Genomic DNA, 144,179 nt, shown 5'->3' with positions numbered 1-144,179 from the left:
AGGAAGTGAAGGCTTATTGTTGTCTGGCAGGAAATTGGAATTACAGCCATGTTCAGATCAGCCATTATGGTATTGAATGGCAGAACATGATCGATGGGCTGAATGGCCTACTCCCGCTTTTATTTCTAAAGACCTTGTCATCATAGGTGCATCTCTTGCACTTGAATAGAAAGAAGCCGCAGGCAAGGAGACTAGATCTTGAGTGTGATGGAAGAATGAACAAAGATATTTTGTTCGCGATTTTAGTTGGTCATGGTGGAAATGGAGGAGGATGATGTATTGAAGGTGGAGGCATTGGACTGGAAATTGAGAATAAATGAATTAATATCCTGGTTCTGTAAGGTAGGTAAGGAGGTGAGGACAGTCACTCGGGTGATGGAACAGATACCGCTGAGGCCTCTGCTAAACTAATGTGAGGAATGCACGGTTAACGTGAAATGAAGAGACTGCAAAAGCACTGGTATGGAAGATGGCAGCGTTGGGACAAACAGAAGGCGATGAGGATACTGAAAGTATGGAAGTTATTATTTACACAAAGCAGAGTTGGAGGATATATCTGTGGGAACTGGTGGATCACAGTAAATGTTGATGCAGAGCCTGTCCATTTAAATGGAGAGAGGGAATCGTGAAAGAGAAGTGAAGGGTCACAGATGGACCGTTTTCAGGCGAGGGAGGGACAGATATTTCAATGCAATTGTGATTAAATTTTCGAGCTCAATGTGAAAGAAGGTTTTGACACAAATCCAATCATCAAAGTATTGGATAAAGAGGTGGAAAAGGGAACCACACTAGCTAAGAGCTTGTGAGGGATAGAAAGATATTTAAAATCCTGACATTGTGCCCAATTCCAGGCACCGAACTTGCGGAACAATGTGTCGGCTTTAGAGTGGGTGCAGAAAATGATCAAGAGAAAATTTCCAAGTGTGACAGTTGTTTTATGCCGACAGATTAGAGAATCAAATTGAGAGAAAGGTTGATCGAGTGGTTACAAACCACGGACGGATTAAACAGAATGGGCACAGAGAAACTGCTCTCATTGGCAGACGTAGCGAAAACCAAAGGACACATACATAGAATCAATGGCGACATAAGGGAAAACGTATGTTTCCACAGCATGTGTTGAGGATTTGAAATGAACTGCCTAAGAGTGTGGTGAATACCGATTGAATCAGAAGCGAACTGAATAATCAACTTAAGAGAAAAGCAATGCATGTCAGTGAGGAGGAGATGTGGAAGTCAGATTAGCTGAGGTGCCCGTGCAGAGAACAGACACGGAGAAGACAGACCAAATGGCCAAATGCAGTGTTGCAACCATTCTATGTTCCTTTTTTCTTTGAATTTATGAATTGTTGAACAGAATTGTACAGCTAATGAGGGCACCCAAAGTGTAGACGAACATCCCTGAGAGGCTACTCTGACGTTAGGAATTAAATTTTTTAATAGTCATGCAAAGTGAAGGTCTTCACTGAAACAACATGAAATCTACAGATGGGACTCATGATTTTTCGAGGACTGCCTTGAGTTCTCTTTCACACAGCTTCCAGTTATGATTAGTTGCTTGTTGTGATCAGATTTGCCCAGTCTTGGGGGGGTGGGGATGGGGATGGCGATGGGTCCAATTCAATTTCAGTGAAAAATATATTCCATCAACAGGGAATTAACACAACTGTCCTAATCTGTTTGTTCAAAGATTAAGAAAAACTGTTTGAACAATTTTGCAACATCAGTATCCCCATGGAGATCCGGGAGGGTATAATGTTAATGCACTGGGAATGTGTCACCTCAGAATGTATTTCAGAGATATAACCTGCAGCACGAACAGACCGATCAATCCTAGCAGAAAATGCACCGACCAATTCAATGGGTGGGTAAAATATTCTGTCTGATCCTGGCTATTATTGGCGTTCCTGGTAAGTATCTCTAAGCAATGAAGTTTTGCAAATCTGTGTATGAGCTGGTTTCTTCCATTACCATGGGAATAATAATACTACATGAGATCGAATGGTTACAGTTAGACAGACACATATTCAATAATATAATTGCATTAATTTCCTGAATTATCTGTGCAGTTTGAATCTGTTGTCTCAACTGTTCCTAGCTCAAGGCACACTGCATTGTAAAGTTATTGAATTATGTGGAATGTTGTGTTCTGTAGAATCACAGCTCAAAGCAGGAGAATATCAGAGGGTAAGGATTACTGCAATTATCTGTTAATGTAGAATTATACAGTGTGTGTGCATAACTGGTGTGGAGCCCCTGACCTCAGTAATCATGTCTAACTGGGAGTCTCTGTCACTCGAGAATTACACTGCTTTGGGCTGACTAACTGGTGTGGACAAAGTAACACTACGTACCATGTATTTCCTGGAGTATCTGTCATTGTAGTCAATGCTGGCCCCATCTTACTCTTACTCGAAGTAGAGTTGTTGACAGCACTATTAGATGCTGATTAATTTCCTTCCCGAGCACGGTCCTGAGAAGCGTTTGGTCATGAGTGCACTGCAATAATAAATAATCCTCTTCAATGTTATGAATAATACTGATGACTATGACGTGTTAATAGACAAGTTACCGATTTTACAACACAGAAACATGTGGCACAACTAGATCACGACTGTCTTCCCTCTCTACACGATGCTCTCTTCATTCCCGCTCATCTAATTCCATCTGTATATCCTTCCAATCCTGTCTCCCTCATTTTCTCACCTCGCTTCTTCTTATTTTTTTTTCCATTGAAACTTCCACGTTCTCAGCACTCTAAGTAAATAGGTCTCTCTTGAATTCCATCGTGCATTTATTGATGATCATCTTATTTTGAGGAAATACTGAAATGGTCAACAGCAAAGGTGGACATATCAGGTCCACGTTTTCCTTCTCTAATCCCTATATAATTTCAAATGCCTCTATTAGTTGGACACACATACTTCGCTTATCAAAAGAATCGAGCCACAACATATCCCGATAATTATAATCTCTCAGTTATTGTATTTTTCGTAAAGAATGTGTGCACCTGTTGGTTACCCTGGATACTTTTATCATGTGCAGCCCAGGAGAGTGCATTATTATTTATGTGTTCAATCACCGCCTTTCTAATATGTTAATGATATTCCTGTAGAAATGAAAGCCTGTGCGTTGATCATATTTGCACTGTCTCATGCAAATCCCTGTTCAATTGCAATCATTTATACATCAGAAGGAATGGCCAAAGACGTATGAGTGCCTCCTATCCGAAGGACTGATTCGAATCAGGCTGAAATTACTTCAATGCCAGGGAGTGATTCGAGCCCGGGATGGGTTCCGACAGTGGGAGTGGTTGAAGATTGGGTAACGTTCACCAATCTACCCGTTTTTTGGCTCCTCGTCACTATAATGAACTGGATGACCAGCGTCCGGTGAGCAGTTGTTCGTCCCTTCCTGGATTTGTTAAATCTGGAAGTGCTGGTGTTGGAGGCAGGTTGGTGTCATGGACCTGATCTGACCTGATCCCAACCCACACGGTTTTTTGTGCTAAAATCCTTCCTGCTTGGGTTGAGAAGTGAGGAATGTTTTTCAGTTTTTTCAGTAATTCGCAACCGCTTCTCCTTTCTTTCCATTACAGTTAATTTAGTGTCAATTGTAATCCTGTCCAAGGGAAATTGTGGACTCTCCACCTGCACCACTCGCTACCTGGTGGCCATGTCAACGGCGGATCTACTGGTCATTATCACTGAGATCATGCTCCGGAGAATCAATAACCTTTATTTCCCATTAAATTTCTTGGACCTCACCTCTGTGTGTCGCCACTCTCTCTGTCCTGATCCGTGCAGCCATCGACTGTTCCGTCTGGTTCACCATCACTTTCACATTTGATCGATTTGTCGCCATTTGTTGCCAGAAGCTGAAATCAAAATATTGTGCCAGGAAAACTGCGACTGTGGTTCTAACAACTACCGGCATTCTCCTCTGTCGAAAAAATATTCCCATCTACTTTAGATTTAAACCTAGAGGGGTCATCGACGATGTACAATGGGGCTGCTCTAACAAGCCAAGCTATTTTACTGACCCTCTATGGATTGGATTTGCAATGTTTGAAAAAGTTTTAACACCATTATTGCCATTCATTTTAATTCTGTTGCTGAACGCTCTGACGTTCAGACACATTTTAGTGACCAATCGTGTTCGTCAGAGACTGAGACGTCAGAGCAAGAAAGATAATCACAGTGACTCTGAAATGGAGAGAAGAAGGAAGTCTATGATTTTACTCTTCACCATATCTGGCAGTTTCATATTTCTGTGGCTGGTGTATATTTTATTTATATTTGATGCTGGTTATTTCTCAGATGATGATTATTACTATACCTTTGAAGATGTCGCATATATGCTGCGGAATTTAAGTTGCTGTACAAACATATTTATATATGTGGCCACTGAGTCCGAGTTCAGAGAGCAGTTAAAGAGCGCGGTGAAATATGCAGTTACATCAATTATTAAATTAATTCATAAACAAAGCAACTGAGACCAGCTGAAAGATCAAGTGGTTAATGGACAAGAGGTGACCGCTGGAGATCAAGAAGAAAATGGCCTGTAGGAGTAAAGACAAAAACTGGAGCTGTTAGTGGCGGGAAGAGGGGGTCCAGAGCAAGAGGATCGGTAGTAAATTAGCAGAAGTCAAAAAAAGATAATGAGCATAGAGCAAAGAGAAAGAGATGACCTTCGTAAAGGGTTCAGGAGGAGAGTGATTGCAATCCATTAAGGAACTGATGTGAAAGAAGCTTAAACTGGATATGACACCGATCATTAAACAAGAACCATGCAGTTTAATAAGATTGCTAACTGACTTGATCAATTAAATACATCTGCAGTAGAAAACATTTATATTTAAAAACAACGTTGTTTTTTCCTGATATTCCATTCGACACAACGCTGGCACCCTGGGAAGGTTGAGGTGAATTGTTTACGGCAGTTGGCATTGTTGATAAGAAGATGAAAGATTGATGTACAATTGCTTTGTATCTACAAGGATGTGTTGTTTGTTCAAACAATGAAATGTTAACTCTTGGAGCCGAGGAAATAAGAGAAATAAGAGTATGTATTTAGCATACTTCAGTCTAATTACAGAGGTGCGGTGTCAGCAGATGAACCTCATGTTAAACTAATGGAAGAGTTAATTCAAAGGATATCATAATAATGATTCGGAAGCCCAAAAGATGGAAACTCAGAGTCATTGCTGGTACAGTTTACAATGGTGTCTGTGGATTAATTATTCTGAAACACAGTTCCACGTAATGTCAATTCAGAGACTGGAGAACAAAGGGATCGCCTGTGCTGGCAACATTCAATGAATCCTGGCCTTGAAGGATAAGAAACTTCCATGTTGTCTTCAGTGCTTTCTTGTTAAGTATTTATAACATCTTGCTTAATAAATTATACTGGATTCATAAGTAGCCGTTATTTGTAACTTGTTAGGTCAGGCACAACAGAGGACCCCATTGTGATAAATTGAAAATTCAGAACCGAGAATTTTTAAATAAAAGTGTTTAAGCCTCAAAACCCCAAAACATACAATGGTGTAACTTGGGGCCAGACGTTGAAAAAGGCTAAACCGAAATGATTGGCTGTGAAGTTGAGTGGAATCTTGCTCTGATTAGTCTGACCAACTTTTTTCATTCAAGGAAGAGAATCCATAAGGGGAACAACCAGACATAGATCCGCAAGACCGGAGAATAAGATGTCATTTGAATTACGAGGTAAAAGATTGGCCAAAAACATGGAACGAATATCAGTAGAAAAGATGAATAAATTAGTATTTTAACCTTCCAAGAACCATGGAATCATAGAAACATAAAATGTTTAAGGCACAGAAAGAGGCCACTTTGACGCATCGTTTCTGTGCCAGCCGAAAAAAGGATCCACCTATTCCAATCCCACCTTCCAACATTTAGTTCTTAGCCCTGCAGATTATGGCATCTGAGGTGCATATCAAGACTCCTTTTCAATGAGTCGAGAGTCTCTGCCTCAACTACTCTTTCAGGCAGTGAGGTCCAGATCACTACCACCCTCTGGGTGAAAAATGTTTTTCGTCATCTGCCCTCTATTTTTCCAGCAGTCAGTTTAAAACTGTGCCCCCTCGTCACTGAGCTCTCTGATATGGCGAATAGATTCTTCACCTCCACTCGATCCAGGCTTCTCAAGATGTTGTACATTTCAATCAGATCTCCCCTCACCCTTCTCTGTTCAAAGGAGAATAACCCCAGCCGATCCAATATTTCCTCCTATCCTCCTACTTGCATTTTTCCAGTCCTGGCAACATCCTCGTAAATCTCCTCTGTACCCTCTCTAGTGCAATTACATCCTTTCTGCAATGAGGTGACCAGAACTGCACACAGTACTCAAGTTGAGGCCTAACCAATGAGTTACACAGTTCCAGCATAACCTCCCTGCTCTTATATTCTATACCACAGCTAATAAAGAAAAAGATTCCATATGCCTTCTGAACCACCTTCTCGATCTGTGCTGCTACTTTCAGGGATCTATGGACGTTGACGCCAAGGCCCCTCACTCCCTCTACACTTCTCAGTGATTTATCATTTAAAGTGTACTCCTTTGTCTTGTTTGACCTCCCAAAATGCATCACCTCGTATTTCTCCGGCTGGAATTCCATTTGTAACTTTTGTGCCCATCTGACAAGACCATCAATATCTTCCTGCAGTCTACAGCTATCCTCCTTGCTATCCACAAAACAGCCAATCTTCGTCTGGTCTGCAAACTTCTTGATCATGAGGTCTACATTTACATCCAAATCGTTAAGATATACCACAAAAAGCAGTGGACCAGTACTGAGCGCCCCGGGATACCACTGGAAATAGCCCTCCTGTCATTAAGACACCAATCAACAATTACCCTTTGTTTCCTGCCACAAAGCCAATGTTGAATCCACCTCGGATTTTATGATATTTACTGTTCCTGAATTACCACGTGTATCTGGACAGAAGGAACTTATCTGGCTCCAAGCCAAATGGACCTTGTGTTCTTTGTTTCTCTAAATAATTGGACCAAATGGTCACAGAGATCAATCAACACCAGCAGCTTAAGACTTCTGCAACATTTATGACAGCATGGTAATGTTTTGATCTGAAGGTTTGGTCTTATTTTTATAAAAAGTCAGGAATTGGCATTAATTCATTCATACATTTGTTTCCATTTGTTATCTTTCTGGAGAAAGTCTTTGTAATTATTTGCAGATAGCTCACATAACAACTGTGGACAGTAGTGCCTCTGATAAATTCATCTGAAACAACGAAACATGGAAATGATTGTTTAAGACATTTAAATCAATAATAAATAAATTAATGTGAGTTGCTATTCCAAGCACTCAAAAGAAAATGTACCTGAGTTTAAAGGGATATAAACATACGTAATTTTAAAAAAAAGTTAATGGGAATACTGTCCAGGTTCTTGCTGAATATTAAGGAAAACCTCCTTTTAAGATAATTAAATGAAAGATGTTATCAATTGATGACAGCATTATTTGAATTTGGGAAACTTAGATGAAAAAATAATCAGTATGATTCGGTACATTTCCTATCAACAGTAAAGGGGTATCTGAGGTAAATAATAAGCCAGCGTGCATAATCTATTGTTTTAATTGTATGTACTGACATGATAATAGTTTAGGAATTAACAGCACACCTGTGAAAGAATAATGACTGTCATCGAGTGAGGTGATCCGCAGGTGGGGTGACAGTCTTCAATCTGAGGGGTGTCAATGAAGTTTTAACAGATAATAACATTCTTCATCGTGAGTAGTCACTTCGGGTTATGATATTTTAGAAGGTAATAACATGCAAAATTTGTGCAGATCACAGCACTCATGAGCGAGAGAACAGAAAGAGTGGTCAACAACAATAATCAGATGAAGGAGGAGGCAGATTTTGTCCTGTGGGGAATTGGAGGTTCTTGGAATGGTGTTTTAAAATGACTAACGTTACTTAATCCTCATAATAATTAATCAGTGGACTCATTAAGAAAGGAATTAGTCAATTTCATACTTTGTGAATGAAAGCATGATTAGTAACTGGTTTGTAACTTTTCCTTGGATTCACAATGAAACATCCATCTACAATATAAATGTGTTAATGTGGGGTAAAATCAGTTGAGCTGCATTAATCTTTAAATAGTCAACTATTTTGTTGCAACTTGCAATAAGTCATTTGAGTTATAAGATAATCCAGTTTCTGTTTTAACCTAACTTACATCACGCAAATAAGAAAGAAAATATTTGAGTATGACCACTGGGATTTAGAAGTGCAACAACAGCTGAGACAAAGACAAAGGAATGATTATTGGAGGAATCAAATGAATAGACAAACAAAACATGGTAAAGCCTGGAATAAAATGGAATGTTGATTCTTGAAAGAAAAAATAAGCATTTCAAATATTGTATTGGATAATAAAGTTTCTTCAATGCTCAACAGTTGGTGCATAACAGTTGTTAGAGAATAACTCCAAGTATCTGGTTTGGAAAGTAAAGGTAAAGGGAAAGGTCTACAGTTTTTTTTTAATATAGTAGGTCGTTTCTTTTCGGGACCCAAGGTCCTTTGTGTCAATAATCTAATTGTTGGGTAATTTAAGGGTATAAATTAAGGGTAAGTTATGGCAGGGCAGCTCGGAAACCTGGAATGCTCCTCTTGAGAGATCTGGGAAGTCAGGGACACTTCCAGTGTAAAGGGCGAACACGTGTGCAGGAGGTGTCTCCAGCTGCAGCGACTCGAAATCCGCGTTTCGGATCTTGAGCTGCGGTTGGGGACACTGTGGAACATCTGCGAGGTTGATATCATCGTAGATATCACGTAAAGCGAGGTGGTCACACTGCAGGTAAAGACTGCTCATGTAGAAAGGGAATTGGGTGACCCCCACATGCAGAGTAGAAGAACTAGGCAGATAGTGCAGGTGTCCCCTTGGTCCATTTCCAATTCTAACAGATGTTCCACTTTGGATACTGTTGGGGGAAGAGAGCTTCGCAGGGGAACGCGGCAAAAGCCAGGTCAGTGGCACCACCGGTGGCTCAGCTGCACAGCAGGGTAGGAAAAAGAGTGGGGGAACTATTGTGATAGGGGATTCTATCGTAAGGGGTACAGACACGCGTTTATTTGTCCGCATAATTGAGTCCAGGATGGTATGTTGCTTGCCTGGCGCTCGGGCCAAGGATCTCACGGAACGGCTGCAAGACATTCTGAAGGGGGAGGGTGAACAGTCAGAGGTTGTGGTACACATTGGTACCAGCGACATAAGTAGAAAGAGGGATAAGGTGATGCAACAAGTATTTAGGGTGCTAAGTAGCAAATTAAAAAGCAGGACCGCAAACGTTCTGAATTACTCCCAGTGCCACGTGCTAGTGAGTATAGGAATAAGAGGATCGAGCATATGAATGCATGGCAAGAGGGAGGGCGTTAGTTTCCTAGACCACTGGGTCTGTTTCTGGCAAAGGTGGGACCTGTACAAGTTAGACGGGTTGCACCTGAACTGCAATGGGAACAACAGCCTTGCTGGGAGGTTTGCTGGTGCTGTCTGGGGGTGGAGGGTGGTTAAACTAATTTGGCAGGTGGATGGGATATAGAGTGGATGCACAGTAAGGGTGATGTACAGTCGAATATAGAAGAGAAACTTAGTGAGACGGGAAGGCTCAGCAAATATAGACCAGGACCCTTGACTGGTTCCGTTCGACATGAATCAATGAGTCGTTCCAAGGCTGGCGGGAGGGTTCAGGGAGACCAGAGATAACCCCGACCTTATCAGCTCTTTTCAAACAGAAAACCAACATTGCATTGGCAGTGATATTAATAAAACCCTGAGGAAGACAGAAGGAGGCCATTCGGCCCCTCGAGCATGTCCCACCCATTCACTCAGATCATAGCTGATTTGCTTCTTATCCACATCAACTGTCTCGGCACCGTAAATGTTGATACCCTTTCCTTACAAATCTCTACCAATAATCAGGAATTAATGCTGTTAACACTGGGGAATTCCTTTTCTCAACTTCTCTGCCTCTCTACCTCTCATACCTGCTTAAAGACATTCCTTAAAACTAATCTTTTTGACCAAGCTTTTGGTCATCAGCCTTAATCTCTCCTTATGTGTGTTTGATGTCAGGTTTTTTGTTTTATAATGCACCCTGTGTAGTATCTTTGGGACATTTAATACTCGCCTTCTCCCTCACACCATCTCTATCTCTCTCACTCTCTCTCTCTCTCCTCGCCTCGAAGAAAATTATATCCTTCCTGAACACCAACATTTGACAGTTTCTCACCATTTGAAAAATGTTCTGCGTTTCTATTTTTCCTGCCGAAGTGAAGAACCTCACATTTTTCCACATGATATTCCAGCTGCCAATTTCTTGCCCACTCACTTAACCTGTCAATCTCTTTGAAGTCTCTTTGTGCCCTCCTCACAGCTAACTGTCCCACCTAAACTGGCATCATCAGCCCATATAAACCCAACATAGGCAGAATTTGAGAGAGGCGCTTTTGTTCTGACAAGTATTATGATACAACTGGTTGATATTTTGTGCAGGGTATTTCGGTATATTCATCGGAGTTGTTAAGATGAAAGATCCTTAATAAGAGATTATAGGAACATAGGAAGATAGCATCAGGAATAGGCCATTCAGCCCCTCTAGCCTGTCTCACCATTCAATTAGATCATGGCTGATCCGCAGCCTAACTCCATATACCTGCCTTTGGCCCACATCCCTTATTATCAAAAGTCTATCTCAGATTTAAAGCTAACAACTGTTCTTGCTTCAACCGCTGTTTGTGGGAGAGAGTTCCAAACCTTTTCCACTCTTTGCGTGAAGAAGTGTTTCCGAACATCTCCCCTGAATGGTCTGGCCCTAATTTGTAGACTATGTACCCTAGGTTTAGAATCTTCGAACAGTGGAATTAATTTATCTTTATCTAGCCTGTCTTTTACTGGAACATCTTGAAGACTTCGATCAGATCACCCCTGAACCTTCTAAATTCTAGCGACAACAGGTCTAATTTGTGCAATCTCGCCTCGTAACTTAACCCCTGTAGTCCAGGTGTCATTCTTGTAAACCTACGTTGCACTTCATCCAAGGCCAATATAGCCTTCCTAAGGTGTGGTGCGCAGAACTGCTCACAGTACTCCAAGTGGGGTCTAACCAGGGATTTGTACAGCTGCAGCATAACCTCTGTGTCTTTATACTTCATTCCTCTAGATATAAATGCTAGCACTCCATTAGCCTGTTTGATCATTTTCTGCACTTGCTTGCGGTATTTTAAAGATCTATGCACCTGAACCCCCAAGTCTCTTTGGACATCCACTGTGCTTAACCTCTTCCCATTTAGGAAGTACCCTGCTCTATACTTAATTGGTCCAAAATGGACAACCTCACACTTGCCCACATTGAAATCCATCTGCCACAGTTTGGTCCATTCACCTAGTCTGTCTATATCTCCGTGTAACTTTATGCTATCATCTAGACGGTCTACAATGCCGCCTAACTTTGCATCTTCAGCAAATTTGGATATATGACTTACTATGACATCATCCAAGTCGTTAATGAATAGTGTGAATAATTAAAGCCCCAACACAGTTTCCTGTGGTACGCCACTAGTTACATCCTGCCAATAAGAGTACTTACCCAATATCCCGTCTCTCTGTCACCTCCCACTCAACCAACTTCCTAAGCATGTCAATAATTTGTCCTCAACTCCCTGGGATTCTACCTTAGTTAACAGTCTCTTATGTGGGGCTTTATCAAATGCCTTCTGGAATTTGATATAAATAACATCCATCGACATTCACCTGTCCAGTATCTTATTGACCTCTTCAACAAAATTCAATGAGATTTGTCCGGCGTGACCTCCCATCATGAATCCATGCTGGCTGTCCCTGATTAACTGAAATTTTCGAGGTGTTTAGTCACTGTGTCCTTGTTTATAGACTCCAACAACTTGCTCACCACAGATGCCAGGCTAACTCGTCTGTAATTTCCTTGGTTCCCCCTTTCACCCTTCTTTAAAAATGGAGTGACATGTGCAACTTTCCAGTCCAGAAGGACCACTCCTGAATCTAGGGAACTCTGAAAGACTATAGTTAGGGCATCCACAATGTGGTCTCCTCCTTCCTTTAACACGCTCGGATGGAAACCGTCAGGTCCAGGGGATTTCTCACAATTTAATTGCATTAATTTCTTTGTTACTGATGTTTTACTTAACGTTAATTGTATTAAGTCCCTGCCCCTATCGGCTATTAATTTTTCGGGACTTCCGGTAAGTTATCCTCCTTTTCAACTGTTAATACTGAGGCAAAGTAATTGTTCAACATGTCTGCCATTTCCACATTATCAATGACAATATCTCAATTTTCAGCTTTTAGTGGGCCTACATTGCTCTTGACCACCCGCTTTCCCTTTATATAATTATAACATTTCTTCTTATTGATTTTGATGTTCCTTGCAAGTTTCTTTTCATAATCCCTTTTAGTAGCTCTTATAAGCTGCTTTGTGACCATTTGCTGGTCTTTGTAGCGATGCCATTCGGCCGGATCTGTGCTGTGTTTTGCATTTTTGTAAGCCCTTGCTTTTACTTTGATGCTGTCCCTAATCTCTTTGGTAGTCCATGGCTGTTTTTTTTCTGTGAAGTGGAGCTTTTTCCTCTCAGGGGTATATACTCGCTCTGTATTGTGTTAAATGTTTCTTTAAATATTCTCCATTGTTCTTCAGTCGTTTGACCCATTAACAGATCTCCCCAGTTTACCGTGGACAGTCTCTGCCTCATCCCGGTAAAGTCAGCCTTACCCAAGTCTAAAATTCTCGTAGCTGATTCGTGCTTTTCACTTTCAAACGTTCCCTTGAACTCGATCACGTTGTGATCACTGTTTGATAAATGTTCACGCATAGTTAGGCTACGAATTAAATTTAGCACAGTACTCATAACTAAATCTAATATTACCTGTCCCCTCGTTACATCTAGGACATATTGCTGTCGGAAACTATCCCGGACACATTCCAGAAAATCACGACCTTTCTGACAGGTGCTAGTCTGCCTCTCCCAATCTATGTGTAATTTAAAATCCACCATTAATACTACTCTGCCTTTGTTCCACACTTGTCTAATTTGTACATTTGTACAATCTAACACCTCAGAACTGCTACCAGGGGGTCTATACACAAAAGCTATTCTAGTTTTCTATACTTTTCTGTTCTTCAGTTCCACTCATAAGGTGTCCACTGGATGAGAGAGTGTCCTTCGGTGTTCTCTCCCACCCTCACATCCAGCATTGGAAACACAAACACAGAGAGACAAAGCCACACACAGACACAATGACAGTCAAATAAACACAGGCAGAATGACATGTCCAGATAAACACACACACACATAGAAATCAACAGCCAGACACATCCATTCCCACTGACCGAGAGAGAGAGAGAGAGAAACCCCCACAGAGGCACATATATTCACATTGACCAACTTAGGCAGCTAAACACTACCCCTTCCCTCTGTGTAAAGAATGTTTTTAGAAACATTAAAATCTCTCTTTTCTCCTTTTATATTTCACTCTCGGGGTTTCAATTTATTGTCAATATGATTTCACATGGATCAAGATAATTTTTGCTCTCCTTTTCTTGTATTTGGGGTCAGGGGATCATGGGTCAATCCCCTCACCCAGCACTGTGACACCGAGGTGTGGGGGGAGGGGGGAGGGGAGGGGGGAAAGGGAGAGGGTCAGTCCCAACCTCTGGCAGGGACCCCGTACCACCAGAACTGCTCCTTAGGTTTAAACCTTCGAGTGAGTCTGGAGGAGTTTGATCAAGGATGGGAACAACGTGATATTGAATCCTCCAATATTTATTCATTCAGCGATAATAATAAACTCTCTCTCTCTCTCCCTCTCGCTCTCTCGTTCTCTCTCTCCCTCACTCTCTCGAGAAGGACAATAGAATCATCGAGTACTTTAACACATTCGGAGGCGATACGATCAGTAATCTTAAAGGAGAAACTATTATCAATTAGTTTATTTATTTATTTATTCAAAATTAGCATTGCGACCCTGTATATTTAAGGATTTAATATTAGTAATGCCCTTCAGAAGATCGGAGGAGGCCGTTAGGCCCCTCAAACTTCTTCCACCAGTTTGGGACATTTAATTCTCACCCTCTCCATCAACCTGTCTTTCTCTCTGCCCCTCAGCCATTCTCTCTATCTCTCCCTCAACCCATCTCTCTCTCCCTCCCTCCCACTCTATCACTTGTCCTCCCTCTCTCCATGCCACTCGCTCTCTCATCTCCCCCTCCCTATCTTTCTCACTCTCTCTCTGTCACTCTTTCTCTCTCTCTCTCTGTCTTTATTTCAGTTCTTTCAGATATATGGATAGATTGGAGAGCTTGGGTTATTCTTCATTGGTCTTTCCTATGTAATCTGTCTAGGCCCCTTATAATGTTATGCACCTCCATTAAATCTCCCCTCAGCCTCCTCTGTTACAAAAAAAATAACTCTAGCCTGTCCAATCTTTCCTCATACCTAAAATTCTCCATTCCTGACAACATCCTCTATAAATCTCCTCTCTATCCTCTCTCCTGCAATCACATCCGTCCTTTAATGTGCTGACCAGAACTGTACACAGTACTCCAGCTGTTGTCTAACTAGCGTTTTATACAGTTCCAGCATAACCTCCTGCTCTTAGATTCCATACGTCGGCCAATGAAGGAAAATACTATCGAAAGCCCTGCGAGGAAAACAATCCCTATTGTTAAAAAAAAAACTGCTAACTATTGTGACAGTGCAACACTAGTATGATTTATTAAACACTAACACAGCAGAGTTTGTTACTCAGTCGTGTAAAGTGCATTACACTATTACTGACCTTTAATCCAGTCCCGCAATCCCACTTCATCTCGGGGGATTGTTATAAGACAATCCTTTCAAACATAAATATTACCCACATCAAACCAGAGCAATTAGAAATTGTACACAGCTGTTGACAGCTAGTAACAAGACTGAAGGTATTCGAACGACCAAAAATGATTCCATCTCCAACCGAGACAAATGTATATCTTTATTTCTATTAATATCCATCCATCCATCCATTCATCCATCCATCTGAGTGGAGTCAGATGGAGGCCAGGCCTCTCCTGTAACAAAAACAAGAAATGCTGGAATCAGTCAGCAGGTCTGGCAGCATCTGTGGAAAGAGAAGCAGAGTTAACGTTTCGGGTCAGTGACCCTTCTTCGGAACTAGGGTTCTTGTTTTCTTGTTTTTGTTTCAGATTTCCAGCATCTGCAGTATTTTGCTTTTACTCTCCTGTAACAACATTGCTTGACTATTTCACTTCTTATGACAGACTGAACGCTTTCACCTATCTGGTCTCCATTTTATTCGAATTCTTTGTCTGATATTAATGAGTCGTTTATTTCTGTAGGATCTGCGATGACCTCTCCCATGACAGAGAATTCTGTGACAAGAACATCAGGTGAAACCTTTCTCTCCTGAACTCCCTGTTTCCTGTTTGTTTCTTGCTGTCTTGTTGCCAATTCCGTCTGGAGCCAGCAGAGTGAAAAGGTTGAGGGGATTTGCGGGGAACGAGGTTTTTTTTAATCTCAAACTGTACCGGAGCAAGTGGAACTCTCTTCCACAAACGGAAATTGATGCTGAGCCACTTGTTCATTTTTAAATCTGAGTTTGATAGTTTATTGATAACCAAAGGTAATAAGTGATAAGGGGCCAAGATGGATATATGATCTGAGATCACAGATCAGCCATGAGCTTGTTTCATGACAGAACAGGGATGAAGGGCAACATGGCCTCCTTCTCTTCCTATGTTATATGACAAAATGACTGCTATCATTCTGTGTGTCTCACTCACCCTATCGGTCTGTGTTTACTCTCTATCTGCCTGTCTGACACTCCTCTCTGAGAACGTAGAAAACCAGACATCAGTCAGCCATTTTAGGTATGTTCTGTGTTCTGTGTTCAAAATCATGAGGGGTCCAGACAGGTTAAAAGGTTGGGACAGTTCTGGCAGTGCAGGGTCTTTTTATCTGAGGCAAAATTCTGTGGATGCTGGAAATCTGGAAAGCATCTCTCTGTCACTCTCCCTCTCCCTCCCTTTCCCCCTCTCTCTCTCTTTCTCCCTCCTTCTCTCTGTTTCTGTCACTCTCTCACTCCTTGCCTCTCTCTGCCCTCTTACTCTCTCTGTCTCCCTTGCTCTGTCTCTGCCTCTGTCTCTGTCTCTGTCTCTGTCTCTCTCTCTCTCTCTCTGTCTCGCACTCTTCTCCCTCTTTGCCTTTCTTTCACTCACCTTCCAATAGGTCTCCCTTTCTCTCCCTCCCTATATGTCTCTCCCTCCCTCTTTCACTTGCTCTTACTCTCTCTGTCTGTCTGTCTCTCCCTCAATCTCTCTCCATACGGGTCCCTCACTTCGTCTCCCGCTTTGTTCCTCTATGTCTCTCTCTCACCCTCCCTCTCTCGTCTCTCTATGCCTCCCCCTCTCTGTCCCTCCCTGTCTCTCTCTATCTCTATGCCTCACTCACTTAGTCTCATCTCTCCCTCTCCCTCCATCTCTCTCTCTCTGTCTCTCTGTCTCTGTCCCTCTATGCCTCCCTCACTTCGTCTCTCTCTTCCTCCCTCTCTGTTTATCTCTCCCTCCCTCTCTCTGTCTCTATGCCTCCTTCTCTTCATCTCTCCCTCCCTCCCTCGTTCTCTCGCTCCCTCCCTCCCTCTCTGTTTCCCTGTCTCTCTGCATCACTCTCTCCTGCTCTCTCTGTCTCCCTCTCTCCATATCTCTCTCTCTTTCCCTCCCTCTCTCTGTTTCTGTCACTCACTCCACGCCTGTCTGACTCCCTTGCTCTGTCTCTACCTCCCTCTCTTCTCCCTCTCCCTCTCCCTCTGTCTATCTATCTTTGTCTCCCTCTTTCTGTCACTCTATCACTCCATACTTCTGTCTGTCTCCCTCTCTCCTCTCTCTGTCTACCTTGCTCTGTCTGTCTCTCTCTCTCTGTCTCCCTCTCTTCTCCCTCTCACCTCTCTCTATCTATCTCTTTTTCTCTCCCACCCTCTATCTGTCTCTCTCTCTCTCTTTGCCTCCCGCTCTCTATCTCTCCCTCCCTCTCTCTCTCTCCTTCTCTCCCTTACTATCTGTTTCTCTATGCCTCTCTCTATGTCTGTCTCTCTCCCTCCCTCTCTGTCTCTCTATGCATCCCTCTCTCTAGCTCTCCCTCCCTCGCTCTCTCTCTCTTACTCTCCCTCCCTCTCTCTGTCTCTCTCCCACCCTCTCTCTGTCTCTCTCTCTGCCTCCCTCACTTCTGCATCTAACATTGACCAAGAGACAGAACACAGTGGTGAACGGTTGTCTCAGACAGGAGGGAGGTATAGACTGATGCCCTCCAGAGGTTTGGATGGGACCACTGCTCTTGTTGATATATATGAATGACCTGAATTGGGTTTACAGGGCAGACCATCGAAGGAGAGTGAGCTGTGAGGTAAATGCAAAGAAGCTCCAGTGTGATTTGGTCAGGTTGAGTGACTGGGAAAATGCATGGCAGATGCAGTATAATATGGAAAGTGTGAGGTTATCCGCTTTGGTGGCAAAAACAGAAAGGCAGATTATTGTCTGAACGGCGACAGATTGGGAAAGGGGGAGGTGCAGCGAAACCTGGGTGTCCTTGTGCACCAGTCGTGAAAGTAAGCATGCAAGTGCAGCAGGCACTTAAGAAGGCAAATGGTATGTTGGCCTTCATAGTGACGGATTCGAGTACAGGAGCAAAGATATCCTGTTGCAATTATACAAGTCCTTCGTGAGGCCACATCTGGAGTATTGTGTGCAGTTTTGGTCTCCTTATCTGAGGAAGGATGTTCTTGCTATGGAGGGAGTGCAAAGAAGGTTTACTAGACTGATTTATGGGACTGGCGTATGAAGAGTGATTGGGTCGTTAACTCCAGAGAAAAGAGACCCAATGTACATGAGCACACGACCAGGGGTTATGGGCTAATGATAAGGGGTAAGCCATTTAGGACTGAGATGCGGTTAGGTTTCTTCACCCAGAGAGTGTTGAACCTGTAGAATTCTCTAGCAAGGAAAGCAGTTGAGGCCAAATCATTAAATATATTCAATAAAGTGTTAGATATGTTTCTTAGGGCTAATAGGATCAAGGGATACGGGGAAAAAGTGGGAAAAGGTAACTGACTTTGGTTGATAAGCCATGATGATATTGAATAGCAGAGCAGGCTCGAAGGGTCAAATGGTCTACTCCTGCTCCTATTTTTGCATGTTTCTATGACACAAATTTTTGGAAATGTAGTAAAGAGAGAAGAGAATAGTAGCAGAGTTTAAGAAGCTATTGGCAGGCTGGTTAACTGGACAGACACATGTCAGGTTAACTACAATGCTGAGAAAAGTGAAGTGTTGGATTTTCGAAGGAAGACGTTGAGAGAGGCAATATAAACTAAATGGTACAATGTTAAAACGGGTGCAGGAACAGAGAGACCTGACGTTCTACCCACAGCCCTTTACACATACAGGAGCAGATGGCTTCTCTTTCTCTCTCTCTCTCTCTGTCTTTCCATTTCATTCACTCTCTTCCTCTTTCAATACGTATCCTGACTTTTCTCTGAATACTTCCTTGTTGAGTAGGAACCTGAAATAGTTCAGTCTGAAAAATTAAAAGAGCAGCTGACATTTCTTTCTTTCAATTCGGATATTCCTGCACTGTGGAACGGTGCAGAGGCAGGATATCGAGGTGTTTGAATGAAGTTGAAAATTTTGGTTGATTGAATATGCTGTGAATTCGATTGTGGATTGTGTCCCTCCCAGATACACACAACTGAAGGTCTTTACAGTAGATGTCCTCAGAGACTGAAGTGGTTTGCCAATGTCTGATTAAAGATAGACACGTGGAAGAAAAAGATTGGGGACAATATACAAAAGCTGAGACCGTCAGGCAACAATTGGAAGGTGAATGTCTTTTATGAACCTGAATTTCTCTGAAAATAAAAAATAGATTTGGAATAATAAATCCTCCAAGATGAAATCATTCCCTCCCACTGTTCTGACACTGATTTATCTTCAAGTAGCTTTTTCCAGTCCACTTTTACTAAATAGCCTTCCACCGGCCCAGCTTCATTCCCGAAAACTAAGAGTAGAACTGACTCATCTCTAGTTGGCCTTGCTACATACTGGCCGAAAAAAGTTTCCCTGAATGCATTGTAGAAATCTGCATCCTCGTTGCTTTTTACACTAGGCTGAGTTATCAATGCACTAGTTATGACTGCACTAGACCCTATCTTACACATGGCCTTGACTCTGCTATAAAAATTGGTTTCAATTGTATGAGGTGTATGTGGGCCCGCCCTCCATTTTACGCATCTGGCGAGAACGCCCTCCATTTTAGACACAAGATTATAAGAAATAGGAGTAGGAGTAGGCCATTCAACCCCTTGGGCCTGCTCTGCCATTCAGTAAGATCATGACTTATCTGATAGCGGCCTTAACGCCACTTTCCTGCCTGCCCGCCACCACCCACCCACCCCCCCACCATAATTTCTGACTCCCTTGTTGCTTATAACTGCTTATAACTATCTAACTGAGCCTTGAATATATTCAATGACCCAACCTCCATTGCTCTCTGGGGAGGAGTATTCCAGAGTCAAACCAACCGCTGAGAGAAAAAAAATCCTCCTCATTTTTGTCATAAATAGGAGACCCTCTATTTTAAAACTGTGCCCCCTCGTTCTAGACTCCCCCACAAGGGGAACATCCTCCCAGCAACTGCCCTGAAAAGTCCCCTCAGAATCTTGTATGTTTCAATAAGATCACCTCTCATTCTTCTAAACTCCAATGTGTACAGGCCCAACCTGTTCAACCATTCCTCACTGGACAACCCCTTCATCCCAGCAATCAGTCCAGTGAACCTTCTCTGAACTGATTCCAATGCATCCAAGCCTGACCAATTCTTCACTTTCAAAACTGCCAAACACCTTAATATTTCCCTCTCACTCTGTTTATCCCATCCAATATTTCACACTCTCCTCTTTAACTACAATTTTACATCATTAGTTTAACATCACTCCCCCTGTTTTATGAAAATAGACATACATTTTTCATTAAGAACCATGCACCCAACACCCACCTCCACCGATAGGAAGAAGGAGGAGAGAGAATCTAAACTAAAGGATACAGTTATAATGTAGGGAAGTGTGAAGTTGTTCACTTTGTTGTAAAATAGAAAATCAGATTTTCATTTTGTGATGTGTGAAACTGGTAAGTGTTGATGCTCAGACAGGCATGAGGACACTTGTAGAGGGAACACACACAGTTAACATGCAAGTGCAGTGCAGCAGGCAAATGTCTTGTTGGCCTTAATTATAAGGGGATTGGAGTAAGAAATTTTGAAAACTTGCTGAAATTTTACAAGGCATTGGTGAGACCGCACCTGGAATACTGTGTACTGTTTTGGTCTCCACATTGAACAAACGATGTACTTGCACTGGAGGCGTTCAGCGACGATTTACTAAATTGGTTCCTGGGACGAGGGGGCTTTCCTATAATGAGAGGTCGAGTATATTGGGTCTATATTCTGTGGAGTTTAGAAGAATGAGAGGGGATCTCATGGACAGATATAAGATGCTGAAAGGGCTCGAGAGGGAAGAATCAGAGAGATTGGTCGTGGAATCCAGAATGCAGGGGTAGTCTCAGGATAAGGGGCCAATCATTGAGGACTGAGATGTGGAGAAATTACTTCAGCCAAAGTTTTGTGAATTTTTGGAATGCTCTGCCCCACAGGGTTGTGGATTCTCCGATGTTGAAAACATTTAAGGCTGTCCTGGATAGAATTTTGATCACGCAGGGAATCAAGGAGTATGGGACTGGGCAGGAAAGTGGAATTGAAACCCATGATCAGCCATGATCGTATTGAATGGCGGAGCAGCCACGATGGTCCATATCGTCTGCGTCTGCTACTATTCATTGTTCTTTTGTGCACTTGTGATGTCATAACATGACACTTGGAAAATAATGGCACCATTGGGCATCGTCAACATGGATGTATGAAAGATAAATCAATGCTTAACAAACCAGTTGGTCTTTTTAGGATGTAACTCACAGAATATATAAGGGGGAAACCAGTAGATGTGTTATATTTAGATTTCCAGAAAACGTTTGATATGGTCTCACACAAGAGAATTGTAAATAAAATTACAACAGAAGCGATTGGGGCTATACATCGGTATAGATTGAGAACGTTTAATGGACAGGAAACAGAGAGTAGGATAGGCAGAATTTGACTACTGGGGTACGGTAACGATCGGTGCTTGGGTCCCAGACATTCACAATCTATATTAATGAATAGGATGTGGTGATTAAATGTAACATTTCTAAGTTTGCAGCTGACACAAAACTAGGCGGAAGTGCGAGCTGCGAGGAGGAGGAAAAGATGCTTCAAGGGATTTTACAGAGACTTAATGAGTGGTTAAAAGTTTAGCAGATGGAATACAATGTAGAGAAATGTGAGGTTGTACACTTTGGTAGGAAAAAAAACAGGAATACGGTGTATTTCGTAAATGGTGAGTGGCTGGGAAGTGTTGTACTTCAAAGGTACTTGGGTGTCATTGTTCATGAATCACTGAAATTCAGCATACAGGTACAGCAAGCATTTAAGGAAAGACATTATATGTTGTCCTTTAGTACAGCAGGATTTGGGTAGAGAACAAAACATGTCTTACTGCAGTTATATGGAGCCTTGGTCAGGCCACACCTTTTATTTGTGTCCAGTTTTTTTTCCTTACCGATGGAAAGATATACATGCCAAAGAGGGAGCACAACGCAGACTCACCAAACTAATTCATGGGTTGGAGGGATTGCCCTTTGAGGAAAGATTAAATAGACTCGACCGATATCCTCTGCAGTTTCGACGAATGACTGGTGAGGAATTTCAAACATACTGAATTCCTACAGGGATTTACAGGGAAGATGTATGCAGGATGGCTCCATTGGCCGGGGGGTCGGTGGGGGTGGGGGTGTCTAAATCCAGGGGGAATAGTTTCAGAATAAGAGGTAGAACATTTAGAACTGAGATGAGGACGAATTTCCTCACTTAGATGGTCGTAAATCTTTGGTATTCTCTGCCCCAGAGGTCTGTGGAGGTTCAAGTCGTTGAGAATGCTCAAGACAGAGATCGATAGATTTGTGCATATTGAAAACATCAAGGAATACGGGGATAGCACAGGAAAATATTCTTGAAGTAGTAGATCAGCTCGAAAGGCCTGTTCCTGCTCTTTGTGTTCAAGATTCCAACCAAATGGCAGCAAGCTATGTACATGTTTAAGACATGGGCGGCACAGTGGCGCAGTGGTTAGCACCGCAGCCTCACAGCTCCAGCGACCCGGGTTCAATTCTGGGTACTGCCTGTGTGGAGTTTGCAAGTTCTCCCTGTGTCTGCGTGGGTTTTCTCCGGGTGCTCCGGTTTCCTCCCACAAGCCAAAAGACTTGCAGGTTGGTAGGTAAATTGGCCATTATAAATTGTCCCTAGTATAGGTAGGTGGTAGGGAAATATAGGTGGGGATGTGGTAGGAATATGGGATTAGTGTAGGATTAGTATAAATGGGTGGTTGATGGTCGGCACAGACTCGGTGGGCCGAAGGGCCTGTTTCAGTGCTGTATCTCTAAACTAAACTAAACAATGGTATCTCACTGGGCAGTGCATGGATTGAACGGAGAATTTTGGCGTTATTCACAGTCTGCTCTAAGCATCCTATCTAACAAGCAGCCAAGACTCTTGGTCCCACGGATACCAATATTATTGCGAACACAAGCTTGCAGCAGAATATCAGGAAACAAGGTATTATTTAAATATAGCTGTTTTGGTCTACAGATATCGTTGATCAACCAAACAAGTTAATAAAATAAAATCTACTAAAAAGTTCAAGGTTATTGATTAAAGTTAAAGCGGCATTGTCAGTTAAAACTGCTGAGTTCAACCTTTCTCTGTATTTCTTTAAAGCTGATAGAGAGTACTTGGATTGTACCTGGCGTAAGTAAAACATATACAATTGCTTGAAACCAGACTGTTCGGCACCTTTAAGGCAATACAAGTTAGCAAGACCTGTTCCGTTCATGCAGCTGCTTTAACCGTTAATTCTCTCACTGTCAGATATTCAAACAGAACTCTTTAAAAGTTGGTTCAGATAAAATCCTAAAATGTTCCTTCAAATTAACACAGAACCATAAAAATGCATCGTATTGTCAAACTATCAGGGCAGGCTATAGGGTGGCACAGTGGCGCAATAGTTAGCACCGCAGCCTCACAGCTCCAGGGACCCGGGTTCGATACCGGGTACTGCCCGTGTGGAGTTTGCAAATTCTCCCTGGGTCTGCCTGGATTTTTTCTGGGTGCTCCAGTTTCCTGCCAAAAGACTTGCAGGTTGATAGGTAAATTGGCCATTATAAATTGTCACTGGTATAGGTAGGTGGTCGGGATAGGTGGGGATGTTTGTTGGGAATATGGGATTAGTGTAGGATTAGTATAAAATGTGGTGCTTGATGTTCGGCACAGACTCGGTGGGCCGAAGGGCCTGTTCCAGTGCTGTATCTCTAATCTAATCTATCACAGTTCCCACCACAAGCAAAAAATGTACTAACATTGATTTCTGGCATAATCTATCTTTTATCTGACTCTATTCGCATAAGATTATGATAATGGACCAGCATCGTTGTTAGCACAAGAAAGAAAATCGGTTGGAAGTGTTCGATCATTTGTTTAAAAACTGAAGTATTGATATCCCATGGCACAGGATCAGGCAAATATTTATCTTTCTCGCCCCAAACTGGGACAGTACCAGAACAAAACTCTGCTCCAAATCAGTTTGCTTGACCACGACTTTAGGTGTGGAAATTAGTCGCTTAAGACCTTTGATTCCAATGGACGTCAGACCTTTTTGTGACTAATACACCCCCTGCACTTTCTATACTCCTCCAGTGGCTCCGCTGCTTTCAGCGCTCTGAATCTGCAATAAGCCTACTTTATTTCCTTATCCATTCCTCTATATCCCTTCACATCCAGGATTCCCTGGAACTTTGCTCCTCCCCTTCACCTTAAGGGAAACATGTTGGCTCTGAACTCTCACTATTTCCTCTTTGAATGACTCCCACTGGTCTGATGTAGACTTTACGACAAGTAGCTGCTCCCAGTCCACTTTGGCCAGATGCTGTTTTATGATATTGAAATCGGCCTTCCCGCAGTTCAGTACGTTTATTTCCAGTCCATCTTTGTCCTTTTCCATAACTACTCTGCAAGAGTTAAGGTCACTATTCCCAAAATGTCCCCGACCTGACATTTCTACCACTTGTCTGGCTTCATTCCAGAGGATTAGGTCCAGTACTGTCCCTTCTCTTGGAGGACTTTCTCCGTGCTGGCTCAACAAGCCCTCATGTATGCATTTTAAGCATTCCACCCACTTTGATCCTATTTCACTAAGACTATTACAGTTGATATTGGGGATTTGAAATCCCCTACTATTATGACCCTATTATTTGACGCCTCTCTCAGATTTGCCTGCATATCTGCTCCTCTATCTCTCCCTGTCTATTTGGAGATCTGCAGTACACTCCCAGCCAAGGGATTCCCCCATTTTTATTTTTCAGTTCTACCCATGTGACCTCATTTGAGGAAGCTGCAAACATATCATCCCTCCTTACTGCAGTAATTGACGCCTTGATCAACAGTGCAATGCCAACTCCTCTTTTATCCCCTCCCGTATCACGCCTGAAGATTCTATACCCTGGAATATTGAGCTGCCCGTCCTAGCCCTCCCTCAACCGTGTCTCTGTGACAGCAATAATACCATATTCCCACGTGTCAATCAACGCCCTCAATTCATCAGCCTGACTGGTGTAGAAGGGAGGGTTTCAGATATCTGGACCATTGGGCTCTCTTCAGGGACAGATGGGACCTGTACAAGAAGGACAGGTTGCACCTAAAGTGGAAGGGCACTAGTATCCTGGCTGCAACGTTTGCTAGCTTCACTCGGGAGGGTTTAAACTAGTTCGGTAGGGGGGTGGGAACCAGAGCAGTCGGACAGCTTGTGCAGTAAATGAGGAGGACATAGTAAATAAGGCCAGTATGACTGCACAGCAGTACTGGTTGTCTGAAGTGCATTTGTTTCAATGCGAGATGCATAACAGGTAAGGCAGATGAACTTGGAGCTTGGATTAGTACTTGGAAATATGATGTTGTTGCTATTACAGGGACTTGGTTGAGGGAAGAGCGGGATTGGCAGCTAAATGTTCCAGGCTTTAGAAGCTTCAGGCGGGATAGAAGGGGATGTGAAAGGGGTGGGGGAGTTGCATTACTGGTTAAGGAGAATATCGCAGTTGTACTGCAGGAGGACACCTCAGAGGGGTCCTGCAGCGAGGCAATATGGGTGGAGCTCAGGAATAGGAAGGGTGCAGTCACGATGTTGGGGGTTTACTACAGGCCTCCCAACAGCCAGCGGGATGTAGAGGGGCAGATATGTAGACACATTTTGGAATGATGTAAACGAAACAGGGTTGTAGTGGTGGGTGATTTTAACTTCCCAATATTGACTGGGACTCACTTAGAGCTAGGGGCTTGGATGGGGCAGAATTTTTGAGGAGCACCCAGGACGTCTTCTTGAAACATTATGCAGATAGTAAACTAGGGATGGGGCCATTCTGGACCTGGTATTGGGGAATGAGCCCGGCCAGGTGGTCGACGTTTCAGTGGAGGAGCATTTCGGGAGCAGTGACCATAATTCCATAAGTTTTAAGGTACTTGTGGATAAGGATAAGAGTAGTCCTCGGGTGAAAGTGCTAAATTGGGGGAGGCTAATTATAACAATATTAGGCAGTAACTGAAGAATTTAGATTGGGGGCGGCGATTTGAGGGTAAATCAACATCTGACATGTGGGAGTCTTTCAAACGTCAGCTGATTAGAATCCTGAGCCAGCATGTTCCTGTGAGGACGAAAGACAAGTTTGGCAAGTTTCGGGAAGCTTCGATAACACGGGATATTGTGAGACTAGTCAAAAAGAAAAATGAAGCATTTGTAAGGGCTGGAAGGCTTGGAACAGATGAAGCACTTGAGGAACATAAAGACAGTAGGAAGGAACTTAAGCAAGGAGTTAGGAGGGCTAAAAGGGGTCATGAAAAGTCATTGGCAAACAGGATTAAGGAAAATCACAAGGCTTTTTATACAGATATAAAGAGCAAGAGGGTAATGAGGGAAAGGGTTGGCCCACTCAAGGACAGAGATGGGAATCTGTGCGTGGAGCCAGAGGAAATGGACGAGGTGCTAAATGAGTACTTTGCATCAGTATTCACCAAGGAGAAGGACTTGGTGGATGATGAGCCTAGGGAAGGGAGTGCAGATAGTCTCAGTCATCTCATTATCAAAAAGGAGGAGGTGTTGGGTGTCTTGCAAAGCATAAAGGTAGATAAGTCCCCAGGGGCTGATAGGATCTACCCTAGAATACTGAGGGAGGCAAGAGAAGAAATTGCTGGGGTCTTGACAGAAATCTTTGCATCCTCATTGGCTAAAGGCGAGGTCCCAGAGGACTGGGGGAGCAGCCAATGTTGTTCCTTTGTTTATGATGTGTGGCAAGGATAATCAAGGAAATAATAGGCCCGTGAGCCTTACGTCAGTGGCAGGAAAACTATTAGAGAGGATTCTTCGGGACAGGATTTAGTCCCATTTGGAAACGAACAAACTTATTAGCGAGCCACAGCATGGTTTTGTGAAGGGGAGTTCGTGTCATACTAATTTGATTGAGTTTTTTGAGGATGTGACGAAGATGATTGATGAGGGAAGGGCGGTGGATGTTGTCTATATGGACTTTAGTAAAGCCTTTGAGAAGTTCCCGCATGGCAGACGGGTGCAAAAGGTGAAGTCACACGGGATAAGAGGTGAGCTGGCAAGATGGATACAGAACTGGCTCGGTCATAGAAGACAGAGGGTGACAGTGGATGGGTGTTTTTTTCTGAATGGAGGGTTGTGACGAGTGGTGTTCCGCAGGGATCAGTGCTGGGACCTTTGCTGTTTGTAGTATATATAAATGATTTGGAGGAAAATGTAGCAGGTCGGATTAGTTATTTTGCGGATGACGCAAAGGTTGGTGGAGATGCGGATAATGATGAGGATTGTACCGCTACGAAGTCTATAAAAAGGAATGAAACCGGATGGACCGCTCGGCATCGACGTAGGCACCGGAAACGACAACGGCAAATCCAGCCCTGTCGACCCTGCAAAGACCTCTTTACTAACATCTGGGGGCTTGTGCCAAAGTTGGGAGAGCTGTCCCACAGACTAGTCAAGCAACAGCCTGACACAGTCATACTCACGGAATCATACCTAACAGACAATGTCCCAGACACTGCCATTACCATCCCCAGGTACGTCCTGTCCCACCGGCAAGACAGACCCATCAGAGGTGGTGGCACAGTGGCATACAGTAGGGAGGGAGTTGCCCTGGGAGTCCTCAACATCAACTCCGGACCACATGAAGTCTCATGGCATCAGGTTAAATATGGGCAAGGTACCCTCCTACTGATTACCCCCTACCGCCCTACCTCAGCTGATGACTCAGTACTCCTTCATGTTGAACACCACTTGGAGGAAGCACTGAGGGTGGCAAGGGCGCAAAATGTACTCTGGGTGGGGGACTTCAATATCCATCACCATGAGTGGCTCGGTAGCACCACTACTGACCGAGCTGGCCGAGTCCTAAAGGACATGGCTGCGAGACTGGGTCTGCGGCAGGTGGTGGGGGAACCAACACGAGGGAAGAACATACTCCACCTCGTGCTCACCAATCTGCCTGCCGCGGATGCATCTGTCCATGACAGTATTGGTAGGAGTGATCACCGCACAGTCCTTGTGGAGACGAAGTCCCGCCTTCACATTGAGGATACCGTCCATCGTGTTGTGTGGCACTATCACCATGCTGAATGGGATAGATTTCGAACGGATCTAGCAATGCAAAGCTGGGCATCCATGAGGCGCTGTGGGCCATCAGTAGCAGCAGAATTGTACTCAATCACAATCTGTAACTTCATGGCCCTGTATATCCCCCACTCTACCATAACCATCATGCCAGGAGACCAACCCTGGTTCAATGAAGAGTGCAGGAGGGCATGCTAGGATCAGCACCAGGCATACCTCAAAATGAGGTGTCAACCTGGTGAAGCTACAACACAGGACTACTTGCATGCCAAACTGCATAAGCAGCATGTGATAGACAGATTTAAGCGTTCCCATAACCAACGGATCAGATCTAAGCTTTGCAGTCCTGCCACATCCAGCCGTGAATGGGGAGAAGGAGCTAAAGGAGGAGAAGGAGATGGGGGAGAGAGAGATATAGGGGGAGAGGGAGATTGAGGGGGCGAGAGAGATAGAGGGGGTGAAGGAGGTAGAGGTGAGAGTGAGCTAGAGGGGAGAGAGAGAGAGGAGGAGAGGGAGATTGAGGGGGGGACAGTGATAGAGGGGGAGAGGGAGATAGAGGGGGAGAGAGAGATAAAGGGTGGAGAGGGAGTTAGAGGGTGGAGAGAGATAGAGGGGGAGTGGGAGACAGACGGGGAGAGAGAGATAGTGGGTGGAGAGGGAGATAGAGGGGGAGAGAAAGATGGGGAAGAGGCTGGTGAACCTGTGGAATTCTCTCCCTCAGACGCAGTGGAGGGGAAGTCATTAAATATATTCAAGGAGGAGAGAGATATATTTCTCAATGTCGATGGGATCAAGGGCTTTGGTGAGAAAGTGGGAACAAGGTACTGAATTAGACCATGCGTCATGATCCTTATTGAATGGCAGAGCTGGCCCGAGGGGCCGAATGGCCTACTCCCGCTCCTAATTTCTATGTTTCTTTGACCGAGGCGGACTGAGAGAGGGGGAGAGACAGAGAAAGAGGGACAAAGAGAGAGAGAAGGTGAGATAGAGATGGAGAGAGGTGACCCTGGGATTCTCTCTCTCACACACACCAACATGAAGACACAGACACAGACACACACATAAAGGGACACACAGAGACATAGACAAACACACAGTGACACAGACACACAGGTAGACACACAGAGATAGAGAGACACACACATAGATACACAGATAGACACACACAGAGACAACAGAGACACACACGAGCACACACAGACACACACACACACAGACACACATACAGGGGCACACACAGGGACACACACTGACACTCACACACAGGGACACACACACACACAGACACACACACAGAAACACACACACACACACACAGGGACAAGCACAGACAGACACACACAGACACAGGGACACACAGACAAACACACACACGGACACACACAGACAGATTTTACAATCCACACTGATGTCATTAAAAATGGAGAGAGAGAGAGAGAGAGAGAGAGAGAGAGAGAGAGAGAGTGAGAGAGAGAGAGAGAGAGAGAGAGAGAGAGAGAGAGAGAGAGAGAGAGAGAGAGAGAGAGATAGATGGAGGGAACTGTATGAACCCTTTTAGCCTCTTGTTTATTAACTGTGATATGTTTCTATGTGGGCGCTGCTGAGAGAGAGTTTGTGTACCCGAGGGCAGTTCCGGGGCTCTTGCTATGCTATTTTGTTTTACAAAGACTTTTAATCAATTTTCTCTCTCTCGCTCTTGCCTTAGGGATTTTCCTTCTGAAAACTGCATCGTCAAGGTGAAAAGAGTGAAAGTCTGGGACGATGAATCCTTGGACAGGTGCTTCCTCCAGAGAGGACGGACTGAGGCCTTGTCCACAGGCTGCACCCAAAGGGCCCACGTGAGCTGCGTCTGTTTATTAGCCCGAGGTTAAATTTCTCTCTGGGGCCGTGGGTTAACTAGTTCCTGTCGTATTTGGGCGCTGCAGTTTCAAACACGTTGAAAGCCTGGAGTTAAAAGTGCAGCCCCAAGAGGGAGTCCCATTTGCCACTTGCTCCTTCCAGCCCTGTCTGTGAGGTTTGCTGCTGTTTTGGGCAATGCGATGAAGCTAACAGTTAGATAAGATGCACGGTGCCCAATTTAATTCATTTCACTGTAGTTCTGAGGTTAGCTTTCTCTCTGTCTCCACATTCTTTCCATCTCCCCCATGCATTCTCTTCTCTGTCCCGATTTCACACTCACCTTCGCCATTCAAGCCTTCAATAAATAAAAAAACCACACACAGCAATGTGATTTGTCGTTACTTGAAATGGTGAGACAGAATCAACAGCTTATTCCCAGTTTCAAGACTGAGTTTCGCCCTTTCTGAGGACTGAAATCTAGCTATTATCACATTGCTGCTTGTCCATCTTGCTGTACATTAAGTACCCTCCAGCATTTCCTACATGACAACAGTGAAGACACATTACAATTCATCTTCCTGACGGTCTGAGTGTGGATTTCTCTGTGATTTTACAAGAATTTTGCAACAGTTACAAGAGCTGAATGTGAATCTGTATAAAGACTTGTTAGAAGTTTAAAGATGGAGTTCAGCATTTTCTGAGGACTGTGATGGGATATCTGGCTAATATCACATTGTGGGATCCTGCTGTACATACATTTCCTGCAAGCATTCCTGCAGTACAACATTGAAGCAGAAACAGATGGAGAGAAAAAGAGGGAGAGTGAGAAACAGCTGGAAGTGGCAGGTTAAACGCAGAGAAAGAGAGAGAGACAGGCGGAATGTGGTGAGGGAGGGAAGGCAGAGAAAGATGGAGAAATACAGAGAGTGAGAGAGAGAGAAATAAATCAACACTCAAAACCTTGGTAAACTGAATGTTGAACTGTCGCCATTGCTAGGATCTTGCTGTGCACAGCTTGCTTGCAGAATTCCCAGCATTGTAACAGTGACTGCATTTTAGAAGTGAATTCATCGTGTGTAAAGCTCTCCTGAAGGCCTGGAATTAAAGTTCGGAGCTTGAAGTCGATATTATTCCCGAATAATGCTGGTGTTTTGGGCAGTGCCGTGAATTTCTCTGTCTCTCTCCATCTGTCTCTCTGAATGAGAGTAACAGGAGGGAGAGAGAGACAGGAGAGTGAGGGAAACATGGAGTGAATCAGAGGGGGAGAGGAGTGATAGCCGACTGTTATCACACTGCTGTTTGTGGGATCTTGCTGTGCACCAATGGCCTATCGCATTTTCAACACTGCCGACAACTTTAAAAATTAATTCATTGATTGTCAAATACTTCTGTGAATTAGCAATTAAGTGGCTGAAATGTGAAGGTTTGTAAAGGCTTGTTCTCATTCTCGAATATTGCTGGTGTGTTAGGCTGTGGGCTGAATTTGACAGAGAAAAGAAGCACCTGGGGGTCATTTGAATTCAGATTTTCAGGGATGAGAATGTGGATTTGTCTCTCTATCCTTATCCGGCAGAGGGTTTGGGGGTCACCAGTGTTTGTATGTTTTTACAATGAGGCAGAAACAGATGTAGGGCGGCGCAGTGGCGCAGTGGTTAGCACCGCCGCCTCACAGCTCCAGCGAACCGGGTTCAATTCTGGGCGCTGCCTGTGTGGAGTTTGCAAGTTCTCCTTGTGTCTGCATGGGTTTCCTCCGGGTGCTCCGGTTTTCTCCCACAAGCCAAAAGACTTGCAGGTTGGTAGGCAAATTGGCCATTATAAATTGCCCCTAGTATAGGTAGGTGGCAGGGAAATACAGGGACAGGTGGGGATGTGGTAGGAATATGGGATTAATGTAGGATTAGTATAAATGGGTGGTTGATGGTCGGCACAGACTCGGTGGGCCGAAGGGCCTGTTTCAGTGCTGCATCTCTAAACTAAACAAACACAGATAAATAGAGGGAGGGGGAGAGATAGATAGAGAGAGAGAAAGAGAGCAGGAAATGACAGGGTAAACACATCCACACTTCCCATTCTCTGCCTCTGTGTCGAGGGATGTGTTTGTATGATGGGGAGTCACTGCGAGATTGTTTTATGTCAGTGAGTGAGAAAAAGAGCCCTGGGTTCTTGCTGCATTTCATTTCTGTTCAAAATTGCTTTGCTTTGTTTGAATCAATTTTATTTCTCTTAATCCGAAGGAGAATCTTTTCGGAAGCTGCAGCTGTGATGGTGCAGAGGGAGAATCTTTTGGACACGGAGAATTCTCAGACAAGAGTTTTAACCAGAGAGGAAAATAATAATAAATATATATGTGTCATTGTCACATTCATTTCTAGATACAGAAAAGAAGACTGTGTTTTTTCGGAGCTGATGGAAAAACAAGTGCTGGAAATGCTCAGTATTTCCAGCACAGTTTTTATTTCAGATTTTCAGCATCCGCAATATTTTGATTTTGCGTTTTCGGAGGTCTGTGGATTTTTCACCACAAGGGAGGGGGCTGGAGGGTGCTCCAAAGGAAATAGTTTGGGAAGCGATGCTCCAGAACTGTCAATGCAATCCCCCAGATTTCCCTCTCTCCATCTCTTGCTGCAAATTTTTCCCTGCACTTTCCTCCTTGTTCCTAGCTCTGTCTCTTCACATTTTTAAATCACTATCACTATGTCTCTCAACATCCTTTCTAATTCTGCTTTTCTCTGTAGTCTCGCAGGTTTTCATTGTCACCCTCTCTCTGTGACTCTCTGCATCTTTATCTCTTCCAAATCGCTGAATCGTTCGATCTCTGCTTCTCCTTTCCTGCAAGAGTATCTCTGCATCCCCCCCGCTCCCGCCCCCCTCCCTCCCACTGTCCCGGGACACCCCTCTCCATTCTGTAAACACATCTTACTTTGTTTCTCTGCCCCTCCACGCTTTCTGTCTCTGCATCTCTCTCTTTGTCTGGGATCTTTTCAATATCTGCATCTCTCTGTGTATGTCTCCATTGCTCTCTCTCTCTCTCTCTGCCCTTCTCGGTATTTCTGCCCTGTTTTCTCAGTTTCTATCTCACTGGTTTCGGACTCCCTGCATGTCATTCTCCGTCTCTTTTCCATTTATTTCTCTCTCTCTCGGTTCTGTCCTAATCCCGGAATCTGCTTTCGCTGTCTCGGTCCCTCTATCTGGCGGTGGATTTGAATTCGCTGCCTTGGCGTTGTACAGGGTGATTATGAACCGGGATCCTGCTTTCCATCTCTGCCCAGTTTTGCTCCCATTGAGGTAAAAACAGGGGAGAGATGCTGAACGGGTAGCTGATTCACAACCACCCTCCTCCCCTCAACCCTGGTTTTCACCTTTGGCACCAGGTCCAGGTCCGAGTCCAGTCCAGTGTTTATTTGGCTCTCCGTGTAGCTGCTCCCCGACTGTCTCTGCCTGTCTCCTTGTGGAACAATGGGGGAAGGGATAGATCAGCCATGATCTAACATGGGTAGGACAGGCTGCGAGGGCTGAATGGTCTCCTCTTTTCCCTGTGCAAGTCATTGTGTATGTGTTTGTGTGTGTCTCCCTCTGTTTGATTTCCTGAAGCCGGTGGGGAGAAAAGGTGAAACACCTTTCTGCAGAGAGGGATGTGTCTGAGGCTGGGATCGTCCTGTGCGTTAAAGGCTCAGAATGCCAGTTAGCCTCTGGAGGTCGTTGCACTATGCCCGGCCATATGTTTGGCCGGACAGGAGGTACAGGTGCCGGGGGTCTGGGAGCCAGTTGATGGAATTCCAGTGGCTTATCTAGACCAGGAATTAAAGCGAATGAAAGATTTTTGGGAGACGGAGCCAAACCCAGGAAAGTTATGGAGGTTGGAATTCCGGAGTGGGTGGGGGTTGGCTGTTGACTGGGACGGCAGTTACACAGGGGGCGGGCGGGGGTGGCTGTTCACGGGGGAGATGATACAGGGTGGGTATTAGTGGAGGGGGAGCTTTTACAGGACAGGGAGTGTGTTTAGAAAGGGGGGAGTGTTCACAATGGGGGAAGGGGAGATTTAAATTGGGGACGGTTAACGGGGGGTATTTGGAAGGAAGTCTGTTCCTGGGGGTATTTAGATGGGGCTCTGTTCCTGGGAGGGTTATTTAGATGGGAGTTTGTTCCTGGGCAATTATTTGGATGGGAGTCGGTTCCTGCGGGGAGGGTATTTAGATTAGAGTCTGTTCATGGGGGCATTTAGATGGGAGTCTGTTTCTGGGAGGGTAATTCAGATGGGAGTCTGTTCCGGGGAAAGGGGGGTGGTATTTAGATAGGAGTCTCTTCCTGGGGGGTGGGGGGGGGGGGGTGGGGGTGTTTCGATGTGTTATCTTCCAACGGGGTGGGGGGCATTTAGATGGGTGGTCTTGTAACAGAGGGAAGGGGATAATTAGATGGGGGTCTGTTCATAGTGAAACTATTAGATAAGGGTCAGTTAACAGGACATATCAGATAGGCGTCTGCAGTCGAAGATTATTTAGATTGGGGGTGGGTCTGTACAAGGGGAGATATTTTCCAGGGGGGAAATATCGCAGGGGAAAAAATTTGTGTGGTGGATAAATATTGTTTAAATTGGATAAAAATTGGATAAAAATCCGCCTCTACATATAAAATGGAGGGAGATACCCCTCTATGTATAAAATGGAGGGAGATATCCCTCTAAGCATAAAATGGAGGGAAATCCCCTCGAAGCATAAAATGGAGGGAGATACTTCTGTACATATAAAATGGAGGGAGATACCTCTCTAAGTATAAAATGGATGGAGCTCCCTCTCTACGTATTAAATGGAGGGAGATACCCCTCTACGTATAAAATGAAGACCCCTCTACTTATAACGTGGAGGGAGAGACCCTTCTGCGTATGAAATGGAGGGAGATTCCTGTCTATTTATCAAATGGAGGGAGCTCGCTCTCTATACATAAAATGTTGGGATTTCCACCTGTACAGATAACATGGAGGGGGCCCACTTCAAAACACTTTTTAACCATTTTTATTCCAGAGACAGAGCCGAGTATAATACAAACAGAGGCATGGTCAAATACTGTATTAACTGGTGCATTGGGGTGAGGGGCAGATAGAGAGTGAAACGGGATGAAGAAGAGAGATACAAGATTAGGTGGTACAGCCAGCTGTGAGAAGGACACAAATAGACTACAAAGGGAGATGAACAGAGACAGAGAGAGATGGTTAGGGATAGACAGCGAGAAAGGGAGACAGAGTGAGAGAGAGAGAGAGGGGGGAGAGAGACAGAAGGTGAGGTAGAGGCAGAGAGAGAGAGGCAGTCAGGGAAAGGCAGAAAGCGAGAGAGAAATGGTGTGAGAGAAACACAAGCAGAGTCATGGAAAGAGAGAGAGAGAATAACAGAGAGAGAGAGAAAGAGTTAGAGAGAGAGGCAGTGAGAGAGACAGAGAGCACAAGAGAGGGAGAAACAGAGAGAGAGGGAGAAGCAGTGTCACAGAGAGACGGAGAAGCAGAGAGGGAGACAGAGGGAGACTGACAGAGAGAGATGGATAGGGACAGACAGCGACCAGGGATGCAAAAATAGAGTCATGGACAAAGGCAGAGAAAGAGAGAGAAAGAGAGAGAGAGAGAGAATCAGACAGAGAGACAGAGAGAAACAAAGAGACCGATAACGTGAGAGAGGGAGAGACAGAGAGCGGAATGGAGCGAGACAGAGACAGAGAGGGAGAGATGATATCAGGGAGGCACAAATAGGCTCATGGTCAGAGGCAGAGAAAGAGAGAGAAATAGACAGAGAGAGAGAGACAGGGAGAGAGAGGGGCAGTGGCAGAAAAAGAGAGAGAAACGGAGAGAGAGGGAGAAGCAGTGAGAGGGAGGCAAAGAAAAAGAGGGAGAGAGTACGAGAGAGGGATAGACAGACAAACAGGGAGAAATGGTGTAAGGGAGGCACAAGTAAAGTCATGGACGGAGACTGAGAGAAATAGATAGGGACAGACAGCGACAAAGGGGGGGGTGGAGAGAGAGAGAGAGAGAGAGAGAGAGAGAGAGAGAGAGAGAGAGAGAGAGAGAGAGAGAGAGAGAGGAGGGAGGGAGGGAGGGAGAGAGGGAGGGAGAGAGGGAGAGAGAGAGGGAGAGAGAGAGAGAGAGAGAGAGAGAGAGAGAGAGAGAGAGAGAGAGAGTGAGAGTCCGAGATGGCGTGAGAGAGGGAGAGACAGAGAGAGAGGGAGAGACAGAGAGAGACACACACACACGCAGAGCACGGGAGAAAGAGGGAGAGGCAGAGAGAGGGAGACAGACAGAGAGAAATAGACATGGACAGACAGCGACAAAGGAAGAGGGAGAGAGGGAGAGAAGGGGAGAGAAAGAGATAGCGAGACAGAGTCAGAGATGGCTTGAAAGAGGGCGAGACAGAGAGAGAGACAGAATCAGAGAGAGCGGGAGAGATGGTGTAAGGGAGGGACAAATGGAGTCATGGAAGGTTGCATTTGTTGACAACGCAACCACTAGTTGGCGCTGTACTGGAACATGCACAATTGCAGCATGTTCCAGTTAAACATCATGGTCATCCACGTTCAGGCAGCTGCCAAGACTAAAGATGGAGCCGGTCTAATAATCACAAAGGCAGGTGGGGGGGGGGGGGGGGGGGGGGTTGGGGGGCGGGGGAGGGTGGTGGAGTGGAGCGGGGCGGGCGCCAGAATGCGATTTAGTTCCAGTGCTTAAAACTCTTCACCTCGTTTTATGATTTCACTAATTTAACAATGAGACTGAGAGGGTATTTCACCACCTTCTTCAGCTCTTGTCTGAATTTAGTCTGGGTCACAGTGTAAATGCATGTGTTGGTGCAGGAACTGAGAAGCTGCAGCATCTTTGATGTGTGATCTGTTATATAGAGAGGGTCAGTGTAGGAGAAATAATGCAGAATATCTGCAATTCGCCTATAAATGTTAAACACAACCCGGGTCACCCAGAACAGTATAAAACTGCCGGATATACTGAAGAGTAAAATAATTGATTTCCTGCGATTCTCCATCTCTGGGTCCTTGTGATTCCCTCCATTGCTGTGGCGCCGGAATCCCCTGCGGACTTTACTGGAGAATAAAATCCGTCTGACAGTCAGAACATTGAGCAGCAAAATCAGAAAGACCGGTGCACAAGGAGTTAAAATGCGGTCAAACAATTCAAATGCCCCCCATATGGGGGAAGTCAAGAAGCTCAGTTTATTAACACAACCCATGGGAACATTATCAATAATGTAACGTTGTTTCATTGTAAAGTACCAGGGGAGAGACTCTAAACAGCCCAGCAATCTCACTGTTCCTACAACCACAGCCGCCGTTTTCTCGCGGCAATATTTTGCTTTCAGCTTCTCACAACAAATGGCCACAAATCGATCAAAGGTGAAAGTGACTGTGAGCCAGACAGAAACATTTGTGGCTGCAAAACGCAGAACGGTAAGGAAAGAACACACGGCAGTAATTCTCAGCAATGAAAATGGAAAATAAATAGAAACAATCCAAATCAATATGGATCAGAGATAACGACCAGGAGATCAGACACTGCCATTCCCACCAGGTAGACAGTGATACATTTGGAGAGACCGCACTTTCCTTGGGACAGGATCACAATCGCCACCAAGTTAACTGGAAGAGAGAGAAAGGGAAGCAGAGAAATTACTGATCAGACCTGGATGCAAAGCAGCAGTTTGACAGGATCTGGGCTGAAATTTCCAGCCTTGTTGCTGCATCGAGCAGTGAAAACTGATTGATTGACCTGGGCAGTGCTTTGCCACAGTGAAATGTTTGAAAACACAATTATTAATAATGAACTGGGAAATTGATGCAGAAAGTGAATAAAGTCAGCACCGGATCTACTGGAAGTACTGAGTGAGGATGCAGTGCCAGTGGGGAAATGAGAAGGGGTTTTACAGAGACTGTTGATCTGGAAGGTTTGGGGAGAGCGGGATGTGCAGCTGATTTGCTGCTCTGGGTTCAGAGAACCGACAGGGACTGTTAACAAATGGGAAAAGGCTGAAAACTGCAGCGCTGAGTTTGAGTATCAGCCATGATCTCGAATGGCAGAGCAGATTCGAAGGGCTGAATGGCCTCCTCCAGCTTCTTTGTTCCTGTCGTCCTATCACGTTGGACGAGGCAGCTGGAGGTGGAGCTGGTGAGCGAGATTCGGAGGCAGAGAAGGAAAAGCACATGTGGGAGATGGAAGGGAGACTGGAGCAGATGGTTTGAGAATGTGGATAAACTGAAGCAATGGATGAGGAGACAGAGCATTCAACACAGAGAGGAGAGGCTGAGATTCACAGAGAGAGACTGCAGCAGAGTGTTAGAGGAAATCTAATCTATAGATCCCAGTAATACAACTCAATTAATAGATTCAAACAATAATCCCTGTGGTTATTGGTGTAGAAGAACAGTTCATTGTTTATACAATATAGTCAATATATTTAGTCTGTACAGGCTATTAAATATAAATGTAAATATATTTCTGATATGAAACTCGCTCCTTATTAAATTCAGCAGTCACAGAGATTTTAAATTGAGGTATATGAATAATGATGAACCATCAGTGAGAAACTGATTCTCTTCTGTTCTGCTTATTCAGTCACTGAGTAAGGAATAAGAACTTTCTACAAAACAAAATGAGGACCTGACAGAAATCAATATGGAGGACAAATCCAACAGTAAAATGAACACAATCTGACAACAGACAACTTCAACTCGCAGTTTCTCTCACTAACTGTTCTGGACATTCCAGCACTTTATGATAGTGAATTATTCACACTGCTGCTTCTTTCTCATTCCATCTGCTTATCTGTTCCCCTCGGTTTCGTTCTCCCTGCTCGTTTTATCCTTCCTTATCTCCCTGGATTACTCACACCCTGCAAACAGTTACTTAATGCTACTTTTCACATATGATGCACTCCGAACATTCAGCACCTTTGTACTGTTCACCAGGGTTTTTTTTAGGTATTAGAGATACAGCACTGAAACAGGCTCTTCGGCCCACCGAGTTTGTGCCGAACATCAACCACCCATTTATACAAATCCTACACTAATCCCATATTCCTACCAAACATCCCCACCTGTCCCTATATTTCCCTACCACCTACCAAGACTAGTGACAATTTATAATGGCCAATTTACCTATCAACCTGCAAGTCTTTTGGCTTCTGGGAGAAAACCCACGCAGACACAGGGAGAACTTGCAAACTCCACACAGGCAGTACCCGGAATCGAACGCGGGTCCCTGGAGCTGTGAGGCTGCGGTGCTAACCACTGCGCCACTGTGCCGCCCTATTCTATTCCCTGAGTCAGTTTGTTTACTTGGTGAAACCTCTGGTAATAATGTAATGTATCTGCAGAACACCCAAGTCTCCACCTGTTCACCTCCACTCTTCACTTCACCTACAATGCATGGAATAAACAGGATCGAAAGCTTCTTCCAGACAAACCTCACAATCATTGAAATGCCTTCTCCTGGAATTATAAAGTAATGGGGTTTAGAATGTGGAATGGTTTAATTAATAAAACAACATCAGCGCTGCAGCTGATAATCTACATATAAATGGAAAAACTCTTAATTCCAACTGATAGAGTGTAAACCAATGAAACATCACATCAATACTTTCTATTTTGCAGTGTAGTCCAGTGACAGTGAAGGTCCACAGTGAAGCAGAGGAGATGAGAACGTGTCGGCAGCAAACCGGTTCAGTAGCCAGACCTCTGAAGCAGCGTCAGACACACGCAAAATGAAATAATATTTGATAACAAATAACAAAGAACAGTACAGCACAGAAACAGGCCATTCGCCCCTCCAAGCCTGCGCCGATCTTGATGCCTGCCTAAACTAACAGCTTCTGCACTTCCGGGGCCCAACTCCCTCTATTCCCTTCCCATTCATGTATTTGTCAAGATGTCTCTTAAACATTGCGATCGTATCAACTTCCACCACCTTCCCTGGCAGCAAGTTCCAGGCACTCACCACCCTCTGTGTAAAAAACTTGCCTCGCACATCCCTTCTAAACGTTGCCCCTCGCACCTTAGACCTATGTCCCCTAGAAACTGTCTCTTCGACCCTGGGAAAAAGCTGGTGACTATCCACTCTGTCCATGCCGCTCATAACTTTGCAAACCTCTATCATGTCGCCCCTCCATCTCCGTCGTTCCTGTGAAAACAATCCGAGTTCTTCCAAAATCTCCAGTGATAACAAATAAATATATTGAAATTCCAGTTAAACTGAGCCATGTTGTTGGGGAGGGAGGACATTGTGCTGTCCCCTTGTAACACTGAGACCTTGAGATGCTTCATTATCAATCAAGGAAAAAAAGATTCATAAAAATATTCCAGGACCAGATCGATCCAGATCATGAAACTGCTCAAAGCTCCTGATGATCTGATTCGTGATCCTAACCGAGAAGCTTGATTCGAATACACTCAATGCACAGAATAATCCAGGAACAATGCCACGGTTGCAGAAACCAATCATATTATGGACACAGGACTGAAAGACTAGAAAAATGACAAGATTCCATCAGTAAATTGCTGGAAAAGAAAAGAACAGGCGGCTGTGTAACACATAGTAAGAAATAATACCGAGTACAGCAGCACATTTAACATCGATTTATACCATTAACAGTTAAGATACTGGCATACCAGGAACTCCAATTACTGCAAGTACAGGATAGTAAATGTCTTCTATCTGATACATTACTGGATATTCCATTTCTGTGAGAAGCAGAGACTTCTGGTAGCCTGGAATCCACAGCTCCAGCAGGCACTCTGAGTTGATCCATTCCAATGGGTCCGCAGTTCTTCAGGGGATAAGTCTCCAATGACATGGTTATACCCCTGATCATTGCTATTGGTTACACTCTCCTGAACAAACACATTAAATCAGCAGCTTTGACTCTGATGTAAATAATGTGGTGGATAAAACACAATCATTTCAATGTCAATGACATTTTCTTAGTAAGACTTCTCTCAGGAATAAACCTGAAATCTGCACTCATTCGGGATATATGCTACAATTATGAGTGGCATCATTTATATTTTCCAGATTATTGTATTGACCTTGCTCACTCATGGTGTTTCTACTGTAAATGTAACCGATCTGTCTGCAGTGCACGCTGAATCCAGGGACAAAACTAATCCCGTTTCACTCTGTTCCTGCCTTTTCCCAGTTAAAATGTGAACTTTGGGGATCTGATTCAAGACAATGTTCAGGGCTACAGCCTAAAAACTACTGTGGGTGATATTAGGAGACAGACGCTGTGAATGTCCATTGGGGAGGCAGTCACACAGTGAATATATCACCGGTCAAGTAATCCAGAGGCCCACTAGTGGCCTGGTGACAGGTGTTTAAACCCACCATGACTGCTGCATAAAATAAAGGGAGCTACCCCTCTATGCATAAAGTGGAGGGAGCTCCCTCTCTATGCATAAATGGAGGCAGCTCTCCCTCTCTCTATAAAGTGGAGGGAGCACCCCCTCTACGTATAAAGTGGAGGGAACTCCCTCTCTATGTATAAAGTGGAGTGAGCTGCCTCTCTGTGCATAAAGTAGAGGGAGCTCCCTCGCTATGTGTAAAATGGCGGGAGCTCCCGCTATGTATATACTGGAGGGAGTACCCGCTCTATGTATAAAGTGGGGGGAGCTCCATCTCTATGTATAAAGTGAAGGGAGCACCATCTCTATGTATAAAATGGAGGGTGCTCCCTCTCTGTGCACAAAGTGGAGGGACGAAGTGAAAGACAGTGGGAGACAGAAGCGATAATGAGATGAAATCTTAACAGAACCCCAGTACCAATCTCCACTGTCTGCCCAGTCCGGTATTGGGGATTTAATGTGAGTGTTTGAGGGGTGAGTGTTGGATCAGTGTTTGATATTTTCAAACTGCAGTGACGTTGCCAAAAAGGGCAAGAGTTACAGGTTCAAAATTAACCAGAAGCGACTCCCGACATTGCTGTCCTGGGAGTGAAGGAGGAAGAGATGGAGGGAGGGAGGCACAGACAGAGTGGGTCAGAGGTCAGTGTTTGATGTTTTCAAACTGCAGTGACCTTCGCAGCAAGGGCAAGATTCCCACCTTCAGAATTAACCAAAAAATATTTTAAAGCATTTCTGCCCAAGGAGAGAGAGAGAGGAAGAGATGGTGTGAGAGACACAGACAGAGTCATGGACAGAGATGGAGAAAGAGGGAGAGGCAGTGACAGAGAGAGTGCGAGACACAGTGAGAGAAAGAGAGAGAGAGAGAGAGAGAGATGGAGAGAGACAGACATGAGAGGGAAAGACAGATAGAGGATGAGACAAGATGTAACAATAAGTAACAATCCTCATTATCTGCCCAGTCCTGTGTTGGGAGTTTAGTGTGAGTGTTTAGGGGTGAGTGTTGGGTCAGTGATCAATGTTTCATATTTTCAAACTGCAGTGACGTTCACAACAAGGCGTGTACAGAATAGAAGAGCAGGGCGGTTATGCTGGAACTGTATAACCCATTGGTTAGGTCACAACTTGAGTGCTGTGTGCAGTTTTGGTCACCTCATTATAGAAAGGATTTAATTGCACTAGAGAGGGTACAGAGGAGATTTACAAGGATGTTGCCAGAGCTGGAAAAATGCAGCTATGGGGAATGATTGGTTAGGCTGGGGTTGTTCTCCTTGGAACAGAGTAGGCTGAGGGAAGATCTGATTGAAATGTACAAAATTTTGAGGGGCCTGGATACAGAACAGGTGAAGGGTCTATTTACCTTAGCAGAGAGGTCAGTGGCGATGATGCATAGATTTAAAGTAATTGGCAGAAAAAAATTAGCGGCGAGATGAGGAAAATCGTTTTCACCCAGTGGCTGGTGATGGTCTGGAACTCACTGCCTGAAAGGAGCCAATGGATGTGGCACATTTGGACTTTCAGAAGTCTTTCGACAAAGTCCCGCATAAGAGATTAGTGTGTAAAATTAAAGTGCATAGGATTGGGGTTAGTGTATTGCGATGGATAGAAAATTGTTTGACAGACAGGAAACAAAGAGGAGGGATAAATGGGTTTTTCGAAAGGCAGGCAGTGACTAAACAGGCAGTGACTAGAGGGGTACCGCTGTGATCGGTGCTAGGACCCCAGATATTCACAATATGCAATCATGATTTAGATGAGGAAACTAAATGCAATATCTCCAAAATTGCAGATGACACAAAATTGGGTGGGAGGGTGAGTTGTGAGGAGGATGCAAAGAGGCTTCAGGGTGATTTGGACAAGTTGAGTGAGTGGTCTAATGCATGGCAGATGCAGTATAATGTGGATAAATGTGAGGTTATCCACTTTGGGAGCAAAAACGGGAAGGCAGATTATTTTCTGAATGGCTATAAACTGAGAGAGGGGAATATGTAGCGAGACCTGGGTGTTCTCGTACACCAGTACCTGAAGGTAAGCATGCAGCTGCAACAGGTGGCAAAAAACGCAAATGGTTTATTGGACTTCACAGCGAGAGGATTCGAGTACAGGAGCAGGGAGGTCTTGCTGCAATTATACAGGGCCTTGGTGAGGCCACACCTGCAATATTGTGAGCAGTTTTGGTCTCCTTATCTGAGGAAGGATGTTCTTGATACAGAGGGAGTGCAGCGAAGGTCTACCAAACTGATTTCTGGGACGGCGGGACTGACGTATGAGAAGAGGTTGAGTCGGTTAGGATTGTATTCGCTGGAGTTCAGAAGAGTGAGAAGGGATGTCATAGAAATCTGTAAAATTCTAACAACGGGACTTGACAGGGTAGATGCAGGAAGGATGTTCCCGATGGTGAGGGAGCCCAGAACCAGGGGGCATAGTCTAAGGATACGGGGTAAACCTTTCAGGACTAAGCTGAGGAGAAATTAATTCAACCAGAGAGTGGTGACGCTTTGGAATTCGCTACAACAGAAAGCAGTTGAGGCCAAAACATTGTATGTTTTCAAAAAGGAGTTAGAGAGAGCTCTTGGGTCTAAAGGGATCAAAGGGTATGGGGCGAAAGCTGGAACAGGCTACTGAGTTGGATGATCAGCCATGATCATAATGAATGGTGAAGCAGGCTGGAAGGGCCGAATGACCTACTCCTGCTCTTATTTTCTACGTTTCTATGATAGTTGAGGCAGAGACCCTCAACTCTTTCAAAAGACGTCTGGATATGCACCTCAAGTGCCGTAAGCTGAAGGGCAACGGACCAAATGCTGGAAGGTGGGATGAGAATCAGTGGATCGTTTTTCGGCCGACACAGACATGATGGGACAAGCGGCCTCTTTCTGTGCCTTAAATTTTCTTTGATTCTAATGGAAAGAGTTACTGGTTCAAAATTAACCAATAAATGTCTGAAAGGGAGAGGCAGAGCAAGAGGCTAAAACAGAGAGAGAGAGGGAGACAGAGAGTGGGTAAGAGGGAGAAACAGAGTCCGGGGAGGTAGAGACAGGGGAGACAGAGACCGAGTGGGGGGGGGCAGGCAGAGAGGGAGTGGCAGAGAGAGAGAGAGAGGGGGACAGAGAGAGAGGGAAAGACAGACAGAGGAACAGATGGAGAGGAAGAAACAGAGACAGATGGGAGATGCAGGGATTGGGGGAGACAGGTATACAGGGAGAGACAGAGACAAAGAGAGAGAGAGACGGAGGTGGGCTGGGGGGAAGAAAGGGATTTGCAGAGACAGGGACAGAGAGAGACGGGTAGACCGAGAGATCGAAGCAGAGAGAGAGATATATAAGCAGAGAGAGGGACAGTGTGAAAGAGAGGGAGGGACAGGAGGTAGAACAGAGGGAGGGATAGAGAGAGAGGGCGACAGAGACAAAGCGAGAGAGAGAGACAGAAAGAGAGTCAGAGTGACAGAGACATAGAGATAGAAAGAGACAGAGATTTGGGAGACGACAGCAGCAACTTTCGGTCAATCATTTTAACTTATGTGGTGGGAAAACTTCTAGGCAACATAATTCGTGTCAACATCTATAGTCTCATGGACAAATACGAGTGAATTAAGGAAAGGCGGAATGGATTTCTTAAGGGAAAATCATGCTTATCTAACTGGGGGGGGGGTTTGTGAGGAGGTAACAGAGAGGGTTGATGATGGCAAAGCTGTTAATGTGGTGTACATGGACTTTCAAATAGCGTTAGATACAGTGCCACACAACAGACCTGTGAGCAAACTTGTAGCTCATGGAATAAACGGGACGGCAGCAACGTGGATACGGAATGGACTGAGTGGCAGGAAGCAAAGAATAGTGGTTAATGAATGTTTTTCAAGCTGGAGGATGGTCTGTAGTGGAGTTCCCCAGGGATCAGTGTTGGGACCCTTACTTTTCCTGATATATATTAATGGCTTAGACTCCGGTGTGCAGGGAACAATTTCAAAGTTTGCAGATGATACGAAACTTGGAAACATTGTGAACCGTGAGGGGGATAGTGTAGAACTTCAAAAGGACATAGACAAGTCGGTGGAATGGGCAGGCAGATGTCAGATGACGTTCAATGCAGAAAAATGTGAGGTGATTTATTTTGGTAGGAAGAACATGGAGAGGAAATATAAAATAAAGGGAACAATTCTAAAGGGAGTACAGGAGCAGAGCGACTTGGGTGTATATGTGCATAAGTCATTGAAGGTGGTAGGACAGTTTGATAGAGCAGTTAATAAAGCATACAGTATCCTGGGCTTTATTAATAGGGGCATATAATACAAGAGCAAGGGAGTTATGTTGAACATGTATAAGACACTAGGTCGGTCTCAGCTGGAATATAGCGTCCCGTTCTGGGTGTCACACTTTAGGAAAGACGTGAGGGCATTGGAGAGAATACAGAAGAGATTCACGAGAATGGTTCCAGGGATGAGGAATTTCAGTTTTGAAGATAGATTGGAGAAGTTAGGACTGTTTTCCTTGGAGAAGAGACGGCTGAGAGGTGATTTGATCGAGGTAGCAAAAATCATGCAGGATCTGGACAGAGGATAGAGAGACAATCTTGCCACTTGTGAAAGGATCGAGAATCAGAGGACACGGACTGAAAATATTTGGTAAGAGAATCAAAAGTGACATGGGGAAAAACATGTTCATGCAGTGAGTTGTTAAGGTCTGGAATGCATTACCTGAGAACGTGGTGGAGGCAGAATCAACTGAAGCATTCAAAAGGGAATTAGGCAGTCAGAGAAAGGGAGAGAGAGAGACAGAAAGAGAGAGAATCTCACTGTGGAGATACACTTATAACAGTCCTACTCAGTGACACTCCCTGTGGAGATACTTTAACAACAGACCCAGTCAGTTACTCTCCCTGTGGAGATACTATAATAACAGACGCAATCAGTCAATCTCCCTGTGGAGATACGATAATAACACAACCATTCTGTGACTCTCACTTTGGAGAGGGGGAGAGGAGGGGCCGGCGGCTGTTATCACACTGCTGCTTGTGGGATCTTGCTGTGCACCAATGGCCTGCTGCGTTTCCAACATTGCAACAGTGACGACCACTTTAAAAATTAAAGATCACATTAAACATTGCCGTATTGAGCGTCAAATGCTCGGAATTAAGTCACAAATGCGATAATTTCTAAAGGCTTGTTCTGATTCAAGAATAATCCGTGTGCTTTGGGCAATGATTAAAAAAATACCACACACTGCAATATGATTTGTTGTTGTTTTTAATGGTGAGAAAGAAATATTTCATAGCTTATTTCAATTAAAATTAGATATGACATAGGGGGAAAAATACGGATAGAGAGAGAGGGACACAGGGGTGACTGAGATAGGAACAGAGAGAGAGAGATACGGAGACAGGGAGAGAGATAAAGAGACAAACACACAGACACACACTTGTGAGAGGGAACTGTCTGAACACTTATGGCCTCTGCTTTGTTAACTGTGATTTGTCTTTATTTGGGCGTTGCGGAGAGATTATCTGTGTCACCGAGGGGAATTCCTGGACTCTTGCTTTGCTGTTTTGTTTAACAATGCCTTTTAATCAATTTTCTCTCTCTCCCTCTTGCCTTCAGGAATTTAATTCTGAAAACTTCATCGTGAAGGTGAAAAGAGGGAAAGTCTGGGATGAGGAATCCTTGGAAGGAGCTTCCTCCAGAGCGGACGGACTGAGACCTTGTCTACAGACTGCACCCAGTGGGCCCATGTGAGTTGTGTCTGTTTATTAGCCCGAGGTTTAATTTCCTCTCTGGGGTTAACAAGTTCCTGTTCGAATGGGACCCTGGAGTTTTAAACAGGTTGAAAGTCTAGGGTTAAAGGAGCAGCCCAAGGAGGGAGTACCATTTGCCACTTGCTCCTTCCAGCCCTGTCTGTGAGGTTTGCTGGTGTTTTGGGCAACGCTATGAAGCCAACAGCTAGATAAGATGCACATTGCCCATTATTAATTTTACTGAAGTTCTGAGGTTTGCTTTCTCTCTGTCTCCACATTCTTTCCCTGTGTCTCTATCTCTCCTCATGCTTTCTCTTCTTTGTATGTTTCACACTCGCCTTTTCCAATTAAAACTTTCATAAATAAAACAACATACCACACACAGCAAAGTGATTTGTCGTTATTTGAAATGGTGCTACAGAATCAGCAGCTTGTTCCCAGTTTAAAGAGGGAGTTTTGCCCTTTCTGCGGACTGAGGGGAAATCTGGCTATTGTCACATTGCTACTTGTGGGATCTTGCTGTGCACCTAGGTACCTGCAAAATTTATTATATGACAACAATGAGGATGCTTTATAATTCAGCTTCCTGAGGGTATGAGTGTGGATTTCTTTGGGTTTTTACAGGAAATTTACAACAATTACAAGAGCTGAACCTGAAGCTGTATCAAAGCCTGTTGTAAGTTTAAAGATGAAGTTTAGCATTTGCTGAGGACTGTGATGGGATATCTGGCTATGATCACATTTTGGGATTCTGCTGTGCATATAATCCTGCATTAATTTCTACATTACAACACTGAGGCAGAAACAGATGGAGAGAAAAAGAGGGAGAGTGAGAAACAGCTGGAGGTAGCAGGGTAAACGCAGAGAGAGAGAAAGAAAGAGAGAGAGAGGCGGATTGTAGGTGAGGGCGAGAAGGCAGAGAAAGATGGAGAAAGACAGGGAGAGAGAAGAGAGAATGCAATCCACAATCAAAACATTGGCAAACTAAATTTTGAAGTGACAACATAGCTGGGATCTTGCTGTGCACAGCTTGCCTGCAGAATTCCCTGCATTGTAACAGTGACAACATTTAAGAAGGGAATTCATTGTGTGTAAAGCTCTCTGGAAGGTCTGGAATTAAAGTCCTGAGCTTGAAGCCGCTGTTATTCCCTAATAATGTTGGTGTTTTGGGCAGTTCCGTGAATTTGAGGGTGAAATTAAATGTGCAGCAGCCAGTTGTTATCACACTGCTGCTTGTGGGATCTTGCTGTGCACAAATGGAATGTTCCCTGTTTAAAGAGGGCGCTATACCCTTCCTGGGGACCGAAATCTGGCTACTATCACATTGTTGCTTGTGTGATCTTGCTGTGCACAAATGGAATGTTCCCTGTTTAAAGAGGGCGCTATACCCTTACTGGGGACCGAAATCTGGCTACTATCACATTGTTGCTTGTGTGATCTTGCTGTGCATTTAGTGCCCTGCAGCATTTCCTCCACAACAATGAGGACACTTTAAAATTCAGCTTCCTGAGGGTCTGAGTGTGGATTTCTCTGTGTTTTCCCTCCATCTTCCTCTGCTTTTCTCTCCCCTGCACTTTCTCTATTTTATCCATTAATCAATAGGAGCCACAATGAGACGTGTGGTTATTTTAAACGTTGACAGAAACACCTCAGAGGACGTTTCAATCCAGATGAAATCCCAGATCAAGAGAGAAAAAAAAAACAGATGTGGATGCAGTGCGGTGGAGGGTGGGGGAGGGGGGCGGTCGTGGTGGGGCTGGTGGGAGCGGGAGCAAGGCAGGGAGAAGGCTGTTTGAGATTTACAAACTGCAGGAATGTTCCCCTCTCTGGGATCTCTAAACTTACATCACACAAAAACAGACTATCTGTGCATTGTCGTATTGCTGCCTCTGGGATCTTGATGTGCACAAATTGCCCGCAGATTTCCTGCGTTCAAAATTTGACGGCCACTTTAAAAATTAATTCATTGAGTGTTAATTGCTCCTGAGGGCCAATAATTACAAGAGATGAACGTGAAGCTGTATAAAGGCTTGTTATACGCTTAAAGATGGAGTTTAGCATTTGCTGACGACTGTGATGGGATATCTGGCTATGATCTCATTGTGGGATCCTGCTGTGCATACATTCCCTGCATCAATTCCTACAATACAACAGTGAGGCAGAAAAAGATGGAGAGAAAAAGAGGGAGAGTGAGAAACAGCGAGAGGTGGCAGGTTAAATGCAGAGAGAGAGAAAGAGAGAGACAGGTGGAATGTAGGTGAAGTAGGGAAGGCAGTGAAAGATGGAGAAAGACAGGGAGAGACACAGAGAAAGAGAGAGAAAGGAATCCACACTCAAACCCGTGGCAAACTGAATTTTGAAGTGTCACAATTTCTGGGATTCTGCTGTGCACAGCGTGCCTGCAGAATTCCCTGCATTGTAACAGTGATTACATTTTAGAAGTGAATTCATTGTGTGTGAAGATCTCCTGAACGCCTGGAATTAAAGTCCTGACCTTGAAGCAGGTATAATTCCCGAATAATGCTGGTGTTTTGGGCAGTGCCGTGAATTTGAGGGTGAAATGAAATATGTAGCAGCCATTTGAATTGAGAGTGAAGTTTTGAGAGTGGATTTCTCTGTCTCTCTGTCTCTCTCTCTCACTCTCTCTCCATCTCTCTTTCTGAATGAGAGTAACAGGACGGACAGAGACGCAAGAGATTGAAGGAAACATGGAGGGACTCAAAGGGGGAGAGGATGGGCAGCTGGATTTTATCACACTGCTGCTTGTGGGATCTTGCAGTGCACCAATGGACTACAGCATTTCCAACATTGCAACAGTGACGACCACTTTAAAAATTCACTCATTGAGTGTCAAATGCTTCCGTGAATCAGCAATGAAATGGCTGAAATGTGAAGGTTTGTAAAGGCTTGATCTCATTCCCGAATATTGCTGGTGCTTTAGGCTGTGGGCTGAATTTGACACTGAAATGAAACACCTGGGTGCCATCTTAATTCAGATTTTCAGGGATGGGAATGTGGATTTCTCTCTCCATCCCTCTACTGGAGAGGGGATGGGGGTCACCAGTGTTTGTGTGTTTTTACAATGAGGCAGAAACAGATGTAGGGAGACACACAGCGAAATAGAGGGAGAGCGAGAAAGATAGCTGGAAATGACAGAGTAAACACATCCATACTTCCCAGTCTCTGGCTCTGTGTCGGGTGATGTGTTTGTAAGACGGGGAGTCACTGAGAGCTTGTTTTATGTCAGTGAGTGAGAGAAAGAGCCCTGGTCTCTTGCTGTGTTTTATTTCTGCTCAAAAATGCTTTGCTTTGTTCGAATCAATTTTATTTCTCTTATCACCAAGGAGAATCTTTTCAGAAGCTGCAGCTGTGATGATGAAGAGGGCGAATCATTTGGCACGTGGAATCGTCAGACAAGAGCTTTAACCAGAGAGGGAAAATAATAATAAATATATATGTGCCATTGTCAAATTCATTTCTAGATACAGAAAAGAAGACTGTGTGTGTTTTCGGGGCAGATAGAAAAACAAAGTGCTGGAAATGCTCTGTATTTCCAGCACGGTTTTATTTCAGATTTCCAGCATCCGCAGTATTTTGATTTTGTGTTTTCGGGGGTCTGTGGATTTTATTTCAAGGGAGGGGCTGGAGGGCGTTCCGAATGAAATAGTTGGGGAAGCACTGCTCCAGAACAGTCAATGTAATCCTGTAGAATTCCCTCTCTCTATCTCTTGCTGCAACTTGTTCCCTGCACCTTCCTGTTTGTTCCTAGCTCTGTTTCTTCACATTTTTAAATCCCTATCTCTGCATCTCTCAACATCCTTTCTATCTCTGCCTCTCTCTAGAGTCTCACAAGTTTCCATTTTCATTCTCTTTCTGTGACTCTCTGCATCTTTATCTGTCTCTCTCAGTCCATTTCTTCTCTCACTCACTTCCAAATCCCTGAATCTTTCCATCTATGTTTCTCCTTTCCTGCAAGATTATCTCTGCATTTCCCTCCCCCCACTGTCCCGGGACACCCCTCTCTATTCAGTAAACGAATCTTAGTTCGTATCTCTGCCCCTCCACTTCTTTCTGTCTCTACGTTTCTTTCTCTTTGTCTGCAATCTTTCTCAATATCGACATGGCAGCTGCATTCTCTCTCTCTGCACCTCCAGCTCTCTCTGTGTATGTCTCCATTTCTCTCTCTCTCTGTGTCTCTCTGTATGTCTCCATCTCTCTCTCTCTCTCTGTATATCTCCATTTCTCTCTCTCTCTCTCTCTGTATGTCTCAATTTCTCTCTCTCTCAGTGTATGTCTCCATTTCCCTCTCTTTGTGTATGTCTCCATTTTTCTCTTTCTCTGTATATCTCCATTTCTCTCTCTCTCTCTCTCTCTCTCTGTATGTCTCAATTTCTCTCTCTCTCAGTGTATGTCTCCATTTCCCTCTCTTTGTGTATGTCTCCATTTTTCTCTCTCTCTGCATGTCTCCATTTCTCTCTCTGCATGTCTCCATTTCTCACTCTCTCTCTATCTCTCCATGTATCTCTCTTTCTCTCTCTCTGTATCTCTCCGTTTCTCTCTCTCTGTATGTCTCAATTTCTCTCTCTCTCGCATTGTCTGTATGTCTCCACTTCTCACTCTGTGTTTGTCTCCATTTCTCTCTCTCTCTCTGTATGTCTCCATTTCTCTCTCGCTCTCTCTCTCTCTGCCCTTATAGGTGTTTCTGTCCTCTGTTCTCAGTTTCTCTCTCACTGGTTTCGGACTCCCTGCATGTCATTCTCCATCTCCCTTTCCTTTTATTCCTCTCGCTCTCTGTTCTGTCCTAATCCCGGGATCTGTTGTCTGTGTCTCTATCCCTCTGTCTCGGGGTGGATTTGAACTCGCTGCCTTGGAGTTGTACAGGATGATTGTGAACCGGGATTCTGCTTTCCACCTCTTCCCAGTTTTGCTCCCATTGAGGTAAAAAGAGGGGGGAGATGCTGAACGGGCAGCCTATTCACAACCACCCTCCTCCCCTGCACCCTAGTTTGCACCATGAGCACCAAGTCCAAGTCCAGCCTGGTGTTTCTTTGCCTCTCTGAGTATCTGCTCACCGACTGTCTCCTTGTGGCTCAATGGGGGAAGGGACATATCAGCCATAATCTAACATTGGTGGTACAGGATCAAAGTGGTGAATATCCTCCTCCTGTCCCAGTGCCAGTCACTGTATGCATGTCTGTGTATGTCTCCCTCTGTTTGATTTCCTGAAGCTGACTGGGAGAACAGGTGAAACGCCTTTCTGCAGCGAGGGATGTGTCTGGGCTTTGATCTTACTGTGCGTTAAAGGCTCAGAATGCCAGTTAGCATCTGGGGGAGTGGGGGGTCATGGCTCTTTGCCCGGCCCTGCTGTTGGCCGGACACGAATTAAAGGTGCCGAGGGTCTGGGAACCAGTTGATGCAATTCCAGTGGTTTATCCAGGCCAGGAATTAAAGTGAAGTAAAGAGTGTCGGGAGACGGTACCACACCCAGGAAATTAATGGAGGTTGGAATTACACGGGGTGGCGTGGGGGCTGTTGGCTGGGATGGGAGGTACAGAGGGAGGCTGGCGGTGATGGCTGTTCACAGGGAGATGATACAGGGTGGGAATTAGTAGAGGGAGGCTTTTATAGGACAGGAAGGTATTTAGAAAGGAGGGAGTGTTTACAGTGGGGGATCAGGGGGGAGAATTAGAGGGCAATATTCACAGAGGGAATGAGCTATGTTAAAAATGGGATGGGGTGATAGATTCTCCAGGTTTAAAATGGGACGTAGCCATGGGGATTCTCCAGGTTTAAAATGGGAGGGGACAATTGGGATACTCCAAGTTTCAAATGGGAGGGGGCAGTGGGGATTCTCCAGGTTTAAAATGGGAGGGGACAGTGGGGATACTCCAGGTTTCAAATGGGAGGGGGCAATGAGGATTCTCCAGGTTTAAAATGGGAGGGGACAGTGGGGATTCTCCAGGATTAAAATGGGAGGGGACAGTGGGGATACTCCAGGTTTCAAATGGGAGGGGGCAGTGGGGATGCTCCTGGTTTAAAATGGGAGGTTGCAGTGGGGATTCTCCAGTATTAAAATGGGAGGGGGCAGCGGGGATTCTCCAGGTTTAAATTGGGAGGGGGCAGTGCGGATTCTCCAGGTTAAAGTGGGAGGAGGGAGGTTTCTCCAGGTTTCAAATGGGAGGGGGCAGTGGGGATTCTCCAGGTGTAAAAGGGGAAGGGGCAGTGGCGATTCTCCAGGTTTCAAAAGGGAGGGCTTAGCGGGGATTCTCCAGGTTTACAATGGGAGGGCGTAGAGGGTATACTCCAGGTTCAAAATGGGAGAGGGCAATGGAGATTCTCCAGGTTTAAAATGGGAGGGGCAGTGGAGATTTTCCAGTCTGTTCATGGGCGGGGGGCGGGTTAGATGTGGGACTGTTCACCGGCAGGGTGGGTGTTAATTACATGGTGTGCTTTTCACAAGAGGGTACTAGATAGGGTGTCTGTTCCTGGGGGTATTTCGATGGGAGTCTATTCCCAGGAGGGGTATTTAGATGGGAGCCTGTTCACAGGAGGAGTATTTAGATGAGGGTCAGTTACCAGACGGATATCAGATAGAGGTCTGTAGATCAGGGGTATTTAGATGGGTGGGGGCTATTCACGGGAGGGAAATATGCATGGTGGAAATAATGCCTTTGGAAATTTGTTGGGGGGGGGGTATTGGGGTATTTTGCAGGGGGAATATTTGCGGGGGAAATAATTTGAGTGGGGAATTTTGCTGGGCGAAAAATTAATCTTAAGGGGAATAAATTGTAGAGGGGAAACATGGCAGGGGGGACATTGCAGGGGAGAATTGCAGGAGGGGGTAAATAAATTGCAGGGGGTTAGATTGCAGAGGGGGATAAATTGCGGGGGCATAAATTGTGGGGGTGGAAATTGCGGGGGTGGGTGGAAATTGCGGGGGGGTGTTGCGGGGGTGTAAATTGCGGGGGGAAATTGCGGGGGGTGAATTTAAAGGGGGAATATAAATTGCAAGGGGAATATAATTAGTGGGGGGTATAAATTTCATTGGAGGTTAGGGTTAGAAAAAGAAAGAGAAAAAGAAACAGTCGGTAAGAGAGAGAAAAGATGGAAAGAGAAAGAGAGAGAGAGAAAAAGAAAGAGACAAAGAACGAGAGAGAAAGAACGAGAGAAAAGATAGAAAGATAAAGTCAGAAGACAGAAAGATACAAAAAATTGAGAAAAAGAGAGAAAAGGTAGAAAGAGACAAAGAAAGAGAGAAAAAGAAAGAGAAAGGACAGAAAGAGACAGAGAAATAGAGAAAAGACAGAAAGTCAGAAATAAAGAAAAGATAGAAAGTCAGATAAAGAGAAAAGACAGAAAGTCAGAAACAGAGAAAAGACAGAAGAGACAGAGAGATAGAGAAAAGACAGAAAGTCAGAGAAATAGCGAAAAGACAGAGAGGGACAGAGAAATAGAGAAACAGAGAAAAGACAAAAAGTCAGAAATAGAGAAAAAACAGAAAATCAGAAGTAGAGAAAAGACAGATAGAGACAGAGAGATAGCGAAAAGACATAAAGTCAGAGAAACAGCGAAAAGACAGGAAGTCAGAAATAGAGAAAAGACAGAAAGTCAGAAATAGAGAAAAGACAGAAAGAGACAGAGAGATAGAGAAAAGACAAAGTCAGAGAAATAGAGAAAAGACTGAAGTAAGTCAGAAATAGAGAAAGGATAGAAAGAGACAGAGAAAAAGAGGAGGGAAAATAGTGGAGGGAAAGAACAGAGAGACAAAGAAATTGCAGGCAGCAAAGAGACAGACAGAAAACCAGTGAAAAAGGCACACAGAGAATCACAGAGAGATTGAGATAGAGAAAGGAACACAGAGAATCACAGAGAGATTGAGAGAGAAGGACAGACAAAGTCATTGAGAAAGACACACAATCACTCTGAGAGAAACCGAGAGAGAGAGAAACACAAAGTGAGGGGAGAGAGAAAGAGAGAGAGAGAGAGATGGAGGAACACAGAGAGGGAGTTAACAGAGGCAGAGAGAGAAACACCGAGAGAGAGAGACAGAGAGAGAGAGAGAGAGAGAGAGAGAGAGAGAAACAGAGATATTGAGAATGATTGGGAGGGAGAGATTGGGAGGGTGAGATTGGGAGGGAGAGATTGAGAGGGAGAGATTGAGAGGGAGAGTTTGGGAGGAGAGATTGGGAGGGAGAGATTGGGAGTGAGAGATTGAGAGGGAGAGATTGAGAGGGAGAGATTGAGAAAGATCAGAAGGAGGGAGAAAGGCAGAGAGAGACAATAAAGATGTGATGCTCACCATCCCACACGGTCTGCGCTCCATCGTTAGACTCTAGTACCTTCCCTCCATCAGCTTGTCCATGGGGAAAAGATCCTGGAGAGGGTGATTGGGGTGGGACTTTGAGAAGAGTGTCAGGACTGGATAGAGAGAGGGGGATTCCGACTGGACTCTCTCACACTCACACACTGTAATCAGCTCCAATTCACCTGGGCACAGAGACACAGAGACTGAGAAACAAAAACTCACTTTCACTAAGTAGCCGTATGGAAAGAAAGAATGGAGGCTGAAGTTGGCCTAATGTATCCCAGTGGTGCAGTGGTTAGCACCGCAGCCTCACAGCTCCAGGGACCTGGGTTCAATTCTGGGTACTGTCTGTGTGGAGCTTGCAACTTCTCCCTGTGTCTGCGTGGGTTTCTTCCAGGTGCTCCGGTTTCCTCCCACCGCCAAAGACTTGCAGGTGATAGGTAAATTGGCTGTTATAAATTGCCCCTAGTGTAGGTAGGTGGTAGGGCATATGGGATTACTGTGGGGTTAGTATAGATGGGTGGTTGTTGGTCGGCACAGAGTCGGTGGGCCGAAGGGCCTGTTTCAGTGCTGTATCTCGAAATAAATAAATAAATAAAAAATAAAAAAACCTGTCACTCAAAACAGACAGTCCACCCAAAATAAAGCTCATCCAACCAGCTCTCAGCTTCCTCCTTCTGGACACTCCTCCCAGGTATGGGACAGTCCAAAGTGAGTCTCTGTGTAAGCAGGGAATGGAGGAGAGAGTGATATTCCAGCCATATCCCAAATGGACCATTCCAGACAGAAACCTGTCTGTCTCTCTCTCTCTCTCCCTCCCCAAAAACCTCATTAACAGTGTAGAAAAGCTGCTGTAATTTAAAACATGGAGGGGCCGCTTTGGATAATGGCCATTTAACACAAATTGTATTCAATGTCTTTCACTATTCACCTCCAGTTTACAGAAAGTTCAGAAAATGACTGCAAATGGCTGACTGCAATTACCTTAAAATTCTGGCAAAGAGTTTTTGCTGGAGACGCCTGTTTGACTGCACTCTAAACATGCAGTTTGTATTCAGATTTTCAATTCCACAGTGTGACAAAGACTGAAACGAGAGGCAGGTTAATGATGCAGCCAAGAGAACGTTTACAGCTGGTGACATTTCACACAATTCTCACCCATATTTACAATTATATTTGTCAATGAGTGTTTGTCCTTTATTTGATGCTGCTGCATTTGTGCATTAGCCTGTAATCAATCGATAAAACCTTAACATTTACCAATTTAATGTTACAAGGGTTTACAAAGCTGGAAAATGGCGAATTAACCCCAATTGTATGAAAGATCTTCCACTTTTCAGCTCCACTTTATATAAAATTCAGCGATAACGACCTCCACATTCTGACAAAGAGTTTTTGCTGCTATAATAAAGTGTCACTTGTTTCACTTTCCTTCCTGGCTGTTTCTTTCTTCTGCTCTCCTGGGGGTTCAGACGGAATAAAAACAAGAAATGCTGGAACCACTCAGCATGTCTGGCAGCATCTGTGGAAAGAGCAGCAGAGTTAACGTTTCGGGTCAGTGGCCCTTCTTAAGAACTCAGGATTCAGAAGGATTTTTGTTCATCACTTGTCCAGATTCAAGAGATTCCAGCTCCTCTGCAGCTGCTGTCCTGGAGAAATGAATTGCACTCAACATCTTTCCCTCAGTTTGGAGACATGAGGAGTGACTGTTTTCACTAGCAGAGGGGAGAAACTAATAGGCAGAGAGTTGTTCTGGTCTGGAATTCACTGTCTGACAGGTTTCTGGAAGCAGATTCAATGGTAACCTTCAAAAGACAATTGGATCAAAACTTCAATTACTTTGAGTTATCGCAGAGAAGATACCAGCATAGAAAAAGTGCGTGTGTGAGAGAAATAGATGTCATAACGCTAGTGATAAAGAACTCAGAACAACTTATGTTGAGAGTTTTTCTCTGTAAATGATTGAGTTTTAGTTGCTGCCGTTGCTTTATTAATGCATTACCTTTAATCAGTCAAAATAATTTTCCAAACAGGAGCATTTTAATGTTACAAAAGCTTACATAGTAGGAAAATAGACATTTAACACAAACTGTATTGAAATTATTTTATTCAGCATCTCAAGTTTTAATAAAGTAAATTCCTCAAACTTGTGGAAACTTTCAAACTCTCAGTAACAGCGAATCTCCCATCAGCAATGCCTCAGCATCTCCATCTTCTGATGTCCCTGTCTCACTGCAGTTACTCCCCCTCTCACCATCCCCATCTGCTGGTGACCCTGACTCACTGCAGCTACTGTCTCCTCCCACCATCTCCATCTGCTGGTGTCCCTGTCTCAGTGCAGTTACTGCCCCCTCTCACAATCTCCATCTGCAGGTGTACTTTTCTCACTGCATTTTCTGCCCCTCTCACCATCTCCATGTGTTGGTGCTCCTGTCTCACTGGAGTTACTGTCCCCTCTTACCATCTCCATCTGCATCTGTTTGTGTACCTGTCTCACTGCAGTTACTGTCCCCCTCTCACCATCTCCATCTGCTGGTGTCCCTGTCTCACTGCAGTCACTGTCCCCCCTCTCACCATCTCCATCTGCTGGTGTTCTTGTCTCTCTGCAGTTACTGTCCCCCTCTCACCATCTCCATCTGCTGGTGTCCCTGTCTCACTGCAAGTACTGTCCGTCTCTCACAATCTCCAGCTGCTGGTGTCCCAGTCTCACTGCAGATTCTGCCCCATCTCACCACCTCACAGTGAATGTGATTTACAGCTTCGTCCATTGGCTGAATTTGTTGACAACGCATCCACTCGGTGGCGCTGTACTGGCACTTGCGCAAATGTGGCCTGTTACAGTTAAACGTCATAGTCTGCCACGTTCAGGCAGCTGCCAGGACAAAAGGTGGCGCCGATCAATTAATCACAAAGGCGGGTGGGGTGCGGGTGATGGAGCGGAGTGGGCGGGGGTGGGGGGGGGCGAAATGGGATTTTGTTCCAGTGTTTGAAACCCTTCAGCTCTTTCTATGATTTGACTAATTTAACAATCAGATTGAGAGGGTATTTCACGGCCTTCTTCAGCTCCTGTCTGAATTTAGTGCTGGGATTATTCAATGGAGATGGAGGTTTTATTCATTACCGCATTGTGGAACAGCCAGTAATTGGTGTCAGGGACAGAATCTGGAATCTTGTAATGGAGATCGGGATATGTTCAGAAGCAAATGGTGGAACTGCCTGCTTTCCCGGTCAAAGGAATGAGCATGGATTGCTCACTGCAGGTGTGGATATGTTCATTTCCGCATTGGGGACAGTTTGTTAATGGTCCAGGGAGAGCAGCTGGGTTTGTTCAATTGTCGGGTGTGATTTGTTCATTCCACGTTCCTGATCTGCTAATTGTCGGTATTTGTGAGGGAAGATAGATTTTTAGGATGGAGATGTGAATTTGTTCATTCTCTATATTGTGGAACTGCCATTCTTGTGTTTCAGAATGAGGAGCTGGGATTGATCACTTCAGACAGAGATTTTCATTCCCGCCTTGTGGAACTGAGTGTTTTCGAGGCAAGAGCAAGGAGCTGGGAATATTCAGAGAAGGCTGGGGAATTATTCATTTCCGCATTGTTCTACTGCCTGCTATCCCGGCCAGAGAGAGGAGCAGGCCGTTTTAAGTGGGGATGGGATCTGTTCATTCCGCATTGTAGAACGGCCTGGTGTCCGGTGACAGAGAGGAACTGTGATTGTTCAATGGAGATTGGGGGTTTATTCATTCCCATATTGTGGAACAGTCTGTTATCCGGATCATAAAGAGGTCTGTGGTTGCACAATGGAAATGGGGACATGATTATTCCTGCATTGCAGAACTGCCTATTATCCAGGTCAGAGAGAGGAGCTGAGATTGCTAAATGAAGGCATGAGATTTGTTAATTGCCGCATTGTGTAACATTCTGGTATCTGGGTCAGAGAGAGGATCTGATATTGTCCAATAAGGATGGGGATTTATTCATTCCAGCATTGTGGAAATGATACTTTTCTGGGTCAGAAAGATGTGATTGGATTGTTACATGGAGATGGGTGACTTGTTCATTTCCGCATTCTGTAAGATCATAAGATCATAAGATCATAAGAACTAGGAGCAGGAGTAGGCCGTCCGGCCCCTCGAGCCTGCTCCGTCACTCAATGAGATCATGGCTGATCTTTTCGTGGACTCAGATCCACTTACCCGCATTCTCACCGTATCCCTTAATTCCTTTATTGTTCAAAAAGATATCTGCCTTAGCTTTAAAAACGTTTACTGAAGAAGCGTCAACTACTTCACTGGGCAAGGAATTCCATAGATTAACAACCCTCTGGGTGAAGAAGTTCCTTCTTAATTCAGTCCTAAATCTGCTCCCTCTAATCTTGAGGCTATGCCCTATTGTCCAAGCTTCACCTGCCAGTGGAAACATCCTCTCTACTAGTATGTTATCTATACCCTTCATGATTTTATATGTTTCTATAAGATCCCCCCTCATTCTTACGAATTCCAATGAATATAATCCCAATCTACTCAAACTCTCCTCATAAGCCAACGCCCTCAACTCCAGAATCAACCTAGTGAACCTCCTCTCCAGTGCCAGTACATCCTTTCTCAAGTAAGGAGACCAAAACTGCACACAGTACTCCAGGTGCGGCCTCACCAGTACCTTATACAGCTGCAACATAACCTCTCTGCTTTTAAACTCAATCGCTTTTGCAATGAAGGACAAAATTCCATTTGCCTTCCTAATTACTTGCTGTACCTGCAGACCAACCTTCTGCGATTCATGCACAAGGACACCAAGGTCCCTCTGCATAGCAGCATGCTGCAACTTTTTACCATTCAAGTAATAATCCGTTTTACTATTACTCCTACCGAAATGAATGACTTCACATTTATTAACATTGTATTCCATCTGCCAGACCTTTGCCAACTCACTCAATGTATCTATGTTCCTCTGCAAAGCTTCACAGTCATCTGCACACTTTGCTCTGCCACTCATCTTAGTGTCATCTGCAAACTTTGACACCCAACATGTGGTCCCCAACTCCAAATCATCTATATAAATTGTAAATAATTGCGGTCCCAACACCGATCCCTGCGGCACACCACAAGTGACTGATTGCCAACCAGAGTAGCACTCATTTATCCCCACTCTCTGCTTCCTGTTAGTCAACCAATCCTCTACCCATGCCAAAAGTCTACCACTAACGCCATGCATCCTTATCTTATGCAGCAGACTCTAGTGCGGCAGCTTGTCGAAGGCCTTTTTGGAAATCTAGTTACACCACATCCACTGGGTTCCCATTGTCCACCTTGCTCGTAATGTCATCACAGAATTCCAAAAGATTTGTCAAGCATGACCTGCCCTTCATGAACGCATGCTGCGTCTGCCCAACGGGACAATTTCTATCGATATGCCCTGCTATTTCTTCCTTGATAATAGGCTCAAGCATCATCCCCACTGCAGAGGTTAATCTAAGCGGTCTATAATTCCCCATCTTTTGTCTTCCTCCCTTTTTAAACAGTGGCGTCACATCTGCTGTTTTCTAATCGGCTGGGACTACCCCAGAGTCCAGCGAATTTTGGAAAATTACCACCAGTGCACCTGCTATTTCTCCCGCCATCTCTTTTAGTACCCTAGGATGCATTCCATCAGGGCCAGGAGACTTATCAATCCTTAGCTCCATTAGCTTGACCAACACTACCTCTTCCGTCATAATAATTGTTTCCAGGTCCTCACCTACGTTCGACTCTTTGTCAATTACTGGCATGTTATTAATGTCCTCCACTGTGAAGACCGATACAAAATAGCTGCTCAATGCCTCGGCCATTTCATCATATCCCATAACTAAATTCCCCTTCTCATCCTCTAAAGGACCAACGTTTACTTTAGCTACTCTTTTTCGTTTTATATATTTATAGAAACTTTTGCTATCTGTCTGTATATTCTGTGCTAGTTTTTTTCTCATGTTCTTTCTTACTTTTCTTTATAGCTCTTTTTGTGGCTTTGTGTTGACCTTTAAATTTTTCCCAATCTTCTAGTTTCGTGCTGTTTTTGGCCACTTTGTATGCCTTCTCTTTCAATTTGATATTTCTTCGACACCCATGGCAGATTACCCATTTTCTTCCAGTCCTTCCTTTTCACTGGAATATACTTTTGCTGAGCACTTTGAAAAATTGCTTTGAAAGTCCCCCACTGCTCGTCAACTGTCCCACCATAAAATCTTTGTTTCCAGTCTACTTTAGCCAAGTCCTCCCTCATTCTATTGTAATCCCCCTTGTTCAAGCACAGGACCCTGGTATTGGATTTTATCTTCACACTCTCCATCTGTATTCTAAATTCAACCATATTGTGATCACTCCTTCCAAGAGGATCCCTAACTATGAGGTCATTAATTATTTCTCAGAGCCGATCGACTGAACTCTGGGATGTGGCTCTCCAAGGTCTACACGGCCATTCAGTATGTAAATTCCAACAGTTTGGGTGTCTTTTTCAGGGCTGTTCTACTGCACTCATGGATGTGGCTCTCCTCTGCAACTGCTTCAATCGATAATTAATCTCCAAATTTTTGAGCCCTTCTCTCAGACCAGATCTACTGCAATCCGAGATCTGGCTGTCCTCTTTAACTGTTGCAATTCAATATTGAAATTTCAAGTGGTAAGATGTCTCTCTCATGGCTGCTCTACTATACTATGGGATTTGGATCTTCTCTATCACTGAGGCCATTCAAAAATTAAATTTCAAACGTTGGACCACCACTCAGGACTGATCGTCGGCACTCTGGAATGTGGCTTTCATCTTTAACCACGACCATTCATCAATTAAGCTACAAATGTTAGAATGCCTCACTGAGAGCTGCTCCACTGTTCCCTGTGATGTATCTATACTGTTCAACTGTGTCCATTTTGTTACGAAATTCCAGAATGTTAGAGTGTCTATTAAAATCTCACATTTCGTTGTGTTAATAACATGAAAAGAAGACGATTTTCAGAGGACTTGGACACCTGCAAATAGCTGGAAGTTTTGGATGTTGACTTTGTATACAACAATAGGAACCCCATCATTTTAAAGAAGTCAGCCAAGGGATTGATCTCCTCACAAAACACTTTGAGTAACAGTGAAGACACTGCTATGTTGCTACTTTGAGCCCCAGCAGACCTGTTACAGCACCCCTGCTGAACTACCTATGTGATGCCTGCAGCAGACGAATTGCCCTGAACGCCTACCTATCACAACTGTTCATCACCCTCACTCGGAGAGACTTCACAGAATCGTTATAGCGCAGTAGGAGGCCATTCGGCCCATCGTGTTAGCACTGACTCTCTGAAAGAACAGTTCCCTCAGTTGCATTCCCCTGCCTTCTCCCGATAACCCTGCACATTCTTCCTTTTCATTTAACTGTCTTGCTCCCTTTTGAATGCTTAATTGAACCTGCCTCCACCACATTCTCAAGGAGCGCATTCCAGACCTCAATCACTCGCTCCAGGAAAAGGTTTTTCCCCATGCCACTTTTGATTCTCTTACCAAACACTTTAAATCTCTGCCCTCTCGTTCTCGATCCTTTCACGGGAGAAAACATTTTCTTTCTATTTACTCTGTCTAGACCCCTGATGAGTTTGATTTTTGTTTTCATTCGTTCATGGGATGTGGGTGTCTTTGGCTGGGACAGCATTTCATGCCCACCCATAATACCCTTAAGAAATAGATGGTGAGCGGCCTTTGTTGCCGTTTTGGCTTTGCAGCGGTTTGATACAACTGCCCATTTCAGAGGGAATTTCAGAGTCAATAAAATTACTGTGAGTCTGGACTCACCTGTAGATCGGACCAGATAAGGACGGCAGATTTGCTTCCCTAAAGCACATTAGTGAATCAGATGGGGTTTTACTACAATCGACAATGGTTTCATGGCTATCGTTAGACTAGCACTTAATTCAACATTTATTAATTGCATTCAAATTCACCTTCTGCTGTGGGATCAGCCCTACTCTTCCTTTTACCAAACCTTTGCTATGTATATGCCTGCAGAAAACTGTGGAATTTCCTTTAATGCTAGCTGCCAGTCTCTTTTCATACTATCTCTTTCCTTCTCTTATTTACTTTTTCACATCCCCTTGGATCCTCTACAATCAGCCTGGTTGTCAATATTTTTTTCTACCTGGCATCTGTCATAAGCGAACTGTTCTTCTTCATCGTAATCTCCACCTCTTTTGTCATCCAGGGGTTTCTGGATTTGTTTGCCCTAATTTTCCCCTTCGAAGCAACATAACTTGACTGTGCCCCATCTATCTCTACTTTGCAGGTTTTCCTGCCAGCTTTTGACTCCAATTTATCCGGCCCAGCTGAATTCTTACACCACTGAAGTTGGACGTCCCCCTTTTAACTATTCTTACCCTGGATTGCTCTTTGTCCTTTTCCATCGTCAGCCGAAACCTTATGATACAATGATCGCTATCCCCTAAATGCTCTCTAACTGTTCCTTGATCCACTTGGCCCACCTCTTTCCCAAGAACAATGTCTTGCAGTGCTTCCTTTCTCGTTCGACTAGCAACATACTGTTGTACAAAATTTTCCGGAACACACTCTAGGAGCTCTTGCCCCTCATGGCTCTTTACACTGCAATTATCCCAGGCTATGTTGGGATAATTAAAGACCCATTATAACGATCTTATAACTTTTGCACCTCTCTGCAATTTCCTTGCAAATTTGTTCCTCCACATCCTTCGCCCAGCTGGTGGCCTATAGACAACACCGAGCAATGTAGCTGCACCTTTTTTATTCCAGAGTGCTAGCCAAATCCAAATTCATTCTGTCCTCGACCCATCTCGGACATCCTTTCTCCCTAGAACTGCAATGATCTCATTAACCAATGCCACCACCCCTCTCTCTTTCTTTTTCCCTTTCCTGCTTTTCCTGAACACCTGTTATCCAGGTATATTTAACACCCAGTCCTGCCCCTCTTAGGGCCAGGTCTCTGTTATAGCCACAACATCATATTTCCAAATGGAAATCTGCGCCTATACCTCGATAGTCTTATTAAGCACACTCCGTATATTCACATGCATGCACATTAACCCTGATACAGACTTTCTTACTTTCTCCGTTACTCTGACCCACCTAATAATGTACAATTCCCTACTCTTGTGCTATCTGTCTACCCGAGTATTCTGAACTCTTTGGCAGTCCTCTCTGATACTTGCTCCTGCCTCCTACACCCCTGACAAGTTACCAGTATAACTTTCTCCAATCTGAGCTCCCTCTCAGGTTCGCATCCCCCTGACAATTTGGTTTCAACCCTCCTCAATAACACTAACAAATCACCTTGCCAGAATATTTGTCCTCGTCATGCTAAGATTCAACCCATCCACCATGCACAAGTCCCACCTGCTCCAGAAGGTGTTCCAATGTCATAGAAATCTGATGCCCTCCCTCTTACACCAATTATCCTGCCACGTGTTCAATCGCTCAAGTCTTCCACTCCTATACTCAGTTGCACGTGGGACTGGGAGGAATCCTGAGATTACTGCTTTTGAGATCCTGCTTTTTCATATCCTTCTTAGCTCCCTAAAATCTGCTTTCAGGATCTCATCCTCCCTCTTACCACATTTCATTCGCATTGTTTTTTCATATGCCCGAGTCTCTATCGTCTGAGGAATTTGAAGTTATACCCGTTATATATAAGTCTAGGCAGTGCTTCTAGTACTGACGCCTGGGCAACGCCACTCCATACTCTATGCTCTACCCTGGAGTGTCCGAACAACAAACGTTCACCGCTTCTCTCTGCATTATGTTATTCAGCTGATATCATCTCCATGCTCCCACTACCCCTTCAATCCACGAGGTTCAGAGTTCCCAAATGGCTTTATTAAATGTTAGTTGATTCCACGGCTTTTTATAGTCCAAATAAAAAGCATCAACCGTGCAATCCTCATCAACTCTCTCCAATGCATCAGCAAAGGACGATACGGCCATTGGCAGACATGATTTACCATTAACATATCTGTGTTGCTTCTCATTTATAATCTCAGATTATAGACTGGAAGGATGTCCCCAACATTTCACCGAGGTTTGCCTGATAGGCCTCTAATTACATGGTTTATCACATCTCCACTGTTTAAAAGAGGGTTTAACACTTGCCTCCCCCAGCCCTCTAGCACCATTGTATTGTGATTCAAGCTGTGTTTGAATGGAAGGAGTTAACTGCACCTTCTGTTCAGTGACTGTGATTAATGTCAGCCTCCATAGACCCAAATAATGTCACTGGAGATTTCACCACTTCTTTTAATAAAGGACTCCTTTCAATGTGTTACCCCATCGTGTTGAAGCGAACATCACCTCTGGCACCAACAGAGATCAGTGGCATCAGAGACACGGAGCGAATACATTTGAGTCTGAGAAAAATAGATTGGAATGCTGCAACAATGGGTCAAAATCTGAGAACGATAGATTGGAATGTTACAAGAATGGGTCATAATCTGAAAACAATAGATCGGAATGCTACAACAATAGACAGGAGTTTCTCCTGGGAGATTGTCTATCTTTCTGCATACTATGATCAACTATCTTTAAACTGGCGGATTTTGCTCTCACTTGCGATTATTCAGTACTTTTATTACCCCATCCTGGCTATTGTTGCTGTCCCTGGTAAGCTTCGATATCCAACTATTGAATTTATAAACCATCTTCAACTGCATTACTTCTCCTGTCATTTACTCTGCCCTACTTGTTGTTGCTATTCCTGGTAAGTCTCTGCATTTTGCCTGAAATCTAAAAAAACTTTGCTAACTGTTCTTCTAACATACTCTCATCTTTCCTACTGTTGGTGTCTCTGTAAAGACTCTATATGCAGCTATGAGATCTTTAAAAGTGATGCATTATATGTGTAGACCACATTTCACAGAATTACTCTTCTTCTCATTTAAGCTTCATATTTATTTATGTTTTTATTTACTCATTGGATGCGGGCATCACTGGCTAGGCTAGCATTTATCACCCATCCCAAACTGGCCTTCAGTTGGTGGTTGTGGGTTGACTTGCTGCAGTCCATGTGAGGTAGGTACATCCACAGTGCTGTTAGAAAGAAGGTTTCAGGATTTTGACACAGTGACAGTGAAGGAACGGTGATATAGCTCCAAGTCAAGATGGTGTGTGGCTTGGAGGGGAACCTGCAGGTGGTGATGTTTCCATGCATTTGCTGCCCTTGTTCTTCTCGTTGGTAGAGGTCGTGGTTTTGGAAGGCGCTGTCGAAGGAGCGTTGGTGTGTTGCTGCAGTGCATCTTGTCGATGGTGCACACTAATGCCACTGTGTGTCAGTGGTGGCGGGAACGAATGTTTTTGGATGGGATATCAATCAAGCAGGTTTATTTATTTCTGATTTAGGGATACAGCACTGAAACAGGCCCTTCAGCCCACCGAGTCAGTGCTGACCAACAACCACCCATTTATACTAATCCTACATGAATCCGCTATTCCCTGCCACATCCCCACCATTCTCCTCCCTACACTAGGGGACATTTACATGGGCCAATTTACCTAACAACCTGCAAGGCTTTGGCAATTTACCTGTCAACCTGCAAGAAACCCAACGGGTGCACCCAACGGAAACCCACGCAGTCACAAGGAGAACTGTCAAACTCCCGCAGTGCAGTACCCAGAACTGAAGCCTGGTCGCTGGAGCTGTAAGGCTGCGCTGCTAACCATTGCGCCAGTGTACCGCCTGTGTTGTTTTGTCCGGGATGTTGATGAGCTTCTTGAATGTTGTTGGAGCCGCACCAATCCGGCAATTGGAAAGAACTGCATCACACTCTTGACTTGTGCCTTGTCGGTGATGGACATGTTTTGGGAGTCAGGAGCTGAGTTACTCTCCGCAAATCCCGAGCCTTTGACCTTCTCTTGTAGCCAAGAAAATGTATATGGCTGCTCCAGTTCAGTTTCTAGTCAATCCTCCCAGATACAACCTTCATAAATCACAGCCCAGCCAACACTGTACTGCTGTTATCCCAGATACAACAAATCCCAATCGACAATCACTTCTGAGCTGACTGAACTACAATGGTTCCCCATCCAGCAGAACCTCAGTTTTAATACTCTCAGTGTTGTGTTTGAATCCATCCATGGCCTCCCCCTCTAATTAATCCTCTTCCCCTATCCACTCCCCACATTCCTACAAGTTGTCCCCCTTTACGCATTCATCAATTCTCTTTTCAAAGAGAATTTGTTTCCCTCTGTATCACTCCCTGACCGTTGTTTTGGGTTCCTTAGAGCCACTGATGCCAGTGCTGCAAAACCAGAAACTACGCAAATGTATGGGAGAATCTGCCAGCCACTACCGCAATGTCCCATGTTCTGCTCCATGTTGGGCAGTGGATTCTTGCAGCGTTGATACACGTCTTGGAAGCTTGATCTCTGTGTGTCCACTGACCACGTGTGTTAGTCATTCTCAGGTGAAAATGCGTTTAGAAGCACCAGGAACACCGCTTCTAGCGTTATTTATAAGGTCCAGGCATTCAGCATGCAGGTGAGGGGTTGTTGGCTTACCTCCGCAATGGAAAAGCTGGTGGATGTTCTGTGAATGCGGTTTCTTGCACTGGGTGGCGGGGGGTGGGGAGGGGCGGGGCAGTGTTATTAGTTGTTGTGAGCTGCTGCATAACACGAATGGAGGCCAGAGGATTTGGTGACTCAGTTCTGGACGATGTATGATACAGTGCATCTTGGTCTGATCACCGAATGGAGCAAAGGTTGCAAAGAGAAGATTCTCGCAAAGAATGAGGGGGAGGAGGAGGAGGAATCTTCCCTAACTACCCAGCCTTAGCCAAGAGCAAATGCTCTACCTACAACTAACCCAGGATGAGTGCGTGAGGCAAATCTGATTCAATAAGGAGGTAGTCACAGAACTGTTGCACTTCCTACAGCACGAGCTAGATATGCGCACCAGGGCAATGATGGCGTGGCCAGTGGCCTTTAATGTTACAGTTTCATTGAACTTCTCTGCACCAGGAGCTATCCATGCAGGAACCGGCAACGTATCGAACGTCTCACTGTATACTGTTTATCGATACTTCCGGGAGATGACAGATGTCGTTGTGCAGCTTTTCCAGGGGCACAGGCATTGCGAGCGAGGAGTGAACAGCTGGGAAGTCAATTTCATCGGGAGTTTCGGTGGAGCAGGGCCTGCTGGGTAAGTAGAAACCTATATATTTGGGCTGTTTCTGAACCCGAGACACTACTCTTGTAGTGTCTCCCACCCGCCCTCCTCCTCTTACCAAAAAAAACGACTCGGTTGTGTGTAGGTAAGGTAAGGCTTTTTCTATTTCTCTTCTTGTTTTATCGTGTGATTGGTTAAAAACTTGGGAATTTAGAATAGTGGGAATGGAGGTTAAGGCAGTTGAATGTTCCTCCTGCTGAATGTGGGAGCTAAGGGTCGCCAAGGGTGTCCCTGCTGACTGCATCTGCGGTAAGTGCATCCAGCTCCAGCTCCTCGAGAACCGCGTTTGGGAACTGGAGCTGGAGCTGGAGGTACTTCGGATCATTCGGGAGGCGCAGGGGATTATTGAGAGGAGTTATCGGGAGGCAGTCACACCTCAGGTAAAAGAAGAAGGTAGATGGGTTACCGTCAGGGGAAGGAGAGGGAACCAGCAGGCAGTGCAGGGATCCCCTGTGAACGTTTCCCTCAACAACAGGTATCCCGTTTTGGATACTGTTGGCGGAGACGACTTACCAGGGGTAGGCAATGGGATACAGGTATCTGGCGCAGAGTCTGTCCCTGTTGCTCAGAAGGGAAGGGGTAAGAGGAGCAGAGCATTAGTCATTGGGGACTCCATAGTTACGGGAAAAGATAGGAGGTTTTGTGGGAACGAGAGAGACACACGGTTGGTGTGTTGCCTCCCAGGTGCCAGGGTACGTGATGTCTCGGATCGTGTTTTTGGGATCCTCAAGGGGGAGGGGGAGCAGCCCCAAGTCGTGGTACACATAGGCAGCAACGACATAGGTAGGAATACAGATGGGGCTTTAAGGCAGAAATTCAGGGAGCTAGGGTGGAAGCTTAGAGTGAGAACAAACAGAGTTGTTATCTCTGGGTTGTTGCCCGTGCCACGTGCTGGCGAAGTGAGGAATAGGGAGAGAGAGGAGTTGGACACGTGGCTGCAGGGATGGTGTAGGAGGGAGGGTTTTGGTTTCCTGGATAATTGGAGCTCTTACTGGGGTAGGTGGGACCTCTACAAACAGGATGGTCTTCACCTGAACCAGAGGGGTACCAATATCCTGGGGGGGGGGGGGGGGAGATTTGCTAGTGCTCTTCGGGGGGGTTTAAACTAATTCAGCAGGGGGATGCGAACCTAAATTGTAGTTCCAGTGTGCAGGATGTTGAGAGTAGTGAGGACAGAGATAAGGTTATAAGGACACAAGAGGGCACTGGCAAGCAAGAGCTGGGTTTAAAATGTGTCTACTTCAACGCCAGGAGCATCCGGAATAAGGTGGGTGAGCTTGCAGCATGGGTTAGTACCTGGGATCTCAATGTTGTGGCCATTTCAGAGACATGGGTAGAGCAGGGACAGGAATGGAAGTTGCGGGTTCCGGGATTTAGATGTTTCACTAAGAACAGAGAAGAGGGTTAAAGGGGGGGGGGTGGGGTGTGGCATTGTTAATCAAGGAAAGTATTACAGCGGCAGAAAGGACGTTTGAGGACTCGTCGACTGAGGTAGTCTGGGCCGAGGTTAGAAAAAGGAGAGGAGAGGTCACCCTGTTGGGAGTTTTCTATAGACCTCCGAATAGTTCCAGAGATGTAGAGGAAAGGATAGCGAAGATGATTCTTGACAGGAGCGAGAGTAACAGGGTAGTTGTTATGGGGGACTTTAACTTTCCAAATATTGACTGGAAATACTATAGTTCGAGTACTTTAGATGGGTCTGTTTTTGTCCAGTGTGTGCCGGAGGGTTTCCTGACACAGCATGCCGACAGGCCAACCAGGGGGGATGCCACATTGGATTTGGCACTGGGTAATGAACCCGGCCAGGAGTTAGATTTAGAAGTTAGTGAGCACTTTGGTGGTTGTGATCACAATTCGGTTAGGTTTACCTTAGCGATGGGCAGGGACAGGCATATACAGCAGGGCAAGAATTATAGCTGGGGGAAAGGAAATTATGATGCGATTAGGCAAGATTTAGGAGGCGTAGGATGGGGAAGGAAACTGCAGGGGATGGGCACAATCGAAATGTGGAGCTTATTCAAGGAGCAGCTACTGCGTGTCCTTGATAGGTATGTACCTGTCAGGCAGGGAGGAAGTTGTTGAGCGAGGGAGCCGTGGTTTACTAAAGAAGTTGAAGAGCTTGTCAGGAGGAAGAAGAATGCTTATGTTAGGATGAGACGTGAAGGCTCAGTTAGGGCGCTTGAGAGTTACAAGCTAGCCAGGAAGGATCTAAAGGGAGAGATAAGAAGAGCAAGGAGAGGACACGAGACGTCATTGGCGGATAGGATCAAAGTAAACCCTAAGGCTTTCTATAGGTATATCAGGAATAAAAGAATGACTAGAGATAGGTTAGGGCCAATCAAGGATAGTAGTGGGAAGTTGTGTGTGGAATCGGAGCAGATAGGGGAAGTGTTAAATGAATATTTTTCGTCAGTATTTACAGTGGATAAAGAAAATGTTGTCGAGGAGAATACTGAGATACAGACTACGAGGCTAGATGCGATTGAGGTTCACAAGGAGGAGGTGTTAGCAATTTTGGAAAGTGTGAAAATAGATAAGTCCCCTGGGCCAGATGGGATTTATCCTAGGATTCTCTGGGAAGCCAGGGAGGAGATTGCAGAGCCTTTGTCCTTGATTTTTATGTCGTCATTGTCGACAGGAATAGTGCCGGAAGACTGGAGGATAGCAAATGTTGTCCCCTTGTTCAAGAAGGGGAGTAGAGACAGCCCTGGTAATTATATGACCTGTGAGCCTTACTTCGGTTGTGGGTAAAATGTTGGAAAATGTTATAAGAGATAGGATTTATAATCATCTTGAAAAGAATAAGTTCATTAGAGATAGTCAGCACGGTTTTGTGAAGTGTAGGTCGTGCCTCACAAACCTTATTGAGTTTTTTGACAAGGTGACCAAACAGGTGGATGAGGGTAAAGCCGTGGATGTGGTCTATATGGATTTCAGTAAGGCGTTTGATAAAGTTCCCCAAGGTAGGCTATTGCAGAAAATACAGAAGTATGGGATTGAAGGTGAATTAGTGCTTTGGATCAGAAATTGGCTAGCTGAAAGAAGACAGAGGGTGGTGGTTGATGGTAAATGTTCATCATGGAGTTTAGTTACTAGTGGTGTACCGCAAGGATCTGTTTTGGGGCCACTGCTGTTTGTCATTTTTATAAATGACCTGGATGAGGGTGTAGAAGGGTCGGTTAGTAAATTTGCGGATGACACGAAGGTCGGTGGAGTTGTGGATAGTGCCGAAGGATGTTGTAGGTTACAGAGGGACATAGATAAGCTGCAGAGCTGGGCTGAGAGATGGTAAATGGAGTTTAATGCGGAAAAGTGTGAGGTGATTCACTTTGGAAGGCGGAACAGGATTGCAGAATACTGGGCTAATGGGAAGATTCTTGGTAGTGTAGATGAGCAGAGAGATCTTGGTGTCCAGGTACATAAATCCCTGAAAGTTGCCACCCAGGTTAATAGAGCTGTTAAGAAGGCATATGGTATGTTAGCTTTTATTAGTAGGGGGATCGAGTTTAGGAGCCACGAGGTCATGCTGCAGCTGTACAGAACACTGGTGCGGCCGCACCTGGAGTATTGCGTGCAGTTCTGGTCACCGCATTATAGGAAGGATGTGGAAGCTTTGGAAAAGGTGCAGAGGAGATTTACCAGGATGTTGCCTGGTATGGAGGGAAGGTCTTACGAGGAAAGGCTGAGAGACTTGAGGTTGTTTTCGTTAGAGAGAAGGAGGAGAAGAGGTGACTTGATAGAGACATATAAGATAATCAAATTGTTGGACAGGGAGGATAGTGAGAGCCTTTTTCCTCGGATGGTGATGGCAAACACGAGAGGACATAGCTTTAAGTTGAGGGGTGATAGATATAGGACAGATGTCAGAGGTAGTTTCTTTACACAGAGAGTAGTAGGGGCGTGGAACGCCCTGCCTGCAACAGTAGTAGGCTCGCCAAGTTTAAGGGCATTTAAGTGGTCATTGGATAGACATATGGATGAAAATGGAATTGTGTAGGTCAGATGGTTTCACAGGTCGGCGCAACATCGAGGGCTGGTGGGCCTGTACTGCGCTGTAATGTTCTATGTTCTTTGTCATCTATACTGGATGAGGTGAATTCATTGTTTTCTCCATCGGTAGGGAGCAGCGCGAGGTGAGGTCCCATGGATCTTCCAGGTGATGTGGGATTCCCAATGGTGTACGTGGCTCTGTGGAGCCTCATATGTCAATGGGGAAAGGTACAGGATCTGAAAGAACTCTCACTCCATTACTGAACAGTCGCCATGTGACCATGCACAATCTATCATTTCTGTGAATGTCCACTCGTCTGGCAGCAGCCATGATACCTTCATTCTGAAGCAGTGAGTGTTCCCAACGTCTGCGACCCTCCAAGGGGAACCAAAATGTGGTTTTCCAGAGTCAAACACCAGCAACTCTATCCATAGTCAATGAATGCTCCTCTCCCAAACAAACCCCCTCTGCCGCCAAGCAACCATGCAAAAATAACACAGGTTTAACGTGAAAAATGGAGCCAACAGATCCATCATGGAGCAAACAAGGGGCGTGATGAAACATTGCTTCCAATGCATGAACCGCTCATGGGAATCCCTGGAGTACACGCTGGAACAGGTGCACAACTTTGTGGTTTTCTGCTGCACACTTCAAATCATTGCCATCATGACAACACAGGAATCGGGAGGCCACCTCATGTGGAGGAAGAAGATGATGTAATCTGGATCCCATCAACACAGATAGGCTGTGAGACAGTTCCTGATTACACTCCAGTACAAATCGGATAACTTTTCTTACACCAATGGATCCCCCATTCAGCAAGAAACATCCATCAGAGACGCCCCATCACAGGAATAGAGTTAGAATTAGACGTAAACCATTCGGCTTCTCGAGCCTGCTCCACTATTCAATAAGATCAGACATGATCTGTTTGTGTCTCGAATTTCACAATCTCATCGACCCCCGATAACCACTGATTTCCTCATCTAATAGTAATCTATCTACCTCGCCTTGAATAATATTCAATACCCTGCCTCCACCATCTGTACAAAGAAATTTTTGTTGGACCAAGAGGTGTCTGACAATGAACCATAGAAAAATTACAGCACAGAAGGAGGCTATTCAGCCCATCGTGCTGTGCCAGCCACAAAAACCTCGCCGCCCAATCTACTCCCACCTTCCAACACCTGGTCCAAAGTCTTGCAGTTTTCAGCACTTCAGATGCTTGTTCAGGTACCTTTTAAAAGAATTGATGCTTTCTGCCTCCACTTCCGTTCCTGACAGTGAATTCCAGATACCCACCACCCTCTGGTGAAAAACGTTTCCTCATGTCCCCACTAGTCCCTCTACCAATCAGATTAAATCTGTGCCCCTAGTAATTCACCTCTCCACTCGGGGAACCAGATCGTTCCTGTCAGCTCTATCTAGGCCCCTCATCATTATGTGCGCGTCAATTAATTCACCCCACAGCCTTCACTATTCTAAAGAAAACAAACCTAGCCTATTTAATCTTTCCTCATAGCTGAAATTTTCAAGCCCTGACAACAATCTTGTAAATCTCCTGTGTACTTCTTCCACAGCAATTATGTCCTTTCTGCAATGAGGTGACCAGAACTGTATGCAGTACTCCAGCTGTGATCAGCCAGTGTTTTATACTGTTGCAGAATTATATCCCTGTTTTTGTATTCTATACCTGACCAATAACGAAAAACATTCCATGTGCCTTATTCAACACTCTATCTGCCTATCTACCTCCACCTTCAGCGACCTGCAAGGTCTCTCACCTCTTCTAACCCTATCAATATCCTCCCGTTTACCCGGCGGAGAAGCAGGAGAAGGTAGCGACTCTTCGGTGGGTAAGTGAAGGCAACAGGAGCTGTGTTTTAAAAGTTGTTTTAAAAGTTGTACTTACTGTTTTCCTTGTGTTCAAGTTACTTTTGGCGCGGGAGGAACCGGAAGCTGGACGGCAGCAAGGACTCCTGGGTAGGTATTTTCTTTAAAGGTGCGGAGCAGAGTTAACCCGAGACCCTTTTTACCCTCCTCCTCTAGCCAAAAAGGACTGAACAGGTAAGCTATTTCACTGTTTTTGTTAATATCTATATTTGTACTTAATTAAGGGGTAATTGAGTAAAAGAAATGGCAGCCAGGGGAGTGCAGTGCTCCTCCTGCAGTATGTTCGAGGTGAGGGGAACCTCCGGTGACCCTGCCGACTTCACCTGCTGGAAGTGCATCCGTCTCCAGCTCCTATCAGACCGTGTTAGGGAACTGGAGCTGGAGCTGGATGAACTGAGGATCATTCGGGAAGCTGAGGGGGTGATAGATAGAAGCTACAGGGATGTCGTTACTCCACAAAACAAAGGCAGCTGGGTAACAGTTAGAGGTGGGAAGAGGTCAGTGCAGGGATCTCCTGTGGTCGTTCCCCTCAGCAACAAGTATACAGTTTTAGATACTGTTGGGGGGACGGCCTATCGGGGGCAGGCTGCAGTGAACGGGCCTCTGGCACGGGGTCCTGCACTGTGGCTCAGAAGGGAAGGAGGGAGAATGGGAGAGCACTAGTCATCGGGGACTCGATGGTGAGGAGTACCGACAGGCGGTTCTGTGGGCGCAAGCGAGACGCACGGATGGTTTGTTGCCTACCTGGTGCCAGGGTCCGTGATGTTTGTGATCGCGTCTTCAGGATCCTTAAAGGGGAGGGGGAGCAGCCAGAGGTCGTGGTGCACATTGGCACCAACGACGTAGGAAGGAAGGGTGGCACAGATGTTAGAAGTGAGTTTAGGGAGTTAGGCTGGAAGCTGAAAGCTCGGACGGACAGAGTTGTTATCTCTGGTTTGTTGCCGGCGCCACGTGATAGTGAGGCTAGGAATAGGGAGAGAGCACAGCTGAACACGTGGCTGCAGGAATGGTGTAGAAGAGAGGGCTTCCAGTTCTTGGATAATTGGACTGCATTCTGGGGAAGATGGGACCTGTTCAAACAGGACGGGCTGCATCTGAACCAGAGGGGCACCAATATCCTGGGAGGGAGGTTTGCTAGTACTGTTCGGGAGGGTTTAAACTAGTTTGGGAGGGGGATGGGAACCGGACTTGTAGTCCAGGGACCAGTGGGTCCACTCAGAAAGACAAAGAGTGTAGTGAGGTATTGGGGAAGGTAGCACTGTCGCAGAGGACAGATGGGCACGGAGAAGGGTTAAAGTGCGTATACTTCAACGCAAGAAGCATCAGGAATAAGGTGAGTGAATTGAAGGCGTGGATGGGCACTTGGGACTACGATGTTGTGGCCATCACTGAAACGTGGATAGGTGAGGGGGAGGAATGGTTCTTGGAGGTACCTGGTTATAGATGTTTTCATAAGATTAGGAATGGTGGTAAAAGAGGTGGGGGGTGGCATTGTTAGTTAGAAATAGTGTAACAACTGCTGAAAGAATTTTCGAGGAGGATCTGCCGACTGAGGCACTGTGGGTTGAGGTCAGGAACAGGAAAGGAGCAGTCACCTTGATGGGAGTTTTCTATCGGCCCCCCAATAGCAGCAGGGAGGTGGAAGAGCAGATTGGGAAACAGATTTTGGAAAGGAGCAGAAGTCACAGGGTAGTAATTATGGGGGATTTCAACTTCCCAAATATTGATTGGCAACTCTTTAGATCGAATAGTTTGGATGGGGTAATGTTTGTGCAGTATGTCCAGGAAGCTTTTCTGACTCAGTATGTAGACTGCCCGACCAGAGGGGAGGCAATATTGGATTTGGTACTAGGTAATGAACCAGGGCAAGTGATAGAGCTGTTGGTGGGCGAGCACTTTGGAGATAGTGATCACAATTCTGTAGCATTCACTGTGGTAATGGAGAGGGATAGGTATGTGCAACAGGGCAAGGTTTACAATTGGGGGAAGGGTAGATATGATGCTGTCAGGCAGGAACTGAGGAGCATAAGTTGGGAGCATATGCTGGCAGGGAAGGGCACGGTCGAAATGTGGAACTTTTTCAAGGAGCAGATAGTAGGGGCCATTGATAAGCATGTCCCTGTCAGACAGGGAAGGGATGGTCATGTGAGGGAACCGTGGTTGACAAGAGAGGTTGAGAGTCTTGTTAGGAAGAAGAAGGATGCGTATATAAGGTTGAGGAAAAAGGGCACAGGCATAGCTCTGGAGGGATACAAGATGGCCAGGAAGGATCTGAAGAAAGGGATTAGGAGAGCTAAGAGAGGGCATGAAAAATGCTTGGCGGGTAGGATAAAAGAAAACCCCAAGGCCTTTTACGCGTATGTCAGAAATATGAGGGTGACTAGGGGGACCGTAGGTCCGGTCAAGGACAATAGCGGGAGACTGTGTGTTGAGCCGGAAGAGATAAGTGAGGTTTTGAATGAGTACTTCTCTTCGGTATTTACGAATGAGAAGGGGTGTATTACTGAAGAGGACGGTGTGAAACAGACTGGTAAGCTCGAGGAAGTGCTCGTTAGGAGGGAAGATGTGTTGGGGTTTTTGAATAACTTGAAGATAGACAAGTCTCCCGGGCCTGACGGGGTATATCCAAGGATGTTATGGGAAGCAAGGGATGAAATTGCAGAGCCGCTGGCAATGATCTTTTCATCTTCTCTGTTGACGGGGGTGGTACCAGGTGATTGGAGGGTGGCAAATGTTGTGCCCCTGTTCAAGAAAGGGAATAGGAACAACCCTGGGAATTACAGGCCAGTTAGTCTTACTTCGGTGGTAGGCAAGTTGATGGAAAAGGTGCTGAGGGATAGGATTTCTGAGCATCTGGAAAGACACTGCTTGATTCGGGACAGTCAGCACGGTTTTGTGAGGGGTAGGTCTTGCCTCACAAGCCTGATTGAATTCTTTGAGCAGGTGACCAAGCAAGTGGATGAGGGTAAACCAGTGGATGTGGTGTAGATGGATTTTAGTAAGGCATTTGATAAGGTCCCCCATGGTAGACTTATGGAGAAAGTCAGGAGGCATGGGATAGTGGGGAATGTGGCCAGTTGGATTAAGAATTGGCTAACTGATAGAAGGCAGAGAGTGGTCTTAGATGGTAAATACTCAGCCTGGAGCCCAGTTACCAGTGGCGTGCCACAGGGATCAGTTCTGGGTCCTCTCCTGTTTGTGATTTTTATTAACGACTTGGATGAGGAAGTCGAAGGGTGGGTCAGTAAATTTGCAGATGATACAAAGGTTGGTGGAGTTGTGGATACCGAGGAGGGCTATTGTCGTCTGCAAAGGGACTTGGATAGGTTGCAGTGCTGGGCTGAAAAGTGGCAGATGGAGTTTAACCCTGAAAAGTGTGAGGTCGTCCATTTTGGAAGGACAAACACGAATGCAAAATACTGGGTTAACGGTAGGGTTCTTGGGCATGTGGAGGAGCAGAGAGACCTTGGGGTCTATGTGCATAGATCGTTGAAAGTTGCAACTCAAGTGGATAAGGCTGTGAAGAAGGCATATGGGGTGTTAGCGTTCATTAGCAGAGGGATTGAATTTAAGAGCCGTGAGGTGATGATGCAGCTGTACAGGACCTTGGTAAGGCCTCATTTGGAGTACTGTGTGCAGTTCTGGTCGCCTCATTTTAGGAAGGATGTGGAAGCCTTGGAGAGGGTGCAGAGGAGATTTACCAGGATGTTGCCTGGAATGGAGAATAAGTCTTACGAGGAAAGGCTGAACATTCTAGGCCTCTTCTCATTAGAACGGAGAAGGATGAGGGGTGACATGATAGAGGTTTATAAGATGATCAGGGGAATAGATAGGGTAGACAGTCAGAAACTTTTTCCCCGGGTGGAGCAAAGCGTTACAAGGGGTCATAAATTTAAGGTGAAGGGTGGGAGATATAAGGGGGATGTCAGGGGAAGGTTCTTTACCCAGAGAGTGGTCGGGGCATGGAATGCCTTGCCTGGGGAAGTTGTTGAGTCAGAAACTTTAGGGACTTTCAAACGGCTTTTAGATAGGTATATGGATAAAGGAGAATGATGGGGTATAGATTAAATTGTCCTTGACAGAGGACAAAGGATCGGCACAACATCGTGGGCCGAAGGGCCTGTTCTGTGCTGTATTTTTCTATGTTCTATGTTCTATGTTCTATGTATATTTTCTTGCGTTATTTGCCTTCCCCAAATGCATTACCACACACTTATCTGGGTATAATTCTATTTGCCACTTTTCTGCCCACTCAGCCAAACCACTGATATCTTTCGGGAGGTTATGAATATCCTCTTCACTATCAACTGCACGGCCAATTTTTGTGTCATCAGCAAATTTGCCAATCATTTAATTGCAAATCATTAACATATACCGCAAACAGCAAAGTTCCCAACACTGAGCCCTGTGGAACGCCTCTGGAAACAGCTTTCCATGCAAAAAAACAACCGTCGATGACTCGCCTATGTTTCCTATCTCTGAGTCAATTTTGGATACAAAGTGCAAAATTCTCCTGCATCTCATCGGTTTTCTTTTCACTGATCAGTCTGCCATGTGGGATCTTGTCAAATGTCTTACAAAAATCAATGCAATGCTTTGTGCAGAATATGGAATTTATTTTTGATTTACATTGAAATGCTTGTACGTTTTAAACTCTAAGCTTTATTTAATGAAAGAAAAAGAAGGATATCTCTTAATTAATGGCAAGAGTTCGCCTTCCCTGTCTGTGCTTACTGACCCTGCCACAATCATAGGAGATCCGGGTATCCAGCGATGGTTACGGTTCCAGACCAAGTGTAGTACACGCAGTGCACCCTGAATGTCAACGGAACACCACCACACTTAACAGGCATCTGGGTCTCCAGCAATTGACCTGGCCCAGGTCCTGGTATGGAACTGACTGTGGCTACGCTTCCTCAGTGACTGACCACACTTAAGTGGTTTCTGGGGATCCAACGATGGGTCTGGTCCCTGGCCTGGTATAGCACAAGAGGTAGGGCCTGCTTCCTGACTGGCTCGCCATCCCCACCACACTTACCTGGTGCTGGGTCTGAAGTCAAAGGCATGCTCCCAGGCCTGGTGTAATACTGGCAGCAGCCGCCCATCCCTGATTGGCTCTGTTGAGCACAATGCAATGACATAGTAATTGCGGCTCCAGTGATGACCTGGTCCCAGGCCTGGTTTAGTACCATAGGTAATGCCTGCTCAGTGACTGGCTCCAGTGAACCGGCCATGCTTAGCTGGGTACAGGTCACCAGAAATGTTCCTGCCGCCAGGCCTGGTGTCGAATCAGCAATGGGTCCCACTCCCGGACTGATCCAGGCGCCACGCCACACCTGGTGTTTGGGACTCCAGTGATTGGCCTGGTTCTGAGGGCTGATGTACAATTGTCAGTGGCTGCTGCTCGGTGGTTGCTTTTGGCATCCCTGCAACATTTCTCGGGGATTCATATGCCCTGAAATGGTCCTGGATCCAGGGCTGCTGCAATAATGGCAATGGCCCCTACGCCCGAACAGGCCCCAGTTACACCACCACACTTATCAATGGTCCGATTCTCCTGCTATGGTCCTATTCTCAGGCTTGGTTTAGTGCTTGCAGTGGCCCCAAACCCAGTTCTGAAGAAGGGTCCCTGACCTGAAACGTTGACTCTGCTTCTCTCTGTGCAGATGCTGCCAGACCTGCTGAGTACTTCCAGCATTTCTTGCTTTTATGCCCCAAACCCTGTATGGCCCTGGAGATGCTGCGGTACTCAACTGAAGTCTGTACCTTCTTTGCTGGATCTTCTCCTTGGGCTGGCACAATATGACCTGTGGCCTCCTATCCCTGACTGTCGCTGTTGACCCTGCGTCACTTTACTGAAGTCAAGATTCCAGCCATGGTCCTGGTAACGGGCCGAGTGTGGTGCCAGCAGTGGCTCCCCTGCACCCTGATGGCTCCCGGCCAACTTTCTTCACTTACCTGGGTTCCGTGTCTCCAGCAATGCTCCTGGGCTCAATCCTGGTTTAGTGCTGGCAGCACCCACCCCCTATTGTTCCCAGCAAATCGTTCTCACCTTTATATGGTCCATGGCTCCAGCGATGTATCACCTTCCAGGTCTGGTACAGTACGAGCATTCGGCCATTCACTTCTGGACCCGGTGACCTCGCCATATTTCCCTGGAGTTCAGGTCACCACGATGTTCCTGCTCCCAGTACCGGTAGTGGTCCTGATCTCCAGTGATTGCCCTGCTCCTAGGCCTCGTGCTCTAATGGTAGAATTGCCTGCACCCTGACTGACCCTGGTGGCCGCATCACATTACCTGGGGCCTAAACTACAGGAGTAATCTTTTTTCCCAGTACCAGCAGTGGCCCCAACTCACTGACCGGCCCCAGTGACTCTGCTACACTCACCTGGGTCTGAGGCTCTTGAGATGGTCCCAATCGCAGGCCTGGTGTGTTACCAGCAGTGGTCCTCCCTCCCTGATTGTTCCCTCTGACCCCACCACACAAATCTGGGTCTGTATCCCCAACAATGGTCCTGGCCCATGGCCTGGTTTCGTACTGTCAGTTGCCCACGCTAACTGGCTGGCGCCAGCAACCCTGCCAGACTAAACTGTGGTCTTGAGCTCCAGCAACTCATCTGTTCCCATTACTGGTGTAGTATCGTTAGTGGCGCCGCTACCTGATGGGTCGCAGTGTTGCTAACGCATTTATCTGGAGTCTGGTCTCCAGTGATGGTTGCATCACAGGCCTGCTGTAGTACCATCAGCTCCAGTGCTTCCAGTGGCATTGCCAATAGTACTGAGCTATTGGTCCTGTGACTGTTTAACTCGTTTAAGCAGGCGGGATCTCCATGATTAAATAGACTGGGACCAGGCACCAGGCAGTTAATTGCCCTAGTGCCGCTCAACTGAGCTGTGGGATGGTCCAAAAGACCGCGGCGGGGTTTCGTTCACCTTTTTGTCCTGCCATGGGGACCCTGTCACAGGCGAGGGAATCTCTCAGTCAATCCAGCACTGAACGTTCTGTACAGGACCAAAGTGCAGCAGATGCTGGAAAGCTGAAATTTTAAAAAAACACAGAAAGTGCTGGAGATGCTGAGAACGTCTGGTAGCATCTGTGGTGGGAGAAACAGACTTAATCGTTTAGGTCACTGACCCTTTGTCAGGACTGCGAGTTCCTTGAGACAGAACAGTCGAGAAACCAGGCAAGGAAAGGCCGGATGGTGAGGATTATAATCAGTGTTGAGTTGAACAACTTCAGCATCATCCTTTTGTCTTTCAATCTCTCCCTCCTTCCAAGTTGTCACAGGTATTCTCATTTTTTGCTTCATTGTCAATCAATGAATCGCTGGACACAGTAACACATCTGAAAATCTCAGTCAGTCCTCAATCAAACTGGTAAATTTACTCCCAGGCTGATAAATAATTTGCCTATTTATTTCCTTCTTCACAGTAAACTTGGCGACGATTGGGATCCTGTCTCGAGGCAAGTGCGGTCTTTCCAAATGTGTCACTCACTATCTGGTGGCCATGGCAGCAGCGGATCTACTGGTCATTATATTCGACGTGATACTGAGGCACATTCCCGTTGTTTACCATGAACAGTTTTATTTCCGGGAGTCCATCCACGTTTGCAATATCCATGCCATCCTACTTTATGCAGCCACAGACTGTTCTGTCTGGTTCACCGTCACTTTCACCTTTGACCGATTTGTGGCCATTTACTGCCAGAAGATGAAAAGAAAATATTGCACCGAGAAAACGGCAGCTGTGGTTCAGGGAACAGTAACTGTGCTGAGCTGTTTAAAGAACATTTTCTGGGATTTTATGTTAACAGGTCAGTATATTATGTACAACCAACCCTGGTTTTGTGATATAACAGATGATGCTCTATTCTCTCTGGTCTGGGCAGCAATCGAGTTCCTCCATAACATTCTAACCCCGGGGGTCCCATTTGTGGTGATTCTGCTGTTAAATGCTCGCACTATCAGACACATTTTGGTCAGCAGCAGAGGGCGCAGGAGACTCTGGGCGCACAGCAGTGCCAAGAGTGCGAGAGAACCAGAGATGGAGAGCCGACGGAAATCTATCATTTTACTGTTAGTTATCTCAGCCAATTTCATACTTTTGTGGGCAATGTTAATGGTGGTTTTGATATGCACCAGAATACGAAATATGAACTTTCATTCTGGGTCTGTGGCCGCAATTCCTGGTTCTGTGCGGGAAGTGGCCTTCATGCTGCAGCCCCTTAGCTGCTGCACAAACACTGTGATTTACGCCGTGACCCAGACTCAGTTCAGAGAGCAGTTGAAGAAAATGCTGAAATAGCCCTTTATGCGAATTGTTAAGTTCATTCAATGATAAGAGGGACTGTAATCACTGACCGTTTCTAAAAGATTCTCATTTTATTTCACATTTTCAAACAGCCGGGGGATCTGGGTCTGTCACAGCAGGGGCAGGGTCTGTTCACAAGGTGACGGGTAGTTGGTGCAGGTTCTTTTTCCCATGGTAATGGAAGAGTGGGGGTGAGTACTGTTCCCTTGGTGACCAGAGTGGGGGCGCTGCCTGTTCCCAATGGTGAAGGGAGAAGGGACAGGGGGTGGGGTCTGAGGTCCCCAGACCCGCCCACCGTACTCATGCATTGGAGCAGAGCGACAGCGCGAGCGTAATCCGTCAGGAGCGGCCCCACCTACCAGCCGTCTCCAAAGCAACTAGGATGAAAACAATTCAACGAGAAAAAATAGTGGGAAACATAAGCCTGAATTCTTCATCATCATTTACAACACATTAGAACACGTTATAATTCTTTGTAACTATTTGTAATTCTTTATAACGCATTATGACATGCTCTAACACTTTATAACGCTTTGTTAGCCTTTATAATTCTTTACCATCCTTGAAAATTCTTTCTAATCCTTCATAGCCCTTCAGCCACTTCATGGCACATGGTAAACTTTAATGACACTTCATAATCTTTCATAAATAGTTATAGCACAGCATAACGCTTGATAGTAGCTAAAAGCTTTCTAAAGCATGGATAAACGTCAGAATCTTTCAAATCATGTATAATCCTTTGGAATCGTTCAAAATTATTTAACTTCCTTTCGTAACTCCTTTCCAATACTTTTTAATCCTTAGTAGCCCTTAATATCCTTCATAACAATTGATGGCAATTTAGAAATCTTTGCAGCCCTTTGGCCTCGACTGAGTGTTGGAGGAGGGCACAGATTGTAAAGAAGGGAGTTTGGTAAGTGAGTATTTTTAAGGCTTAAACTCTTTAAAGTCCAGTTTTTATTGTGTTTGCATTTGGCAATTAATTGAAATTACTGTTTAAGTTAAGAGGCAAATGAGGCGTCTTACAATTTTAACCAGGGATGTGCAAGCTCTCTCAGTGAAGCTGTAACTAGTTAATTAGGTAGCCAGCTTAAACTGCTTTCTGAGCTCCAGTAAAGCTGACAGATCATTGTTTTCAGAGAGTGTAAATTCAGTGGAGTCTCAGAACTGGCGTTTCCATTGAGTGCTGCTGGAGGGCACAGAGTATGAAGAGGGAGTGTCTTAAGTGATGGAGTTCGGTTATGGGGGGAGGCTACAAATTAATTAATGGGAAATCAATGTTATTAAAGTAACACTAAAGATTACAAGAAAAGTGGTATGTCATGGCTGCAGCATGTGGGAAATCCATGGCAACCACGTCTGTCATACGTGTCTGCAGCGTGAGGAGCTATGGCTCAAAGTCAAAGAGCTGGCGGTCAAGCTGCAGATACTGCGATGTATCAGTGAAGGGAAAAGCTACCTGGACACTTTGTTCCAGAAGGCAGTCCCTTAGGATATGGTCACCTATTTTGGTCAGTCATCAAGGACAGGAAACTGTGACTGCGAGTCAGACAGGGAAGGGGGTCAGGAATGTAGCAGTGGCGGAGCCTCAGCCCCTGCAATTGTGCAACAAGTTCGAGGTGCTTGCGGCTTGGAGAGACAGAAGAGAGGGTTGGATGTGGATTCGCAGACTGAGCATGGCAACATGAAACAGGAAGCCGTTCAAGTGGTGGGAGCAAAATCAAATGTAGTTGCAGAAGAGGACAGTATAGTGTGTGGGATGGACATTGTTTTCTGCAGTAAAGAGGGAGAGTTCAGAAGGCGATGTTGTCTGCCGGTGTCAGGATTCTGGACTCTGCTCAGGGCTGGACATGAAGTTAAAGTGGGAGGGGGAGGATCCAGTGATCGTGGTCCATGTAGGTACTAAGAACATGAGGAGGGCAAGGAAAGAGCTTCTGCTCAGTCGGTACGAGGAGTTAGGCAACAAATTACAAAACAGAACCGAAAATGTAATAATCTCATGCATATTACCTGTGCCATGTGCAAACAGAAGCAAGGCAAATGAGATTAGTGGAATGAATGTGTGGGTCAAAGACTGTGGGTGAAGTGGTATCCTATTCGTGGGCAGTCGCACCAGAACGGGGTAAGAGGGACAGTCTACACCTGAACCATGCTGGGTCCAGTGCTCTAGTGAACCTATAACCGAGCAAAGTAGAGAGGGTTCCAAATTAAAGAGTGGAGGAAAGGGAAGATGTGCTGAATCAAAGAGTAGAGGCAAGGCAAGAGAGAAAGAAATGTGTATGGAAAAGATAGACAGACCGTGACAGGAAGGGACAGGAAAAACAAATCAAAGCTTAAATCAGCAGACAAGGCTAGACTTTACAAAAATAATAACAAGACAAAACTGAAGTCTCTGTATCGAAATACACATACCATCCAAAACAAAACAGATTAACTGTTATCGCAAATAGAAATAAATAAGTAAAATCTGATAACCTTTATGTCGACATGGCTGCAGGATGACATAGCCTGGGATCTGAATATTGAAGGGTACATGTCATTTAGGAAGGACAGGACGTTAGGAAAACGTGGAGGGATAACTCTGTTAATTAATGATGATATCAGAACATGTGAGATTTTTGACCTATGTTCAGGAAACCAGAATGTAGTTGCGGTTTGGGTGGAGATGAAAAATTGTAAAGGCAAAAAGTAACTTGTGGGGGTGTTGGACAGGCCTCCTAACTGGAACCACAATGTAGGCCGGTCTATAAAGAAATAAATAATAGGTGCTTGTCGTAATGGTATGCGATAATTAAGGCAGAAATTAATCGGCATATAGATTGGGAAAAAGAAATCAAATGGGAAAGCTATCCTAGATGGGAAGTTCATCGAATGTCTTCAGGACAGTTTCTTAGAACAGCGCGTTCAGGAGTCAACAGAGAGCAGGCTATAATGGACCAGGTATTGTGCAACGAGATAGGATTAATTAATGACCTCATCGTGAAGTGGCCACTAGGCAGCAGCGAGCATATTATGATTGAATTTTACATTCAGCTTGATCGAGAGAAGAGTGGGTCCATGACTATTATTTTAAACTTGGCTGCATTTGCAGACAACGCAACCACTAGTTCTCACTGTACAGCAACATGCGCAAATGCAGTCTGTTCCACTTAACCGTCACAGTCTGCGACCTTAAGGCAGCTGCCAGGACTAAAGATGCTGTTGCTCAAATAATCAGAGAATGACAAAGTAAACATTTGGCAGCACGCAATGGAAATCCAAAGTACAGCACCTCTGACAGTGCTGCACAATTTTAATTGTTTTCCGTGCCATTCCACTCTGGCCGCTCGCTCCCTGCCCCCTGTTTCCTTCCCGCACCGCACCACCCTAAGAATCAAGCGATGTCGGAGCACGCGGCAGAGAGAAGGGATGTGGCGCCGCCTCGAGCTAGCGTCTGGAAGGATGAGGGAGAAAGCATGTGGTGGGGGGAGTGAGGCGGGGTGGGGGATCGAGCAGAGCGGCTGGAAGAGCGGCAGGGTAGGGGGGATGGTGGGGGAGTGGGGCAGACCGGGCGTGTTGCACGAAAATGTACACGTTACGTGATAAAGTTGTGGGTGCATGCAGGAACCAGTCCTGACAACTGAGAACGCCGCGCACGCGCAGGTAACATGAGCCCATCTGCGCATGTGCGCATTTGGCGTCGACTGATGTCGTCAGCGGCCGGCAGCGTTGTCAGGATTAACTTTGGGTAAACGTAATAAGCGAAGTAAGAGCGCCTAGAAACAGAGCTAGAAAAGGTGAACTGGCAAAGAGGATTAAGGGTAGGTCAAGGGAGATGCGGTTGCAGACCTTCAAGGTGATATTGCAAAGTATACAGAATAGATACATTCCAGCGAGAATGAAAAATTCCAATGGGAGGACCCACCATCCGTGGTTAACAAAAATAGTTAAAGTTAGCATCAAACTGAAAGAAAAAAACATAATTGCGCACAATTGGGCAACAGGTCAGAAGATTGGACAGAATATAAAAAGCAGCAAAGAACGACTAAAAGATTAATAAGGAGGGAAAGATTAGTGTACAAGAGAAAAATGACGACAAATATTAGACAGATAACAAGAGTTTCTTTTTGTGAAAGAAAAGATTTAACCAAAAGATCGTTGGTCCTATGGAAAGTGTGTATAGGGAAGCAATAAGGGAAAATAAAGAGATGGCAGATGAATTGAACAGATACTTTGCATTGGTCTTCACAATAGAAGATAGAAGCAGCATCCTAGAACTAACTGTAAATAATGAAATGGAAGGGAGGGAAGAACGTTACATTACAATAATGGTGCAGAGCAAATTGTTGGACTTGCAGACTGGCAAGTCCTCGCTTCATGATGGTCTTCATCCTAGGGTCATTAAAAGAAGTGGCAGGTGAGATCATCGATGCATTGATTCAGATTTCCCAAAATTCCCTACATTCGGAGAAGTTTACATTATACTGGAAAATCCCAACTTAAGTCATTTATTCAAAAAAGGAAGGAGACAGAAAGCAGGAAAGTACCTGCCAATTAACTTAACATCTGACATAGGGAAGATGTTATACGTTATTCTTGAAGACGTTATTGATGGCACTTAGAAAAGTTCAACGGAATCAGGCAGCGTCAACATAGTTTGGTGAAAGGGAAAACATGTTTAACCAATTTATTGGCGTTCTTTGAAGTAATAACACGTACTGTGGATAAAGGGGAACCTGTGGTTGCACTGTACTTAGATTTCCAGAAGGCATTTGATAAGGTGCCACATCAAAGGTTTCTGTGGAATATAAATGTTCATAGAGTAGGGGAAACACAATGACATGGATAGAAGATTGGTAAGCCAACAGGAAACATAGAGTAGCATAAATGTGTCCTTTTTCTGGTTGGCAAGTTGGAACGAATGGTGCACCACAGGAATCAGTGAAGGGCCTCACCTTTTTACAATTTATATAAATGACTTGGATCAAGGCTCCGATGATATGATTGCTGAATTTGCTGGTGACACAAAGATAGGTAGGAAAATAAGTAATGAAGAGCACATAAGGCGGCGACAAAGGGATATAGATAGGTTAAATAAGTGGGAAAATATCCGACAAATGGAGTTAACGAGAAAAAATGTGAAATTGTCCATTTAGGACGGTTGAATAAAAAATAATTATTTATCTAAATGATGAGAAATTGCAAAGTACTATGGGTGTCCTCTTGCATGAATCACAAAAGGTTAGTTTTCAGGTGTCGCAATTAATAAGGAAAGCTAAATACTTTTATTATTTATTGCGAAGGGAATTGCATACAAAAGTAGGGATGTTATTCTTCAGCTATACAGGACATTGGTGAGACCACATCTGCATTGCTGTGTACAGTATTCGTCTTCTTATTTAAGGAAGTATGGAAATGCATTGGAAGCAGTTCAAAGAAGGTTTACAAGAATGGGTGGGTCATGTAATGAAGAATGGTTAGACAGATAGGCTTGTATCCGCTGGATTTAAGAAAAGCAAGAGGCGACTTGATGGAAACATAAAGGATTCTGAGGGGTCTTGACAGAGTGGATGTGGAAATGATGTTTCCTCTTGTGGGAGAATCTAGGACAAGGATCACTGTTTATAAATAAGGGGACGCCATTTAGATTTCGATTTTAGATTTAGAGATACAGCACTGAAACAGGCCCTTCAGCCTACCGAGTCTGTGCCAACAATTAACCACCCATTTATACTAATCCTACACTAATCCCATATTCCTACCACATACTCACCTGTCCCTATATTTCCCTACCACCTACCTATACCAGGAGCAATTTATAATGGCCAATTTACCTACCAACCTGCAAGTCTTTTTGGCTGTGGGAGGAAACCGGAGCACCCGGAGGAAACGCACGCAGACACAGGGAGAACTTGCAAACTCCACACAGGCAGTACCCAGAATTGAACCCGGGTCGCTGGAGCTGGGAGGCTGCTGTGCTAACCACTGAGCCACTGTGCCGCCTAATTTAATGCACAGATGAGGATTATTTTTTTCTCACAAAGGGTCGTGAGTCTTTCGAACTCTTCTTCAAAAGGCCTCAGAAGCAGAGTCTTTAAATATTTTCAAGGTGGAGATAGATTAATTCTTGATAAACAAGAGGGTAAAAGGTTATTCAGGGTAGGCGGGAATGTGGAGTTGAGGATACAAATCGATCAGCTATGATCGTATTGAATGGCGCAGCTGGCTCTAGGGACCGAATTGCCTACTCCTGCTCTTAATTTGCATGTTCGTATGCTCATATGTTCCTAAAAGTCGTTCTAGAACAGTTACAACACTGGCAGCTACGCATCAATGTGGAAAACTATCCCGCTATGTCCTCTCCACAAAAAGCAGGAACAACTGAACCAGGTTAATTGCGAGCAGATCAGTGTGCTTTCAGTCATCAGCAAAGTGATGGAGTAAACATAGAAACATAGAAATATAGGAGCAGGAGTAGGCCATTCGGCCTTCCTCCGTCATTCAATACGATCATGGCCGAGCATCCAAACTCAGTAACCTTTTCCCGCTTTCTCCCCGTATCCCTTCATCCCATAAGCCCTGAGAACTATATCGAACTCTTTCTTGAATATATTTAATGATTTTTCCTCAACTACTTTCTTTGGTAGATAATTCCACAGGTTTACCACTCACTGGGTGATGAAATCTCTCCTGCTCTCAGTCCGAAATGGCTTACTCCCAATCTATTGACATGGACACCTGGTCCTGTACTCCCCACAATTCGGAACATCCTTCCTGCATCTAGACTATCCAGTCCAGTTAGGATGTTGTAGGTTTCCATGAGAACCCCTCTCATTCTTCTGAACTCTAGCAACTACAAGCCTAATCGACACAATCTCTCTTCATACCTCAGCCCTGTCATCCCAGGAATCAGTGTGGTGAGCCTTCGCTGCACTGCCTCCATAGCAAGAACACCCTTCCTCAGATTAGAAGACCAAAACTGCACACAATACTCCAGATGTGTGCTCACCAAAGACTTTTTTATTTTTTATTTGTTTAGAGATACAGCACTGAAACAGGCCCTTCAGCCCACCGAGTCTGCGCCGACCAACAACCACCCATTTATACTAATCCTACATTCACCCCATATTCCCAACCACATCCTCACCATTCTCCGAACACTTGCCTACACTCGGGTCAATTTACAACGGCCAATTTACTATCACCTTGCAAGGCTTTGGCCGTGGGATGAAACTGGAACACACGGCGGAAACCCATACTTTCACAGGGAGAAGTTGCAAACTCCACACAGGCAATACCGAGAACTGAACGCAGGTCGCTGCAGCTGTGAGGTTGTGGTGCTAACCACTGTGCCACTGTGCCGCCCAGCACGTGGACTTGTGTAATTGCAACAGCACCTCCTTGCTCACGTGCTCGAATCTTGTCGCTGTGAATTCCAATATACCATTTGCCTTCTTAAGTGCCTGCTGCACCTGCATGCTTATTTTCAGCAACTGGTGCATAAGGACACTGAGGTCTCGCTGCACCTCCCGCTTTCCCAATCTATATGCCTTCCTGTTTTTGCCACCAAAGTGGATAGCCTTGTGTTTATCCCCATTATACTGCATCTGCCATGTATTTACTCATTCACTCAACCTGTCGAAATTGCACTGGAGCTTCTCTGCATCCTCCTCATAGTTTACACTCCCATCCAGTTTTATGTCGTCCGAAAACTTGGATATATTACATTTAATTCCTCATCTATATCGTTAATATATACTGTGAATAGCTGGGGTCCTAGCACTGATCCCTGCGCTGACCCACTAGTCACTGCCTGCCACTCAGAAAACGACCCATTTATTCCTACTCTTTGTTTCCTCTCAGCCATCCAGTTCCCCATCCATGTCAGTGCCATTCCCCCAATCCCATGTGCTTTAATTTTACACGCTAATCTTTTATGTGGGATCTTATCGAAAGCCTTCTGAAAGTCCAAATACACCACATCCACTGCTTCTCCCTTACCTATTCTATTAGTTATATACTCAAAAACGTCCGGTAGATTTGTCAAGCATGATTTCCCTTTTGTAAAACAATGTTGACTTTGTCCGATCCAGTCATTACTTTACAAGTGCTCTGCTATTCCATCTTTTATAATGGACTCTTGCATTTTCCAAACTATTGATGTCCAGCTAACCGGTTTATAATTCCCTGTTTTCACTCCACTTTCTTTTTTTAAATAGTGGAGTTACACCATCTGTCCTCCAATACTATATATCCTTTAAGTAACGGTCCCCAATCAATCATAGCCAACTCGTCCCTCATACCTTCATAATTACCTTTATTTAGGTTCAGGACACTGGTCTCGGAATCAACTTTCTCACTCTCCACCTTAGTCAATAATTCGAACATGTTAACGTCGCTCTTCCACAAGGGACCCCACTCAACAAGATTTTTGACTAATCCTTTCTCATTACACAGTATCCAGGAAAGGATGGCCTGTTCTCTAGTTGGTTCCTCAAAGTATTGTTCCTTAAAAAACATCATGTACGCACTCCAGGAATTTCTCCTCTGCAATATTATTGCTAATTTGTTTTTTCCAATCTATATGTCGATCAAAGTAACCCAAAATTACAGTGGCACTCTTATTGCATGCATTGGTAATTTCCTGTTTAGTATCATCCTCTACATCACCACTGCTGTTTGGGGGTCTATATGGAACCAACACCAACGTGTTCTGCCCCTTAGTGTTTCTGAACTGCACCCATACAGATTCCACATTGGGATTCTCTGAGCTAATATCCTTCTTCACTATTGCATTGATTTTCTCTTTTACTAACAACGCTTCTCCACTTCCTTTCCCCTTTTGCCTGTCCTTCCTAAATATTTGATGCCTCTGAATGTTCAGTACCGATCCTTGGTCACCCGGCATCCATGTCTCCATAATTGCAACTGTATTGTATCTATTTATATCTATTTGCGTGGTTAACACTACCTTATTGTGAATGCTCCACACATTGGGATACAGCGCCTTTAGGCTTGTCTTTTTAACATTGTTAGTCATCTTATCATTGTTTTACACTGTGGCCCTATTTGTTTCTTCCCCATGATTTCTATGCCTTACACTTTATTGTTTCCTGTCTTTCGCTTCTATACTTGTTTCCTCCTCCTCAGTCTCTCCGCTCAGGTTCCCAACCCCCTGCCTTTCCAGTTTAAATCCTCCACAACAGGACTAGAAGATGCCCCTGTGAGGTCATCAGTTCCTGTCCTGCCTGAGTGCAAGCCGTCCCGCTTGAGCAAGTCCCACCTTCCCCAGAACCGGCCCCGACGTGCAAAAGATCTAAATCCCTCCCTCTTGCACCAATTTTTCCAGCCATGCATTCATCTGGTCTATTATGCAGTTCCTATACTCACGAACACGTGGCACAGGAAGTAATACTGAGATTACTACCTTTGCAGTCCTGCTTTTTAATTTAGCTCTTAACTCCTTCAATTCATTTTGCACGAACACATTCCTTTTTTTAAGCTATGTCGTTGGTACTGACATGCACCACGACCACAAGTTATTCACCCACCCCCTTCAGAATGTCGCGCATCCGCTCCGAGAAATCTTTAACCCAAGCACCATACCATCCTGAAGTCTTGTTTGCGCCCACAGAAACGCCTGTCTGTTCCCCTTACTATTGACTCACCTTTCACTATGGCTCCTCCAGTCTGCCACCAGCCCTCCTCCCCAGCTGTTCAGCGGAATCATCCTCGGTGCCATAAACTTGGCACTTGGTGCTTTCCCGTGGGAGTCCTTCCCCCCAACAGTATTCAAAGTAATATATCAGTTTGAGAGGCGAATGGTCAGAGGGGACTCCTGCACTACCAATCTGCACCTACGTCTCCGCCTGGTGCTCAATCATCCCCTTTACGGCCTGTGAAGCCAATACCAGCCGTGTGACAACCACGGTATCGCTTCCTCTCTATCTCTCTATCTATCTCTATCTATCTATCTATCTATCTATCTATCTATCTATCTATCTATCTATCTATCTATCTGTCTATCTATGCATCGATCTACCATGTGTCTCCATATTTCTTGAGTCTCCATCTATCTTCCTGTTTGTCTCTCTACCCATCTATCTATCTGTCTACAACATCTGTCTATTTACCTGTCAGTCTGCCTATCTATATCTATCTATTTTGTGTCTCCATCTTGCTTGTGTCTCCACTTGTCTTCCTGTCTCGCATTTCTATCTACCTACCCACCTATCATCTCACTCTCTATTTAACTGTCCGCCCATCCATCCATCCATCTATCTATCTATCTATCTATCTATCTATCTATCTATCTATCTATCTATCTATCTATCTATCTATCTATCTATCTATCTATCTATCTATCTATCTATCTATCTGTCTATCTATCTGTCTATCTATCTATCTATCTATCTATCTATCTATCTATCTATCTATCTATCTATCTATCTATCTATCTATCTATCTATCGATCTATCTATCTATCTATCTATATATCTATCCATCTATCTATCTATCTATCTATCTATCTACAAGAAATGCCGGAAATACTCTGCAGGTTTGGCAGGATCTGTGCAGAGAAAAGCAGAGTTAACGTTTCTGGTGAGAGACCCTTCGTCAGAACTGGCGAATGTAAGAAATGTAAAAGGTTATCGGATAAGGTCACAGAGAATTACTGACCAGAAGGCCAGGGATAAAATGCGGATGTTATGTTAATGGTGTGCTGAAAGACAAAGTGACAGGATGTGATTGACTACAAAGTACAGAGCCCAACAATCAGAAACAGAAAAAATACATCAAAAAAACAGTGGGCAAGCACATTGGAAACAAACTAAACAAACAAACCACGGTGTGTGTGGGGGTGGGGGGTGTTTCGAGGGGTTGGTGGATCCTTGGTTAAGTAAAAGGAATACATATCGGAAGCGCTGTCGTGGAAGGTAGCATCATCAGAGCAGATGCGTCGGAGATGGAGAAACTGTGAGAATGGAATGGAGTCCTTACAGGAGGCAGGGTGTGAAGAAGTGTAGTCGAAGTACCTGTGGGAGCCAGTAGGCCTGTAATGAATATTCGTAGACAGCCTATCCCCAGAGATGTAAATAGAGAAGTTGAGGAAGGGAAGGATAGTGTCAGAGAATTACCATGTGAAGGTGAGAGAAGGGTGGAAATTAGAAGCAAAGTTAATAAAGTTCTCTAGTTCCGGGCAGGAGCAGGAAACGGCACCGATACAGTCATCAATGTACCAGAAAATGAGTTGGGGGAGAGGGCCTGAGTAGGACTGGAACAAGAAATGTTCGACATATCCCACAAAAAGACAGACACAACTGGGACCGATGCGGGTACCCACAGCAACACCTTTTACTTGAAGGAAGTGAGTGGAGTTGAAGGAGAAGTTGCTCAATGTGAGAATAAGTTCAGCTAGGCGGAGGAGGGTGGTGCTGGATGGGGACTGGTTGGGCCTCTTTTTAGTTTTTAGTTTTAGTGATTCAGCACTGAAACAGGCCCTTCGGCCCACCGAGACTGTGCCGACCATCAACCACCCATTTATACTAATCCTACACTAATCCCATATTCCTACCACATCCCCACCTGTCCCTATATTTCCCTACCACCTACCTATACTAGGGGCAATTTATAATGGCCAATTAACCTACCAACTGTTCAAGGAACTGTACTCCTCTGCTCAAGGAAGAAGCGGAGCGCCCCCAAACCGTCCTGGTGGGGGATGGAAATGTCGAGAGATTGGAAGTCTATAGTAAAGAAGAGGCGGTTAGGACCAGGAAACTGGAAATTGTCAAAATGACATAGGGCGTCAAAAGAGTCACGGATGTAGGTGGGAAAAAGACTGGACCAGCAGAGAAAATATAGAGTCAAGATAGGAAGAAATAAGTTCAGTGGGGCAGGAACAGGCTGAAACAATGGGTCTGCTGGGACAGTCCTGCTTGTTGATTTTGAGAAGGAGGGAGAAGCGGGCTCACCGGGGTTGCGGGATTATGAGGTTGGAAACTGTAGAGGGAAGATCTCCAGAGGAGATGAGATCAGTGACAGAAGCCTGATGTTCGGTGGTGGGGTCATGGTCCGAGGGAGGCAGGAAGAAGTGTCTGAGAGTTGGCGCTGAGCCTCGGCAAGGTAGAGGATGGTACGCCAGACAACAACATCAACACCCTTATCTGCAGGTTTGATGACCATGTCGGGGATAAACGTGAGAGAACGGAATGTGGCAAGTTTAGAGGGGGGCAGGTTGGAGTGAGTGAGGAGGCAGAGAAATTGATACGGCTAATGTCTCGCTGACAGGGGTCAATGAAAAGATCAAGAGCGGGTAAGAGGCCAGAGGGAGGTATCCAGATAGAGGGGGAATTCTGGAGGCGGGTGAATGGGCCCGCTGGTCGGGGTGGGGGGGGGAAACTCATGGTCAAAGAAGTGACCACGGAGGCAAGGCGATGGAAGAAGAGCTCAACATCATGCCAAGCTGGGAATTCATTGAGATGGGGGCGTAAGGGGATAAAATTGAGTCCTTTGCTGACTACCTGACCTGAAACGTTAACTCTGCTTCTCTCGGCACAAATGCTGCCAGACCTGCTGATTATTTACAGCATTTCTTGTTTTTATTCCGGATTTCTGGCATCTGCAGTGTATTGTTTTTATTATCCATCTATCCATCATCTATCTTGCTATCTGTCTTACAATCTGTCTATCTGTCTGTCTATCTATCTATCTATCTGTCTATCTATCTATCTATCTATCTATCTATCTATCTATCTATCTATCTGTCTATCTATCTATATGGAACCAACCAGAGAGCACGTTATATTAGACTTGGCATTGTGTAATGACACATGATTAATTAATGACCCAGAGTAAAGGCATATCTAGCTCGCAGTGACGACAAAGTGTTTGAATTTTGAATCCAGTTTGAAAGAGAGAGCAGTTGGTCTAAGACCAGTATTTTAAACTTAATGAAGGACAAATATTTTTGTATGAAAGCTGAACTGGCTGAATGAACAAGGCTGCTAGGCTAGCTGACAGATCAATAGAGAAGCTGTGGCAGACATTTAAGGGGATATTTCAGAATACTCAGAATATGTTTCTGCCTACTGTAAAGAAAGATTCTAAGGGGAGGACCCACCATCCGTGCTTAACTGAGGAAGTTAAGGAAACCATCAAACTTAATGAAAAGGCTTATAAGTGTGCAAAGATGAGTGGCTGGTCAAAATAGCAAGAATGACAGAGCATGACTGCAAGGTCAATCAGGAGGAAGAAATTAGAGCATGAAAGGAGGCTAGCTAAAAATGTAAAAATGAATACCAAGAGTTTCTACAGGTATTTAAAAAGGAAAAGTGTAAGTAAAGTGAGTGTTGTTGCTATAGAGAGTGAGAATTGAGAGTTAATAGTAGACAATGAGGAAACAGCGGATGAAATGAACAAATACTTTACTTTTACGTTCACTATAGAGGATACAAAAACATTCCAGTAATAGCGGCAAATCAGGAGGTGGAAGGAAGAGAGGAACTGCTGAAAGTACAATCATCAGGAAAGCAGTACTGAGCAAAGTGATGGAGCTGCGGGCTGGCAAGTCCCCGGGTCCTGATGGGCTTCATCCTAGGGTCTTAAAAGAGGTGTTAAAGAGGTAGGAGATGTGTTGGTGTTAATTTTGCAAAATTCACTTGATAGAAAGTTTCCATCAGATTGGAAAGTAGCAAATATTCTATTCAAGAGGGTGGGGAGGCAGAAAGCAGGTAACTATAGGTCCATTAGGTTGACGTCTGTCGTGGGGAAGCTGTTAGAATCGATCATTAAGGAGGTTGTAGGTGGGCGTTTCGAAAAGTGGGCAGCACAGTGGCGCAGTGGTTAGCACTGCAACCTCGTAGTTCTAGGAACCCGGGTTAGATTCTGGGTACTGCCTGTGTGGAGTTTACAAGTTCTACCTGCAACCTCGTGGGTTTTCGCTGGGTTCTCCGGTTTCCTCCCACCGCCAAATACTTGTAGGTGACAGGTAAATTGGCTGTTGTAAGTTGCTCCGAGTTTAGATAGGTGGTAGGGAATATGGGATTACTGTTGGGTGAGTATAAATGGGTGGTTGCTGATCGGCGCAGACTTGGTGGGCCGAAGGGCCTGCTTAAGTGCTGTATCTCTAAATAAAAACTCAAGGTAATCGTAAATAGTCAGCATGGCTTTGTGAAAGGGAAATTATGTTTAAACAATTTATTGGAGTTCCTTGAGTGAGTGACATGCGCTGTGGATAAAGGGGAGCCTGCGGATGCACTGTACTTGGATTAGCAGAAGACATTTGACAAGTTTCTAGATAAAAGGCTGTTGCGCAAACTGGGAACTCATGGTGTAGGGGGTAATATATTAGCATGGATAGAAGATTAGCTGGCTGGCACAAAATAGAGAGCATGCATAAATGCGTCATTTTCTGATTGGCAGGAAGTGACGAGTGGAGTCCCGCATGGGTCAGCGTTGGGGCCTCAACTTTTTTTAATTTCTATCAATCACTTTGATGAGGGGAGCAATGGCATAGCAGCTAAATTTGCAGATGACATAAATATATTTATTTATTGATTCAGCACTGAAACAGGCCCTTGGGCGCACCGAGTCTGTGCTGACCAACAACCACCCATTTATACTAATCCTACAGTAACCCCATATTCCCTATCACCTACCGACACGAGGGGCAATTTATAACAGCCAATTTACCAATCACCTGCAAGTCTTTGGATGTGGGAGGAAACCGGAGCAGACACAGGGAGAACTTGCAATCTCCGCACAGGCAGTACCCAGAATCGAACCCGGGTCTTTGGAGCTGTGAGGCTGCGGTGCGACCCACTGCGTCACTGTGTTGTGAAGAGGGCATATCGAGCTTGCAGACCGTTATCGATAGGTTGAGTGAGTAGGGACAAAATCTGGCAGATGGAGTAAAATGTGTAGAAATGTGAAGTTGTTCACTATGGCAGGAAGATCAAAGCACAAAGTGTGTCTTAAACGGGGAATACTGCAGAATTCCGAGGTGCAAAGAGGTGGGTCGAGGTGCTCTCGTGCATAAGTCACAAGAAGGTAGGTTTTGGGTACAGCAAGTAATAAAGAAGACCAGTGGAGTGATATCCTTTATTACGAGCAGAATTGAAATAAAGGTAATGATGTCATGATTCAGTTATACAGGGCATTGGTGCGATCACATCTCCAATACTGTATACAGTTTTGGTCTCCATATTTAAGGAAGGATGTGAATGTGTTGGAGGCGGTTCAGAAGAGGTTTACGAGATTGATACTGAGAATGAGCGGGTTATCTTATGAGGAAATGTTGGACAGACTGGGCTCGTTTTCACTGGAGTGCAGAAGAGTGAGGGGAAACTTGATTGAAGGACAGAAGATCCTGAACGGTCTTGACAAGATAAATATGGAACGGATGTTTGCTCTTGTGGGTGAGCCCAGAACAAGGGGGCACTGTTTGAAAATTAGGGGTTACCGTTATAAGACAGAGGCAAGGAGAATTTTGTTTTCTTTCACAGGGTTTTGCGACTTTGCAATTCGGTGCCTCAGAAGGTGGTGGAGGCGTGGTCATTGAATATTTTTAAAGTGGACGTAGATAGATTCTTGTTAGGCAATGGGATGAACGATTATCGACTGTCGATGGTCGTATGGAATTCGAGATGGAAATCGATCATCTATGATCTTATTGAATGGCGGAACAGGTTTGATAGGCCGAATGGCCTACTTCTGCTCCGAACTTGTATGGTCTTTTGGTCGCGGGTTTAGAAAATGCTGTTTTAGGAGCCTTCGTGCGTTGCTGCAGTTCATCTTGCATATGGCACACACTGCTGCCACTGTGCATTGGTGGTGCAGGGAAGAATGTTTGTGGATGGGTTACCGATCAAGAGCAGTGCGTTGTCCTGGATGGTGGTGAGCTTCGTGAGTGTTTTATACCTGCACCCATCAGGGAAAGGGGAGAGTATTCCGTCACAACCCTAAATATTTCCTTGTAGATGGTTGACAGGCATTGGGGAGGCATGCGATAAGTTATGTGCTGCAGACTTACTAGCCTCTGACCTGCTCTTGGAGGCACGGCATTTATGTGGCTGGTGCAGTTCAGTTTCTGGTCAATGGTATCCCCCAGGATGCTGATAGTGGGGTTTCAGAAATGGTAATGCCAGTGAATGTCAAGCGGAGATGTTTGAATTCTCTCTTTGTGGAGATGGTCATTGTCTGGCACTTGTGTGGTGCAATTGTCACTTGCCACATATCAGCCCAAGCGTGAATGTTCTCCATGCCCTGATGCATCTGGGCACGGACTGCTTCAGTATCTGCGGAGTCGTAAATGGTGCTGAGCATTGTGCAATCATCAGTGAACATCCCCACTTCTGAACTGACGGTGGAGGGAAAGCCAGGAGTGATCTTGGTCACTCTTTCCCTCTCTCTCTATCTCTGTGTACTCCTTCCCTGTGTTGTTGCCCCCTCTCTGTGTTGCTCTCCTCCCCTCTATGTCGTCCTCGCTCTCTGTGTACCTCTCTTTCTCTCCATCCCCACACACTCTCTCTCTCTCTCTGCCCCCTCTATCTCTGCCCCCTCTCTCACCCTCTCTCTCCCGCCTCTCTGTATTTCACTCTGTTCCCTCTCTCTGTCCCCTATTTCCCTCCCTGCCTTCCTCGCTCTCCGCCCCCTCTCTCTGTCCTGTGCTCTCTCTCCCTCTCTTTCTTTTTCTGCTCCCTCTTTTCTCCCCATTCGCTCTCGCCTTCTCTCCCTCCACCCTTTTTGCGCTATCTGCTCCCCTCTCTCTCTCCCCATCTCTCCCCCTCACCTCTCTCTCTCCCTTATCTCTCTCTCCCTACCCACCCGCCACTCTCTCTCTGTGCACCCCCTCTCTCTCATTTTCCCTGTCTGCTCCACTCGCTCTTTCTCTCTTTTTCACCTCCTTCTCTGTCTCCTCCCCTCTTTCTCTCTCTCACTCTCTCTTTCTTTACATCTCCTGCGGCCCCTTCTGTCGCTCCCTGTTCCCCCCTGTCAAGCACACCCCCACCTACCAAGACTGAGGCACGCATGATTTCGTCACATGAACATTAAAACTTAAAATTGCAAGCCCCTGACAGGAAGGCTATTTGTCTCGTACCAGCAGTGCTGGAACAAAAGAGATCCAGTAGTTGCTTCCCCAATACACAGAAGAAGTGGTCAGAACAGAGCAGTTTTAGTCATAGAGATATACAGCACAGAATGAGGCCTTTCAGCCCATCGTGTCTGTGTTGGCCATCAAGCACCTATCTATTCTAATCCCCTTTTCCAGTCCTTCGACCGCAGCCTTGTCTGCTATGGCATTTCAAGTGCTCATCTAAATACTTCTTATATTTTGTGTGTGTTCAGGCCTCTACCACCCCTTAAGACAGTGTGTTCCTGATTCCAAACACTCTCTGGGTGAAAGATTATTTCCTCAAATCCCCTCTAAATCTCCTGCCCCTTACCTTAAATCTATGCCTCCTGGTTATTGCCACCTCTCTTAAGGGAAACGTTTCTTGCTATCTACCCTATCAATGCTCCTCATAATTTTGTATACGGCACTCAGCTCCCCCATCAACCTTCTCTGCTCTAAGGAAAACAACCCTAGCCTTTTCAGGCTCGCTTCATAGCTGTAATGCTCCAGCCCAGGCAACATCCTGGTGAATCTCCTCTGCACCTCTCCAGTGCAATCACATCCTTCCTATAGTATGGCGACCAGAACTGTACACAGTACTCCAGCTGTGGCTGAACTAGCATTTTATACAACTCCATCATAACGTCCCTGCTCTTATATTCTGTCCCGCGGCTAATAAACGCAAGTATCTGTATGCCTGCCTAACCACCGAGTCTAACTGTGTTGCTGCCTTGAGTGATCTATGGACAAGTACACCAAGTTCCTCCGACCTTCTGTCATTCATAGGGTCCTACCATCCATTGTATTTTCCCTTGCCTTGTTGGTCCTTCCAAAATGCAACACCTCACACTTCTCAGGATTAAATTCCATTTGCCACTGTTCTGCCCATCTTTCCAGCCCATCAATATCGTCCTGCAGTCTAAGGCTTTCCTCCCCACTATTTACAGCACCATCAATTTTCGTGTCATCTGCGAACTTACTGATCATACCTCCTTTATGTTAATTAATGTGCATCACAACAAGCACAGATCCCTGTGGCACACTGATGGTCACAGGCTTCCAATCACAAAATCAACCTTCGACCATCACCCTCTGCCTCCTGCCACTAAGCCAATTTTAGATCCAATTTGCCAAATTGCCCTGGATCCCATGGCCTCCTACCTTCTTGACAATCTCCCATGTGGGACCTTATCAAAAGCCTCACTGAAGTCCATGTGGACTATCACAACTGCTTTACCGTTAACTGGACACCTAGTCACATCGAAAAATTCAAACACGTTAGTTAGACATGATCCCCCTCTGACCAAGTCATGCTGATTACCCTTTATAAATCCCTGCTTCTCCAAGTGAGGTTAATCCTGTCCCTCAGATTTTTTCCAATGGTTTGCCTATCACTGATGTTGGTCAGACCACTGGCCTGTAATTACCTGGTTTAACTCTGGTACCATAGACTAATGGTACCACATTCGCAGTCCTCCAGTCCTCTGGCACCTCTCCTATGGCCAGAGAGAATTTGAAAATTCGTATCAGAGCTCCTGCTATCTCCTCCCTTGCCTCACGTAATAGCCTGGGATACATCTCATCTAGGCCTGGGCATTTATCCACTTTTCAGCTCGCAAAACGGCCAATATCTCCAACCCCCCCACCCCCTTTATTGCTATTTTTTTCAAGTATATCACAATCTCCCTTCCTGAGCTTTACATCTACATCGTCCTTCTCCATACTGAGCATAGTCATGTTACTAGCTGGCTGTTGAGATTTGAACTTCCAACTAAGGATTCGAACTGAGAAAACTACTGGCGCCTGTTTTGATAAGACCTCTCTCCTGTCTGCCCTCATCTCGCTGTCACCAGCTTCGGAAACCATTGAAGACACGTAAACTCAAAGAGAAAAACAGTCTCCTACGTGAACCAGCTTAAAAAGGAACACTGGACTCCAATGAAACGCAAGACCATATCTTCAAACAAGGACTGCAGAGAGCTCGAGAAACAGTAACAAGATATTGCCTCTAACTACCCTAGTTATCTTTCCGTCTGCTCTTTTTTGTCCCTATTCGCATGTTTATATTGCGTGTTCATGCTGGCATGGGCGAGTCGTTTCTCCGGAGGTGTTAACCGTATTAGAGTTTATGTATAAGGTTTAATAAATTTCATCTTTCTTCTTTAAACCTAAGAAAGCCTTTTTGTGCTCATTCCGTTGCCTTATAATTGGAAAGCGGTGAACAAGGATTCACCAAGGGGGAACTCAAAACACATTGCATTTAAAATTAAACGCAGTTTCTATAAGACCAGGTGAAGACAGCAACAGACCCGTAGAAACCTTTCTCATACGACCATAACACCCCCTATCTCTCGCCCTCTCTCCCCCATGGTTTCTCTCCCCCCCCCAGCTCTCTCTGCCACCTCGCTCGCTCTCCTCCCCTCCCCCTTTCGTCCCTTTCTTTCTCCCTCTGTTCCCCCTCTCACACACCCTCTCTCATTCTCTGTCCCCATTCCTTGCCCCTGTCTCTCTCTCATCAACTCGCTCTCTCTCCCCCACTCTCTCACCTCCCCAGCTCTCCCCCCCCCCCATCCCTACCCCGCCCCTCAGCTCTCTTTCTGGCAGAAGAGACGGGGAAAGGCTATGTAGCCTTAATAGCAGAGTTCGAGGAAGTGTGCAGAGACAGAGGGACCGGGGTGTACATGTACTTACATCTTTGACGGTGGAAGATCATATCGATAGATACGTCAGATAATTATCGGGGAGCTTGGGCTTCATAAATAGTTGTGTGTACAGAAGCACGGAAGTTATGCTGAACCTTTACAACGCACTGGTTAGTCCAGAACTAGAATATTGCATCCAGTTCTGGTCACCACACATTAGGAAGCATGTGAGGGTCCATCAGGGGAATCAGAGGAAATGGTAGTTCCAGAGAGGGGAGGGTTTAGCAATAAAAACAAGAAATGATGGAACCACTCAGCAGGTCTGGCAGCATCTGTGGAAAGAGAAGCAGAGTTAACGTTTCGGGTCAGTGACCCTCTTTGGATTTAGCAAAGTGGACTGGAGATAGTTACCTGAAGGTGTCAGTGCAGGGAGAATTAGTGAGGGTTCAGTACAAATATTTTCACACAAAGGCAAATAGGGTGGGACTCCCAAATCTAGAGCCCTTTGGATAAGAGACAAAAGGGAAGCTTATGTCAGATACCGACAGCTCAATACCAGAGAATGCTGAGACGAGGGCAGGAAGTTCAGGGGTGAAATTAAAAAGAAAATTAGGAAAGCTAAGGGATAGTCAGAAAATAATATTACCAAGCGAAAGCAAGGAAAATGAAAAGATGTTTTATAAATACACAAAGAGCAAGAGGATAACTAAGGATAGGGTATTAGGGACCAAAAAGGGAATGTCTGTATGGAGGTGGGAGAGGCATGGCATGGTTCATAATGAATACTTTGTGTCTGTCTTCATAAAAGCGGGGGAACGAAGCAGACATTGTAGTTAAAGAGGAGGAGCGTGAAATATTGGATGGGATAAACAGAGTGAGAGGGGAAATATTAAGGTGTTTGGCATCTTTGCAAGTGTATAAATGGTGAGGCCTGGATGCATTGGAATCAGTTCAGAGAATGTTCATTAGGCTGATTCCTGGGATGAAGGGGTTGTCTTATGAGGGAAGGTTGCACAGGTTGGGCCTGTACTCATTGGAGTTTAGAAGATTGAGAGATGATCTTATTGAAACCTATAAAATGCTTAAAGGGATGGACAGGGTGGATGCCAGTAAGATGTTTCCCCTGGTTCAGGAGTCTAGAAGCAAGAGACACAATGTCAAAATAAGGGCGAAGCGACTTAGGACTGAAATGAGGAGAAATTTCTTTACTCAGAATCTTTGGAATTCTCTAGCCCAGCGGGTCGTGGAAGCTCAGTCATTTACTATGTTGAAAGCAGAGTTTGACAGATTTCTAAATACCAATGATATCAAGGGATATGAGGATAGTCTGGGAAAAGGGCATTGAAGTGTATGATCAGCCATGATAGTATTGAATGGTGGAGCAGGCTCAATGGGCTGAATGGCCTCCTCTTGTTCCTATGTTCCCAAGCTGCTGAAATAGTTTCTCCCAAACTACCCCATCAGTTTCCCTGAATATCTCAACAACTTTGATCAAATCATCTTGATCCTCCTGAATTCCATGGAATGCATCCCTCGTTTGTGTAATATCACCTTGTAATTTAACCCTTGGAGTCCAGTTATCATTCTGGTAAATCTATACTACACTCAAATGTGCATGGCCCTGCCAAGTCTCTTTGTATGTCCAGTATTTCTAGCTTTTCATCATTTATAAAGTACTATGTTCGAGTCTTTTTTGCTGACATTGAAATCTATCGATCACAGCTTTGCCCATTCACTTAAGATATTGGTATCTCCTTGCAATTTTATGCTTCCAGCTACACTGCATACAATGTTGCTTATTGTTGCGCCATTCGCAACGCTGGCATTTGGCATTCCACCTCATTATATTATATCGTTAATAAATACAGCAAAACTGAGCCACACACGGGCTTTGCATTAGTCGACAGAAGGGAATCATTCCATCCTCGAGGTATTTTTTTTTTAATTCCAGATTTACGTTTTTTTCAAAGAAAAATCAGAATGCAAATTCACAACAGCCCAGTGTGGGATTTGAACTCCTGCTTTTTCAATCATCAGTTCAGGCCTTCATATTAAAACCCATATAAAGAGATTAATTTGCCGACAGTTGTTGTCTGTCTGTCTCAGGTTTTGTATATTGTTCCCTTCTCCTCTTCTTCCATGTGTCTGAAGTCTTTGAAGTTTAAACTACTTCATGTGATGTTCTGTAAATGCCTTCAATTCAATGTATCTGCAAGGGACACAATTCAAATTCTCACCTTATTGCATCAACCAAAACCTGCAGGTCCATTCAAACACCCCTATTTCCTGTCTCTGCAACGATAGCTGACACTTGCACAATGCAGGATTATCTGAATGGAAACAGCTTGTAACACATCTCCCAACACGTTTGCTAACACTTTTCAGGATGAAGCTAGATTCAACTGAAAGATTTGAAGCCTAAAATTGAATCTTTAAGATATGAAAGGTGACACAAATGAAATCCAAGATCTCTCTGTCCCTGCACCCATTTTAACATTGTACAATTTAGTTTATATCGCTTCTCTTCAGCCTTCCTTCCGAAATGCATCCTTTTACATTTCTCAGCATTGAAGTTAACCTGCCATGTGTCTGACCATTTCACCAGACGTCTTCCATCCTCCTGAAGTCTACTACTATTTTTGACCATGTTTATTACTGCGGATGCTGGAAATCTGAAATAAAAACTGTACCCTCTGAATCTCAGCCTCTCGCTCTCTGTTTCTCTCTGAATCCCAGGGGGGAAATTTGCAGGTGTGGGAAAGTTGCGTGAGTTAAATTTGCCTGGGAGAAATTTGCAGATGGAAATGTGCAGAGGGGGTAGGGGTGGGATTTGTGGGGGAGATTTCTGCTGGGGGAGATTTGGGGGGGCATCAACATTTTCCGAGGGACGGGTGTGGGGGAGGAAACCGAGAAAGACTGCAAAAGCCACACAGAAAGAGATAGAGAGAAAGAGAGACAGAAAGAGCCAGAGAGAAAATAACGCAGAGAAACAGCTGCAGAGAAGACCAGAGAGAGCGAGAGAGAGAGAGAGGCACAAAGAAAGAGAGTCACAGAAACAACTAAAGAGAAAGCCATTGAGACAGATAAAGAGCCAAAAGGAAGCCGCAGAGAGTGAGTAAAAGAGCAAGTCAGAGAGAGAGAGAGGAAGGGAGCAAAAAAGCAAAGCAAAAAAGCCAGAGAGTCAAAGAAAGAGAGAAGGAGCCAAAGACAGAAAAACAAAAGCGACAAAGAGGGAACAAAAAAGGCAGAGAAAGAAAGTAATACTGAGAAGGAGAGAAAAAGCATCGAAGACAAAGCTGAGAAGAGAGCAAAAGACTGAGGGGGAGAAATAAGGAGAGAGAAAGCAGGAGACGCGAACGAGCCAAAAAACAGCAAACCAGAGAAAAAGAAAGTTAGAGAAAGAGAGAGCTAGAGAAAGATAAAAATCCTGAGAAAGAGAGTCAGAAAAAGAGGCAAAGAGAAAGAGAGTCGCAGAAACAACTAATGAGAAAGACATTGAGACAAATAAAGAGCCAAAAAGGATTTCACAGAGAGTGAGTAAAAGAGAACGTCAGAGAGAGGGCGAGAGAAAGAGAGTAAAAAATCAAAAGAAAGAGAGAAGGAGCCAAAGAAAGAAAAAAAGCGACAAAGAGGGAACAAAAAAGGCTGAGAAATAAATGTTGAGAAAAAGAGACAAAGGCGGCGAAGACAAAGCTGACAAGAGGACAAAAGAGTTAGGGGGAGAAATAAGGAGATAGAAAGCCAGGGAAGTGAAAGAGCCAAAGAAGAGGGGATAAACAGAGAAGAAAGGTTAGAGAAAGAGAGAGCAAGGGAGAGATATAAACACTGAGAAAGAGAGAGAGAGAGAGGCTAAGAGTGAGAGGGAGAGAGTGAGAGAGACATAAAGAGAAAGAGAGACAAAGAAAAGCCTGAGAATGCGAGACAGAGAGTCTGAGAGTGTGAGAGAGAAATAAAGAAACGCAGAGAAAGAAAGAGAGAAAGAGCCAACCAGAGAGAAAATAAAGTCTGAGAGAGACTGAGAGTGAGAGAGAAAGAGATAGAAAGAGGGAAAGCCAGAGAAAGAAAGAGAGAGCCAAAGAATGAGAGAGAAAGGGAAGACTGAGAATGAGAGAATGAAATAAAGCGAAAGAGGGAGACGCACAAAGAAAGGAAAGCATGAGCGGGAGAGAGAGAGAGTGACTGAGACAGTGAGAGAGACACACACACAGTGGGTGGCTGTACCCGAGACACTACACGTGTAGTGTCTCCCACCCACCCTCCTCCTCTAACCTTAAAAAAAGGACTCTGGTGTGTTGATAAGGTAAGCTTTTTATTTAGGAAGTTCTGTCCGTTGGATTGCTAACCTAACAAGTTTTGTCTTTTTGGTTTTTTTGGTTTTTCAGTAGATTTGTTGGGAATTTAGAATAGTGGGAATGGAGGTTAAGGCAGTTGCATGTTCCTCCTGCAGAATGTGGGAGGTAAGGGTCGCCAAGAGTGTCCCTGCTGACTGCATCTGTGGGAAGTGCACCCAACTCCAGCTCCTCGAGAACCGCGTTAGGGAACTGGAGCTGGAGCTGGATGAACTTCGGATCATTCGGGAGGCGGAGGAGGTTATTGAGAGGAGTTATGGGGAGGTAGTCACACCTCAGGTAAAAGAAGTAGGTAGATGGGTTACCGTCAGGGGAAGGAGAGGGAACCAGCAGGCAGTGCAGGGATCCCCTGTGGCCGTTTCCCTCAACAACAGGTATACCGTTTTGGATACTGTTGCGGGGGACGACTTACCAGGGGTAAGCAATGGGGTACAGATATCTGGCACAGAGTCTGTCCCTGTTGCTCAGAAGGGAAGGGGGAAGAGGAGCAGAACATTAGTCATTGGGGACTCCATAGTTAGGGGAACAGATAGGAGGTTCTGTGGGAACGAGAGAGACTCACGATTGGTATGTTGCCTCCCAGGTGCCAGGGTTCGTGATGTCTCGGATCGTGTTTTTGGGATCCTTAATGGGGAGGGGGAGCAGCCCCAAGTCGTGGTCCACATAGGCACCAACGACATAGGTAGGAAGAGAGATGGGGATTTAAGACAGAAATTTAGGGAGCTAGGGTGGAAGCTTAGAGCGAGAACAAAGAGAGTTGTTATCTCTGGGTTGTTGCCCGTGCCACGTGATAGCGAAGCGAGGAATTGGGAGAGAGAGGAGTTGAACACGTGGCTGCAGGGATGGTGCAGGAGGGAGGGTTTTGGTTTCCTGGATAATTGGGGCTCTTTCTGGGGTAGGTGGGACCTCTACAAACAGGATGGTCTTCACCTGAACCAGAGGGGTACCAATATCCTGGGGGGGAGGTTTGCTAGTGCTCTTCGGGGGGGTTTAAACTAATTCAGCAGGGGAATGGGAACCTAAATTGTAGTGCCAGTGTACAGGATGTTGAGAGTAGTGAGGTCAGGGATAAGGTTACAAGGACGGAAGAGGGCACTGGCAAGCAAGAACCTGGTTTAAAGTGTGTCTATTTCAACGCCAGGAGCATCCGGAATAAGGTGGGTGAGCTTGCAGCATGGGTTGGTACCTGGGATCTCGATGTAGTGGCCATTTCGGAGACATGGTTAGAGCAGGGGCAGGAATGGATGTTGCAGATTCCGGGATTTAGATGTTTCAGTAAGAACAGAGAAGATGGTAAAAGAGGGGGGGGTGTGGCATTGTTAATCAAGGAGAGTATTACAGCGACAGAAAGGACGTTTGAGGACTCGGCTACTGAGGTAGTATGGGCTGAGGTTAGAAACAGGAGAGGTGAGGTTACCCTGTTGGGAGTCTTTTATAGACCTCCGAATAGTTCCAGAGATGTAGAGGAAAGGATAGCGAAGATGATTCTCGACAGGGGTGAGAGTAACAGGGTAGTTGTTATGGGGGACTTTAACTTTCCAAATATCGACTGGAAATACTATAGTTCGAGTTCTTTAGATGGGTCAGTTTTTGTCCAGTGTGTGCAGGAGGGTTTTCTGACACAGTATGTAGACAGGCCAACCAGGGGCGATGCCACATTGGATTTGGTACTGGGACATGAACCCGGCCAGGTGTTAGATTTAGATGTAGGTGAGCACTTTGGTGATAGTGATCACAATTCGGTTAGGTTTACCTTAGCGATGGGCAGGGACAGGTATATACCGCAGGGCAAGAATTATAACTGGGGGAAAGGAAATTATGATGCGATTAGGCAAGATTTAGGATGCGTAGGATGGGGAAGGAAACTGCAGGGGATGGGAACAATCGAAATGTGGAGCTTATTCAAGGAGCAGCTACTGCGTGTCCTTGATAAGTATGTACCTGTGAGGCAGGGAGGAAGTTGTCGTGCGAGGGAGCCTTGGTTTACTAAAGAAGTTGAAGCGCTTGTCAAGAGGAAGAAGAAGGCTTATGTTAGGATGAGACGTGAAGGCTCAGTTAGTGCGCTTGAGAGCTACAAGCTAGCCAGGAAGGATCTAAAGGGAGAGCTAAGAAGAGCAAGGAGAGGACACGAGAAGTCATTGGTGGATCGGATCAGGGAAAACCCTAAGGCTTTCTATAGGTATATCAGGAATAAAAGAATGACTAGAGTTAGATTAGGGCCAATCAAGGAAAGTAGTGAGAAGTTGTGTGTGGAATCAGAGGAGATAGGGGAAGTGTTAAATGAATATTTTGCGTCAGTATTTACAGTAGAGAAAGAAAATGTTGTTGAGAATACTGAGATTCAGGCTACGAGGCTAGATGGGATTGAGGTTCACAAGGAGGAGGTGTTAGCAATTTTGGAAAGAGTGAAAATAGATAAGTCCCCTGGGCCAGATGGGATTTATCCTAGGATTCTCTGGGAAGCTAGGGAGGAGATTGCAGAGCCTTTGTCCTTGATCTTTATGTCGTCATTGTCGACAGGAATAGTGCCGGAAGACTGGAGGATTGCAAATGTTGTCCCCTTGTTCAAGAAGGGGAGTAGAGACAGCCCTGGTAATTATAGACCTGTGAGCCTTACTTCGGTTGTGGGTAAAATGTTGGAAAAGGTTATAAGAGACAGGATTTATAATCATCTTGAAAAGAATAAGTACATTAGAGATAGTCAGCACGGTTTTGTGACGGGTAGGTCGTGCCTCACAAACCTTATTGAGTTTTTCGAGAAGGTGACCAAACAGGTGGATGAGGGTAAAGCAGTGGATGTGGTGTATATGGATTTCAGTAAGGCGTTTGATAAGGTTCCCCACGGAAAATACGCAAGTATGGGGTTGAAGGTGATTTAGAGCTTTGGATCAGAAATTGGCTAGCTGAAAGAAGACAGAGGGTGGTGGTTGATGGCAAATGTTCATCCTGGAGTTTAGTTACTAGTGGTGTACCGCAAGGATCTGTTTTGGGGCCACTGCTGTTTGTCATTTTTATAAATGACCTGGAAGTGGGTGTAGAAGGGTGGGTTAGTAAATTTGCAGATGACACTAAGGTCGGTGGAGTTGTGGATAGTGCCGAAGGATGTTGTCGGGTCCAGAGAGACATAGATAGGCTGCAGAGCTGGGCTGAGAGATGGCAAATGGAGTTTAATGCGGAAAAGTGTGAGGTGATTCACTTTGGAAGGAGTAACAGGAATGCAGAGTACTGGGCTAATGGGAGGATTCTTGGTACTGTAGATGAACAGAGAGATCTTGGTGTCCAGGTGCATAAATCCCTGAAGGTTGCTAACCAGGTTAATAGGGCTGTTAAGAAGGCATATGGTGTGTTAGCTTTTATTAGTAGGGGGGTCGAGTTTCGGAGCCACGAGGTCATGCTGCAGCTGTACAAAACTCTGGTGAGACCGCACCTGGAGTATTGCGTGCAGTTCTGGTCACCGCATTATAGGAAGGATGTGGAAGCTATGGAAAGGGTGCAGAGGAGATTTACTAGGATGTTGCCTGGTATGGAGGGAAGGTCTTACGAGGAAAGGCTGAGGGACTTGAGGTTGTTTTCGTTGGATAGAAGGAGGAGGAGAGGTGACTTAATAGAGACATATAAGATAATCAGAGGGTTAGATAGGGTGGATAGTGAGCGTCTTTTTCCTCGGATGGTGATGGCAAACACGAGGGGACATAGCTTCAAGTTGAGGGGTGATAGATATAGGACAGATGTCAGAGGTAGTTTCTTTACTCAGAGAGTAGTAATGGCGTGGAACGCCCTGCCTGCAACAGTAGTAGATTCGCCAACTTTAAGGGCATTTAAGTGGACATTGGATAGACACATGGATGAAAATGGAATAGTGTAGGTCAGATGGTTTCACAGGTCGGCGCAACATCGAGGGCCGAAGGGCCTGTACTGCGCTGTAATGTTCTAAAAAAAAAAAAAATGAGAGAGATTGAGAGAGAGATTGAGACGAGGGAGGGAGAAAGGAAGTGAGGGACATGAAAGATTTAATACGCACCATCCCACACATTCTATGGTCCATATTTGGACTTTTTTTTTTATTTGTAACTGGTTGTTTGGACTTTATTTGATGTTGCATTTCTGCATTATCCTTCAATCACTCAAAATAATTTTCCAAACAGGAACCTTACAAGCGTCTATAAGTTGCAACATGGCTACTTAACACAAATAGTATTTAAATAGTTTTATTAAGCATCTCAAGATTTCTTGAAGTCTAACACAAGTGTCGCCCAACCTTAAGTTCCTCTCGTGAGAGCAAACTTTCAAAGTCTCAGCAACACAGAAACTCCCGATCAGCAATGGTTCAGCATCTCCATCGGCTGGTGTCGCTGTCTCACTGCAGCTACAGGCCTACTCACCAGCAACATCTGCTGGTGTCCCTGTCTCACTGTCGTTGCAATTCTGTCTCATCATCTCCAGCTACTGGCATTCTTGCCTCACTGCACTAAGTTCCTTCCTCCTTCTCACCATCTCCATCTTCTGGTGTCCCTATCTCACTGCAGGTACTGTCCCACTCTCCATCTGCTCGTGTCCCTGTCTCACTGCAGTTACTGTCCCGTCTCACCATCTCCATCTGCTGATGTCCCTGTCTCTCTGCAGTTATTGCCGCCTCTCACCATCTCCATGTGCTGGTGTCCCTGGCTCACTGCTGTTACCACCGCCTCCCACCATCTCCATGTGCTGGTCTCCCTGTCTCAGTGCAGTTACTGCCCATCTCACCATCTCACAATCACTATGATTTGCAGCTTTGTCCATTTTAGCTCTGGGTCCAGGGTGGGTTTAGTTGAATCCAGCTGAGCTTCTTAGTGATGCCTTTCTGAGAAACAGTTCATGTATCTTCTGCAGAGCCACAAGAAGTCAGATTATCAATAAAATATAATTTCAGAATCAGATTTAAAATCATTTCAGGGCTCTGTGCTGTGAATATAAAATGTACTTCCTGTCCTGTGGGGAGTGTAGGGAATGGAATGTCAAATAGGATTTGATACCCTTCAGCTCTTCCTGTGATTTCCCTAAATTAACATTGAGAGGGTATTTCACCGCCTTCTTCAGATCCTGTCTGAATTTAGTCTGGGTCACAATGTAAATACACGTGTTGGTGCAGGAACTGAGAAGCTGCAGCATTATTGATGTTTGATCTGTGATAAAGAGAGGGCCAGTGCAGGAGCAATAATACAGAATATCTGCAATATGCGCACAAATGTGATACACCACCCGAATCACCCATAACGGTATAAAACTGCCAGATATACCTAAGAGTAAAATGATTGATTTTCTCCGATTCTCCATCTCTGGGTCCTTGTGATTCTCTTCATTGTTGTGGCCCCAGAATCCCCTGCGGACTTTACTGGCGAATACAATACGCCTTACGGTCAGAACATTGAGCAGAAAAATCAGAATGAACGGCACACAAGTGGTTAAAATGTAGTCAAACAATTCAAATGCCCCCCCATATGGGGGAAGTAAAGAAGCTAGATTTATGTTCACAACCGATGGGAACATTATCAATAATGTACTGTTGTTCCAGTGTAAAGTACCAGGGGACAGACTCCAAACAGCCCAGCGCACTCACTGTCCCTGCAAGCACAGCCGCCGCTTTTTCGCTGCAATATTTTGTTTTCAGCTTCTCACAAGAAATGGCCACAAATCGATCAAAGGTGAAAGTGACTGTGAGTCAGACAGAAAGAACTGTCTGAACCTAGAACGACAATGAGACAATACACCGGAGTAAATCTCAGGAATGAATCTCGGAAATACATTCCAACAATCCAGTATAATATGGGACCAGTGACAACTTTTAGGAGATCAGCCACTGCCATTCCCAGCAAGCAGAGAGTGATACATTTGGAGAGTCCACACTTTCCTCGGGACAGGATCACAATCGCCACCAAGTTAACTGGAAGAGATAGAAAAGAAGAAGATAAATTGCTGATCAGACCTGGAGTCAAAGCAGCAGTTCGACAGAAACTGGACTGAAATTTCCAGCTTTGTTGCTGCATCGAGCAGTTAAAACTGAATCACTGACCTGGGCAGTGCTTTGCCACAGTGAAATTTGTGAAAGACAATTATTTATAATGAATTGGGAAATTGATACAGAAAGTGAATACACTTAGCACTGGATCGACTGGAAGTACTGAGTGAGGATGCAGGGCCGGTGGGGAAATGCGAAGGGTTTTTACAGAGATGGCATCCAATGGGTTAAATCGGAATTTGGCTCCAGACTGTTGTTCGGGAGGGTTTGGGGACAGCGGGAAATGCAGCTGGTTTGTTGCTCTGGTTTCAGAGAACCGACTGGGACTGTTGCCAAATGGGAAAAGACTGAAAACTGCAGCGCTGTGTTTCAGTGCTCGTATCAGACATGATCTCGAATGGCAGAGCAGGCTCGAAGGGCTGAATGGCTTACTCCTGCTCTTATGTTCCGATGTTCCTGTCAGGTTGGATGTGGCAGCTGGAGGTGGCGCCATTGAATGAGATTGGGAGGGAGGGAGGGAAAAGGACCTGTTGGATCCGGAAGTGAGACATGAGCAGATGGTTTGGGAAAGTGGAGAAACTGAAGCAGTGGATGAGGAGACAAAAGATTCAATACAGTGAGAGGAGAGGCTGAGATTCACGGAGAGAGACTGCAGCAGATTGCTAGAGGAAATCTAATCTATAGATCCCAGTAATACAACTCAATTGCTACATTCAAGCAATGATGCCTGTGGTTATTGGTGTTGGAGAACAGTTCATTGCTTCTACGATATAGTCAATACATATAGTTTGCAAAGACAAATAGATATAAATTGCAAGAGACTTATGATATCAGCCTCGCTTTTCATAGATTTCAGCAGTCACAGTGATTTTAAAGGTCAGTATTTAAATAATAAATTACCATCGGTGAAGAACTGATTCTATTATGTTTATTCAGTAAATCAGTAAGGAATAGGAACTGCCTACAAAAAAAATGAGGACCTGACAGAAATCAACACAGAGGATCAAGTTCAACAGTAAAATGGACACAATCCGACAACAGACAACTTCAACTCACAGTTTCTCTCACTAATTGTTCTGGACATTCCAGCACTTTATGATAGTGAATTATTCACACAGCTGCTTCTTTCTCTTTCTCTTTACTTTTGCTTATCTCTTTCCCTCGGTTTCGTTTCCCCTGATCCTTTCCCCCTTCTTTCTCTCAGTCGCTCTCTGTATCTCTCTGGAGTACTCACACCCTGCAAACTGTAACTTAATGATAGTTTTCACTTACGTTTTAGTCCTAACATTCTACCCATGTGTTTTGTTTACCAGCCCCGTGTTTCAATGATTCTATTAGCAGAGTCATTTTGTTCAATAGAGAAATTTCTGTGAATATTTTAATGTATCCACAGAACACTTGTTCAACTACAATCTTCATCTCAACTACAAAGCAGAGAATAAACAGGATCCAAAGATTCTTTCAGACAAACCTCACAATCATTAAAATGCCTTCTCCTGGAATTCTAAAGTACACCGCTGGAATGTGGGATTTTTTACTTACTAAACACCAAAATCAGCGTGCAGCTGATTATCTACAGATTAATGGTAGACTCTTGATTCCAACTGATAGAAGACAAAGCAATTAAACATCATATCAATGTTTTCTATTTTACAAAGTAATCCAGTGACAATGAAGGCGCCACAGTGAAGCAGAGAAGGAGATGTGAAAGAGTCAGCAGAAAATACAGTTCATTGGCCAAACCTCTGAAGCAGCGTCAGACACACTCGGAATGAAAAACATATAAGCAATAAATACATTGGCCTCCTAGTTAAATTGAACCATGTTATTAAGGAGCAAGGATATTGTGCTGGTCCCTTGCAACACTAAGACCGTGAGATGTTCATTATCAATCACCGAAAAAACATCCATAACAAAATATTCCAGGACCGGTTAGATCCACATCATGTAACTTTTAAAACTTCCTGATGTTCTGATTATTGATCCTCGCTGAGGCATCTCATTTAAGTACATTCAATACAGGGAATAATCTAGTAACAATACCAGTGTTATTGAAACCAAAACCATTCAAGGCATAATGCAGTTCCTGCAAGACTGAAAGAGTAGACAGTGAGGTTATTCCATTTTTAAATTGCTGGAAAAGAAAAGCTAGCTCTCTAAAACAAACAGTGAAAAGTAACACTCAGTTAACATCGATTTACACCATTAACAGCTCAGAAACAGGCTTACCAGGAACTCCAATTGCTGCAAATACAGGATAATAAATGTGTCATATCTGATACATTAATGGATATCCCATTTCTGCGCTGACTTATATAGGTTCACAGTTGGCAAACACCTGTACTGTATAATTTGCATCCTCCTGTTCATATCCTTCCATGCCCAAGCACCTCGTTCTATCTGTTTTTCAACTTCAGGTGCACTATCCAACTCTTCCTTTTCCTCTTATTCAAAAAATGTGGTCTCCCCAGCCGCCAAGCTGTCGACCTCCTTTAATCTCTCTGCCTCTTCATTTGCTTCTCCTCCTTTAAGACGCTCCTTAAGCAAACTGCGAAACAAGCTCTGGCTACCCTCCAACCGTGTCCTTCCCCGTTGTGTCAGCCTTTCTTTGAGCAGCATTCTTGGAAGGACATTGTGAGATTTTTATATGCTATCGTGTGAATAAAACACAAACCACAATCAGCACCACTGCCCTCATCTTACTGGGTGACTACCTGGAACGTAGAATCTAGAGTAGCGCTAGAGACTGTCAAGGAGATAGGTTGGGAACTTTAAATAGGAAGCTGGACAGCGGATTATGTGGGTATAATGTTTTCCATTTGGTGAGCTGTAATGCCCTCACTCACTGGGTCCCTGCAGAGAGGGGGGAGTTCCACCTCCTTAATATCCTTAACAAAGTGACAGGTCTTGAGATCAAGGTAGAATTTTACCGACTGTGGCATAAAAGAGCCTTAGCAAAACTGGAGAAAATGGGAATCAGGGGAAAACTGTGCACTGTTTGGAGTCATAGCTAGCACAAAGGAAGATGGTTCTGGCTGTTAGACGTCAACCATCTCACTCCCAGCATATCCCTGCAGGATTTACTCAGGGTATTGCCCTGAATCGAAATATCTTCTGCTGATTCATCAAATACTTTCCTTCCACTATAACGTCAGAAGTGGGGAGGTACTCTGATTATTGCATGATTTTCAGCAGCATTCTGGACTCCTCAGATACTGAAATAGTCTAGGCCCACATGCAACAAGACCGGGACAACATTTAGGCTTGGGCTGATAAGGGACACATAAGTGCCACATACATTCCAGGCAATGACCAGCTCTAACCAGAGAATTCAATCATCTCCCCATGACGTATAATGGCATTGCCATTGCTGAAACCACCGCTGTCAACGCCTGCCAGTTTCTATTGACCGGAAATTAAACTGGACCAGTCATATTAGAACAGTGACCACAAGAGCAGGGCAGAGGCTATAACTTCTGCGGCCAACAACTTACCTCCTGTCTCCACAAATCCTACCCATCATCTGCAAGGCACAAGTCAGGAGTGTGATGGAATATTTTCCACATGCCTGGAAGAGTGCAGCTCCAACAACACTCAAGAAGTTCCACGCCATCCAGGACAGAGCAGGACCCTTGATTGGCACATCATCCACCACCTTCACCATTACTCCCTCCAGTAGCGATGCACAGTGGCAGCAGTGTGAACCACATATAAGTTGCACTGAAGCAACTGCCCAAGGCTGCTTCACCAGCACATTCCATACGAGCGACCACTACCAACTAGAAGGACAAGGGCAGCAGATGCATGGGAAGAAATCCACCTGCAAGCTACCCTCCTAGCCACACATTATGCTGACTTGGAACTGCATCGCCAATACATCACCGTCGCTGAGTGAAAACGCTGGAACTCCCATTATAACAGCAGTGTGAGTGTACCTTCACTGCACGGACTGTAGCAGTTCCAGAAGGTGGCTCATCCCTACCTTCTCAAGGGCAATTATGGAAGGGTAATAAATGCTGCCCTTGTCAGCGACACCCACATCCTGTGAAAGAATAAATTTAAAAAAACACTTTAAAATGCTTAATAGCAAGTTGTTATCCTTTATAACACCTTATAAAACTTTACTGCAACCTGGGATCATTATAACGCTTAATTACTCCTTATAAAAGTTAATAATCCTTTATTACCTTCTTTTAATAATATGTTATAAATATTTATCACAGGTTCCACCTCTTTATCACACTGAATAATGCATGTAACCGTTTATAATTATTTCCAAATATTCATAATTCCTTATAATACATTGTAACCCTTTGAAACGCCTCATACACCGCTTACTTTTTGCTAACCCTTGGTAATATCAAAATTCCTTTCAAACCCTTATAAAACGTTATAATATTTTATAAAACTTTATAATTGTTTATACATTTTTATAATCCTTAATCATCCTTTATAATGTTTTATACTGGCTTTTAATCATTACCATTTTTCATTACATATTATAATCCTTTATAGTCCTTATGGAACTTTATACTCCATCATAAAACTTCGAAAACTTTTATCATTCATTATTACACTTTAGAATCCATTCTAACACTGTTATAATGTATTATAAGGCTTGAAATTCCAATAGCATCCTTTGCAATCCAGATGCTAGATATATAGCGGGAAGGAGAGAAGCTGGGTAAGGCTTTCATACAGCTCCAGGCTCCAGATATTGGATATTCAGGGAGAGGGAGGCTGGATAAGGAGTATTCACTGCTCTAGGCTACAGATGCCACCAATATATAGAGGGACCTGAGCACGAAAATAAAGGCTGACATTCCAGTGCAGTCTGACAGAGCGCACTAAACGAGGGCTAGTACTGAGGAAGCGCTATACTGTCATAGAAACATTACTGAGGGACAGCTGCACTGTCGAAGTTGCCTTTTATCAAATGAGACATTAAACTGCCCCACCGCACCCCCCCCACCCCGCAGCCCCCCCACCCCCCCTCCCCCCCCGCCGCCCGTAATATCTATCTCAGCTACAGGTGGGAAATCCCATGGCATTTTGTTAAGAAAGAACAGAACAGTTCGTCACGATGTCCTGGCCAATATTTGTTCCTGAATCAGCATGACACAAAAGGATGATCTGGTCATTTCCATATTGCTGTTTGTAATATGTTGCGGTGCTCAAATTGGCAACTGTGTTTTCCACATTGCAATAGTGACCCCACTTCAGAAATACTTCATAGGATGTAAAACACTTTGGGACGTTCAGTAGTTGTGAAGTGGCATTCTAAATGCATGGCTTTCCCCCATATAATTCTTTCCTATCATTTAAATGGCTGCAGCAAATATCATGTAAACCAGCCACAGCAACATTTCTTCTAGAATGGCCACAATAAATGTCATTTAAAATGGTTCCTGTGCATATGAGATAAAATGGCCTCTGCACATATCACTGAAAAGAGCGACAGCAAATATCTCTTGAACTCAACAACATGAATACAACTTTAAATAGTCATAGCAAACACCACTTAAATGGCGACAGCACAGATCACTTAAATTGGCCACAGTGCTGGTGAGTGAAAATACCTGCCATGAACACCACGTAAATTCACTGCAGTGAACATAACGAAAAGAGCCCGCAAAAAATATCACTTCATATGTCCGCAGTGCATGCCACTTAAAATGGCAGGTCTGTATATCACATAAAATCACGTCCAAGAACACATCTCACTTAACGTGACCACTACAGATCGAGCTCAATTTAAAAAAAGATGCCGTGCAGATCTCTAAACCATTAAATTCATGTCATCACCTGAAACAGAAGCATTATTTTGGAATTATAAGAAACCTTCACACGGGTTCTCATTGAAGAATTCAGCATCCTCTCTGAGGACGCACAGTCCATTTCCTGTATCGTGGATAACATGTCTGTTTCACATTGAAAGACCAGTACTAAACTGAAAAAGCTTTAAACAGCTTTAAAAATCAAGGGCTGCAAACCAACTGGTACAAATGTAAGCAAGGCATCAGAAACCAGGGTCCTGGAGAGGCAATTCACCCCCAAAGTAATAAACAGACACACACACACACACACAGATTCCTATTGGATGCTGCCTCAGGGTGAAGGTCTCTGTCCAATGAGGAGGCAGATCCTGTCTAATAACCTGCCTCATCACAAAACGCTCCCACTGTCTTTGTATCTTGTCATTACAGTTTTCAAAGAAAAGGACAATAGGAGTGGGAATACCAAAATGCACAAATGTAATCAAGATAATGATAAAATAAGGGACATGAAGATCCCAGAGCTTGCTCTCGCAGTCACACAGATAATCAGTCAGAAATATCTCATTAGAACAAATTCAGGTTCAAAATCCAGTATTAGAGGCAGTCGAGACTGAGATAGAGAGACATTAAAAGCACACAACTCACACACACACCCCGGACTGACAAAAATGTCCTTTACTCTGGAGAAGCCTGATTGAGTAAAAGGGGGGTTGGGATTGGGACCTCATCCACCAAGAATCACCGCAGGTCAGCTGTTTGCTTCACCTCATGAGTCTCTAACATGATGGAATGTCTTTCAATCTGTTCACTTGGGCCTCTCCATTGACATGTTGCTCAAGAACAATTCATCACAGAACGAGTTTGACCAAGAAATCTGATTTGAAAACGAAAAACCCTTGTCGAGAGCATTATTGCAGTTTGAAAATATCTGATGACGCTCACAGGCTCCACACTGGGACGAGGAAATAAACAGGACCCAATGACACAAGTTAATACCACTCACAACTCAACCCTCACATTGGATAAATGCAGCTTCACCTCTCTCTCTCTCTCTTTCTCTCTCATTCTAACATTTTTGTTCCGTCTGTATCGCTCACGCTCTTTTTATTTCTGGCTCGCTCCTCCTCTCCTTCTGTCTCTCCTTCCTTGCACTTCTCTCTCTCCCATGATCTGTCTGTCTCATTCACTCCCTCACTATCTCTCGCTCTCTCTTTCTCTCTCTCTTTCTCTCCCACACACAGAATGCCTGACTCTGTCTTTTTTCCCCTCAGGTTCTGTCTGTCTTACTTTCACTCTCTCTCTGTCTCTCTCTCAATCCATGTCTGACCCTCTCTGCCTTTCCCTGTCTGTCTGTCACTCTCAACCTTTCACTATCACTCCTTGTCTGTGTCTCTCTCTAACTCCCTGTCTCCTTCATTCTCACTCCTTCGACCTTACTTTCTCTCTCTCTCTCTCTCTCTCTCTCTCTCTCTCTCTCTCTCTCTCTCTCTCTCTCTCTCTCACCCTCTCTCTCTCTCTCTCTCTCTGTCTTGCTCCTTACCTGTGTGAGTATGTCTCACTCATTCGATCTCTTTTTCTCTCAAGCTCCATATAAATCACTCCCAAACAATCTCACTCTCGCTCTCTCTTTCCCGCTCTCTTTCTTTATGCCTGTATGTTTTTGTGCTCTCTTTCACCCTTTTGTTGTCTTTCTCTCTCAGACACTTTGGCTGCCTTTCTCTCTCTTTCATTCTCTTTCCACATCTCTCCCTTACTCTGTTCTGCATCCTCGTTTTTTCTTCCGGTCTCTTCCGTGCATCTCCCTCACTCCCTGCCAATATTTCTCCACAATCCTGTTCCTTTCCTTTCTCTGGACACCTCAGTGGTTAGCACCGCAGCCTCACAGCTCCAGGGACCCGGGTTCGATTCTGGGTACTGCCTGTGCGGAGTTTGCAAGTTCTCCCTGTGTCTGCGTGGGTTTCCTCCGGGTGCTCCGGTTTCCTCCCACATGCCAAAGACTTGCAGGTTGATAGGTAAATTGGCCATCATAAATTGCCCCTAGTATAGGTAGGTGGTAGGGAAATATATAGGGACAGGTGGGGATGTGATAGGAATACGGGATTAGTGTAGGATTAGTATAAATGGTTGGTTGATGGTCGGCACAGACTCGGTGGGCCGAAGGGCCTGTTTCAGTGCTGTATCTCTAAAAAAAAACTCTCTCACTGTCTCTTTTGCTGTTCTGTTCTGCCACTGTCTCTGAATCATTCGCTGTTTCTCTTTATCCTTTATAAAAGATGTAATAGCCGAGCACTTGGAAAACAATGACATGATCGGACAAAGTCAACATGGATTTAGGAAAGGGAAAAAGGATGGCCGGCAAAGACTCGGTGGGCCGAAGGCCCTGTTTCAGTGTTGTATCTCTCTCTCTATGAAACCATGCTTAACAAATCGACTGGATTTTTTTGAGGGTGTAACTGGTATATTAAATAAGGGAGAACCAGTGGATGTGGTGCATTTGGACTTTCAGAAGGTTTTCGATAATGTCCCACAAAAGAGAATAGCGTGCAAAATTAAAGCAAATTGTATTGTGGGTAAGGTACTGACATGGATAGAGAACTGGTTGGAAGACAGGAAACAAAGCGTAGGAATAAAAGGTTCCTTTTCCAAGCGGCAGATAGTGACTAGTGTGGTACAGCTGGGATCAATACTAGGACCCCTGCTATTCACAATATATATTAATGATCTAGATGAGGGAATTAAATGTAATATATCCAACTTTGCAGAAGACACAAAGCTGGGTGGGAGTGTCATCTGTGCGGAGGATGCAGAGAAGCTCCAGTGTGATTTGGGCATGTTGTGTGAGAGTGGGCAAATACATGGCAGCTGCAGTATAATGTTGATAAATGTAAGGCTATCCACTATAGTGGCAAAACAGAAAGGCAGATTATTATCTGAACGGCGATAGATTGGGAAAGGCGAGGTGCTGCGAGACCTAGGTGTCCCTGTGCACCATTAGCTGAAAGTAAGCATGCAGGTACAGCAGACAGTGATGAAGGCAAATGCAATGTTGGCCTTCATAGCGAGGGGATTCGAGTGAAGGAGCAAGGATGTCTTGCTGCTATCTTAAAAGGCCTTGGTGAGACCACATGATGAATATTGCGTGCAGATTTGGCCTCCTTTTCTGAGAAAGGCTGTTCTTGCTATGGATGGAGTGCAGCGAAGGTTCACAAGACTGATTCCTGGGAGAGCAATACTGACGTATGAAGAGAGATTGGGTCGATTGTATTCGCCAGAGTTTAGAAGAATGAGAGGGGACCTCATAGAAAGCTACAAAATTCGAACAGGATTGGACAGACCAGATGCAGAAAAGAGGTTCCTGATGGCGGGGCAGTTCAGAACCAGGGCTCACAATCTAAGGATATGTGGCAAACCATTTAGGACTGAGATGAGGAGGGATTTCTTGACCCAGACAGTGGTGAACCTGTGGAATTCTCTTCCGCAGAAAGCAGTTGAGGCCAAATCATTACATATATTCAAGATAGCGTTAGATATAGTTCTTAGGGTTAAAGGGATCAAGGGATATGGGGAGAAAGCGGGAACAGGATACTGAGCTTGGACAATCAGCCATGATCGTATTGAATGGCAGACCGAAAAGCCTGTTCCTGCTGCTATTTTCTATGTTTCCATGGTTCTATGTTTCTTACTCCTTCAGTCATTTTCCCCGGATTGCAAAGTACCCTGATGTGCTCCAGAATTTGAAACAATGCCCAATCATATTTTCGCTGCATTTCAATGTATTACAGCTTAATAATTGGGATGGAAATCTATTAGGTAAATATCGTACATTAGGCAAAAAATAAGTTAGTGTTTGAAATGTGCAGCGGCTTGGGATCAAAACCTGTTTCCATTCAGACATTCCCATTTTGTGGAGCTATCTGCGTCAGATATTGGAGTTGGAATAGTGCAATCAATAGAGTCGTACAGCATAGAAACAGCCCGTCAGTCCACCGCATCCATGCTGACCATAATGCCTATCTATACTAATCCCACGTGCCTTCATTAATTCCATATCCCTCCACTCCTTTCTCATTCAAGTACCTGTCTAGATGCCTCTTAAATGTGCTGCTGTTCCTGTCTCCACCACCTCCTTTGTCTATTTATTCCAGATACCCACTATTCTTTGTGTGAAATTTATACCTCTTTGATCCCCTTTAAACCTCCTCCATCTCACCTTAAGACTATGCCCTCTAGTTTTAGTAATCCCTACCATGGAAACAGACTCTGGCTATCAACCCTATCTTTGCCCCTCATAATTTTATATACCTCTATCATGTCCCCTCTCAGCCTCCTTCACTCCAGGGAAAACAAACCCAGTCTATCCAATATATCTTTATAACACAGGCCCTCCAAACCAGGAAACATCCTTGTGAATCTTTTCTGCACCCTCTCTAGCTAAATCACATCTTTCCTGTAGTGTGGTGACCAAAACTGCACACAGTACTCCAAATGCGGCCTAACCAACGTTATGTACAACTATAACATGACGTCCCAACTCTTGGACACAATGCCTCGGCCAATGAAAGCAAGCATGCCATACACCTTCTTCACCACCATGTCTACTCGTGTTTCCACTTTCAGGGAACTATGTACTTGCAACCGAAGGTCTCTCTGCTGAACAGTACTCCCCAGGTCCCTGCCATTCACTGCATATGTCCTGCCCTGATTTAACTTCCCAAAATCGATCACTTCGAACTTGTCTGCGTTAAATTCCATTTGCTAACCCCTTGCCCACTTTCCCAGTTGATCTATATCCTGTTGTAATCTTAGACAACGTTTATCACTGTCCACTGTACCACTAATATTGGTGTCATCTGAAAAGGTACTAATCATGCCCCCTACAGTCACATCCAAGTCATTAATATACATGACAAACAACAGATTGAACAGCACCGATCCCTGAGGCACACCAATGGTCACCGGCCTCCAATCTGAAAAACAACCCTCCACTACCACCATCTGCCTCCTATCACCAAGCCAATTTTGTATCCAATTGACAAGCTCACCCTGGATCCCATGTGTTCGAACCTTCTGGACCAGCCTACCATGCGGGACCTTGTCAAAGGCCTTTTTGAAATCTATGCAAACAACGTCCATCGCCCTGCCCTCGTCAATCCTCTTGGTCAACTCCTCAAAAAAATTCATTCAAATTCGTGAGACATGATTTCCCACGCACAAAGCCATGCTGACTATCCCTAATCAGACCTTGCCTTTCCAGATGCATATAAATCCTGTCTCTTAGAATCCCTTCCAATAACTTTCCCACCACTGATGTAAGGCTCACCGGCCTGCAGTTCCCTGGCTTATCCCTAATGCCCTTCTTCAATAAATGCACAAAATTAGCTATCCTCCAGTCTTCCTGTACCTCACCCGTTGCTAACGATGATACAGAAAGCTCCTCCCATAGCATGCTAGCTTACACCTGATCAGGCCCTATGGATTTATCCACATTCATGAGCTTCAAAACCTCCAACACATTCTGCTTTGTAATATTGATATGCTCCAGGATATCGCTGCACGCCCCCCACCCCCACCCCCCAACGAAGTCGCTATCTATCTTCCAGGACCTTCTTCACGGTAAATACAGATCAGAAGTATTCATTTAAGACCACGCCCGTTTCCCGTGACTCCACACATAGGTTACCACACTGATCCTTAGGAGGACTGACTCTCTCCCTAGCTACCCTATTACTCTTAATCTACTTATAGAATCTTTTATGATTCTCCATTATCGTATCGGCCAGGGAAATCCTATGGCCCCTTTTCGCCCTCCTAATTTCCTTCTTAAGTGTACCCCTCCATCCCCTATACTCCTCGAGGGCCTCGCTTGATCCCAGCAGCCTATACCAGACATATGCATCCTTCTTTGTCCTGACCAGGCCCTCAATATCCCTCGTCAACCAAGATTCCCTAAACGTGACAGCCTTGCCTTCAATCTAACAGGAACATGCCAGCCCTGAACTCTTCCTATCTCATTTTTTGAAACCTGCCATTTACCAGACGTCCCTTTACGTGTAAACAGCCTCTCCCATTCAACTTTTGAGAGTTCCTGTCGGATGCCATGGAAACTAGCCTTCCCCCAATTTCGGACTTCAACCTGAGGACCAGTCCTATCCTTTTCCATAACTATCTTGAAGCTAATAGAGTTATGGTCACTGGTCCAAAAGTGGAACCCCACTGACACATCAATCACCTGCCCTTCCTTATTTCCGAAGAGGAGGTCGAGTGTAGCCCTTCTCTAGTAGGGCCATCCACATACTGCCTCAGACAACTATCCTGGACAGACTTAACAAATTCTTCCCCATTTGATCACATAGCACTAAGGCAGTCCCAGTCAATATTAGGTAAGTTAAAATCACCTTCTATTACAACTCTATAATTCATACACCTATCTGTGATTTCCCTGCATATATGCTCCTCCAAATCCCTCTGACTATTCGGGGGCCTATAGTATAATCCCATCAATGTGATCGCCCCTTTCTTATTTCCATGTTCTACCCATGTGGCCTCGCTGGACATCCCCCTCACCACCAGCCCCCCCCCCCCACCCCATCTACGGGATATCCTCTCTAAGTACTGCCGTGATGTCCTCTCTAATCAATAGAGCAACTGACCCTCCTCTCTTAGCTCCACCTCACCTCGGAAGCATCAGTACCCCAGAACATTGAGCTGCCAGTCCTGCCCATCCCTCAACCACGTTTCCGTAATAGGTATAATATCACAATCCCATGTACTGATCAATGTTCTGAGTTCAACTGTCTTACCTGTATGGCTTCTTGCATTAAAGTAAATGCGGTTTAGAGTACCAGACCATCCACGCTCCCTGTCCTGCCACTGCCCGGCCTGCCGACAGGACTTTCTTGCTTTAGCCTTTACATTTGTCTCAACTATCTCATCGGAGAGACTACTACTTTGGGTCCCACACCCCTGCCATACTAGTTTTAACCTTCCTGAGTAGTAATAACAAACCTTCCCGCAAGGATATTGGCCCCTTCCAGTTCAGATGCAACATGTCCCTCTTGTACTGGTCACCCCTGCACCAGCAGAGATCCCAATGATCCAATTATTTGAAGCTGTCCCGCCTGCACCAACACTTCAGCCACGCATTCATTTGTTGTATCCTCCTATTCCTACCCTCACTAGCGCGTGGCAGAGGGAGTAATCTTGAGATTACAACCCTGGAGGTCCTGCTTTTTAACCTTCTGCCTAACTCCCTATATTCACTTCAACGGACCTTATCTCTCTTCCTCTTAATGTTTATGGTACCTCTGGATGCTCACCCTTCCCTTTCAGAATGTGCTGCAGTGGCTCCGAGACATACTTGACCCTCGCACCAGGGAGTCAACATACCATCCTGGAGTCTCGTTTGTGGCCACAGAGAAGCCTGGCTGCACCGCTTACGATAGAGTAACCTATCACTATAGTTCTTCCACCGCTTTTCCTCCCCTGCTGTGCAGCAGCGACCTACGTGGTGCCACGGACGTGGCTGTTGCTGCTTTCCCCTAGCAGGTCATATCCCCCAACAGTATCCAAAGCAGTATATCTGTTTGAGAGGGGGATGGCCATTGGAGACTCCTGCAATACGTGTCTGCGACTACTACGGGGACTTAGTATATGGGGACGTATTAATTTCTGCATTAGGGCACCGCCTGTTATTCTGGCCAGAGAAAGAACTGGGATAGATTACTGTACATGGGGATTTGTTGATTCCCACCTTATAGAAACGCCTGTTATTAGGTTCAGAGTGAGGAGATGGATCTGCACAATGGAGATCAGGATTCTTTCATTGCCGCATTGTGCCCGCTATTGGAAGAGGGAGAGGGAGAGGAGCTGAGATTGTTTAATGGGTTTCTTGATTTCCTTCATTCTCGCATTGTGAAACCGCCAATTTCCCGGTCCTGAGACAGGATTTGGGATTGTTCAATAGCGATGTGTCATCTATTCAATCTAACATTGTGGAACTGCCTGTGATATGGCCAAGATATAGTTGCTGGAATTGTTCAATTGAGATGAGGGGCTTGAGCATTCACACATTGTGGAACCAGTTGTCTGAGCCAGAGATAAGATCTGGGTTTGTTCGATGCAAGCTGGTGGAATTGTTCAGTCTCACATTCTGCAACAGCCTGTTATCTGTGTCAGAGAGAGCAGCAGGTATTTTTCATTGCAGATGGATAATTGTTTCTTGTCGAATTATGGAACTGACTGCCATCTGTCAGAGGATGCAATTGGCAGTGTTTAATGGAGTTAGGGGATTTGTTCATTCTTACTCTGTGGAACTTCCTGTTACCCGGGTCAGCGAGAGGAGCAAGGATTCAATGGAGCTCGTGGATTTCCTCATTCCCACATTGTGGAACTGCTTGATGTTCGTGTCAGAGAGGGGAAATGAAATTGCTCAGTTATGATGAGGCATTTCTTCTTTCTCTTATTGTGGAGCTGTCTGTGATCTGCGCCAAAGAGAGGAGCTGGAATTGTCGAATGCGCATGGCGTTCTGTTAATTCCACCGTTGTGGAACTATCTGCTTTCCGGGTCAGTAAGAGGAGCTGGGAGCCGCGTTGGAGAGAGGAGCTGGGATTGTTCATTGGAGATGGGATCTTTGTTCACATTTGCATTGTGAGACTCTGTGCGATCTGGGTCTCACAGATGAGCTGGAATTGCTCAATGGAGCAGATGGGGCATTTGTTCATACCAGCATTGTGGAATTGCCTGTTACCCGGATCATAGCCAGGAGCTTGGATTGTACATCTGATATGGCGACTTGCTCATTTCAACATCTGGGACTACCAGTTAACTCGGTCACAGAGGCGGGTGATGATTGTCGAATGGAAATGGACAACATTTTAGTTCCCGCATTGTGCAAGTGCCAGTTACCTGGGAAGTTAACTGGGCCAGAGAAAGCAGCTTGGATTGTTCAATGGAGAGGGAGGATTTACTCATTCTCCCATTCTACAATGGCCTGCTATCCAGGTCAGAAAGAAGAGCAAAGACTCTTCAATATAGGTGGGTGATTTGTTGGTACCCGCAATGTGGAACTGCTGGCCTTCCATGCCAAAGAGAGCAGCTGGGATAGTGCATTTGGGATAGGGTATTTTCAATCCAAAATTGTGGAGTTGCCTGTTCTCCAGGCAACAGGGAGGAGCTGAGTTTTTTTCGGGGAATTATTCATTCCTGCTTTGTGGAACTGCGTGCAATCGGTGTCAGGGAGCGAATCTGGGATCTTGCAATTCATATGGGGGTATGTTCAGTTACAAATTGAGAAATGGATGTTTTCTGGGTCACAAAGATGAGCTGATAGTGTTCACTGCAGGTAGGGATATGTTCATTCCCACATTGGGGGACTACCGCTTATCCGGTTTAGAGGGAGGATGTGTCAATTCTCAATGGATATTAGGATTTTGCTCAGTCAGGCATTGTGGAAATGCCTGTATTCCGTGTGTGAGAGGGAAGCTGGGATTGTTCACTGCAGATGGGGACATGGTCATTCACGCATTGGTGTTGTCTGCTTTCTGTGTCAGAGGGATGTGCTGTGAATGTTCAGCGGGGACGTTGTTTTTTTCACATTCTAGCATTGTGGATATACCTGTTATCTGATAGAGGGGTTGGGATTCTCCAATAAGGATGGACATTTGTTCATTCTGCATTTTGGAATTGTATTCTATTAAGCAGAGTGCAAGAAGCTGTGGTTGTTCAGTGGAGATGGGGGATCTGTTAATTCCTGAATTGTGAAATTGCCTGTCATCCAGGGCAGAGAGCGAGAGAAGCTGAGATTGTCCAGCGTAGATGGGGGTTTGTTCGCTCAGCCATTGTGGAAATAACTGTTGTTAAGGCCAGAGATAGGAGCTGCGATTGTTCGCTGCAGATGGAGAATTGTTTCATTCACACATTGGGGGCTGCCTATTATCTGGTCAGAGGCAGGAGCTGTGAATTTTCAATGGAGATGGTGATTTGTTCATTCCTGCATTGTTGAAATGCTTGTTATCCGGGTCGGAGACAGGAGTAGATATTGTCTAATAAGGAAGGGGATTTGTTCAAATCCATTTCATTGTAGAACTGCCTGCTATAATGTTCTGAACAAGAAGCTAGGCATGTTCAACAGAGATGGGACAATTGTTCATTCCAGCATCGTCCAACTGCCTGCTATTAAGGCCAGAGCGAGGAGCTGGAAGTATGCAATGCAGATGTGTGATTTGTTCATTTCCACAGTGTGGAACTGCCTGATATCCAGTCCATAGACAGGAGCTGGATTTTGCAAAGGATTTGGGGTATTTGCTCATGCCTGCATCGTGGAACTGCCGGTTATCTGCACCAGACAGAGGAGCACGGCTTGTTCAATGCAGAGTGGAATATGTTTATCCCTGCATTGGAGAAGTGCTTTCCAGGACAGAGAGAGGTTCTGGAAAAGTTCAGTGGAGATGGGATTTGTTCATTCGCACTTAATAGAGCTGCTTGCTGTCCGGTCACAGAAAGAAGCTGGACTTGCTCAATGGAGATGTGGATTTGTAGGTTCCACATACTGTTGAATTGTATGTTCTCCAGGCCAGAGTGAGGACCTAGTGTTGTTCAATGGGGGTTGGGATATGCAATGCAGGCCAGTGGGAGCAGCTGAGCCTGTTCAATGGAGATGCGGTATTTATTCTTTCCTTCATTGTGCAACTGCCTATTATCCATGCCTGGGAGAGAGGTAGTTATTCGTTCATTTCTACATTGTGGAACTGCCTGTTGTCCAGTCCAGAAAGAGTAGCTGGGATCGGTCTGTGGAAATGGGAATCTGTTCATTCCACAATGTGGAGCTGCCTGTTTTCTGGGACAGATCGAGCAGCTGGCATTGTTCAATGGAGATGGGGAATATATTTTCATTCCTACATTTCAGAACTGCCTGTTATCCAGCCTGGGGGAGGAGCTTGGTGTGTTCAATTGAGAGGCGGGAATCTTTTCAATCCGACTCTGAGGAACGCCGATTATCCAGGCCAGAGAGTTGAGCTGGGATAGTTCAATAAAGATGGGGGTTTTATCCATTCCTACATTGTGGAACTGTTATAATCGGTGTCAGGGAGAGAATCTGGGATCTTGAAATGGAGACGGGGACATGTTCAGATGCGAATTGTGCAACTGCCTGTTTTTCAGGTCAGAGAAATGAGATGGGATTGCTCACTGCTGGTGGGGATATGTTCATTCCCGCTTTGGAAGACTGTGTGTTAATGGGCTAGGGAGAGGAGCTGGGTTTGTTCAATTGTACAAAGTGATTTGTTCATTCTGAGTGGCGGAACTGCCTGTCTTCTGTTCCAGAAAGAGGAGCTGCGACAGGTCACTGTAGAAAGAGATTTTCATTCCTGCCTTGTGGAACTGAATGTTATCAAGGCAAGAGAGAGGAGCTGGGATTATTCAGAGAAAACTGCGGAATTGTTCATTCCCGCATTGTTGAACTGCCTGCTGTCCAGGCCAGTGAGAGGAGCAGGGAATTTTCAATGGGGATAGTATCTTTACATTCCGCTTTGGAGAATGGCCTGTTTTCTGGTGACAGAGAGGAGCTGTGATTGTTGAATTGATATGGGGGATTTGTTCATTTCTGCATTATGCAACTGCATGTTATCTGGGCTAGAGCGAGGAGCTGGGCTTGTTCAATGGAGATTGGGGGTTCGTTCATTCCCAGATTGTGGAACAGTCTGTTGTCCAGGCCAGAGAGAGGACTGTGATTGTGAAATGCAGATGGGGACACGATTTATCCTGCATTGCAGAACTGCCTATTATCTAGGTCAGAGAGAGTAGCTGAGATTGTTAAATGGAGATGAGGGATTTGCTCATTGCCACATTGTTTAATTTTCTGGTATCTGGGTCAGAGAGAGCAGCTGGTATTGTCCAATAAGGACGGGGATTTACCCATTCCAGCATTGTGGAACTGGCCGTTATCAGGGTCAGAAAGATGTGACTGGATTGTTACTGGGGGATGGGTGATTTGTTCTTTTCCGCATTCTGTAACAGCCTGTTAATGTTGTTACGACCAGGTGGGAGTAATGCACTGTTAATTCAGTCCCACAGGTCAGAGTAAATCAAATAAAGTTTTCCAGCGACCCAAGACTAGCCAAATTAAACGCTCTATTTTCCCCGAGAGTAAAGGATACCAAACCAGGTCCCTTTAAACAACAACAACATTACCTATTTATTAGAAAATAAATAATAGGTCTTAACTACTAACGAGATAAATCTATACATGGAAAACCCTTATCCCCTAACCCTCATGCACGAACACACGCATACATTCAAAAAGAAGCGGTTAACTGGTTTCACAAGGGGGATTTGTGTTATAAATGTTTCTTAGGAATAGAAGAAAGAATGAAACAAAAAATGAGGTTCCCGTTCTGACAGGATGTTTCTGGTTTGGTAAGATGTCCCAGAGTCAAATAGTCGGATGCCACTCAAAGTCTCTCTCAGGGTTTGATGAACAGTCTGTGATGGGTAGGTGTTCATGGCAATTTCACTGCGGCAGGCGTGACATAGGTCTTTCATCAGGGTGTAACAATAGGTCTGCTTGGGTTTTGAAACAGCAGACTAGCAGTAGAAATATTCTTCAGGTTTCAGGATTTTCTGAGAACACAGCAGACAGCAGGAACCTCAGTGGATGCAGAAATTCTTCAGAGCACAGAGGTAACAGCAATCTGCTACCTTTCATTCACAGAATTCCTTTTCATGAGATGCGAGTCTCCTTTACAGAGAGAGCGGTAACACTTTTCTGAGAATTTTTTCTCTTGTGACAAGCAGATCAAGGAAAAAATTTAACTGTCTTCTCTTTGTCCAATTCATAGGCTTTTAAAGGGTCTAAAATGAACATAAACACCTTCCTGAACTTGACCATATGTCCAGACACAATGTTACCCCTTGCCACTCAAGCGCCTCTGAAGAAAGTTCAAACCCCTGAGATTCCTTTGAAACTGTTGCCCTTTCTGCTCTTTTACACGTTTAATTTCCTTTCAAAACACCCATAAAGTTGACCTCTTTGTTTGGAACTTCCTTTCGAAATATTGCAGAAGTGGAAGTTATTTTCGCTGGTGTCTTTCACTGACAAACATACTTCTTTCATTTTGTTTTTGAAACACATAGAAGTTCAAGATTGTAGTACAAAAAAACATTTTTTCACACGGCCGTCCTTGGCGAAATGAAATAGTATTCTTGAATGCATTTTATTACAATGTATAACGTAAATTGAAAACATTTTACACATTTTTAGCACTCATGCCACGCACTCGCTATGCTGGTAGTTAACAATTTTTTGGTACCATGATTACTCATGTGAATCAATGAATTTAAAGTCGTGATAAAACATCTGCGCTAACATTTTCTTTGGACCCGAAACATGTACATTTTCCAAGTTTTAAGGCTGTAACAATAAACTTCATCTTTTTCAGTCATTTTGGCGTTTCCATTTTGCCACAAAGGTTACTGGTTATAGTCAGTGTCTATCAGCCTTTCTTTGTAGTCGTGGCGGACGCATACTGCAAAATGTTTAAGAGCCATAAATAGTCCTAATGTTTCCTTTTCCACAGTGGAACACTTTTGTGGTGCCTATTCAGTTTTCTTGAAATGTACCTGACTGTTTTTTCTATGCCCGATTCGTCATCCTGCCACAGGGCTGCACCAACCCCCAGGTCGCTAGCATCAATCACTGTCCTTAAGGGTTCATCAAAATTTGCAGTAGCCTTCGTTAAGATTGCCTCTATCTTTTCACAAACTGCCTGGCATTCAACTGATCATTCTACCATGGTTTACATTTTTCAGTCGCAAATTGGTTAGTGGAATAGCTACAGCATTAAGCTTCGGTAGAACATTTTTGTAGAAACCACACATCCCCAAAAGCCTCATGATTTCACGCTAAATTTTAGGGATAGGGAACTCCACTAAGCCTTGTACTTTTGCCGTTCTTGGCAGCACTTGTCCTTGCCGCACTGTATGTCCGAGGTAGGTTACTCTGACTTTTCCAAATTCACTTTGCAACAGATTTACCATTAATTCAGCGGCTTTTAATTCTATAAACAGGGTTTCAAGTTTTAAGTGTTCCTTCCAAGGTTTACTGAATATTAGTACAGCATCAAGATACACGACATAATTGGGAAAACCGGCTATAACTTGATCCATTCGTCTCTGAAAAGTTGTTGGCGCATTTTACAGCCCGAATGGCTTCAGCCAGCACTGATAAAGACCGTCTGGTGTGACAAAAGCTGATATTTCTTTAGCTAGAGGTCTCAAAGGAACTTGCCAGTATCCCTTTAACTAACCTATCTTTGTACGAAACAAGGCACTGCCCGCTCTGTCAATACAGCGAGAATTGGGAAGGAGTCTGCCTTCGTTACTGCATTGTCTTTTCTGTAGTCTATGCAAAGTCGGGTTTCCCCATCAAGTTTATGCACGAAGACTATTGGTGAACTCCAGCTGCTTTGACGCGGTTCAATTATTTTTTTCCAGCATGCATTGGATTTCTGTTTCTCCTTGGAACTGTTTGTCTGGACTTTAGCGGTAAGGATGCTGTTAAAAAGTAGAAGATTTACCTATGTTCACATCATGTGCTGCTAAGGTTGTGCATCCTAGCTTATCCCTACAGACTCTTTGAAACAAAAGCAAACTATTGCAGATACTGGAAAGCTGAAATAAAAACAAGAACTGTTGGAAATACACAGAAAGTCTGGCAGCATCTGTGGAGAGAGAAACAGAGTAAACGTTTCAAGTCACTGACCTTTCAGTAGAACTGGCAAATATTAGAAATGTGATAGGTTTTAAGCAAATACAGCGGGGGTGGGTCAACAGATAACAAAAGGTAAGGTGTTGGTAGGACAGAGGGTCACAGAAAATAACAGACCAGAAGGTTATGGAGTAAAGGCAAACGTATGCTGAAAGACAAAGCATTCGTGCAGCGAGGGTGTTAATTGACAGACAAATGAACATCTCTAAACCAAAGCAAAAACATGAAAGAAACCGTGGGTAAGCACATGGTGAAAATTAATGATGAAACAAACTAAAATAAAATAAACAAATTAAAATAATGAATAATAAAAAAGAAAAAAAAATAACTAAAACAAAAAGGGGGCCCATCATGCTTTGAAATTATTGAACTCAATGTTCACTCCAGCAGGCTGTCGCATGCCTAATTGGTAAATGAGGTGCTGTTCCTCGAGCTTGCATTGATGTTCACTGTAACACTGCAGCAAACCCAGGACAGATAAGTGGGCATGAAAGCGGGGATTGGGGTGGGGGGGGGGTGTTGTTGTGGGGGTGTGGGGGGGGGGCGGCTTGAAATGGCAAGTAACTGGAAGCTTGGGGTCATGCTTTTGGACTGAGCAGATGTGTTCCACAAAGCAGTCACCCAATCTGATTTTGGTCTCACCACTGTAGAGGAGACCACATTGTGAGAAGAGAATACAATATATTAATTGAAGGAAGTACAAGTAAATCGCTGCTTCACCTGAAAGGAGTGTTTGGGGCCTGGGATAGTGAGGAGAGAGGAGGTAAAAGGGCAGGTGTTACTCTTCCTGCGATTGCATGGGAAGTGCCGTGGGAAGGGGACGAGGTGGTGGGGGTAATGAAGGAGTGGACCAGGGTCTCGCAGAGGGAATGATCCCTTAGGAATGTTGACAGGGGAGGGGGGATGTTGTTTATTGGTCGTGGCATCATGCCATGATGTCGTGGCATGATGGAAATAGTGCAGGGTGAACCTTCAAATGTGGAGGCTGGTGGGGTGATAAGTGAGGACAAGGGAAACACTGTCGTAGTTCTGAGAGGGAGAAGAAGGGGTGAGGGTAGAGGTGCGGGAAATGTACTGGACATGGTTGAGGGCCTTGTCAATCATAGGATGGGGGAGGCGGGGTTGGGGTGGAATCCTCTGCTGAGGAAAAAACAAGGTATATGACAAGCACGATCGTGGAAGGTTGAATCGCCAGAGCTGCTATTCCAGATCCAGAGAAGCTCGGAAATGGAATGGAATCTTTGCAGGAGGCAGGGTGTAAAGACGTGTAGACGATGTGGCTGTGGTTTGGTGGGCTTATAATGAATATTAGTAGGCAGTCTATTCCCAGAGATGGAGACAGAGAGGTCGAGGAAGAGAATGGAAGTGTCGTAGATGGATCATGTAAAGGTGAAAGAAGGGCGGAAATTGGAAGCAAAGTTGATCAAGTTTTGCAGTCGGGGCGGAAGCAGGAAACGGCAACGATACAGTCACCAATTTACCGGAAAAAGAGTTGGCGGAGGAATCCTGATTAGGACTGGAAAAAAGGAATGTTCGACATACTCCACAAAAAGACAGGCATAACTGGGAGCCATGCGCGTAACCATAGCAACACATTTTCCTTGAACGAAATGAGAGTTGTTGAAGGAGAAGTTGTTCGATGGGAGAACAAGTTCAGCCAAGCGGCGGTGGGTGATGGTGGATGGGGACTGGTTGAACCTCTGTTCAAGGAAGAAGCAGAGGGCCCTCAAACCGTCCTGGTGGGGGATGGAGGTGTAGAAATAAATGGACGTCCATAGTGAAGAGCAGGCAGTTTGGGCCAGGAAACTGGAAATTGCCAAACTGATGTAGTGCATCAGAAGGGTCACGGATGTAGGTTGGAATCGACTGGATCTAGGGAGAAATGATTGAGTCAAGATAGGATGAAATAAGTTCAGTGGGGCAGGAACATGCTGAAACAATGGCTCTGCTGGGACAGTCCTGAAGTTGGAAATTAGGAAGGAGGTAGAAAAGGGTTGTCCAGGGTTGCAGGACTATGAGGTCAGAAGCTGTAGAGGAAAGATCTCCAGAGGCGATGAGGACAGTGAATGTCCTATGGACAGTACTGTGGACAGCAGCTCGATGTTCAGTGGTGGGGTCATGGTCCAGGAGGAAGTGGGAAGAAATACCTGTCTGAAAGTTGGCACTGAGCCTCTGCAAGGAAGAGCTCTGTGCGCCAAACAACAACAGCACCACCCTTGTCTGCAGTTTTGATGACAATGTCGGGGTGAGACGTGAGAGAACGGAGTGCAGCAAGTTCAGAGGAGGACGGGTTAGAGTGAGTGAGGGAGGGAGGGCATCGAGAAATTGAGATGGCCAATATCTAGCCGATTTTATTCAAAAAAAGATCAAGAGTGGGTAAGAGGTCGGAGGGAGATGTCCAGGAGGAGTGAAAATGCTGGAGACATGTGAAAGGGTCTGCTGGTCGGTGGTGGGGGGGGGGGGGGGGGTGCTCCTGGTCAAAGAAGTGAGCCCAGAGGCGAAGGCGATGGAAGAAGAACTCAAAGTCATGTCAAGCGAGAAATTCATTGAGATAGGGGCGTAGCAGAACAGAACTGAGACATTTCCGGAGTGCAGAAGGTTCAGCGTTATGGAGAGGAAGGTCAGAGGGTACAGTGAATACATGGCAAGGGGTCAGATCAAAAAGGGTGTGGTCAGAGTGTTGCGCCAACAGCTTTTCAGAGACGAATGGATCAAGTTATAGCCAGTTTTCCCAATTATGTCGTGTATCTTGATGCTGTACTAATATATAGTAAACCTTGGAAGGAACACTTAAAACTTGAAACCCTGTTTATAGAATTAAAAGCCGCTGAATTAATGGTAAATCTGGCGCAAAGTGAATTTGGAAAAGTCAGAGTAACCTACCTCGGACATACGGTGCGGCAAGGACAAGTGCTGCCAAGAACGGCAAAAGTACAAGGCTTAGTGGAGCTCCCTATCCCTATCCCTAAGATTAAGCGTGAAATCATGAGGCTTTTGGGGATGTGTGGTTTCCACAAAAATGTTCTACCGAAGCTTAATGCTGTAGCTATTCCACTATCCGATTTGCGACTGATAAAGAAAACAATGGTAGAATGGTCAGTTGAATGCCATACAGTTTGTTTCAAGATAGAGGCAATCTTAACGAAGGCGACTGCAAATTTTGATGAACCCTTAAGGATAGTGATTGATGCTAGCGACCTGGGGGTTGGTGCAGCCCTGTGACAGGATTACGAATCGGGCATAGAAAAAACAGTCAGGTACAGTTCAAGAAAACTGAATAGGCACCATAAAAGTGTTCCACTGTGGAAAAGGAAACGTTAGGACTATTGATGGTTCTTAAACATTTTGCAGTATGCGTCCACCACGACTACAAAGAAAGACTGATATACACTGACTATAATCCAGTAACCTTTGTGGCAAAATGGAAACGCCAAAATGCCTGAAAAAGATGAAGTTTATTGTTACAACCTTATCAATTGGAAAATGTACATATTTCGGCGACAAAGAAAATGTTAGCGCAGATGTTTTATCACGACTTTAAATTCATTGATTCACATGAGTAATCATGGTACAAAAAATGTGTTAACTACCAGCATAGCGGGTGAGTGGCATGAGTGCTAAAAATGTGTAAAATGTTTTCAATTTACATTTAACATTGTAATGAAATGCATTAAAGAATACTATTTCATTTCGCCAAGGACGGCCGTGTGACAAAATGTTTTTTTTGTACTAAAATCTTGAACTGCTATGTGTTTCAAAAACAAAATGAAAGAAGTATGCTTGTCAGTGAAAGACACCAGCGAAAATAACTTCCACTTCTGGGGGCGGCACAGTGGCGCAGTGGTTAGCACCGCAGCCTCACAGCTCCAGGGACCCGGGTTCGATTCCGGGTACTGCCTGTGTGGAGTTTGCAAGTTCTCCCTGTGTCTGCGTGGGTTTTCTCCGGGTGCTCCGGTTTCCTCCCACAAGCCAAAAGACTTGCAGGTTGATAGGTAAATTGGCCATTATAAATTGTCACTAGTATAGGTAGGTGGTAGGGAAATATAGGGACAGGTGGGGATGTTTGTTGGGAATATGGGATTAGTGTAGGATTAGTATAAAATGGGTGGTTGATGGTCGGCACAGACTCGGTGGGCCGAAGGGCCTGTTTCAGTGCTGTATCTCTAATCTAATCAATATTTCGAAAGGAAGTTCCAAACAAAGAGGTCAACTTTATGGGTGTTTTGAAAGGAAATTAAACGTGTAAAAGAGCAGAAAGGGCAACAGTTTCAAAGGAATCTCAGGGGTTTGAACTTTCTTCAGAGGCGCTTGAGTGGCAAGGGGTAACATTGTGTCTGGACATATGGTCAAGTTCAGGATGGTGTTTATGTTCATTTTAGACCCTTTAAAAGCCTATGAATTGGACAAAGAGAAGACAGTTAAATTTTTTCCTTGATCTGCTTGTCACAAGAGATAAAAGGCTCAGAAAAGTGTTCCCGCTCTCTCTGTAAAGGAGACTCGCATCTCATGAAAAGGAATTCTGTGAATGAAAGGTAGCAGATTGCTGTTACCTCTGTGCTCTGAAGAATTTCTGCATCCTCTGAGGTTCCTGTTGTCTCCTGTGCTCTCAGAAAATCCTGACACCTGAAGAATATTTCTACTGCTCGTCTGCTGTTTCAAAACCCAAGCAGACCTATTGTTACACCCTGATGAAAGACCTATGTCACGCCTGCCGCAGTGAAATTGCCATGAACACCTACCCATCACAGACTGTTCATCAAAACCTGAGAGAGACTTTGAGTGGCATCCGACTATTTGACTCTGGGACATCTTACCAAACCAGAAACATCCTGCCAGAACGCGAACCTCATTTTTTGTTTCATTCTTTCTTCTATTCCTAAGAAACAATTATAACACAAATCCCCCTTGTGAAACCAGTTAACCGCTTCTTTTTAAATGTATTTGTGTGTTCGTGCATGAGGGTTAGGGGATAAGGGTTTTCCATGTATAGATTTATCTCGTTAGTAGTTAAGACCTATTATTTATTATCTTATAAAGAGGTAATGTTGTTGTTGTTTAAAGGGACCTGGTTTGGTATGCTTTACTCTCGGGGAAAATAGAGCGTTTAATTTGGCTAGTCTTGGGTCGCTGGAAAACTTTATTTGATATACTCTGACCTGTGGGACTGAATTAACAGTGCATTACTCCCACCTGGATGTAACAACATTAACAGGCTGTTACAGAATGCGGAAAAGAACAAATCACCCATCTCCCAGTAACAATCCAGTAAAATCTTTCTGACCCAGATAATTGCCAGTTCCACAATGCTGGAATGAGCAAATCCCCGTCCTTATTGGACAATACCAGCTACTCTCTCTGACCTAGATAATAGGCAGTTCCGCAATGCAGGATAAATCGTGTCCCCATCTGCATTTCACAATCACAGTCCTATCGCTGGCCTGGATAACAGACTGTTCCACAATCTGGGAATGAACAAACCACCAATCTCCATTGAACAAGCCCAGCTCCTCGCTCTAGCCCAGACAACATGCAGTTGCATAATGCAGAAATGAACAAATCCCCCATATCAATTCAACAATCACAGCTCCTCTCTGTCACCAGAAAACAGGCCGTTCTAAAAAGCGGAATGTAAAAATACTATCCCCATTTAAAATTCCCTGCTCCTCTCACTGACCTGGACAACAGGCAGTTCAACAATGCGGGAATGAACAATTCCTCAACCTTCTCTGAATAATCCCAGCTCCTCTCTCTTGCCTTGATAACATTCAGTTCCACAAGGCGGGAATGAAAATCTCTATCTACAGTGACCTGTCGCAGCTCCTCTTTCTGAAACAGAAGTCAGGCAGTTCCGCCACTCAGAATGAACAAAACTCTTCGTACAATTGAACAAACCCAGCTCCTCTCCCTAGCCCATTAACACACAGTCTCCCAAAGCGGGAATGAACATATCCCCACCAGCAGTGAGCAATCCCATCTCATTTCTCTGACCTGAAAAACAGGCAGTTGCACAATTCGCATCTGAACATGTCCCCGTCTCTATTTCAAGATCCCAGATTCTCTCCCTGACACCGATTATAACAGTTCCACAATGTAGGAATGGATAAAACCCCCATCTTCATTGAACTATCCAAGCTCAACTCTCTGGCCTGGATAATAGGCGTTCCTCAGAGTCGGATTGAAAAGAATCCCGCCTCTCAATTCAACACACCAAGCTCCTCTCCGAGGCTGGATAACAGGCAGTTCTACAATGTCGGAAGGAAAATAAATTCCCCATCTCCATTGAACAATGCCAGCTCCTCGATCTGTCCCAGAAAACAGGCAGCTCTACATTGTGGAATGAACAGATCCCCATTTCCACAGACCAATCCCAACTACTCTTTCTGGACTGGACAACAGGCAGTTCCACAATGTAGAAATGAACGAAACCTCTCTCCCAGGCACGGATAATAGGCTGTTGCACAATGAAGGAAAGAATAAATACCCCATCTCCATTTAACAGGCTCAGCTGCTCCCACTGGCCAGTATTGCATATCCCAACCTCCATTGAACAACACTAGGTCCTCACTCTGGCCTGGAGAACATACAATTCAACAGTATGTGGAACCTACAAATCGCCATCTCCATTGAGCAAGTCCAGCAAGCAGCTCTATTAAGTGCGAATGAACAAATCCCATCTCCACTGAACTTTCCCAGAACCTCTCTCTGTCCTGGAAAGCAGACACTTCTCCAATGCGCGGATGAACATATTCCACTCTGCATTGAACAAGCCGTGCTCCTCTGTCTGGTGCAGTTCCACGGTGCAGGCATGAGCAAATACCCCAAATCCTTTGAAAAATCCAGCTCCTGTCTATGGACTGGATATCAGGCAGTTCCACATTGTGGAAATGAACAAATCACACATCTCCATTGCATACTTCCAGCTCCTCGCTCTGGCCTTAATAGCAGGCAGTTGGACGATGCTGGAATGAACAATTGTCCCATCTCTGTTGAACATGCCTCGCATCTTGTTCAGAACATTATAGCAGGCAGTTCTACAATGAATTGGATTGAACAAATCCCCTTCCTTATTAGACAATACCTTCCCCTGTCTCCAACCCGGATAACAAGCATTTCAACAATGCAGGAATGTACAAATCACCATGTCCATTGAAAATTCACAGCTCCTGCCTCTGACCAGATAATAGGCAGTCCCCAATGTGTGAATGAAACAATTCCCCATCTGCAGCGAACAATCGCAGCTCCTATCTGTGGCCTTAACAACAGACATTTCCACAATGCCTGAGCCAACAAACCCCCATCTCCACTGGACCACAGCTTCTTGCACTCTGCTTAATAGAATACAATTCCAAAATGCAGAATGAACAAATGCCCATCCTTATTGGAGAATCCCAGCCCCTCTATCAGATAACAGTAGATCCACAATGTTAGAATGTGAAAAAAAAACATCTCCACTGAACATTAACAGCACATCCCTCTGACACAAATAGCAGACAACACCAATGCGTGAATGAACATGTCCCCATCTACAGTGAACAATCCCAGCTTCTCTCTCACACACGAAATGCAGGCATTTCCACAATGCCCGATTGATCAAAATCCTAATATCCATTGAGAATTCATACATCCTCCCTCTAAACTGGATAAGCGGCAGTCCCCCAATGTGGGAATGAACATATCCCTACCTACAGTGAACACTATCAGCTCATCTTTGTGACCCAGAAAACATCCATTTCTCAATTTGTAACTGAACATACCCCCATATAAATTGCAAGATCCCAGATTCGCTCCCTGACACCGATTGCACGCAGTTCCACAAAGCAGGAATGAATAATTCCCCCAAAAAACTCAGCTCCTCCCTATTGCCTGGAGAACAGGCAACTCCACAATTTTGTATTGAAAATACCCTATCACAAATGCACAATCCCAGCTGCTCTCTTTGGCATGGAAAGCCAGCAGTTCCACATTGCGGGTATCAACAAATCACCCACCTCTATTGAAGAGTCTTTGCTCTTCTTTCTGACCTGGATAGCAGGCCATTGTAGAATGGGAGAATGAGCAAATCCTCCCTCTCCATTGAACAATCCAAGCTGCTTTCTCTGGCCCAGGTAACTGCCCAGGTAACTGGCACTTGCACAATGCGGGAACGAACATGTTGTCCATTTCCATTCAACAATCATCACTCGCCTCTGTGACCGAGTTAACTGGTGGTCCCAGATGTTGAAATGAACAAGTCGCCATATCAGATGTACAATCCAAGCCCCTGGCTATGATCCGGGTAACAGGCAATTCCACAATGCTGGAATGAAAAAATGCCCCATCTGCTCCATTGAGCAATTCCAGCTCATCTGTGAGACCCAGATCGCACAGAGTCTCACAATGCAAATGTGAACAAATATCCCATCTCCAATGAACAATCCCAGCTCCTCTCTCCAACGCGGCTCCCAGCTTCTCTTACTGACCCGGATAGCAGATAGTTCCACAACGCTGGAATTAACAGAACCCCATGCGCATTGGACAATTCCAGCTCCTCTCTTTGGCGCAGATCACAGACATCTCCACAATAAGAGAAAGAAGAAATTCCTCATCATAACTGAGCAATTTCATTTCCCCTCTCTGACACGGATATCAAGCAGTTCCACAATGTGGGAATGAGGAAATCCACGAGCTCCATTGAATCCTTGCTCCACTCGCTGAACCAGGTAACAGGAAGTTCCACAGAGTAAGAATGAACAAATCCCCTAACTCCATTAAACACTGCCAATTGCATCCTCTGACAGATGGTAGTCAGTTCCATAATTCGACAAGAAACAATTATCCATCTGCAATGAAAAATACCTGCTGCTCTCTCTGACACAGATAACAGGCTGTTGCACAATGTGAGACTGAACAATTCCACCAGCTTGCATCGAACAAACCCAGATCTTATCTCTGGCTCGGACAACTGGTTCCACAATGTGTGAATGCTCAAGTCCCCCATCTCAATTGAACAATTCCAGCTGCTATATCTTGGCCATATCACAGGCAGTTCCACAATGTTAGATTGAATAAATGTCACATCGCCATTGAACAATCCCAAATCCTGTCTCAGGACCGGGAAATTGCAGTTTCACAATGCGAGAATGAAGGGAATCAAGAAACCCATTAAACAATCTCAGCTCCTCTCCCTCTCCCTCTTCCAATAGCGGGCACAATGCGGGAATGAAATAATCCTGATCTCCATTGTGCAGTTCCATCTCCTCACTCTGAACCTAATAACAGGCATTTCTATAAGGTGGGAATCAACGAATCCCCATGTACAGTAATCTATCCCAGTTCTTTCTCTGGCCAGAATAACTGGCGGTGCCCTAATGCAGAAATTAATACGTCCCCATATATTATGTCCCCGTAGTAGTCGCAGGCACGTATTGCAGGAGTCTCCTGTGGCCATCCCTCCCTCAAACAAATATACTGCTTTGGATACTGTTGGGGGATATGACCTCCTCGGGGAAAGCAGCAACAGCCACGTCCTTGGCACCACGGAGGTCGCTGCTGCACAGCAGGGGAGGAAAAGCGGTGGAAGAACTATAGTGATAGGTTACTCTATCGTAAGCGGTGCTGCTAGGCGTTTCTGTGGCCTCAAACGAGACTCCAGGATGGTATGTTGACTCCCTGGTGCGAGGGTCAAGTATGTCTCGGAGCCGCTGCAGCACATTCTGAAAGGGAAGGGTGAGCATCCAGAGGTACCATAAACATTAAGAGGAAGAGAGATAAGGTCCTGCGAAGTGAATATAGGGAGTTAGGCAGAAGGTTAAAAAGCAGGACCTCCAGGGTTGTAATCCCAGGATTACTCCCTCTGCCACGTGCCAGTGAGGGTAGGAATAGGAGGATAGAACAAATGAATGCGTGGCTGAAGTGTTGGTGTAGGCGGGACAGCTTTAAATAATTGGATCATTGGGATCTCTGCTGGTGCAGGGGTGACCAGTACAAGAGGGACGTGTTGCATCTGAACTGGAAGGGGCCAATATCCTTGCGGGAAGGGTTGTTATTACTACTCAGGAAGGTTTAAACTAGTCTGGCAGGGGTATGAGACCCAAAGAAGTAGTCTCTCCGATTAGATAGTTGAGACAAATGTAAAGGCTAAAGCAAGAAAGTCCTGTCAGCAGGCCGGGCAGGGGCAGGACAGGGAGCGTGGATGGTCTGGTAGTCTAAACTGCATTTACTTTAATGCAAGAAGCCATAAAGGTAAGACAGTTGAACTCAGAACATTGATCAGTACATGGGATTGTGATATAATAGCTATTACAGAAACGTGGTTGAGGGATGGGCAGGACTGGCAGCTCAATGTTCTGGGGTACTGATGCTTCCGAGGTGAGGTGGAGTTAAGAGAGGAGGGTCAGTTGCACTATTGATTAGGGAGGACATCACGGCAGTACTTAGAGAGGATATCCCGGGGGTTAATGGGGGGGGGGTGGAGGATGTCCAGCGAGGCCACATGGGTAGAACTTAGAAATAGGAAAGGGGCGATCACATTGATGGGATTATACTATAGGCCCCCGAATAGTCAGAGGGAATTGGAGGAGCATATATGCAGGGAAATCATGGACAGGTGTATGAATTATAGAGTTGTAATAGAAGGTGATTTTAACTTACCTAATATTGACTGGGACTGCCTTAGTGCTATGTGATCAAATGGGGAACAATTTGTTAAGTCTGTCCAGGATAGTTGTCTGAGGCAGTGTGTGGATGGCCCTACTAGAGAAGGGGCTACACTCGACCTCCTCTTCGGAAATAAGGATGGGCAGGTGGTTGATGTGTCAGTGGGGTTCCACTTTTGGACCAGTGACCATAACTCTATTAGCTTCAAGATAGTTATGGAAAAGGATAGGACTGGTCCTCAGGTTGAAGTCCGAAATTGGGGGAAGGCTAGTTTCCATGGCATCCGACAGGAACTCTCAAAAGTTGAATGGGAGAGGCTGTTTACAGGTAA

The sequence above is a fragment of the Heterodontus francisci genome, chromosome 21 (genome assembly GCF_036365525.1).
Source record: "Heterodontus francisci isolate sHetFra1 chromosome 21, sHetFra1.hap1, whole genome shotgun sequence".
NCBI lineage: Eukaryota > Metazoa > Chordata > Chondrichthyes > Heterodontiformes > Heterodontidae > Heterodontus > Heterodontus francisci.
Note: the sequence above shows the minus strand (reverse complement) of the source record.